The 144,179-nt window shown below is 44.1% G+C and overlaps 1 protein-coding gene, 2 long non-coding RNA genes and 1 pseudogene across 3 annotated transcripts; all 4 read left to right on the top strand.

Annotated features, from left to right (window-relative positions):
• The first annotated feature begins 39,146 nt into the window (after nt 1–39,146).
• On the top strand, nt 39,147–42,583 carry LOC139439090 (anthrax toxin receptor 1-like). The gene is made up of 5 exons (XM_071215574.1): nt 39,147–39,212; nt 41,104–41,188; nt 41,293–41,326; nt 42,340–42,419; nt 42,497–42,583. Exons 1-5 carry the CDS (start codon nt 39,148–39,150, stop codon nt 42,581–42,583), a joined length of 351 nt encoding a protein of 116 aa, XP_071071675.1. The 5' UTR covers nt 39,147.
• A 357-nt stretch (nt 42,584–42,940) lies between these two features.
• LOC131279024 (uncharacterized) lies at nt 42,941–51,379 on the top strand. Its single transcript, XR_009186366.1, has 3 exons — nt 42,941–42,982; nt 43,101–43,161; nt 51,287–51,379. It is a non-coding gene; the product is annotated as an uncharacterized lncRNA (long non-coding RNA).
• Nucleotides 51,380–72,982: 21,603 nt separating this feature from the next.
• LOC131279023 (uncharacterized) lies at nt 72,983–79,905 on the top strand. The gene is made up of 3 exons (XR_009186365.1): nt 72,983–73,067; nt 78,536–78,562; nt 79,848–79,905. It is a non-coding gene; the product is annotated as an uncharacterized lncRNA (long non-coding RNA).
• Nucleotides 79,906–79,961: 56 nt separating this feature from the next.
• LOC131278937 (putative zinc finger protein 487) lies at nt 79,962–138,993 on the top strand (annotated as a pseudogene).
• The last annotated feature ends 5,186 nt before the right edge of the window (nt 138,994–144,179 follow it).

The following is a 144,179-nucleotide window of genomic DNA, read 5'->3' as shown; positions in this document are numbered from 1 at the left end:
CTCAAAAAACTAGCCATAGATTTGCCATATGACCCAGCAATACCACTGCTGAGTATATACCCAGCAGAACTGAAAACAAGGACACAAACTGATATATGTACACCAATGTTCATAGCAGCATTGTTCACTATTGCCAAAAGTTGGAATCAACCCAAATGCCCATGAACAGATGAGTGGATCAATAAAATGTAGTATATACACACAATGGAATACTACTCGGCTATAAGAACAAATTCACTACAAACAAACGTGATAACATGGATGAATCTTGAGAACCTTATGTTGAGTGAAGCAACCCAGGCATTGAAGGACAAATACTACATGACCTCAATGATATGAAATAAGCAAGCTGCCTCAGAGAGCAAGAGACTGAACGATAGGCTTACAGGAAATCGGGGGTGGAGGAAGGAAGTGAGCCGACATCTGCAGGGGTGGAATTTCTGACGAGCTGGTGGTAAGTATGAACACAAAGAAGAGATAAAATGGGGGCAAGGGGTTGCCTTTGGGAGGGGCTTTGCGGGTTTGAGGGTGGCTGGGATGGGCGGATGGGTAATATTGCCCAAAAGTGGGGGGAGGGAGGGGTAGCATACCAACATAGGAGACTGTCAGGTGTTGGTGGAGAGTAAAATGCCGAGAAAATCATACCAAAATATAATTAAGAGGGTTACCTGTTTAGAATGCTCGGAGGGGATGGTCCAATGCGGGACAGGCTCCTGGGGAATGTCTGAATGCTCATTTTGCCAGAGTGGGTGGTACCATTGGGTAGAGACCCAAGTAGTGAGAGTGGGGGTGGACCCACATCCTGGGGAGGACTAATGCCATCAAATAGAGGAAACTGTATCTCTAGAGAGAAAGGGTGGCTCCCAAGGCATTGGGGCAGTTGAGCAAGTTAGGCTCTGAACACTATTCCAACTATCTCTGGACGTGGCTCCTCGGGAAATGGAGGTTGGCTCTCACCGTGGGCACCAAGATAGATGGGAAAATGGATGTTAAATGTGTGGAACCAAGGTAAATGGGGGGTAAGAGAGGAGTTTCGCAAGAGTACACAAGGATGGATATAAAACATGTAATATTACACCATAACATATAGGAGACAACAGACTGATAATGTAAACCATAATGTAAAACATAGGATAACTAAAAAATTAGAAAACTGTGTATCCTAAAGTATGCACCACAATGTAAGCACAGATGACACCTTGTTTGAAAACAATTGTCTTAGACTCTGTACATCAATTTAAGTAAATATGATGTGAATAGGATGTAAGAGTATCGCTGTGGAAGGGAAAAGGTTTTGTGATGGATGTGTGGGAGTGCTGTATATTATATATATGAATTGCTGTGGTCTAGGGCTCTTGTTAAGAGAAGTTCAATAATTAGGGAGAAAAAAAAAAAGAAAAAGATAGGATGTAGAATTTTTTCCAAGTCAACACGTATTCTATATCTAACCTTTAAACCCATCGCTATATGCCATTTAGCTAGTAAGGGATCCTGACTTTATATTGGGCTTCAATTTTCAGGAAGTTCTGGATCACAGAGTGGTTCAACAATGGCAATGGAGGAATACTGGTATAGGATACTATTGACAGGTGATATATGGCTGACAGGGAGCTATACAGGACATATGTCCAGGGTGCATGGTAATGTTTGGATATACTCATAGTGGCAACAATTAAAAACTACAGCTGGGGGGGTACTGGGATCCTGGCCGGTGGTGCTCTGTCGTGGTCCCTAGGGGAGCAGCGACAGTCTCCCAGATGCAGCAGCAAGGACTGGGAAGGAATGAGGGTCCAACAGTGAGCCCCTGATGCTAATGACTATGCTTGTGAGCTGATATGCCTGAAATAAGAACAAGGCCTAGAGCAGCATCGTGCCTGGGAATTTCCTCCTGACAGCCTTCATGTTACTCAAATGTGGCCAGTCTCGAAGCCAAACTCAGCATGTAAATGCAATGCATTCCCCCCAGTGTGGGACATGACACCCAGGGATGAGCCTCCCTGGCACCGAGGGATCACTATCAACTACCAACTGATGATGCAACTGGAAATGACCTGGAAAGGAAGGTTCAATGTGGATCAGCAGAATATCCCTGTCTACATAAAATAACATGACTTTAAAATGCTGTTTGACCTAATGCAAGGGGGAAATGGAAAGGAGAAATGAGTTTATATGGCTACGAGTCTCTAAAAAAAAGAGTCTGGAGGCTGTCAGAAGGATTGCCCTTATGCACAACTGAGCAGAGTCTAAGAGACAGATAAAGTAGATACAACCCCTAGGTATTGGTTCCTTTGTGGGCTAAAGAGATCCATGGGTGTTATGGTCATGGCAGATGGGGTTTACTGCCATGTCAGATGGCCCTTCTTTGGAGCTGGTGTTTATGCGTGATGAATCTGGACTCAGATGGGATCTCTCTTCATAAGACTTTCATGCTACTGTGCTGGAGTTGCAGTTGGTGTTGGGGTTTAAGATATATTTAGGGGATCTGAATCTCTGGACTTACAATGTGATAGCCAGGCCCTGAGCCTCAACAGACTCCAGCACCTACAATCTGATTTATTGGACTCACCTCACTCAGCTAAGATGGAGTTGAAGAAGGACAACCACCACACCATGGAGCCTAGAGTGCCTACAACTGAAAGCAGGAGGATTGCATCCAGTATCCATGTGGAATCTGAGCCTCCTCTTGACATAGAGGTGCAATGGACACAACCAATCCAATGTCCACAGAGAAAAGGTGGCATTGGAGTGGGAAAAGTGGACATGGTGGTTAATGGGTATGGGGAATTGCAGGAAGAGACGAGATGTGGAGGCGTCTTTGGGACTTGGATCTGCCCTGGATGGTGCTTCAGGGGCAATCACTGGACATTGTAAATCCTCACAGGGCCCACGGGATGGAATGGGGGAGAGTATCGGCCATGATGTGTACCATTGACCATGAGGTGCAGAGGTGCCCAGAGATGTACTTACCAAATGCAATGGATGTGTCATGATGATGGGAATGAGTGTTGCTGGGGGGGGGGGGGGAGTGGTGGGATGGGGGTGGTGGGGTTGAATGGGTCCTCATATATATTTTTTAATGTAATATTTTTACAGAGTCAATAATAAAAAAATAAATTAAAAAAAATAATAAAGTAGCTCAGCAAATGAAAAAAAAAAAGTGAAAAGACAGCGTACTCAATGGAAGAAAGTATTTGGTAACCATCTATTTGATAGGAGCCCAATATCCAGCATATATAAAGAAATCCTATATCTCAAAAAGAAAAAGAAAAACAGCCCATTAAAAAAATGGGCACGTGATTTGAACAGACACTTTTCCAAAGAAGAAATACAATCGATAAAAACCACATGAAAAGATGCTCAACATCACTAGCTATTAGGGAAATGCAAATCAAAACTATAATGGACTTCATCTTAAACCCATTAGATAGGCAGCCATTGAAAAAACAAAGGACTACAAGTATTGGAGAGAATGGGGAGAACTGAGAACCTTCATCCATTGCTCGTGGGAATGTAGAATGTGTCCAGCCATTGTGGAGGCCAGTTTGGTGGTTCCTCAAAAAACTAACTATGGATCTGCCATGTGATCCAGCAATTCCAATACTGGGTATATACCCAGAAAAATTTAAAGCAAGGACATGAACAGATATATGCCCAACAGCAGTTCCAATACTGGGTATATACCCAGAAAAATTTAAAGCAAGGACATGAACAGATATATGCACAACAATGTTCATAGTGGCATTATTAATTACTGCCAAAAGTTAGAATCAACCCAAATGCCCAACAACAGATGACTGGATAAATAAAATGTGGTACATACATACAATGGAATATTACTCAGCTTTAAGAAGGAATACAATAGCAACACACAGGATAACAAGGATGAATTTGGACAACCTTATGCTGAGTGAAGCGACCCAGGCATTGAAGGACAAATATTACATGACGTCACTGATAGGAATTACGCAAATCAAGCAGAATCAGAGAGCTAGAGTCTGGACAATAGATTTACAGGAAATAGAAAGGGAGAAGGAAGTTGTGAACCAATGCCCATATGGGCGAAATCTATGATAAGGTGGAAATGAGTAGTTGTGCAATGAAGGAATATGACAGGGGTGTAGTGACACTATTGGGTTGGGTGATGTAAGTTTGACAGGAGGGTGAGGGGGAAGGGTGGGTTGGACATTCTGTAGAACTGGGAGAGGGTTGGGGAGGGAGCAGGTGAACTCTGGAGATTGGCTGGTATGTGGTTGAAACTACAATGTTGAGAAAGTTTTTTTGGCAATATGACAAGGAAGGTTTATTGTCTTACGGTGTTGGATGAGGGGGCATTTGGGACAGGGTGCATCTGGGGCAGTCTTCTAAAGAATGTGCAAGTGATCATTTTGTTATAGTGTGTTGTATTAGTGGGTGGAGACCCACATAATGAGAGGGAAGGAGTTGGACTCACATCCTGGGGAAGACCAATATATTCTCAAATAGAGGGGTGGGTGTCTCAGAGAGCATGGGTGGTTCCTATGTGGGCCAGTGTGTCAAGCCTTCGGTGTTGTTGCAAGTAACTATGAATCTTGTCCTTCAAGGAGTGAAGCCTGGCAGTCACTGGGGGTCTTGACAGGAGGAGGAGGGAGGAATAGAGTATATGGAAGAGGGGGTATTTAGGGGGCAATGGAAGTGTTCTGCTTGATCTTGCAATGATGGATACAGGCCATGTTGAATTTCATTAAAAAATTTATAAACATGTGTGGTCTAGAGTGTAGACCATAATGTAAACCATTGACCATGGTTAGTGGCTATGTATAAATATTTATGCATCAGTTGTAACAAATGTACCATCCATATATAAAAAGGTTATTGATACAGGAAGGGGGAAAAGGGGGAAGATGTTGGGCCTACGGGAGTCCCCTGTGTACTGTATGTGACTTTACTGTGACCTAAAATGACTTTTGTAACATCATTTACAATGGTGAAATCCTAAAATCTTTCTTTCTAAGATCAGGGACAAGACAAAGATGCCCACTATCACCCCTTCTATTTACTATTGTGTTAGAAGTACTTGCTCGAGCACTGAGTCAAGAACCAGATATAAAAGGCATCCAAATTGGAAAGGAAGAAGTCAAAATTTCACTATTTGCAGATGACATGATCCTATACATAGAAAGCCTTGAGAAATCTACAACAAAGCTTCTAGAACTTATAAATGAGTTCAGTAAAGTTGCAGGTTATAAGAACAATGTGCAAAAACCAGTAGCATTTCTGTACACCAATAAAGAGCAATCTGAGGAGGAAATCAAGAAACAAATACCATTTACAATAGTGAATACAAAAAATCAAATACCCAGGATTAAATTTAACTAAAAATGTATAAAGATTTATACACAGAAAAGCAACACTCTTCTAGGAAATCAAAGAAGATTTAAATAAATGGAAGAATATTCCCTGTTCATGGATAAGAAGACTATCATTAAGATATCTATCCTACCAAAATTGAACTACAGATTCAATGCAATCCCAATAAAAATCAACACAACAATTTTTAATGAACTAGAAAACCTACCTATGAAATTTATTTGGAAAGGAAAGAGGCCCCAAATAACCAAAGATATATTAAAAAAGAAAAATGAAATTGGAGGACTCACATTACCTGACTTCAAAACATACTACAAAGCTACAATAGTGAAAAGGGCATGGTAGGGAAGCAGACGTGTCTCAACTGATAGAGCATTCACCTACCATATGGGAAGGTCTAGGGTTCAATACCCAGGGCCTCCTGACCTGTGTGGTGAGCTGGCCCCCATGCAGAGCTGCCACGTGCAAGGAGTGCCATGCCACTCAAGTGGTGCACCCTTCAAGGAGAGCTGCCCATGTTGAAAAAAGTGCAACCTGCCCAGGAGTGGCACTGCACACATGGAGAGCCGATGCAGCAAGATAACCCAACAACAACAAAAGAGATGCAGTTTCTCAGTGCTGCCACGGGTGCAAGCGGACACAAAAGAACACATAGTGAGTGGACACAGAGAGCAGACAACGGGGGGGGGGGGAGAGGGGGAGGGGAGAGAAGGAAGAGAAATAAAAAAATAAAACATAAAAAAAATGGCATGGTATTCACACAAGGATAGACACACTGACCAATGGAACTAAATTTAGAGTTCTGATACAGATCCTCACATGTACAGTCACCTGATACTCAAAAGGCCACCAAGCCTACTCAACTGGGAGAGAATGGCCTCTTCAACAAATGGTGCCTGGAGAATTGGATATCCATTAGTAAAAGAACGGAAGAGGATTACCTTCTCACACCTTATACAAAAATAAACTCAAGATGGAACAAAGACCTAAATATAAGAGCCAAGACCATAAAGACCTTGGAAAGCAATGTAGGGAAGCATCTACAGGACCTTGTAATAGGAAATGTCTTCATGAAATTCACACCCAAAGCATGAGCAGCAAAAGAACAAAAAGATAAATGGGACTTCATCAAAATTAAAGCCTTCTGCACCTCAAAGGAGTTTGTCAAGAAAGTGAAAAGACAGCCTACCCAATGGGAGAAAATATTTGGTAACCATGTATCTGATAGGAGACTAATATTCTGCATATAAAAGGAACTCCTGTATCTCGAAAATAAAAAGACAAAAGACCCATTTAAAAAATGGGCAAGAGATTTGAACAGATGCTTCGCCAAAGAAGAAACACAAACAGCTAAAATGCACATGAAAAAATGCTCAAAATCACTAGCTATCAGGGAAATGCAAATCAAAACTACGAGATACCATCTTACTCCCATAAGAGTGACAGCTATCAAAAAAAAGACTACAAGTGCTGGAGAGGATGTGGAGGAATGGCAACACTCATTCACTGTTGGCGGGAATGCAGAAGGATCCTGCCATTCTGGAGGATAGTTTGGCGATGTTAGTTTGCAATAATTAACAAGCTGTACCTGTTTCCCCTGATATGCACTGGGAAAAAAGTAAACCCCCTCCCCCCTGTGGCACTTTCCCACAGGTTAAACAAAGGAACCCAGTAAGGACAGGAGTAAAGGGAGATAGAGATCTTCACCATCTGCACATCAGAGGGAGAGGGAGATCTTTACTACCTCTAACTGCATATCAGAGGGAGATGGAGACAGAAACCTTCACTATTTACAGACCCTTTTAAAACCCTACAGATCAAAAGAAACATTTGCTCTGGCGGCTTTCCAAGAAGCCATAGACAGCCTCAACCCCCCTTCCACTAATTATCATTTCTCTGCCTAGGAAAGTTCTGTATAAACTCAAGTTCCCCCTTTCCAGGAGTGGGCTGAAGTCTCTCTTCAGACCCGCACCATGCTGGTGGGGAGATTGAAATCTGTTATTCGGATTCCCTCCATTGGGAGAGTTTCTCAGTAAATAAATTCTTTGCTTATGGTCAATCAGTCTCCATGTCTCAGTAAGAGCCGTATTTTCTCTAACAGGCGATTTCTTAAAAAACTAGCTATAGATATGCCATATGACCCAGCAATCCCATTGCTGGGTATATATCCAGAAGAACTGAAAACAGGGACACAAACAGATATATGCATACCAAAGTTCATAGCAGCATTATTCACTATTGTCAAAAGTTAGAATCAACCCAAATGCCCATCAACAGATGAATGGATAAATATAATGTGGTATATACATACAATGGAATACTACTCAGCTATAAGAAGAAATACAGTACAAATACATGGGATAACATGGATGAATCTTGAGGACCTTATGGTGAGTGAAGCAAGTCGGGCATTGAAGGAAAAATATTACGTGACCTCTCTGATATGAAATAAGTAAATCAAACTGTCTCAGAGAGCCAGAGACTGGATGATAGGCTTACAGGAAATTGAGGGAGAGAGGAAGGTTGTGAGCTGATGCCTACATGGATGAAATCTATGATAAAGTAGAGGTAAATATTTATACAGGAAGGGATAAGATGGAGAATTAAGGATACCTTTGGTTGGGGCAGTGAAGGCTTGAGGGGGGCTAGGTTTGGAAGGGTGGGTCAGATGGCCCAAGGAATTGGGGGGAGGACTGGGGGAACAGTTGAACATGGGAGATTGTTGTGTGTGTGGTTGACACCATAATGTTGAAAAAACTCTTTAGAAGATAATATAAGGAAGGATTACCTGCTTAAAGGTTCTTAAGGGGGGCGGGATGTGCACAGGGGCAGGCTTCTAGGGAGTGTGTGAGTGCTCATCTTGTCATAGTGTGTTATACCATAGTGTGTTATACCATTATGTCATACAATGAGTGGGAAGGTGTACCCACATCCTGGGGAGGCCTGATGTTCTGAAATAGAGGGAATTGTGTCTCTTGAGAACATTAGTGGCTCCCAAAGTCAAGCCCGCAGCATTGTTGCAATTATCTGTGAATCTGGTCCTTCAAGCAGTGAAGACCAGTTGTCTCTGTGGGCTCTGAGGGGAGAGGGAGAGAGGAATAAAATAGATAGAAGCAGGGCAACTGGGGAGGGCAACGGAAGTGTTCTGAAAGATTGTGCAATGATGGATAAAGGTCATGTTAAATTATAACAAAAATGTATAAAAGTCTATAGGCTAAAATGTAAACCACAATGTAAAATATAAGGTAGCTAAAAATTTTGAAAATTTTACAGTCTAAAATATAAACCATAATGTAAACCAAAATGGAACCATGTTTGGTAGCTATGTTTCAATATCTGTACATCAGCTGCAGCAAATATAACATGAACATGTAAAAAGATCATTGCTGGGGAAGGCAGAAAAGGTTTTGATGGTAGATATATGGATATATGGGAGTCCCCTAAGTAGTATATGTGATTTTACTGTGGTCTGAAACTTTAAGACAAATTAAAAATTTTTTAAAAAACGGTTGTAGACATTGAGGAAGAAATGAAAAAAAATTGCCTTGTCACTGTACATACAGGGCAATATCCACCACAGTGATGAAAGGCAAAACTTCAAAAACAAAGTATTATAGTATTTTTCATTTTTTAATACACCAATTTATTTTTACTTAATTTTAGTTTTTCTAAATTATGTATTCTATTTCTAATCTTTAAACCTATCACTACTATTACATTTTCCTATTAATTGAATTTGGCAATATATTAGAATTTATTGTTGAAGAAGTTTTGGACCTCAGAGGGGTTCAACTATGGCAGGGGAGTCATGCTGGTGTAGGGTATTATTGATGGGGGACACATGGTTGGGTGGAAGTTCTAGAGGGCATGTATATAGGGTACATAAAAATGTTCGGATATGTCTTGGGTATTTTCATAGTAGTTAGAGTTACAAACGACAACTGTGGGAGTGCTGAGTTCCCAGCCAGAGGAGCTCTGTCACATTCCCCAATGGAATAGCAACAATTCTTCAAGAGCAAGGGCAAAGACCAGTAAAGAAGGATCCTCCAATGATGAGCCCTTGATACTGATGACTATGCTTATGAGCCTGTGTGCCTGAAAGTTCTATGAGGCCTAGAGCTGCAGGGTGCCTAGAAGTTATCTCCTGAGAGCCTCCATGTTGCTCAAATGTGGCCACTCTCTAAGTCAAACTGAGCATGTAAATGCATTACCATCCCCCCAGCATGGGACATGACTCCCAGAGATGAGCCTCCCTGGTGCTAAGGGATTACTACCAATCACTAACTGGTGATGCAACTAGGAAAAGACCTTGATTAAAAGGGGGAAATGGTAAAGACAAATGAATTTATATGGCTAAGAGACTTCAAAAAAGAGTCATGAGGTCATCATAGAGGTTGAAATTACTCATGCCTCATCAGGATCTCAGAGACAGCCAAAGTAGATACAACCCCAGGCACTGGTGCTCCTGAGGGCTATGGAGACACACAGGCTCTACAATCATGGCAGTTGGCTCTGGAGTTCAGCTCTTTGTCAGTGGGCCCTACTTTGGAATTTGTGTTCCTGAGTGTGATGGACTTGGACCCAGATTCAGATGGGACCTCTCTACACATGCCTCTTCTATCACTTTTACTGGACCTGTGGTTGGTGCTGGGGTTGGTGTATACCCAGGAGACTTCAATCTCTGGACCTGCCATGTGCCACCTGGGCCCTCCCTGAGCCTCAGCAGAGTTGCAGCTCCTATTCTCCGGTTTGTTGGACTTGCACAGGTCAGCTAATAGGGAGGTGAAGATGGTCAACTACCACACCAGGGAACCAAGAGTGCCTATAACTCCAAGCAGGAGAATTGTGTCCATCAGCCATGTGGGATCTAAGCCCCCTCCTGATATAGAGGTGGAGTGGACATCAACAACTCAGCATCCACAGGATGGAGGAATAAAATATGGATTAGATTTAACTTACTGTATTCTACTATAGAACTATTGTGACTAGTAATGGAAGAAACTGTAGCACTGATCTGGAAAAGGGGCCCTGCTGAGGGCAGGGAGAGGGAAGAAGAGATGAGATGTGGGGGCATTTTTGGGACTTGGAGTTGTCCTGAATGATATTGCAGGGACAGATGCTGGACATTATATATACTGCCATAACCCATTGAATGGACTGGGGGAGAGTGTAAACTACAATGTAAACTATAATCCATGTGGTGCAACAGTGTTCCAAAATGTATTCACCAAATGCAATGAATGTGCCACAATGATAAAAGAGGTTTTGATGTGGGAGGAGTGGGGCGGTGGGGTGTTGGGTATGTGGTAACATGTTATATTTTTCAATGTAACATTTTTTGAAATCCATGTATCTTTTTTTAAAAAGACAATTTAATTTTAAAAATTAAAAAAAAAACACCGTAATGAGATATCATCTCACACACATACACACACAAAAGCATAATAAAGATAAAAAGAATTGAATCAACCTTGCATCCTCAGACTAAACCCAATTTGGATAATGTGCATTTTTCTTTACATATAATGCTGGATTCTATATAATAATATATATTTTAAAGATGCCAAGTCTTTATTCCTCAGTAATAGTGACCTATAATTTTCTTTTTCTATCCTGTCTGGTTTTTCTAGTATGGTAAATTTGACATTATGATCTAATTTTGATAGACTCCCACAGTTTGCTTTGAATTCTAATTAAAATTCCAATTTTGTTAATGAAAAAAGTAATAATAATAAAACTGCTTTTAAGACAAAATGAAAAATGTAAGACACTGCGGGAATAAATGGAATAAAATGCCACTATACACACAGGGCAACAGATCTTACAGTGATGAATGAAAAAACATCAAAAATTTTTGATATTCTTTATTTTTTTAATATTCCAATTTTTTATTTTAGTTTTACTTTTTCTAAATTATTACATATTTTATTTCTTATGTTTAAACCTATCATTATTATTTCATTTCACTATTAATTGTATTTCATGATCTTGGCTTCATTTTTGAAGAAGTTTTGGACCACAAAAGGGTCACAACTGTGGCAGGGGAGGATCATTGGTATGGGCTTCAGTGATAGGGGACACATGGAAGGAAGTTCACCTGGGCAAACCTATAAGGTACATAAATATGTTCAAATGTTCATGGGGCATTGTCACAGTTGGTGGAGATTCACACAATAACCCAAAGAATATTGAATTCCCATCCTGGGAGCTCTGCCATATTCTCTAATGGAACATCACGGATCCCCGAAGTGCAGGGCAATGACTAGTAAAGAAGGATGGTCCATTGATGGACCCTTGATACTGACAATTATGCTTATGAGACTTTGCTCTTAAATTGCAACTTAGCCTAGTGCTACAGGGTGCCTAAGAGTTCCCTCCTGTGAGCCACCTTGTTGCTACAATGTGGCCTCTCTAAGCCAAACTCAGCATAAAAATGCTTTATTTTCCTCCAAGCATGAGCTATGACTCCCAAGGATGAGCATCCCTGGCACCAAGGGATTACTACCAAGCACCCAAAAGCAATGGAACTGGAAAAAGACCTTGAATAAAAGGGGGGATAAGGTTAAAATCATGTCCTTTTTCAAGCAGATTTATGAGCAGATTTCTATCAAGTAAGTCTTTTTCTTTTCTGCCTAATCATCCTACTACTTAAACACATCAGGGAATAGCTCTGCTGGAAAAGCATTTATTCCATGCATGACATCCCTGTCTATGCACTCAAGGTTCAAAATATGAAAACCTGTTCTGTGTGTGTTTGAATAAAAACCATAAATAAATGTTTTCTTTAAACAAAAAAAAAGGGGGGGGGAGTAAAGACAAATGAGTTTATATGACTAGGAGACTTCGATGTGAGTCGGGAAGTCATTCCAGAGGTAATGCTTACATAAGTCTCAGTAGGAGCTCATAGATTGACAAAGTAGATACTGCCCCAAATAGTGGGGCTCCTGAGTGCTACGGAGACACCCAGGGCCGGCCTACTGTCACAGCAGATAGCTCCAAAGTTTGGTCCCTTGCCAGTGAGCCCTATTTTGGAGTTTGTGCTCCCCAGTGTGACAGAGTTTGACTCAGGTGTGACTTCTCTACACATACCTCCACCATCCCATTTTATTTGAATCTATATTTGGTGCTAGAGTTCTTAGGTGTATGTCCAAGAGATTTGAATCTTTGGGCTGCCCATATACCAGCTAGGACCTGAGCCTCAGCGGAGTTTCAACGCTTACTCTCCAGTTTATTGGACTCAACCAGGACAACTAACGAGAAGGTGAGGATGAATAACCACCATGCCAAGGAAATGAGAGTGTCTACAGTTGTAACCAAGAGAGTCCCATCCATCAATAGGCAAGATGGTGGCAGAGTAAGGCACTCCTAGAGTCAGCTTCTGCTACAGGAGAGTTAGTAAACACCCAGAGCTATCTGGAGCTAGCTGAAACACCTATCTGGGACTTCCAGGAGACCAGAAGAGCATTCTGCAACATCCTGGAAAGAATGGAAAGAGGAGACTGCCCATCTGCAGAGAAGACTCATAAGTAGAGACCTCAATGCCAAGGAGGGCAGTGCCCATCCTCTACTGGAGGCTCAAGCCGCCTTGGGATCTGTTCTGGGACTGGAATTGAAAGCTCCATTTCCCAAAAACAGGGGAACAAGAGACGGTTTTTCAACAACTTCAGCTACTTATGAGTAAATTCACCAGGCTCAAGTATAATCCTGAGAAAGCTAAAGTTTGAATCTGTCCAAGTCAGAAAGAGGCCAGTAGCCACCATCTTAACTCCATGCCTGGCATTAGGAGAAGTGGGGCAGAATGAAAATCACAGTGCTGGTAGGGACTGGCTTCTTTCCATCTAGATCAGTTTGCAGCTCTAGCATAAGACCAAACCCCACCTGGAATCCAGGGAGACCTGTGCCAGCCTCTCCAGGAAATTACCGGTCAAGCCACAGAGGCCAGTGATCATCCTACTTTGGCAGCACAAACTGTCCCAGGAGCTATTCTGTGTCTGGAATTTGAAGCTCCATTTCCCTAAAACAGGGGAGGAGGAGATGGTTGGACACTGATTTCAGCTACTGATTGGCAGATTTGACTGGCTAAAGTATAACCCTAAGAATAGATAAAGTTTGAACTTGTCCAGGTCAAAAAGAGGCTGGTACTTGCCATTTTGACTCCGACCCCAGCATGAGGGAAAGCTGGGCTGACAGAAAATCACAGTGAGGGTAGGAACCAGTTTCTTTCACCCAGATCAGCCTACAGCCCTAGCCTAGGCATCAGCCCCACCCCTAGCAGGGGGAAGGCTGGCAGGCCCTGCACCAGCCTATTCAGGAAACTGCAGGTACATTTGATTGGCACAGACTGAATAATCAGAAATCTATCAGGGCAACTGCAGTCGTCTTGGACCCACACTGCTTAGATTGCTGCCCACAGCTGCAGCTCCATCACAGCCCCAGGTAGGGGAGAAAAGGACATGAAGGGACTTCAGTCTCTCTGGGCAACTAGAGTATAGGCCTAAACAACTTGAATTATTCCACACAGCTGTGACTCCATCCCTACCCCTGGAAAAGGAGAAAATTGGGAGAAGCTTCATCAGTCCCTGGGGTAATGAGGGCAGCTTGAGCCTCCACAGCTTATAACACCAACTACATCCTTGGTTTCTACTGCACAATCAGCAAGGGAGAAAGGACAGGAAGCCCTAAACTAAAGAGAAAAACTGCATCGAGAATAATTACTCTAGTAAGCCAGGTGCAAAGACATCAACAAAAAAATTACATCCACACCAAGAAAAAGGAAGCTATGGCACAGTTAAAGGAATAAGTTAAGCCTCCAGATGACATAAAGGAGTTGAGACAACTAATCATAGATGTTCAAACAAATCTCCTTAATAAATTCAATGAGATGGCAAAAGAGATTAAGGATATTAAGAAGACATTGGATGAGCACAAAGAAGAATTTGAAAGCATACATAGAAAAATAGCAGATCTTATGGGAATGAAAGGCACAATAAATGAAATTTTTAAAAAACTGGAATCATATAACAGCATATTTGAAGATGCAGAAGAAAGCATTGGTGAGCTTGAAGAAATGCCCTCTGAAAGTGAACATACAAAAGAACAGTGTGCTATATCATTGGGTGGAGACCCATACAATGAGCGTATAAGTGTACCCACATCCTGGGGAGACCTGATGTTCCCAAATAGAGGGAATTGTGTCTCTTGAGAGAATTGGTGGCTCCCAATTAGTTAGGGCAGTCTACTATGCCAAGCCCTCAGCATTGTTGCAGTATCTATAAATCTGGTCCCTCAAGTAGTGAAGATTAATTGTCACTGTGGGCCCTGAGGGGAGGGGGAGAGAGGTATAGAATAGACGGAAGCAGGGCAACTAGGGGGCAATGGAAGTGCTCCACAAGATCATACAATGATGGAGATAGGACATGTTAACTTACACCAAAAGTGTATAAAAGTTTATAAACTAAAATGTAAGCCATAATGTAAAACATAAGGAAGCTAAAAATTTAGAAATTTGTACAGTCTAAGAATATAAACCAAAATGTAAACCATAATGTAAACCATAATGTTTGAAAGCTATATTTCAATATCTGTACATCAGCTGCAGCAAATATAACATGAACATGTAAAAAGAGCATTGCTGGGGAAAGGGTTTGATGTTGGGTATATGGGAGTTCCCTATCTTGTGTATGAGAGTTACTGTGATCTAAAACTTTTTCTAAAAATTAGAAAAATAAAGAAAGGATATAGACACTGAGGAAGAAATGAAAGAAAGTGCCTTGCCACTGTACATACAGAGCAACACCTATTACAATGATAAAAGGCAAAATGTTTGAAATAAAGTTTTATAATATTTTACATTTTATTAATACACCAATTCATTTTTACTTTAGTATTTCTCAATTATTATGTATTCTATTTCTAAGCTTTAAACCCATCACTGTATTTCAATTTCCTATTAATTGAATTTGGCAATATATTAGGTTTCATTGCTGAAGAAAATTTGGACCACAGAGAGGTTCAACTATCGCAGTGGAGGAACACTGGTGTGGGATGTTATTGATGGGGGGCACATGAGTGAGGGGGAGTTCTCCAGGGCATGTATATAGGGGACATAAAAATGTTCTGATACATGTTGGATATTTTTATAGAAGTTACAGTTACAAACATCAACAGAGGGAGTACTGAGTTCCTACCCAGGGGAGCTCTGTCACATTCCCCAATGGAACAGCAACAATCCCCCAAGTGTAACAGCAAAGACCAACAAGGAAGGATGGTCCAATAATGAGCCCTTTATACTGATGACTATGCTTATGAACCTGTGTGCCTGAAATATGAACTGGCTTAGAGCTGCAGGGTACCTAAGAGTTACCTCATGAAAGCCTCGATGCTGCATAAATGTGGCCACTCTCTAAGCCAAACTCAGCATGTAAATGCATTACCTTCCCCCCAGCATGGGACATGACTCCTGGGGATGAGCCTCCCTGGCCCCGAGGGATTACAACCAATCACTAACTGCTGATGCAACTAGAAAGAGACCTTGAATAAAAGGGTCAACTCAGACCAGCAGAATATCTCAGCCCAAATGTATGATCCAGTGTTCAAAATGACTTTTTGACCTTGAATAAAAGGAGGAATTGGCAAACACAAATGAGTTTATATGGCTAAGAGTCTTCAAAAACGAGTTGGGAGGTCATCAGAGGGGTCACACTTATGCACACCTCAGCAGGACCCCAGAGAGAGCCAAAGTAGATGCAACCCTAGGTGCTGGTTCTCCTGAAGGCTATGGAGATCCACAGGGTATATGGTCATGGCAGATTGATTTGGAGTTCTGTGCCATGTCAGAGGGCCCTACTTTGGACTTTGTGCTCCTGAGTGTGATAGAGCTGGACTCAGATGTGACCTTCCTACACATGCCTCTTCTGTCACTTTTACTGAAACTGTGGTTGGTGCTAGGGATGGTGCATGCTTAGGGGTCTGGACTGCCCATGTGCCAGCTGGGCCTTGAGCCTCAGTAGAGTTGGGACTCCTACTCTTTGTTTCTTTGGACTTACCCAGGCCAGCTAACAGAGAGATGAAGATGGTAAACACCACACCAGGGAATCAAAAGTGCCAACAACTGCAACCAGAGGAATTGCATTCATCATTCATGGAACCTAAGCCCCCTTTTGATCTAGAGGTGGAATGGACATCACCATCCCAGGGTCCACAGGATGGAGGAATAAAATATGGATTAGAGTGGGCTTGCTGACATTTTACTATAAAACTATTGTGACTAGTAATAGAAGAAATTGTAGCATTGAGGTGGAGAATGAGACCACGGTAGTTGCTGAGGGCAGGGAGAGGGAAGAAGGGATGTGATGTGGGGGCATTTTGGGGACTTTGAGTTGTCCTAAATGATACTGCAGGATCAGATGCTGGACTTTATATATCCTGCCATAACCTTCTGAATGTATGGGGGGAGAGTGTGAACTACACGTAAACTATTATGTATGTGGTGCAGCAGTGCTCCAAAATGTGTTCAGCAAAGTGCGATGAGTGTGCCACAATGATGGAGGAGGTTGTTGGTGTGGGAGGAGTGGGGTGCAGGAGTCAGGGGTATACGGGAACCTCTTATATTTTTTAATGTAACTTTATTTTGTGTGATGTATATATCTTCAAAAATATATAATTTACAAAAATGATGGGGTAGGGGTGGGGAGTGGGGTATATGGGAACTTCATGTTTTTTAAAATATTTTTTAATGTAGTGTTCTTTGTAATCTATTAACTTTAATTAAAAAAGTGTAAAAATAAAACAAAATGGATCAAGGACCTAAATATAAAAGAGACAACTATAAAGCTCCCAGAAGAAAATGTTGAGAAACATCTTTAAGATCTTGTGGTAGGGAAACGGACTTTGGCCCAGTGGTTAGGGCGTCCGTCTACCACATGGGAGGTCCGCGGTTCAAACCCCGGGCCTCCTTGACCCATGTGGAACTGGCCACACGCAGTGCTGATGCCACTGCACACAAGGAGTGCCCTGCCACGCAAGGGTGTCCCCCGCATGGGGGAGGCCCACACGCAAGGAGTGCGCCCGTGAGGAAAGCCGCCCAGCATGAAAAGAAAGAGCAGCCTGCCCAGGAATGGCGCCGCCCACACTTCCCGTGCTGCGGACGACAACAGAAGCGGACAAAGAAACAAGATGCAGCGAATAGACACCAAGAACAGACAACCAGGGGAGGGGGGAATCAAATAAATAAATAAATCTTTAAAAAAAAAAAGATCTTGTGGTAGGTAATATTTTCTTAATCTTATACCGATAGCACAAACAATGAAAGAGAAAATTGATGAATGGGACCTCCTCAAAATTAAACACTTTGTCCTTATAGGACTTTGTCAAAAGGGTGAAAAGGCAGCTGAATCAATGGGGGTAAATGTTTGGCAATCACATATCTGATAAGGGTTTAATATCCATGATATATAGAGGCCATACAACTCAACAATAAAAAGTCAAACTGCCTGATTAAAAAATGGGCAAAAGAGTTCAAAAGACAATTGTCCAAAGAAGAAATACAAATGGTGAAGAAACACATGAAAAATGTTCAACATCACTAGCAATTAGGGAAATGCAAATCAAAACTACGAGATATTATTTCACACCTGCTAGACTGGCCACTAGTAAAAGTTGGAAAAGTGTAAGTGTTGGAGGTAGGAACACTTATTCACTGTTGGTTAGAATGTAGAATGGTACAGCCACTGTGGAGGACAGTTGGGCACTTTCTAAGGATGTCGAATATAGACTTACCATGTGACCTGGATATACCATTACTAGGTATATAGCCAGAAGAACTGAGAGCAGTGTAACGAACAGACTTCTGCACACCCATCATTATTCACGATTGTTAAAAGCTGGAAACAACCCAGGTATCCATCAACTGATGAATGGGTAAACCAATTGTGGTGTATTCTCCCAATGGAATAGTATGCAACCATAAGAAGAAATGTGGAAACATGACAACATGGATGAACCTGGAGGACATTATGTTGAGTGAAGCAAGCCAGATACAAAAGAACAAATACTGTTTGATTGTGCTATTATGAACTGAACATATAATGTAAAATTATGGAGTGACGCCTTCTCCCAGGGGCTCCAGGCACCCTCTGCCTGCCCCTTTTCCCCCAGCAGCTGGGATCCTAGGCCCTCCCTTCCACAACATGTGCTCGCACCCTGAGCCCCTGCACGCCGGCTTTGCGCTCCCTCCCTCAGCAAACACTTCAGCCCTGGACGAACCCCACGTCCCCCCGGGAAGCTGCGTGGAGGAGAAAGGCCCCAAAGGACCAGCCGGCCCCGCGGGGCGGCCCCACCACCGACTCCACGAGGTCCAGCGCCGCTGGCATCCGACTCCACGGTGTGGGTACGGCTGGTCACAGGCCCGAGGCTCCTGGTCTGATAAGGGCTGAGCGCGGGGCTCCCCTCCTCCGCGGACAGGGCACTTCCCCCCCCCCCCCCCCCCGCCCGCAGCCAGAGCAGGCGGTGGTCGCAGTGCTGAGCGGGCGGATGTGAAAGAAGAGCCCGTGCCCCGTCAATGCACCCCCAGCCCAGAGCCAGCTCCAGGCCGGGGGACTCAGAGGGACCCCGGCCCCCCTCCCTGCCGGCTTGAACCACGGCGTGGCCCCGCGGCCCTGTCAGCGCCTGGCCCTGGCCCGGGGGCGCTGAGCAGTTGGGTCCCCACAGCTCCGCCTCCAAGCCAGGAGAGTCGCAGCTGGACCCTGGGGCGCGGGTTGCGCCAGCCCGGACAGGGCTTTCTCTCCAGGAGAAAGGGCCCCTCAGGACAGACGGGGGCTCCCAGAGCCCCTCCCGCTCCCCCAGCCGGCTTTCCCTCCCCACCCCTCCAGAGGCAGCCCCAAGGGAGAGTCTGGAGACCCTCGGAGCCCGCGGCTGGCCCCGCCTCCCCCTCTGCCTGCTGCAGGCCCTCGGCGCTGGCCCCTCCTGCAGGGCCTCGGTTTCCCCCTGGAGCTGGTCAGGGGAGGACCGCCTCCTGCTGGGCGAGGAGAGGGAGGCGTCCTCAGCCTGCGAGCACCCTCTGGGTTCCACTTGCGCTCCCCGCAGGATTGACAGTAACAGGACCAGAGAGATGCCTGAGCCCAGCCTCTGCCTCCAGGCTCTGCTCCCAGGCCGGGGTGGGGAGAGCGGGTGGGGGGCGAGGGAGTGCCGGGTCCTCATCCGCCAGCACCCAGACCCTTCTGGTAACATGCTATTAAGCAAAAACGCAGCGATTTTGAGAGTCCTAGAGGCCCCCTGTGAGGGTCTGGGGGAAAGGGGCGCCTCTTTAGCCCCCTCCCACCCCGCACAGATCCTGTGACTCCCCCTTGCAGTTGTGAGCAGCCCCGCAGTGCTGCAGGTCACAAAGTGGCACGTCAGCCTCATGGCCATCGTAATAACCTGGCCCCAGGGTGGCGGAAGGGGGCGAGCAGGCAGTTGCGGCTGGTGCCCAGAGCCAGTCGCTGTCTTGCTTGGCGCGCTCCGTGGGTGCGTGGCGAGGTCGTGCGTGTCTAGGCTAGAGGCGCGGGCCGGCGGCCGCTGAGCACGCGCAGAGGCGGAGGTAGCGCCTGGAAGAGACTTTGGTGGACTTGCTGGGCCTGACTCCAGGCTTCCAGAGATACCAGACGGATGGGGAGCCGCGCTCCCCGGGCGCCCGGGCCAGCGCCCTTATGGCTGCTGCTGCTGCTCCTGCAGCTGCAGGTGTTGAGCGTGGGGGGCAGACCCCATCACGTTCGGAGCGGGAGGGGCACGTGGCTCCAGAATACAGGGGATTTGGGAACCTGCCAGCCCTCCTTGGATCTCTATTTCGTCCTGGACAAGTAAGTTGCTGGGGGCGCCTGGTGCACTGGGGGTGGGGGTGGGGGGCGGGGAGGGTTGTTGGAGCAGGTCCAGGCTCCACAGGGAGGTTCTGCCTGGGTCCAGGGCCTGGGGAGCCCCTGTTTTGTGGGCGCTGCGGGAGGCCCAGGGGTCAGTCGCAAGAGAGGTGGCTCTGGGAACGCCTCGTTTCCCGAGGCAGAAGGATGCTCCAGGCTTTTGTGTCCAGATACTTTTCCTTTGGAGGTTTCTACTGAGAAATAGACTAAGATGCAAGGCAACCAAGACGTTCATTTGGCCTCAATGGCGATTCGGGGAGCAGAGATTCAGGGAGCACCCCAAGTAGTGTTGTGTTGTGGCATCTCCAAGCAAGAGATTTCAAAGAAAAAGACGAGCACAAAAGTTGACTGTGGTTGGAGGATGGTTGGGGTTATGTTAGGAGTTAGCTGAGTCCTTTCATTGCGCTTTGCTTTTTGGTGTGGGGATGCCCCTGAGATTTTGAGGAGCCTGTGCCTGAGGCTTTGCAGACTCGAGTGGTTTGTGACACCTGAGACCTGCCTAAGAGTCACCTCCCGCGTGGCCTCCTGACTCCATTTGAAATCTCTTGGCTGTCAAACTGTTTTCTTTTAGTTCTTTATAAGGAAGGGAACATAAGCCACCACAATGTTTCTGAAGCTTCTGTCCCTTCTTTTAAGTGGCCTTCAAGTGGGCTGATCTTTAGTCTATAAGACTTCTGGCTCTACAGGGTCCCAAAGAAGCAGGTTCGTGGCTTTCTTTGGGTATTTTAAGTGTCGCTGGTGCTTGGAAAATCCTTTGCTTTGCTTCTTCTGGTGGCTTTGCTTCCTTCTTCACAGTCACTTTCAGGAGCAGCTGGCGGGTCTGCTTGTGGCCTTGGCCCCTGGGCAGTGGCTCAGGTGCCTCCTGGCCCCTGTGAGGTTATCCTTCCAAAGAAGGAAAGGGAGGTGCAGGGTCAGCCTTGGAGAGATTGTCTTGCTTCTACCTTCAGCTCCTCCTGTTGGGTTGACAGTGAACTTTGCATTCATTGATGAGTAATGGAAGTGCAACCAATGGTAATTCTGCTGGAGCACTTTACGGTTTCACCGTGGTTGTCTTCTTTCATCCTCCAAACAGCCCTGGAATGGACAGGAGCAAAGGGGGGTGTCCATCCAAGTCTGGGTGGGAGGGGTGAGGCCCTAGGGGTGAGTGAGAGACCCAGGGTCAAGTGATGGAGGCAGATCTTGGAAGAGAATCCCTTCCTCTGCCTAGTGGGGGGACTTCTGACACACCCTGGACAGGTCTCGCCTGGTTGACGCCCCCTTGGAGAGTGGATCAGGGTTGGAGGACGGCTGGATCTGGAGGGGATGACAGCCTCTCTAGTTTAGTCTTTTTGGAAAGGGCAGTGAGGCCAGAGGGCCCCCCGCTGCTGGGCAGCCATCCTACTGCTCTCCCAGGCTCTGCTGTTTGGCCCAGTGGGGGCACAGCCCAGCCAGGGTTGGAGGAGGAGCTCTGGCACCAGGGGTGTGTGAAATCACATTAACTGAGCACTTACTACATGATAAGCAACATACTAGACACTTTAGTCCCTGACAACTGAGGGAGTGTGTTCGATTCCCCTCTTTTAGGATGAGGCGACTAAGGCTTGGAGGGGCTAAGTGGGTTGGTCAAGGCCACATAAACCTAGTTTGCCTTTATATTTCCTTACTGGCTAATGATGTAGGGGCTCTTTTCATATGCTTATTTTTCATTTGTGCATCTTCTTTGGTATGTTCAAGCTTTTGCTTTTGTTTGACTGAGTTTTTTATGCTTCTGTTGTTGCATTGCAAAAATTTCTGTATATTTTAGACATTAAACCCTTATTAGTCTATGATCTGCCGCTATTCTCCCATTTTGTAAAATATTTTCAGTTTTCTTAATACTGCCTTAATGAATTAGTTTTAATTGTCATGAAATGGAACTTACATATTGTTTCTTTTGTTGTTCATACTTTGGCATCATATCTATGACTCCATAGCCAAATAGTATATCATAAAGATTGTTTTCTTCAAAGAGCTTTGCATTTTTAGCCATTATAATTAGGACCTTCATCCAATTTGAGTCAATTTTTGTATATGATATGAGGTAGGAGTCGAGCCTCATTCCTTTGCAAGGGGATATCCAGGTTTTAATGATGTCATTTGTTAGAATCTAATCTTTCACATATGTGTGTTACTGACAATTTTGTACAAAATCAATTGTCCATATATGTTTGGGCTTATTTCTGTACTTTCAATTCTATTCCAGTGGTCCAACGATGCATTATCTTTAGGCCAGTTCCACACTGTTTTGATTACTGTAACTTTGTAGTGTATTTTGAAATTGGAAAACGGTATGCTTTCAACCTAATTCTTCTCTTTCAAAATTGTTTTGTTATCTGAGGTTCCTTGCAGTTCTATGTGAATTTGAGGATCAGCTTTTCCATTTCTGCAAAAATGGCTGCTGTAATTTGACAGTGATTGTGTTGGATCTACAAATTCTATTGGGCAGAATTGACATTTTGGCAATATTAACTCTTTCAATCCATGGATATGGGATTTGTCATGCCACACATTTATGCCTTCTTTAATATCTTTCTTGAAATTTTCACTATAAAAGATTTTACATCCTTGCTTAAATTTATTCCTAGATATATTATTCATTTATATGCTGTCATAACTGGAATTGTTTTCCTATTTTTGTGTTTAGATTGTGCATTGTTAGTATATAGAAACATAATTGATCTTTAATGTGTTAAACTTGTACCCAGTTGCTTTGCTGAATTTGTTAATTCTAGTAGTTTTCTTATGGATTCCCTTGGCTTTTCTATTTAAAAGACAACATCATTTGCAAAATAGATAGTTCAATTTCTTGATTCCAATTTGGATACAGTTTATTTCTTCTTCCTTCTTAATTGTTCTGGCTAGGACTTCTAGTACAATATTGAATATTGAATAGCATGATTAAAATGGGCATCCTTATCTTGTTTCTGATTTTAAGGGGAAAGATTTCAGTTTTCATCATTGAGCAAGATGTTAGATGTGAGTTTTTCTTTTTTCTTTTTTGTCTTTATTTTTTTTGTTACATTCAAAAAATATGAGGCTCCATATAACCCCCACCCCCTCACCCCACTCCTCCCCCATAACAACAACCTCCTCCATCATCATGAGACATTCATTGCACTTGGTGAATACATCTCTGAACACCACTGCACCTCATGGTCAATGATCCACACCATAGCCCACACTCTACCACAGTCCACCCAGTGGGCCATGGGAGGACAAACAATGTCCGGTAACTGTCCTTGCAGCACCACCCAGGACAACTCCAAGTACCGAAAACACCCTACATCACATCTCTTCCTCCCCCTCCCTACCCCCAGCAGCCACCATGGCCATTTTCTCCACACCAATGCCACATTTTCTTCGATTACTCATCACAATAGTTCATGAATAGAATATCAGTAATTCCACTCTAATCCATACTCTATCCCTCCATCCTGTGGACCTTAGAATGGTTGTTTCCACTCCACATCTATATCAAGAGGGGGCTTAGATTCCACAGGCATGCTGGATGCAATTCTCCTGCTTTCAGTTGTAGGCACTCTTGGCTCCCTGGTGTGGTGGTTGACCTTCTTCACCTTGTTGGCTGAGTGGGGTAAGTCCAATAAACCAGAGTGTAGGATTTGCAAGTCTGCTGAGGCTCACGGCCTGGCTATCACATGGTCAGTCCAGAGATTCAGGTCCCCTGGGTATACATTAAACCCCAGCACCAACTACAGTTCTGGTAAAAGTAACAGGAGAGACTTGTGGACAAAGATCACATCTGAGTCCAGCTCCATCACATGGAAACACAAACTCCAAAGTAGGGCCAACTGACATGGCACTGAACTCCATCTGCCATGACCATAGAACCTGTGGGTGTCTGTAGCCCTCAGAAGAACCAGTACCTGGGATTGTATCTACTTTATCTGTCTCTGGGACTCTGCTGAGGTGTGTGGAAGGGCAACCCCTCTGAAAACCTCCTGGCTCTTTTTGGAGACTCATAGCCATATGAACTCATTTGTCCTTTCCATTTCCCCCTTTTATTCAGGTCAAAAAGCATTTTTAACTCCTGGTATTATATGTAGACTGAGATATTCTGCTGGTCCGAGTTGACCCTTTTATTTAAGGTCATTTTCTAGTAATTGACCTTTATCATAAAGAAAAAGTTCCCTTCTAATCCTAGAATTCTAAGAGTTTTTATCAAGAAAGGGTGCTGGTTTTTTTCCAAGTGTGTTTTCTGCATCCATTTAGATGATCATGTGTTTTTGTTTCCTTCATTCTATTCATGGATTGATTTTCATATATTGAACCAGTCTTGAATTTTGGGATATATACCACTTGGTCATGGGTACAATCTTTTGTCACATGCTGTTGGATTCAGTTTGCTAGCATTTTGTTCAAGTTTTTGGCGTCAGTATTCACAAGGGAACTTGCTCTGTAATTTTCTTTCCTTATTAGCCTTTGGTATCCAGGTAATGCTGGCCTTATAGAATGAATTATAAAGTGTTCCTTCTTTTTGAATGCTTTGGAAGGATCAGAGAAGGATTGGTGTTATTTTGTACTTGAAGTATTGGTAGAATTAACTATTGAAACCATCTATTCCTGGACCTTTGGTGAATGGTTCTGTTTATTCAGTGTCTTTATTTGTTATAGATTTGTACAGATTTTCTCTTTCTTCTTGAGTCAGTTTAGGTAGTTGATGTATTTTTAAGACTTTTTCTAATTGACCTTGGCCCTCTAATTTGTTGGTATAAAATTGTTTAGAGTACTCTTTTATAATTCTTTTTATTTCTATAAAGTCAGTAATGACATCACTATTTTATTTTGATTTTAGTTATTTGTATATTTTTTCTTTGACACTGTAGGTAAAATACAGTCCTTTTTGTCCAATTATCATAAACCCAAGTTTATTTCCATTGATTGTCTCAAATGGTTTTCCATTCTCCATTTCATTAATCTGTGGTCTAATATAGAAATTATTTCCTTCCTTCTGGTAACACTGAATTTATTTTGCTCTCACTGGTTCATCAGAATGTGAAGTCAAGTTATTGATTTGAGATTTTTCTCTTCTTTTTCATATAGGAATTCATTGCTATAAATTTCCTTTTCAGCACTGCATTCATTCTATCCCATGAATTTTGGTATGTTGGCTTTAAAAAAATATTTCTAAGTATTTTCTCTTTTTTTCTACCTTTTTAATTAAAAAAAATGTTACATTAAAGGAATATGAAGTCTCCATATATCCCCTACTCCCCTCACCCTACTCCTCCCACATCAACAACTTCTTTCATCATCGTGGCACATTCATTGCATTTGGTGAATACATCTTGCAGCACTGCTGCACCACATGGATAATGGTTTACACTGTAGTTTACACTCTCCCCCACTCCACCCCGTGGGCCATGGCAGGACATGCAATGTCCAGCATCTGTCCCTGCAGTTCCACCCAGGACAACTCCAAGTCCTGAAAATGCCCCCACATCAGATCTCTTCTTAATTTCCTCTGTGATTTCTTCTTCAACCCACTGGTTTTGAAGAGTTTGTAGTTTAATTTCCACATATTTATAATTTTTCCAGTGATCCTTCTGTTATTGATTTCTAGCTTCATTCCATTGTGCTCCAAGAAGTTACTTTGTATGATTTCCATTTTTTAAAATTTACAAGTCTTATGCCCTAACATATGGTCTTCCTATGGAATGATCCATGTGCACTTGAAGGATGTATGTGTTCTGTGTCGTTGGGTAAATTGCCCTATATATGTCTCTTCGTTCTAGGTGGTTTATGGTGCTATTTCAATTTTCTATTTCTATGCTGATTTTCTGTCTCAATGTTTTATCTACTATGGTAAATGGTGTGTTGAAACTATTATTATAGAACTGTCTATTTCTCCTTTCAGCTCTTTCTACTTTTTCTTCATGTATTTGGGGCCCTGTTTTTACATGCATATATGTTTTATAATTGTTATATCTTCTATTTTAGTTGACTCTTTTAGCAATATATAATAACCATCTTTGTTTCTTGTAAGAGTGTTTGCTTACCATATATTTTTTCAGATATGAAAGATATCAGATATCCATCTTAGCTCTCTTTTGGTTATAATTTGCTTGGGGCATTCTTTTTCATTTTTTCACTTTCAACCTATTTGTGTCTTTGGAATAAAAATGAGTCTCTTGTAAGTGCATATAGTTGGATCATGCTTCTTTATTCTTTCTGCCAATCTCTACCTTTATATTTGAGTGTTTAATTCATTTACACTAAGGTATTTCTTTAAAAGGCAAGACTTCTAGCATTTTGCTACTTGCTTTTTGTATGTCTCATCCATTTTTATCCCTCCTTTGCTCCATTATTATCTACCTTTTTTTGCTAAGGTGATCCTTTATCATGACCCATTTTAAATCACTTCTCATTTCCATTTGTGTAGATAATTTGGACATTTTTGTGATTAACATATGGATCACATTTGACATAATAGATCTATTATAGTTTATTTTCAATAGTTTACACATAACCTTTTCCTATTTCTCTCCTTCCCTATGTTACATTTATTGAAAGGTTCTTCTTACATGTGTGCTCTATAATGTATCACTATGGTTGACTTTATGCATTTGAACTTTAAGCCATATAATAAATAAAAGGTGGTTTTACAAATGACACATGCAGTAATATTGACATTTACATTTAGCCATATATGTACCTAAACCACAGGTCTTTATTTTTCAAACAGCTTGGAGTTGATGTCTAGTGTTCTTTCCTTTCAATATGAAGGAATTCCTTTAACATTTTTATAAGGCATGTCTATTTGTAATGAACTTCCTCAGTTTGTGTTTATTTGGAAATATCACAGTTTCTCCCTCATATTTGAGGAGAAATTTTGTAGATATATTATTTTCCTTTGACAGTCATTTTTTTCTTTCAACTCTTCAAATCTTTCACGCCATTGCCTTCTGTCTTCCATATATTTGAATTAACAACCAAATGTTAATCTTCCTAAGCATCCCTTTTACAAGATGTATCACTTCATTCCTGCTGTTTTCAAGATTCTCTTTTTACCTCTGGGCTTTGCCATTTCCACTAAAATGTGTCTTAATGTAGATCTCTTTGAATTTATCTATCATGAAGTTGATTGAGCTTATTGGATTAGTTTATTTCTATCTTTCATCATATTTGTGACATTTTTGGCAATTATCTCTTTTAGAATTCTTTCTTCCACTTTTTCTCTTCTACCTCTGGGATTCCTATGACATATGAATTGGTACACTTGATATTGTCCTACCATTTCCTTATACTCTCTTCACTTTTTCATTCTTTTTTCTTTCTGCTTCTCAACTTGCATAATTTCAATGGTCTTATCTTCTGGTTTGCTGATCCTTTCTTCTTGTTTCAGTCTGTCCATGCTATTGAATTTTCCTCATGTTAGAATAATTTTAGTTCAAGAATTTCTATTTGATTCCTCTTTATAATTCCTGTCTCATGATTGAAATAATAATTTTGTTAATATATTGTTTTCCTGGTTTCCTTTAGTTCATTTGTCCTGTTAAGAGAATTGATCTATGATCTTTGATTAGTAATCCAAGTGACTGGGATTCCTGTTAAAAGATTCTTTTGAATTCATTTTTCCTGCAAATGAGTCATACTTTCCTCTCTCCTTGCATTTTTGTAATTTTTGGTTGAGAATTGGACATTTTGAGTTTCGAGTATTGTGGTCACTCTGCAGGCTAGCTATTGCCTTCCTCAGTCTTCCAGATCAAATAAAAGACAAAAAAGTGAGGGGGTAGAATAATAAGGAAAAAAACATACCCTCACCCCTTCCAAAAATGTCTGCCACCCCTTAATTCTCTAAGTAGATGCCTGTGGAAAGCTGGAAGCTATTGTTGCCAGGAAAGCCAAAATCAAGGCTTGTGTCTCTGCAGGTCCTTCATGACCCATCCACCAGAAAATACACACAAAAAGAGAAATGAAACTGTGTTAGTCAGGGTTCTCTAGAGAAACAAAATCAATAGTAGATATCTGTCAATAGTATGCGATTTTATAAGAGTCTCTTATGTCACCGTGGGGTTGCACACGTCCAGGTTCCACAGGCAGGCTGCAAAGCATGGCTCTGATGAACATCCAATGAAGGTCCTTGATGAGTTTCTGGGAGATGTTGGCTGTCCAAAGACGAGATGGGAAATTCTCTCTGAGTGCTGAATCACTTCCCCTTTTAAGGAATTCAACTGATTGGATAAAGTGTCACTCCTTGCTGACAGAAATCTCCCTGACTGATGTAGATGTAATCAGCTATCTATGCAGTAAAATCAGTGGTGACTAAAGCCTATAAATGCCCTTTTACTACAGTTAGCCCAGTGCTTGGTTGACCAAACAACTGGGTACGATTACCTGGCTGAGTTGACACATTAGTCTAACCATCACAGATACCGACCAAATATAAAGATGCTTGGATCTTTACCAGAACCCCCTTCTGCTGAGTGGGCCCAGACTGAACTTAGCATGTGTGCTGGTGTCTCAGGATTTCCCAAACTGACCTTGACCTCCAGCCAGACTTTTAGAAACTGATGTTTCCTCTGCCCACAGTGACTACAGCCAGCTACTCCTAGAATCTATGACATGTTGCCATAGCTGTGCCACCTCCACTGCCAGCACTGCAGGTCTCATGGTTTCTAGTCTTCATTACAAAAACTGAATTATTGGCAGTCTTTCCTTACATCCTGAACTCCCATCATTGTTCTGAATGTCTGATCTGGTTTTGGGGTTACCCCCTAGTTAATTACACTCTCTTTTTCTAGCTCATTTTTTTTGAGGTGGAGGGAAGATTCTTTAATACTTCCTATTTTACTATTTTGCTCCTAATAGCTCTCATTTGGCTTCTTAAAAGAGGGGAGGAAGCACAGGTACCTCTAGGTATCCTTGGAGGGCAGGGGACAGGGTGAGCAACTCAAGTTGCCTATGGCCCAGATCAGAACCTAGGATTGATGATGCTCTACACGGTCCCTTTCTCAAACTCAGTCTGTACAATTGCCAGTCCACGATGCTACTGGATTATGAAAATGGAGTATATGCTGAGCTTTCCAAAGAAATCGCCCTTGTATATACATTGCATATCCTCAAGGTGGCATGTGGCCAGAGGTGGGTGCAGAAGTCTTATCAGGACCACAGTGGACTTCTTAACCCCAGGGAACTAATGTGCCCTCTTTCCTGAGCTCGGCGCACATTCACGTGGGGGTTGGAGAAGATGATGGGGAGGATATAGGTTGGTGGAGAATACGGTAATTGGCCACATTCCAAACCCATATTGAAAGCAGAGGCCATGAAATTTTTGACAGTTTGAGTGGGGAAGGTGAGTTGTGGCCTGGACTGGGATAAGTGTAAGGAGGAAGTGAACGCCCCTGACTGAGTGTCTGACAACACTGTGGGTAAATGGCATTACCCTTACTTTGTAGAGAATGAGAGGAGGAGGCTCATGGACTGAAAGTGATCTGTTGACACTTCTAGAAGGAAGACCTGGAGACAGAATAGTAACTCTGGAGTGTGCAACTCCAGGACCCAGTCCTAAACCAATGGCTGGGGTCCCTGGGAGCTGCTGATGTGGTCTTGGAGGCAAAAATAATCTGTTAGGGAAGCGGCTGTGGCTCAATCAGTTGGGCTCCCGTCTACCATATGGTGGTAGGCTTGTGAAGGCAGGCTCGCCTGCACACCGTGGAGAGCCAACCCAGCAAGGTGACGCAACTAAAAGGGAGACAAGTAAAATCATAGAGGAGTGTGCAGCAAATGGACACAGAGTGCAGACAAAAAGCAAGCCACAAAGGGGGGGCAATAAATATAAATAAATGTACAGACACACAGAAGAAAGCACAGTGAATGGACACAGAAAGCAGACAACAAACAAGCTGCAAGGGGTGGGGGGAATTTTAAAAAAAAATCTGTTAGCTGTGTGGAGGGTCTCTGGTTATCACGCCCATTCAGGGACACCCAGGATTTGGGGACCAGGTGTTTACACTGGATGGACTTGGAAAATGTGGGTGAGCCCCTACTGTGTGCCCACTTCCTTGACTGGGGCACCTCTGAGTCCTAGGGAAGGAACTCCATGCTGAGGGCAAAGCCTGTGCAGAGATCCAGAGAAAGCAGATGTCAGGTGGTCTAGGAGCTTAAAGAAGGAAGGGGAGAAAGGAAGAGGAAGAGGAGAGGACAGGCCAGATGGCAGGGACCTGGGGCCATGAATAAGGTTTGCTCTTCATCTCAAGGGCATTTGGGGGTCACTGAAAGGAGGCCTTCATCAGAAGTGTGGTGGGTCAGACTTGTGTTTTCAAAAGAGCCTTTGGCATCTGTGGAGAGAATGGATATGAAGGAGGAAGGATGGAAGCAAGGACTGAAGTGCAAACGAGAAGTTAGCCCAGACTTCTGCTCCCATGGCTCTGCCCCTGCAGTCATTTTTTCTTGATTTTGTCCCATCTCTGACCCTTTGTGCCAAGGCTGGCAGTGCCTGTACTCAGAAAATTCTCAAAATTCTTGTCAGTTTTGCATGCAGTTCAAGAGTGCCCATGCTACCAGACAAAAGGATTTCCCACAGATCCTTCCTGGATAAATGCATTTCCAAGCCTGACTTCCTCTGAAGTGGCTGGTTGGATCCATGAGTCATACACCTCATCTTTGCAAATTTCAGTTCAACCAAAGCCTCCTGAGGGACCGTGTTCTTGGGAGCTCCCTTCCTCCAATCTTGGGGAGGGCCCTAATAGAGCTGTTTCCGTGCCTAATCAGAATATGTTGTCTTGATTGGCTGAGAACTTTCCAAAGCATCAATAGCTCGTTCCTTTTAGACCTGTTTTCCCTCCCTCAATTTGCTAAAAATAGCAAGGAGATACCAGGCAGCATTTTCCACACTTACCTTGGAAATTTCCTAGCTAAACATCCAAGAGCTCACTTACAAGTTTTGTCTTCCATCCAGCTTAGCTACACAATTTCACCAAGTTCATTGCTACATAATAAGGATTTGCCTTTCTTCCAGTTTCCAAGAACACATTCATCATTTCCTCCTAAGGCCTCACCAGAAGCACTTTTGATGTCCATATTTCTATAAACATTATGTTCATTGCAATACAAGTATTCTCTAAGTTGATAAGAAGCTTTCTCTACACCTTTCAGTTATTTCTGAACCCTCACCAGAAACATTTGTTTGCCAATTTCTCTTTTTTTATTAGAACAGTTGTAGGCTTACAGAAAAATCATGCAAGAAAAAGAATTCAAATATACCATCCTATTATTAATACCTTACATTAGTGTTTTACATTGGTTACAATTCATGAAAGGACATTTTATAATTGTATTATTAACTGTAGTCCATAGTTTACAATTTGGTTCTCTGCCTGAGTTGTACAGTCCTAAGTTTTCTTTAAAAAATTTAATCTAGTAACATATTTACAACCTGACATTTCCCCTTTACCCACATTCATAATGTAATTCAGGGCTATGAATCAGTGTTGCTAATTACATTCACAATGCAGTTCAACCATCGCCACCATTCCTTACCAAAACTTTAGGATCAAACCAAATAGAAATTGTATACAATTTACTTTTAATATACACATTTCTACCACTCGTCTCTTCAAAGTAATCTAGGCTTTTTTTTTTTTTAATCAAGTGCTTCACATTCTTCCAACCCTCACCCATTATCCAATTCTAAAGCCACTTCCATATGTTTAGATAATTTTAAAAGCAGCACCCCACTCCCAGTACCAAAATCTGTCTTGGTTTGCCGACACTGTTGAGGCACACAATGAGTTAGCTTAGAACAGCCTTTTATTGGCTCACAGGTTTCAAAGTCCCACACTAAGGCCCAATGAAGGACATGCTCTTCCCAAAGTCTCCAGTATTTGCTGATGGCGTGCTGCAGTCCCTGAGGGTCCCTGCCTGACTTTCTGCTCTGGGGGCTGTGAGCCAGGGCCCCACACTGACATTCCTCCTCAGTCTCCAGCCCCACCTCCATCAGGCTGGATGGCAACACCTGGAGGAATGAGCCCAGTGCCTCGACCCTGTGAAGAAGGAAGGAATGTTCCTTCTCAGTTGCAGCTTTATCCTTCCAGGTTTCGACCAGAACGAGGCAGGCCCACTCTTGATTCTTTTTGCAGAAAAGGAAAGGCTCAGGTTGAGTGAGGAAGCCCTCGCCTGGGTCTCTGCTGGGTTGACTGTGCCTGTCCTCAGCTGTTGGCCAAGATCCCTGCAGCTGGGATAGCCTCTGCATTTCCAGGGCCCACGCCGAAGCCCCCTGGTGGGGGGATAGCCCCACAGGCAAGGGAGGTGGGAAGGGACGTCCGGGGCTGCCCCCACCCCCCTCCGCTCTCTGTAGCACCACAGTACCCACCCTCACCCTTTGTCTGCCCATGACATGGCTCTTTTCTGGCAGCACACAAGCCTCAGAGCACATGCCAGGTGTCCCGACCTGGGTTCCAGGCCAGGCTCTGTGGGATGTGAGCCAGGCCCGCCCTTCTCCATGCTTGGGGATCTCAAGGTCAGGATGTAAAATCCCTTGGTTCTTTCTTAACCAGCTCTCTGTGCAGCCTCCCCATGAGTGCTTTGGATTTGGACTGTCCTGTCACTTCTTCATCTCTGGGGTTTGCAGCCAAATTTGGGGGGGGGATTTAACTGAAGGAAGGCCAAAGGATTTCAGCTGGTTAATTCTTTCTTGGACCTGGTGCGGCGGCTTGCTCGGTCGGTAGAGGTGGGGTCTGGCTGCGGATGAGGGGTCGGTCCAGCTCTGGACGAGGGGTCGATCCAGCTCTGGACGAGGGGTTGGTCCCGCTTGGGACGAGGGATCGGTCCGGCAGCAGACGAGAGATCGGTCTCACAAGGGGTTGCGCGGTTCGGCTGACGGGGTCACCCGGCGAAGCCAGCGATGAAGGGGTCGCCCGGAGAAGCAGGCGACGAACTGGGGACAAGGGAGGCCAGGCCCTTGTCGGGGGCTCTCAGGACTGGAGGGCGCATGGCAAAAGAACTACCGCGGAGACAAGGTAAACACGCAAGTCCAACTTTATTGAGGGAGAGGCAACAGTTTTATAGGGGCTGGGGAAGGCTGATTGGTCGAAGCCACGCCCTGTTCTGATTGGTTGCCGGAGAAAGGTCAGTGGGCAGTACTGGACGGGGGAGGGGTGGTGGTTAGGGATTGGCCGTCGCTGTTGCTGGGGGAAGGGGCAGGGTTTAGGGATTGGTGGCTGCTGTTGCTGGGGTGGAGGGCAGACTGGAGTTTCCCGCCCACACCTGGCTGTTGCTGCTGTCGGGGGAAGGGAAAAGGGCAGATTGGATTTTTCCGCCCATGCCTGGCTGTTGCTGCTGTCGGGGGAGGGGAAAAGGGCAGACTGGAATTTTCCGCCCTGCGCCTGTGCAGGGAGAAAGAAGAAGAAGGGTGCCGCCCCACAAGGCATCGTTGGCGCCATCCGGGAGGAGGGGTGGCCACGGAAGCATGGCGGCCGAGAAGGGGAGACCCGAGGGCACTCTGCGCCCATGCCGAGCTCCCTTCAGGGGTGGCGGTGAGTCCGACCAGCCACCCTATTATGGGGGCAGCGGCTTGGCCTGCCGCGGCCGCTCCCCCGCCAGGCCACACTTCAGCCCGAGGGGTGACCGCAACCTGGAGTAGATGGTTGAGGAGCGGCTTCTGATAGGCTGATGACAGATCTAGAACCTGTCCTAAATTCTCTTCCAAAGGGGAGAGGTCCTGCCTGTCCTGCTCCTCTCCTGGGCATCTCCGAGTGTCCCTTCATCTCCCTTTGGCCTGTGACATGCAGTTGGTCCATCTTTTCTTTGAGGCTTCACACAGCTTGCCTCAGGGGGCTGCAGCCTGGAACCCCCAGTTCACACCAGGCCTGAGACAGTGTCACAGCAGAGATCTAGCCAACGGCCCGAGGCAGTGAGCCTGGAGTCTTCCAACAAAATTCTTTCAACCCATGAAATAGGCTGCCACACAGCTTCCCTACAGCCTTGGCTGTGACTTGTACCCCCTTCCTCAGCATCCTTGAGATCCTGGTGTACTGCTGGATTAAGTCAGTTTCCAGGAACTGACCTTAGGAAGGCAGCAGATGCACAAGGATGAACAGAGACAGACAAGGCAGCAGTTACTCTGTGCTCTCCCTTTCAGAGGGCCATCCAGGTTCTCTTGTTTTCACCTTCTCAGGACCCCTCACAAGGCCACAAGGAGGCACCTGTGGCTGATGTGCAGGTGTGGAATAAAGGGCATTCCAGGGTAAAGGCTGGATGGGATGCCTGGTCCCACCTGCCTGCCTCCTGTCCTTTCCTCTGACACTCCTGCCATCCACCACTTCCTGCTGGGAGTTGTCATCTCACTGCCCAAGAAGCATCAGCCTGCTCCGGACAGTCCTAGTAGCCAAATGTTGGGGCCTCTCCCCAAGATGCTTGAGACCTAGCAGCTCACTGGATGCCCTTGCAGGCCAATGGCCCCATGTGGCTTTTGTGGTCTGACCTCAGTATATTCAGGCAGTGGGAAGATCAGGAGGAAGGTACAGGCTTGATGCTGAAACATATTTTTTCCACCCTGTCTTGTTTGCTGCTTGGTTTCAGGATTCACAGCTCACAGAGTGGTTAGGGACCTCACAGGTCATCAGGCTCAATCTCCACCTGGGGATAGAACTGCACTGGTAATCTACCTCCACTCACACATGTCCAGTGCCCAGGGACACATTCTTTACGGAGACACGTGAAGATAACTCTGAATTTTAGGTCAGGTTTCCTTGCATGGACCAACATTTTCATACCCTGCAGGAATGGCCCCATCTAAACTGAAAATTAACCTCCCATCTCCTGACCTCCAGTCCTACCTTCCAGAAGCAGCCACTTGCAAAACCTCTTCTTTTGTGAGCATGTTGCACATTATTCTGATAACATGGTTGTACTGAGTACAGTTTCTTATTAAAGTTTACATATTATCTCTTGAACTCTTCCATTTTCCTAACAGAGTTAAATAATTTCAGACTAAGTATTTATTGCTTACTTTGCAATTACAATATGTTGTTTATAGCTGAGCTATTTATTATGGTGTTTAGTTTTTAATGATTTGTTATGTTTATTTTTTATCTTGTTACTTCAGGGATCTTTTAGTTTCCCATGCTTTCTGATTATGTAGAAGCTTCCCTCTTATATAACTAGCTTCCCGATTTTTTCATAGATATTCTCTTAATTCTCTGAGACTATGAATTGCAGAATTTTTACATTTTATCCTGCTCACCGATTCTTCTGAATTTTTCTGGTTTTTGCTGTAGGTACTGATATTTTGGTCACAAATTTTAAGAGCTGAGGTGTTCCTCGAGTGTCTGACCATCTTTGTCCATTCTCATGTAAAAGGGGGGCACAAAAACACTATCATGGCTCATTGTGCCAGAAGCTTTTTGCTATTCCACATTGTGTCTTTCTCCAGTCTTTGGGTATCCTGTGACTCATTCTACTGGCCATAAGCCTTTGCTTTCTTTCTGTAGCCTAGACCCTCCTTCAAAATCATCTCAAACTGGGAACTTTCCTAGATGGTGTGTGTGAGTTGATGACTCTTGCTTCCTATAAATATTCTTGTAATTGTAATTCTTTGGAAGGCCCTTTTCAGTCAGGGCAAGAAGAGAAGAGTAGAGAGAAGTGTTAGCATTAGCTAGGAAAAGGAGGGGCCTTGTACTTTTTCCTGTGGGCTGAGAAGGGTAAAGTCTGTACTGTGAGTGCCTTTTCAGAAGCTAGAGCTTTGCAGTCCAGAAGTTGTCCAATGCTAGAGAAGACCCAGAGTGCCTGCACCTCCTGCAAAGGGCAGAGCAGGTGCTTTGTGATTGGAGACGGGTTCTTATCCATGCTAGCCCCAGAAAGTGTGGCCAACGACTTGACCTGCCTGACCCTCAGTTATCCCATCTGTGAAATGGTAGTAACACCGGTCATCAGGTTGTCCTGGAATTGGAAGTCATGCATAAAAAGTGCCTGGGATATAAATACCCCATAAATGATAGTCCTGATATCTTTAGAACCATCTGTCCTTAGTTTTCTCATTGTCTGCTGGCAGTTTTACTTATTTAAAATTTTTTTTTAAAAGATAAATAGATCACACAACTCTTATGTTAAAAAATGCAAGTTCCCATATGCCCCACTCCCCACTCCCCGCCCCCCACCCCCACTCCTCCCACATCAACATCCTCTTTTATCAGTAAGGCACATTCACTGTATTTGGTGAATACACCCTGGAGCGCTGCCCTGCTGACCGTTTTAGACACAGCCTAGAGGAGGCAGTAAAGAGGGAGGGGAGGAAAAGGTTGCTCTTGCGTGTATAGCAATGTCTGTAAACAGGACATGGAGATTTGTTTTAGTTTCCTCATTGCTAAAGCAAATACCATACAGTGGGTTGGATTAAACACAAAGCCAGCTAACAGGGAGGTGAAGAAGGTCAACCACCACACCAGGGAGCCAAGAGTGCCTACAACTGCAAACAGGAGAACTGTATCCATCATCCAAGTGGAAGCTAAGCCCCCTCTTGATACAGAGGTGGAGTGGACATAACCATCCCAGGGTCCACAGGATGGAGGAGGGGAGTATGGATTAGAGCAGGCTTGCTGATGCTCTATTCTGGAATTGTGATTAGTGATGGAAGTAAATGTGGCATTGAGGTGGAGAAAGTGGCCATGGTGGCTGCTGGGGGTGGGGAGTGGGAAGAAGAGATGTGATGTGTGGGCATTTTCAGGACTTGGAACTGTCCTGGGTGATACTGTAGGGACAGTTACTGGACATTGTGTGTTCTCCCATGGCCCACTGGGTGGACTGCGGGAGAGTATGGTCTTAAATGTGGACCATTGACCATGTGGTGCAGCAGTGCTCAGAGATGTGTTCATCGAGTGCAGTGAGTGTCCCATGATGTTGGAGGAGGTTGTTGTTGTAGGAGGAGTGGGGTAAGGGGGTGGGGGGTATATGGGGACCTCATTTTTTTTAATGTAACATTGAAAAATAAAGACAAAAATTTATTGGCTCATGGTTTTGATGCTAGAGAGGTCCAAGCCAAGATGATGCTTTCTTCCCGAAGACTGGCCTCCCAGGGCAGGCTGTTTAGGTCTTTGGTCCTGAGCCCCTATGTCATGATGCAATGCACATGGCAGCCTCTCCTGGTCTCCCCCTTCTCTTCTAGGCTCTGTTGACTTTTACCTTCCAGCTGCTCCCTTTCTGGCTTTTTCTCTGTGACCTTACCTATAAGGTCTTCAGTAACAGGATTAGGACCCATTCTGGACCACATACTACTGAGGCAACCTCATCAAAGTCCTTATCCTCAAGGGTTCATACCCAGAGTAATGGATTTAGTTTCAGAACATGTTTTTTTTATGGGATACAGAGCTCCAAACTGCCCAAAGTTATATTAATTGCTGGAAGGGAAAGGAAGGGCCTCCCTGTGGGTTGGTCCCTCTGATGCATGTAATAGGGGGGACTTGAGTGGTCACAGATCCAGGGAGAGAGCCAGCAGGGAATAAGGAGGCCTAGGGCCAGCCTTGCCCCCATGACTTACCTCTGCAGGCCCTCAGACTGCAGGGCTGCAAGGAACCCAGGCACCTACCACTTCCTTCCATAACCTGAGTCATTCCCAGCTCCACAAAGCTGTACACAACAGATCTGTGGATGTGCAATGACCTTGAACCCAGGGAAGATACGTAGATATGAGCAGCTTCTCACCTGGCCAAAAGGGGCTCTGAGCCTCAGCCTCCTCCAACCACCTCTCTTCTTCCAGGCACTGAACACAACCTGGAGAAGCTTCTCCATTTACACAGAGGGAGAAAGAGCCTGAAAGTGTGGGTGGGAGGGCCTGGGGCTTTCCCTGCTGGTCAGCACCTGATGGGCTCAGCCAGCCAATCCATCACCCCCATCCTGGCCCACTCGGCTCCTCCAGTGTCCACACCTCCATCTGCCTGGGGCTGACTTGGCTTCAGCACTGGAAGGTCCTGGTCCAGGAAGCTCCTCTGACCTGGGCAAATGGGCTGGGGGCGCCCCTGCCCTGCTCACCAGATGAGCCATGGGGCCTGACGGCTGCTGCTCTCCAAGGCTGTGTCCGGGAGGGAGGCGCCTGTTAGAGAGGCTGCTGGAATTGGGGGACAGGTAGAAACTCTGCTTGCCCAACAGGGCACCTCGTCCCTCTGACCCATGCCCTCTTGTCCTCAGGTCGACGTTTGTGGGGAAAAGCTGGAGGAGCATAAACAGATTTGTTGCTGACATCACCAATAAATTAAAGAAGTATGGCTTCTCCGAGCTGCGGGCCCCTTGGGCTGTGGGAGCTCGGCCCCGGCCAGGCAGAGCACACATCCCTTGGAGCCTCCAGGGGCCTGCATGTCCCTTGGGTGGGAGCCCCGAGCCCAGGGCTCTGAACAAGAGCAGAGGACAGATGGAGAGATGCCAGTGGACGCCCCCTATGGTGGCCGAGGGGTGGTGCCAAGGGGAGGGAGCTCAGTAAAATCCATCCGTGGCCAGGACAGGGAGGTGGGGACCAGCTCCCCAGAGAGGGCTAATTGTTGGAGGAGGGGCGATGGGGGAGGGGAGATGGGGGAGGGGAAGGAGGGACAGAGCTGCAAGAATATCACAGTAGAAGGGAGACGCCTCAGAGATGCGAGTGCAGGTCTTGATGTCACTGCAGGTGTGTGCAGGTGTGCGCAGGTGTGCACAGTTGTGCACAGGTGTGCACATGCGTCTTCTGGGGTGTTGGGCTCTAGGGGTGGGCAGAATGCCATCCTGGCACCCGCTCTTGCGTGAAGCCTCCAAGTCCTTCACTCAAGTTGTCGGCACTGCCTGGTGGGGAGTGGGCCCAGACGTGAGACGCGGTGGGGAGGGGACGGCTGGGCGGGGACCCGGCCTGGCTGCCTGGGCATGCGGCTTCCCGCTGTGAGTGGCCTCTCACGAGTGGGTGCTTCCTCGCAGCCCGAAAATGCGGATCGCCTTCATCACGTTCGACTCTCAGGCCTACGTGTCCATGGACCTCACGTCAGACGAGTAAGACCCCCGGATGTCCTCAGTGGACCCAGAGGCCCCACAGGGCAGTGAGGAGCAAGCCCCAGTGTCAGGCTGGCCCTCACCCAGGACCCGGGTTCCTCGGGGACGCCTGGCACCTGGCACTGCCTCCCCCATTGTTCTCTCCTCACCCCTTGCCCTGTCTCCCTTGTCCCGAGCACCCGCTGGCAGCACGTCCCTTCATCAGAGTCTCTGAAGAGTCCAGGGACCCAGGGGGGCTGGTGGAGACTCGTGCATGTTCTGTCTCAGCCCTGCTTGTGCTGTGAGCCCAGCTCTGTGCCTGCTCATCCCCCTCTAGATTTGGGGGGGCAGGGTCCGAACCAGGCGGGACGATGGCGGCAGTCAGGGTGCTGGAGCAAAGGGTCTGGGGAAGCCAGAGTGGGTCAAAAAGAGGAGCCCAAGGGCAGGGTCCCGCAGGCGTGGGACAGGCACAGGTGGGGGCATGTGGTGGCCTGAATGGGGTCACAAAGCCTGGAAGTGGGGCTGGTGAAGTGCCTGGTGGCCGCAGGGTCCAGGCACTTGGGGACGCCAGAGCTGGGGCCCCATCCCGAGTGGGGAGCCCAAAGTAGCCTTGGGTACATGTCAGCCTGGGGGTGGTGCCTGGGGTTGGAGCAGAGCAGGCTGCCCGCACCTTGGAGGGAAGCCAGGGCAGCAGGGGAGGCAGGAGGCAGCACCCAAGGGGGGTGCCGGGGGGCCAGGCCTCCCCATGGTACTCCAGGAGGAGCTGCAAGGGCTGATGCTCTGGGCAGGGGTGAGAGCATGGAGGGGGAGTGGGTGTCATGTGGGTTTGGAGGTGGGAGGAAGCAAGTCTTGGAAAGCTACTGGGTGGGGACGTGGTGTCCAGGGGAAGCTGGCCTGGGGCAGGAAGGCCCCCCCAGGCAGGAGGCTGCAGGAGCCGTGCAGGAGGGACACGTGCAGGGAGCCCGAAGTCCTCAAGCAGCAGCCCTGGGGGCACGTGGCCTGCAGCAGAGCTGGGGCGGCCTGGGACTGGTGCTCCCACAGGTGCTCCCTGCCGGAGCTGAGGAGGGGTGGGCAGAGGGGTGGGGTAGGGCCTGAAGGGTCCCTGGACTTGGGAGCAGAGGGAGCCCGACCCCCTGGGGGGTGTGGAGAGCGTGTGGCCATGGGTGGCAGGTGCAGGGTCCTGGTGGATCTGCTGTGGGGGCAGAGGCCAGAGCACAGGGACTGGGTGGCCCCAGCTGGGCTGTCAGGAGAGTGAGACCAGGGAGGGGGGTCCTAGGGCAAGAGGTACCTGCAGGAGGAGGGGCTTGCCCAGGGAGGGGGAGCCTGCACACCAGCCTCGAGGGGCCCCAGCCCCACCTCCTGGGCTGGGCAGGCCTGTGAGGCCACCCACACTGCCCCCCCCTCTGCCCACAACCCACCCTCTTCCCAGCTTTTGGCCTTTCTCCCCCAGCAGCCCAGGAACCCTCTTAGGCCTATTTGCTGCTTCCTCTAGCACTGACACAAGCATCTAGTGGCACTGAACCCCCCCCCCCCACACACAGGGGGCTGCTGAACAGGGGAGGGGGTGGGCAGTGGAGAAGCAGGATGAGTTTTCCCAAACTCAGCTTCCCATGGGCCACCTGCGGGGGGTCCCCCAGGAGTTCCACAGAAACACTGGTCCCTCGTGAGTGCTGCCTCGCAGCTGCATGTGCAGGGATGCCCCCGCTGTGGAATGGATGGTCAGAGGCAGGGCCCCTGGGGCTGGGGGCTGGGTGCTGTGGGTCAGGGATGCACCCAGCAAGCCAGGCCGAGCCCATGGGGACAGCGGAGCCCTGTCTGCATGTGAGATGCACCAGCGTCCTTGCACGTCCACGCAGAGTGACGGTGGGAGGGCCACGCCCACCTCCACTGCCTTCTCCATGTTGCGTTTCAGAGAATATCTTCAACAAGGTCTTCGGAGACTCATGCGTGAGCGTAATCTGGTGCCATCTTCCTACGTGAATGTAGGACTAGAGAAGGTACAGCTGCTGGAGCCTGGGGAGTTCATGCCTCTGTATCACGTTCTTAGAGGGCTCCTTGCTCATCTAACCCCCTTGTCCAACATTTCCTTCTTTTGTTGCAGGCAAATATGATGATGAGAAAATCCAGCTCTCAAGGTAAGCCCCCTCCTGCCCTCTGTGTTCTCAGGGGCACAGGGCAAAGCCGGGTTTGGGCATCAGCGCGTTCGGGTCCCGATCCCTCCCCTACGTTCTAGCTCTGAGCTGGAGGAAGTTCCTTACGGTCTCCCAGTTACAGATTCCTCTGTATGAGGAGGCTAAGATAATACCCACCTCGCCTTTACGAGAACTAAGGTATCTGCCTGCACCTTTGGATTTGAGAGGCTGCAGGTGCATCCAGGTGAGGCCACTTACCTCTCTGACCTGCAGTTGGGAAAAGATAAGGAAGCAGACGAGGGCCCCACGCAGACATAGGGTTTGATTTACGGAACGTCTTCTCGACTGCCACCCTTTGTTGCCTGCTGAGCCCTCTGAGCTGCACTGTGGCTTTCGGCTCTTCTTCCTTCCACCCTGTGCCTCCCTCCCTGATGGTATTGGGTGCTGTCCTCAGACCAGGACTGATGTCCCTCCAGGCTTCTCAGGGGGCTGCACTGGGGTTTGCAGAGCCCTTGGCTGGGCGCATGGTGCCCCTTCAAGGGCCTTGGCCAGGGGCTCTGGGGCCCGGGACACTGGCAGGAACCCCCAGGCCAGCCCGGCTCAGGGATCCCTTACCCTAAACCTGCAGCCCACCCATTTCAGCAGGTCAGCCTGTGGTCTCCCTGCTGTTCTGGAGTCTTGCACCTGTCAGGTGCATGAGCTGGGTTTCCCTTCCTGGCACAGGTGGTACCATCTGGTGGGGGAGGGTGGGGCAGCCTGGCAGAAGGGGCCCTGAGTTGGGCTCAGTCTCCTGTCTGCCAGGTGGGTCCTGGCTCAGGCCCTTCTCTGCTGAAAGCCTACAGAGTAGGGTGGCTGCCACATGCATCCCGGTGAGCTGCCCACGCCTTGCCTGCAAGGACTTGGTGTGGGGCACTGGGCCGTGTCCCAGCATGGGCAGCCCTGCAGTTCTGCTGCCATGGCTCCCTGGTGCACCCCAAGTGCCATTCCCACCTGGCCCCTCTTTGCTTGTCCTCCAGGTAGGAAGGTCACCAGAGTGGTCTATGCTCTGACGGCTGCAAACATACCTCAAGGGGCAGACTGGCTGGCTGCGGAGGAAGTGAGTCCAATCCATCATTACAGCCATTATGCTGCACTGATTCTGGGGAATTCTACTCAACACCTTCTTTCTCTTAGGCTCGAAAGGCTCGGAAGATGGGAGCTATCGTTTTCACCATTGGTGCGAACGACTTTGAGCAAAAACAGGTAAGTGAGAACAGGTAATGCAGGGGCCGCCCTTGAGCCGGATTGGGGGCAGGTGTCAGAGGCTGCTTTCCCCAGGTAGCCCAGGGATGCCATCCTAACCCTCCCCCCAATTACTTGGGTCTACCCCGTCCACTTTAAAGGATGGAGTTGGCAGGCTCAGTTGCACCCCAGCTGAGGGTGGAGGCCGTCCCCAATGAGTTCTGCTGCAGATGAAGGATCTAGTTCCAGGGAAACACTGCCCAGACCCTGACGTGTTGGCCAGGCACTATCCCATTTGTGGAACCAGCTGCCCCTTCCATGCCCTGGCTGTGCATCCCAACCACCTCCTCTCCCTCGTAGCTGGAAGGAATTGCACATTCCAAGGACCATGTATTTGGGGTCCCTGATCTGAACTCCCTGTCAAGCATCAGTTCCCAGGTGAGTGGAAACTGGACGTGAGAAGCCCGATGGGTGTGAGAAACTGAAAGTGAGGAGGGGCTTGTCGAGAATCTCCCCACAGCTAACACCCTGCCCTTCTGCCCACTGTGGATTCTAGGTAATTGAGAAGAGCTGCATCGAAATTAAATATCTGGAACCTACCAATGTCTGCATGGGAGGTAAGGGCTGAGGTGTCACTGGTGTAGACAGAGGTATGTGTGTGCATGTGCATGTACATCCATGTGTGTATGTGGATATGCATGTGTGTATGTGTGTGAATCGTGTGTGTGTGCCTTTCATGAGTGTATATATGTGCATGTGGGTGTTGGCATGTGTTTGTGTGTGTGTGTATGTACATGTGTTGTTGTTGTGGTTGAGGCTGTATAGACCCCAGAAAAGCATGTTCTTAAAGCTATTCCATTCTTGTGGGTGTGAACCTAATGTACATAGGGTCTTTCCCTTTTGATAAGGTTACTTCATTTAAGGCATAGCCCAGGGTTGTTCTCTGTCCTATTACTGGAGTTGTTTAAAGTGAATGAAATTCAGAAGAAGAGAGAGACAGCAACAGAAGCAAGATGCTGGAAATAAGGACACCCAGCAGATGCAGCATGTGCCATGCAACATACATTGGAGTCCAGGATCATCAGCAGGTGGTCTTCAGGAAGAAGACCTCAGAACTGTAATCTGAAAGCAAATAAATCCCCACTCTAAAAGCCAACCCATTTCTGGTATGTTGCTTTTGGCAGCCTAGCAAACTGGAACAGATTTTGGTAATAAGAAAGTGGGTAGCTGCTATTGCAAATACCAAAAATGTTTAAAAAGCTGTTAGATGGGACAACCAGCAAAATGGCAACAGAATAAGGAGCTCCTGGAGTCAGTTTGTGCTACAGGGCAGTTAGTAATCCCCCAGAGCTGTCTAAAACACCTGTTTGGGGCTTCCAGGAGACCAGACAAATATCCTGCAACGTCAGGAGCTATTCTGTGTCTAGAAATGGAAGTTCCACTTCCAAAAACCAGGAAGACATGTTTGGGCACCAAATTCAACTACTAATTAGAAAATTCAGTGGGTTCAAATATAATCCTAAGAACTGCTAAAGTTTGAGCCAGTCCAAGTTTGAAAGAGGCCAGTAGCCACCATTTTGACTCCATCCCCCTGGATGAGGGTAAGCCAGGTTGACTGAAAATTACAGTGAAGGTAGGGACCAGCTTCTTTCACCAAGATCATCCTGCAGTCCTAGCCTATGCTTCAGCCCCACCTCTAGCAGAGAGGAAGCTGGCAGGCCCTACACCAGCCTCTCCGGCTAACTATGGGTTCATTTGTTTGGCACGGACCAAATAGTCAGAAGTCTACCAGGTCATCTGTCATCATTTTGGGCCTGCATGGCATAGATTGCTGCCCACACCTGCAGCTTCATCTCCTCCCCAGGCAGGGAAGAAAGGAGCTTGAGCTTCATTAGTCTCTCTGGGCAACTGCAGTCTAGGCCTGTATGACTTGGATTATTATACAAGGCTGCAGCTGTGTCCCTACCCCTGGCAAAGGAGAAAACTGGGAGAAGCATCATCAGTCCCTGGGGCAATGAGGGTAGCTTGAACCTCCACCGCTTACAGCACCAATGACATCCTTGGCTTGTACTAAATAACGAGCAAGGGAGAAAAGGCAAGAGCCCTAAAGAGAGAAACTGCACCCAGAATAAATACATTTAGTAGCCACATGCCAAGCAGCAACAAAAAATTACAATCCACACCAAGAAACAGGAAGATATGGCCCAGTTAAAAGAACAAGACAAGCCTCCACATTACATAAAGGAGTTAAGACATCTAATCATAGATGTTCAAACAAACCTCAATAAATTCAATGAGATGGCTAAGGGGATTAAGGAAATGAAAAAGACATTGGATGAGCACAAAGAAGAATTTGAAAGCATACATAGAACAATAGCAGATCTTATGGGAATGAAAGGTGCAATAAATGAGATTAAAAATACACTGGAATTATATAATAGCAGATTTGAAGATGGAGAAGGAAGGATTGGTGAGCTTGAAGAAATGAACTCTGAAAGCAAATACACAAAAGAACAGATGAAGAAAAGAATGGAAAAAATTGAACATGGTCTTGGGGAACTAAATAACAGCAAGAGAAGTGCAAACATTCATGTCATGGGTGTCCCAGAAGGAGAAGAGAAGGAAAGGGGGCATAAGGAATATTTGAAGAAATACTGGTAGGAAATTTCCCAACCCTATTGAAGAATATAGATATCCATGTCCAAGGAGCACAATGTACTCCCAACTGAATAAATCCAAATAGACCAACTGTGAGGCACATACTAATCAGAATGTCAAATGCCAAAGTCGAAGGGAGAATTCTGAGAATAGCAAGAGAAAAGCAATACATAACATGTAAAAGATACCCAATAAGACTAAGTGCCAATTTCTCATTAGAAACCACAGAGGCAGGAAGACTGTGGTATGATATATTTAAGACACTGCAAGAGGAAAACTTTCCAGCCAAGAATCTTATATCCAGCAAGATTGTCTTTCAGAAATGAGGGAAAGTTTAGAATATTCACAGATAAACAGAGACTGAGAGAGTTTGTAACCAAGAGACCAACTTTGCAGGAAATACTAAAGGGCGTGCTTGAGCCTGAAAAGAAAAGACAGGAGAGAGAGGCTTAAGAGAGATTCTACAAATGAAGAACATATCAGTAAAAGTAAGTAAAAGTGTAAAAAGAATAGTGAAAATAAAATACAAAAGATAAAACCCAAATATTTAGAAATAAACTTAACCAACAATGTAAAGCATTTTTATTCAGAAACCTGCAACTCATTGTTAAAAGAAAAAAAAGACCTAAATAATTGGAAGAACATTCCATGCTCACAGATTGGAAAACTAAATATCATTAAAGATATCAATTCTACTCAAACTGATAAACAGATTCAATGCAAACCTGATAAAAATTCTACCAGCATTTAAAAAATAAATGGAAAACACACTTATCCAATTTATTTGGAAGGGTAAGGGGTCTTTAATAACCAGAAACATCTTAAAAGGAAAAGTGAAGTTGGTGGACTCTCACTTCCAGTCTTTAATTCATATTACCTAGCTACAGTGGTAAAATAGCATGGTCCTGGCATAAAGACAGACACATAGACCGATGGATCCAGACTGATGGTTCAAAAATAAGACCCTCACATCTATGGTTTAGTGATTTTTGACAAGCCTGTCAAACACCTCCAACTCGAGCAGAACAGTCCATTCAACAAATGGTGCTGAGAGAACTAGATATTCATAGTCAAAAGAAGGAAAGAGGACCCCCCTATATCTCACATTTTCTACAAAAATTAACTCAAAATGGATCAAAAATCTAAATGTAAAAGCAGGAGCCATAAAGTTTCTAGAAGAAAATGTAGGAAAATATTTTTAAGACCTGGTGGTAGGTGGTGGAGTCTTAAAGGAGATAAGAGGAGGACTGAGGTATACCACTGATGTTTAATGTATGTAAAAGTTTTAATTAACCTTACTGTAAAAGTGTGGAACTGTATAGAGTTGAAGGTACCACATTACAGTTAGTAACAGCGGGTTTATAAATGGGAATGTGGCTGAAAAGGGTAGTCTAGGAATGTAAATGCCAATTGACAGAAAGCTAGAGAATTACCTAGGGACTAAATCACACAGTAAAACCAGAGGTGGGTGGGAATTGTGGTTGATGGTACAGATGCAAGAGTTCTTTGTGAGCTAGAGCAGAAGTACATCACTACTGCAGGTTGGTGGGAATGTGATGAAGCACGGGAAAACAATTGGAGTGACCTATGTGCTGTAGTTAACAGCAGTGATGTAATATTCATGCACCGATATTAAAGATGTACTGTGTTGATACTGTTTGAGTATGGAAAAAGTGTGCCAAATATATGCTATGGACCTAGTAATGATCAATGATATTATCTCATAATCTGTAACAAATGTTCCACCATGGTGTGATGTGTTGACAGAGGGATGTTGTATAAGCATTCTGTACATGTACATGATTGTTTTGTAAGTTTGTAACTTCTATCATAAAAATACATTAAAAACATAATAGCAGGGTGGTTTGGGGGGAAAATATACCAAATAAAAGATAAGGACTATGGTTAGGAGTAAGATTTTGAAGATATTCTTTCATAATTTGTAACAGATGTCTCACAACAATGCAAAATGTTGGTGGTGAGTTGATGTATGAGACCCCTGTATGATGTTATGCATGTTTGCTTTGTAAGTTCACAACTTTTCTATACACATATTATTTATGTGTGTTCATGTATAAATGATATAAACATAAAAAATAATAATAATAGGGTGGGTTAAGGAAAAATAAACCAAATATAAGATTCTTTGGTTATTAGTAGTATTTTAAGGATGCTCTTTAATCATGAGTAAAAAATGATCCACAACAATGTAAGGTATTGGTGATAGGATGAGGTATGAGAGCCCTGTATGAGGTTTATGTTTCTTACACTAATTCTTTATCTATGTTTATGCATGAGTGATATAATTCAATAACGTTAAAAAATACAAAAAAAAAAAGCTGTTAAATGGGATAAAAAGTAGAGGTGGGAAGAATTGGGTGGTGCTTGATAGGAAAGGCCCAGAGTACTTTGAAGAAATTGTTGGTAGAAACACAGATGCTAAAGGAACTTCCGATGAGGCCTTATTCAGAGATGATGAGTGTGTCGTTGCAAACTGGAAGAAAGCGATTCTTGTTTTAAAGTGGCAGAGAATTGGGCAAAGTTGAGTCCTGATATCATATGGAAGATGACAGAATTTGGAAATGGCAAGCTTGGAAATGTAGCTGAGGAGATTTGAGACTAAATGTAGAAAATGCAGCCTGGCTTCTCCTTGAAGCTCATAGTAAAATGTGAGAGGAAAGGGATAAGTGAGGACTGAACTGATGGGCACAAAGAGAGCAGATATTGATGACTTGGTAAATTCTGAGCTTCTGGAAAGCGAGTCTCCAGAGAATAGTGCCCCATGTGAAAACATCTCTGAACAGGGAGCTGGTCATCAGTGTGCATCAGGACTGGGAATGCAAACATCCAGGGAGGATCTCCAGAAGATCTTTTGTCTTATGGCTTGGACCCCAGTGTTCTACCTGTGAAACCAACAAGTTTTTTGCAAAATCTGTATGAATGGAGCCATTACCGGTTTGGTCTATAAGGAACAGAAATGGGGTAGATTGATGGAAAAATGACTTCAAAGGCACAACCATGGCAGCTGAGGTCTGGACTGTAGACAGTATTCAGCCAAGAGAGCAGACCAGCCAGGCCATGTAGAAGGTGTGAGTACACCCAGGAGCCTGGAGGTCATCCCTGCCATGTGGAGGTGTGAGAATGCCCGGGAGCTTGGAGGTCAGCCCTGCCATGTGGAGGTGAGAGTACACACAGGAGCTTGGAGCTCAGCCCTGCCATGTGGAAGGTGTGAGTACACTCAGGAGCCTGAAGGTCAGCCATGCCATGTGGAGGTGTGAGAATGCCCGGGAGCTTGGAGGTCAGCCCTGCCATGTGGAAGGTGTGAGAACACCTGGGAGCTTGGAGGTCAGCCCTGCCATGTGGAAGGTGTGAGTACACCTGGGAGCTTGAAGGTCAGCCCTACTATATGGAAGGTGTGAGCATGCCCAGGAGCCTGGAGGTCAGCCCTGCCATGTGGAAGGTGTGAGTACACCTGGGAGCTTGGAGGTCAGCCCTGCCATGTGGAAGGTGTGAGTATGCCCAGGAGCTTGGAGGTCAGCCCTGCTATGTGGAAGGTGTGAGTATACCTGGGAACTTGTAGGTCAGCCCTGCTATATGGAAGGAGTGAGTGCGCCTGGGAGCCTGGAGGTCAGCCCTGGCATGTGGAAGGTGTGAGTATGCCCAGGAGCTTGGAGGTCAGCCCTGCTATGTGAAGGTGTGAGTACGCCCAGGAGCTTGGAGGCAGCAACCTTTTGCCTTGTTGTTGGAAGAGTGCCACCACCCCAGATTTCTCAGATGCCTTGGGGATGATGGAGAGGTTGTTTGCCACCCAGATGCTTGACAAGGTGGGGCTGAGAGCTGGCTGTCACCTCAACATTTGATGATGCTGGAGCCTTCACCCCAGTGTTTGGGGTGGGCAGGGATCCTGTCAAACACCTGGAAAGGGTGGGGCTTCTGATGTACTAGGGCCTGAGGTCACACCGTTGTTCCATAACGACTCTCAGACCTGGAAATCTCATGGGTCTGCCCTGAAGGGTTTCGGAATTGTTTGGGACCCGTGACCCCTGTTTTCCTTCCAATTTCTCCCTATGGCAGTGGGAATGTTGGCCCTATGACTATCCCTTCTGTGTCTCTTGAAGGCAGGTAACTTGTTCTCTGAGTCCCCAGGTCCACAGCCAGAGGAATTGTGCCCCAGGACAGATGACAGCTGTAACTGATTTTGATAAGAAGTTTACTTAATATTGTTACTGAAATGAATTAAGGCTTCTGGGATGTTGTGATGGAATGAATGTATTTCAATATGGCAAGAACATGTCTTTTTGGAGTTCACGGGGTGGAGTGTGATGGTCTGAACCTGTGTAGACCAGAAAAGTATGTTCTTAAAGCTGATCCATTCCTGTGGGTGTGGACCTATAGCAAGTAGGGCCTTTTGATGAGGTTCCTTCAGTTAAGGCCTGGCTCAGGGTGGGTCTTAATCCTCTTATTGGAGTCCCTTATAAGACAATGAAATCCACACAAAGAGAGAAAGCCATGGAAGGAAGAAGCTGGAAGCAACACAGCCTGTAAGAGGAGACCAGCAGATGCCACCAAGGACCTTGCAGTGTGACAGAGGAGGCTAGGGTCACTGGCAGCCAGTCTTCAGGAGGAAGATACCATCTTGATGGTGCCTTGATTTGGACCTTTCCAAGGCTCAGAACCGTGAACTTGTATGCTAATAAATCCCCACTGTAAAAGCCAACCCATTTCTGGGATATTGCTTTCGGCAGCCTAGTGGACCAGAACAATTGTGTGTGTGGGCAGGCATGCTTTTGTGCACAGATACGAGTATAAGAGGAGCATGAACCTGTATGTGTGTATGCGTGCATGTTTGTGTGTATGTGTTTCAGACTTCATATGTTGGTGCATGTGGATATCATCATGTGTGTACATGCATGTATATGTGTGTATTTGGGTTGTGTATGTGCATGCACGCATATCCATGTGTGTTTTTGTGTGTTCATGGGCGTGTGTGAGAATCATGTTTGTGTATGTATCTGTCTATGTACATGCAGTGTGTGTGTATTTGCAATGTATGCATATATACGTGTGAGCATGAATATGTGTGTTTGGATGTGTGGTGTGTGCACATATGCATGTGTATGTGCCTTTGTTTATATTTGGGTGTCTATATGTGTGTGCATGTGTTTGTGTGAATGTGTGGTGTGTGAGTGTGTTTGAAGTGTGCAGGAAGTTGCTCATTTGTGAGTGGCTCTGTGAGGGTGCTTGTGGGTATGTGTGTGCAAGTACATTTTTCCCCTCTCAAAAAAAAATGTTTACGAACAAGAAGAAAGGAAAAGCATATTTAGAGCCCCCTCGACACAGCACCAGCCGGTGGAGCACAGGAACACATGAGACGGACGTCACACAGAAAAAATTAGCCATCATCCCTGCTGTGCAAACCTGAGCGGCCATTTGAAACCTGCAAGTCACAGCATCAGAGGACGGGGAGCCCGACAAGTGCGGCTCAGGCGTGGAGGAAAGACATGGCCAAGCCTGACGTCCAGCATGCCCCAGCTCAGTGCAGGAGGAGAAGGGCCTCCCAGTGTGGCAGGGGCGCCTGCTCATCGGCCGGCAGCTGCCTCCTCCCTGATGTGGAATCCTGAGCCCCGCGCCCACCTGGGAACTGGGCAGGAGCCCTCTCCCCGGCCACGGCCATGGGCCCCTGCTGAGCGTGGCCAGCGGGGACCTGCTCGACTGTGACTTTTGGTGCCGGGTCTGCGAGTGTGGGAGGCCCTCCGCACCTGGGCTGAACTCTGCTCTCACCTGTAAAGCAAGGGGTGACTGCCCACTGCCAGCATCCCATGGCTTTAGGGAGCCCCTTGGGATTTCAGGGGCGGAGCTCACCCTAAGGAGAGGCCTGGCAGGGCACAGTCAGGGTTTCTAAGAATCAGTGGTGAGAAGAGGCTGCTTGGAGGCGGTGTCCCCCAGAGGTGGTGTCCCCACAGCTGCTTCCTTGCCTGAGTCACCTTGGGTGATCATTCTGGGGCAGCCTGCCCTGAAAGGAAGAGCCAAGCGAACACAGCCCTGAGTGTGTCCTCACAAGCCTGTTCCACGTTGTCCTTGCAGAAAGCCCTGATATCAAGGTGCATGGAAGAGGCTTTGCGAATGCCCTGAATAAGAAGGACATTATTTGCAGATTCAAGTTCAGCAGAACCAAGTTCAAAGGTAAGTACCTGCCCAGATGCCTCTGAGTCCCGAGTGACCCCACAGCACGTGTTGGTTCTGAGACGCCTAGCCTTGCCTGTCCTTGCTGGCCTCTTTCAGTAGATGTAGTAGGGTCAGAGGCAGCATGCCACACAGGGTCAGATGGGCGAGGGGCCTGGCCCCCTCCCACCCTGACCGGAAACAGACCCCAGGCACCTGGAGCAGGGCTGAGCTCTGCCTCGCAGGGAGTCCTCCCCAGGGCCAAGATGGAGGCCACAGGTGGCTCTGGGGGCATGGGCAGCCAGCCTGGGCCCTGTGCCCTGCCTGGGCCACTGGCCCCTGCAGCGAAGGTGGCTCATCCTGAGCTGAGATGAGGAGCCCTGGCCAGGCCTGCGCTCCAGAGTCTGAGGCCCAGGCCCCAGGGCCTTAGCTCCTGAGCCTGTTTTCTTTCCTATAACATGGGCCATGGTCGTGGCAAGATCTCGTAGTAGAGGAGGAGGTGCCCTTGAGGGCATAATAATTGTGTGAAAATGTAAGAAGCAGCCTATTACTTGGCAGGACTGAGGTGCCAGGCACGTGGCCGAGGGTGAGCAGCCTTAGGAAGCAGAGGGCCTGGCAGGTGGCCCCCGGGGAGCTGGGGCTGGGTGGGCCTTCCCCAGAGCCTGGGCTGCTGGGTGGCCCTCAGCACCCTCTGCCTGCCAGCTCCTCGCTGCCTCCGGTTGTTATGGTTGCATTTTCCTGGGCCAGTGCCTTGCCCGGCTGCCTGGTAGACCCAGAACTGCTCCCTTCTCCAGCACTGGTGGGCATCTGCTCCTCTAGGTGGGCAGAGCACAGGGAGGACCTTGGCGCTGGCTCTCCACTCAGGAGAGTGCTGTTCCCCTTTACCTGCCCTTCCCCAGCGTGGGTGGACCCGAGCTCCCCAGTGCTGATAGCCAAAACCATGGAGGGTGCCTTCTAGTTCACCTAGAAGAGAGTTCCAGGTGCAGGCGGAGCCCACCTGACGGCCCTGGAAATGCTTCTGGGTCCTTCCCAAGAGGACTGGGGGTTCCTGTGCCCCCTTGGGGGTCCCTGGTGTCCCCTCTGAGTCAGTGCTGGGCACCGGGCCCCCAGTCACACCACGTGGGCAGAGCCATGGCATGTGGCACATCGTGAGCAGCTCTGATGTGCTGAGAAGAATTTGTCTTGTTCCTTCCAATCACATGTTCCTCTTATTAAAACACCTGGGAAAACTTTTGGAAAACTGAGAAATGAGAAGAAAAATTTAATAGCCAGTATGGCCCCCTGTTCCATGAGTTCTGTCTTCCGCATGTTGTTTTCACGACATGGGGAAGGCCTGTGAATTCGGGTGATGAGCTCGTTCTGGGTGGCCGCTCCCTCCTGATCTGCCTGCCTTGCCCCTCACACAGCTGTCTTGGCCATGAGCCATCTTGGCTGTGACTTGGCAGCACCTGCAGTGCCCTGTGCTTCCTGCCCCTGACCTTGGACATGCTGTGGTCATCCACTCCCTGGGGCTCTGTTTTCCAGGGAATCCCAACCTTCCCACATTGCCTCAGAACCTACTTTGAAGATGAGTTTCCAGATATGTCCAGATCACCAGTTTCTTGGCTCCTCTGACAATTGAGATGGGCCAACACACCCGTCCCCATGGAAATGAACCTTTTGTTGAGAAGAGCCCTGATCCGTGGTGGAAAAGAGAAAAACAATCACAATTGTTAGAGATTCTTAATTATAAGATTGATGTGGCCACAGGGAAGTAGAGGAAAGAATAGAGAATAAAATATTACCCTGATCCAAAACCCAAGTGACTACTGTGTCCAATCTCAAATGCAGCATAGTGAAATTTACTTTCCTAAAATTTATGGAAGAAAAACAGACTGAACTGGAATCAAAGAAACTGTAATCCCCTACAAATATTTCTTCATGAGACCTATGAGTTCCTAAAATTAATGAAGTGGTTAGGGCCATAACTGAGGGTTCTCTTTCATTTTTGATCCATGTGTTTTAAAAATTAAGTTACTCAGGAAATAACACCTGGATGCTAGTCCCATCAAAATTAGCGAGCATTTCTAAACTGATAACAAACTTAGTTTTTTTTAAACAATTCTATTTTATTGAATCATATTAATAAAGCATAAATCCTTCCAAAGGATATAATCATTGGTATTCATTATAATCACATAGTTGTGCCATTCATCACTTCAATCATTTTTGGAGCATTTTCATCATTCCAATAACAGCAATAACAATAATAATAAACAAACAACAAACAAACCAAACTCAACACCTCTCAATCTATGCTTCACCTGCCATACACAGAGCTGTTCTGCTCTTTGTCTAGTATATTTGCATTTACAGTGTGCATGCAGTATCACACATATTCATATTTTACATGAGGTTTCACTGTTATACAATCCCATGTTACATTTTTTAGCTTTCTTTCTAGTAATAAACATTACCTTAAACATACCCTTTCAACCACTGTCATAGCCATATAATAGCTCTGCTAGTTACAAATACCGTGATGTGTTCTCACCTGTTCCACATTTTCTGTCTTTAGCGTGTACTATTTTCACAATAGTACGTGCTAAAGACATTTATTTCCAAAGATTTACAAACAACCTTTTTACCAATTCTGTACAAATTAACCCTCAGCTCTCTATTCTCTAACCTCATTCTATTTTCTGGTGACCTATATTTAAATTATTAACTCCATGAGTTTACATAATACATTTTGTTCATAATAGTGCAGCCATACAGTATTTGTCCTTTTGTGTCTGGTTTACTTCACTCATCATAAGGTCCTCCAGGTTCTTCCATGTTGTCACATGCTTCATGACTTCATTTCTTCTTAAAGCTGCTTAATATTCCATCATGTGTACACACCACAAGTTGTTAATCCATTCATCAGTTGATGGACACCGGGGTTGTTTCCAGCTTTTGGCCATCATGAATAATGCTATGAACATCCATCTATTCTTGTCACTGCTCTCAGTTCTTCTGGGTATACACCCACTAGTGGTATTGCCAGGTCACATGGCAAATCTATATTTGACTTCTTTAGAAACTGCCAAACAGTCCTCCACAGTGGCTATACCATTCTACATCTCCACCAACAGTGAATAAGCATTCCTATCTCTCTGCATCCTCTCCAACTCTTCCAATTTTCAGACTTTTTAATAACGGCCAGTGTAACAGGTATGAAATGATATTTCATTGTAGTTTTGATTTACATTACCTTAATCACTAGTGCTGTATAACATTTTTTCATGTTTCTTTGCCATTTTTATTTCTTCTTTGGACAATTGTCTTTTCAAGTCTTTTGTCCATTTTTTCATTGGGTAGTTTGCCTTTCTATTGCTGAGTTATATGATCTCTTTATATAGCATGTATATTAAATCTTTATCAGATATGTGATTGCCAACTATTTTCTACCATTGAGTCAGCTGCCTTTTTACCCTTTGGACAAAATCCTTTGAGGTACAAAAGTGTTTAATTTTGAGGAGGTCCCATTTATCTTTATTTTCTTTTGTTGGTCATGCTTTTGGTGTAAAGTTTATGAAAATACAGCCTATCACAATATCTTGTAGATGCGTTCCTACATTTTCTTTTTTCTGTCTTTCTTTCTTTATTTATTAATTTTAACAATGGGACATCATTAACTTTACTGACAAAGATTTTCTTACAGCTTCATTGAGACATAATTCACATTCCATAAAGTTAAATGTTAAAAAAGGTACAATTCAGCGATTTTTAGTACATTCACAGAGTTGTGCATCCATCACCACTATCAAATTCCAGAACATTTTATTTTGGGAGTTTTATGGTTTTCACTTTTATATTTATGTCCTTGATCCATTTTGATTTAATTTTTAAAAATAAGGTGTGAGATAGAGATCCTCTTTCTTTCTTTTGGATATGGATATCCAGTTCTTCCAGCACCATTTATTAAAGAGACTGTTCTGGCTCAGCTGGGAGGACTTGAGTGCTTGTCAAAAGCCCCTTGCCTGTAGACATGAGGATCTATTTCTGAGTTTTTGATTCATTGGTCAATCTGTCTGTCTTTATGCCAGTACCATGTTTTTAGTGATGTAGCTAAGTGTATACTTCAAGTCAGGAAGTGAGAGTCCTCCAATTTTGCTCTTCTTTTTAAAGACAGTTTTGGTTACTGAGGGCCCCTTACTCCTCCAAATAAATTTGATAATTGGCTTTTCCATTTCTGAGAAGATAAAAAGGGTGCCAGGATTTTTAATGTAGTGTTGAATCTGTAAATCAGTTTGGGTAGAATTGACATCCTAACGATATTTAGTCTTCCAATCCAGGAACACAGAATGTCCTTACATTTATTGAAGTCTTCTTTGGTTTCTTGTAGCAATATTCTAGTCTTTTGAATATAGGTCCTTTATGTCCTTGGTTAAGTTTATTCCCAAATATTTGATTCTTTCAGTTGCAAATATGGAATTTGTTTTCTCATTTCCTCCTCAGATTTCACATCAGTAGTGTATAGAAACGCTATTGACTTTTGGGTATTAATCTTGTGTCCTGCCACTTTGCTGAACTTGTGTTTTAGTTCTAATAGCTGTGCTGTGGAATTTCCAGGAATTTCTGGAAATAGGATCATATCATCAGCAAATAGTGAAAGTTTTACTTCTTCCTTTCCTATTTGGGTGCCTTTTATTCCTTTATCTAGCCTAATTGTTCTAGATAGAACTTCTAGCTCAATGTTGAATAACAGTGATGGCAGTGCGCATCCTTGTCTTGTCAGTGATCTCGGCAGGAAAGCTTTCAATCTTTCATCGTTGAATACAATGCTAACTAGTTTTTTCACTTATGTGTTTTACCATTTTGAGAAAGCTTTCTTCTATTCCTATCATTTGGAGTATTTTCTATCAAGAAAATGTGCTATATTTTTTCAAATGCCTTTTCTGCATCATTCAAAGGGATCGTGTAATTTTTCTTCTTCAATTTATCAATGTGGTTTATTACACTAATTTTCTTGTGTTGACTCACCCTTGCATACCTGGGATAAAACCCACTTGATCATGGCATATAATCTTATTTTTTAAAATAAAGATTTATTTATTTGTTTGTTTGTTTGTTTGTTTGTTTTTAACTTGCTCCCAGATGGCTCCCTTGTCTGTCTGCTCGTTGTGCTTGCTGTGTCTGCTCATCTTCTCTAGGAGGCACCAGGAACTGAACCCAGGACCTCCCATGTGGGAAGCAAGTGTCCAAAGCCCTGAAACACATCCACTCCCTGCTGGCTGTGGTGTCTGCTCATTGTGGTGGTTGAGACTTCTGCTGATTACGGTGTCTGCTGATTGTGGCAGTCTGCTTGTTGCAGCGGTTGCAGTATCTGCTTGTTACAGCGGTTGCATCTGCTCTTGCGGTGCCTGCTTGTTGCAGCATCAGCTCTCTGTGGTGTCTTCCTTAGGAAGCACTGGAAATCAAACCCAATTTGTTTAGTTCCTCATTGATTTCTTTTAACATTATTTTGTAGTTCTCTGCATGTAATTCCTGTACGTCTTTGGTTAAATTGATTCCTAGGTATTAGAATCTTTTTCTTGCTATTGTAAATGTAATTTCCCCCCTGATTTCCTCTTTGGATTATTTAATATTAGTGTACAGAAACATTATTGATTTTTGCATGTTGATCTTATATCCTGCTACTTTGCTGAACTCATTTATTGTTTCAAGTAACTTTGTCATAGACATTTCAGAATTTTCTAAATATAGTATCATGTCATCACAAAGAGTGAGGGTTTTACTTCCTCTTTCCCTTTTGGATGTCTTTTTTTTTTTTTTTTTACTTCTCCTGTCTAATGGCTTTGGCTAGAACTCTGGCACAATGTTGAATAACAATGGTGACAGTGGGCATCCTTGTCTTATTCTTGATCTTGGAGGGAAAGCTTTCAAACTTTCCCAGTTAAGTACCATGTTGACTGTGAGTTTTTCATATATGCCTTTTGAGGGATTTTCCTTTTACTCTTAACTTTCAAAGTGTTTTTTTAAATCCAGAAAGGATACTGGATTTTGTCGAATGCCTTTTCTGCATTAATTGAGATGATCATGTGTTTTTTTTCCTTTCAATTTCTTAATGTGTATTACATTGATTGATTTCTTATGTTGAACCGCCCTTGCATACTAGTAATAAATCCCACTTGGTTATGATCTTTAAGTCTTTTGATATATTAGATTCTATTGGCAAGTATTTTGTTGAGAACTTTTTGCATCTATATTGATTAGAGATTGGTCTGTAATTTTCTTTTCTTGCAGTGTCTTTATCTGGTTTTGTTATTGGGATGATGCTGGCTTCATAAAATATGTTGAGTAATTTTCCCTTCTCTTCAATTTTTTGGAAGAATTTAAACAGGATTGGTGTTCGTTCTTCTCAAAATGCTTGGTAGAATTCACCTGTGAAGTTATCTAGTCCTGGACTTTTCTTCGTTAGGAGTTTTTTGATGACTGATTCAATATCTTCAAATGTGATTTAAGTTCTTGTATTTCTCGTAGCTTCAGTGGAGGTTGTTTGTAGATCTCTAGGAATTTGTCCATTTCATCGAGGTTGTCTAGTTTGTTCGCATACTATATTCTCTTATAATCTTTTTTATTTCTGCAGGGTCATAGCTGCATCTCTTTCCTTTCTGGTTTTGTTTATTTGCATCTTCTCTCTTCTTTGTTAGTCTAGCTAGGGGTTTGTCAGTTTTATTGATCTCAAAGAACCAGCTTTTCGTTTTGTTGATTTTCTCTATTTTTTAATTCTCAATTTCATTTATTTCTGCTCTAATCTTTATTATTCCCTTCCTTCTGTTTGCTTTGGGAGTGGTTTGATGTTCTTTTTCTAGTTTCTCCAGTTCAGCCTGTTCTGACTTTTGCTCTTTCTTCTTTTTAATATGGGTGTTTAGGGCTATAAATTTCCCCTCTCCAGACTGTCTTCAATGTATCGCATAACTTTTGATAAGTTGTGTTCTCATTTTCCTTTGTCTCAATATGTTTACTGACTTCACTTGCAATTTCTTCTTTTTTTTAAAGGACTCTTTTCTTTTTAAGATTTATTTTATTTATGTCTCTCCCCTTCTTCACCCCCGTCTGCTCTCTGTGTCCACTGGCACCCTCGGTGGCACCTGGAAACTGCATCTCTTTTTTGTTATGTCATTTTACTGCATCAACTCTCCTTGTGTGCGGTGCCACTACTGGGTGGGCTGTGCTTTTTTCATGCAGGGTGGCTCTCCTTGTGCATGGGGCACCCCCATGCAGGGCCGCCCTGCATGGCGTGGCACTCCTTGTGTGCAGCAGCTCTGTGCATGGGCCAGCTCACCGCATGTGTCAGGAGGCCCTGGGTATCGAACCCCGGACACTCCCATATGGTAGCCAGACACTTTATTGGTTGAGCCATGTCTGCTTCCCGCAATTTCTTCTTTGTCTCATTGAATATTTAGGAGTGTGTTGCTTAGCTTCCACACATTTGTGAATTTACCTAGTTCCTGTCTATTATTGATTTGAAGTTTCATTCCATTATGATCTGAGAAGGTGCTTTGTATAATTTCAGTCTCTTTGTATTTTTTGAGAAATGTATTGTGATCTACCATGTGGTCTATCCTGGAGAAAGATCCACGTGCACTTGGGAAGAATTATAACCCACTGAGTTTGGGTGCAACATTCTGCATATGTCTGTTAGGCCTAACACGTATTGTTCAAGTTCTCTGTTTCCTTGTTGATCTTCTAACTGTTCTATCTAATGATATGACTAGTGTGCCAAAGTCTCCAACTGTTATGGTAGAGGTGTCTATTTCTCCCTTTAGTTTTGTCAGAGTTTGCCTCATGTATTTTGGGGCACCCTGGCTAGGTGCATAGACATTTATGACTGTTATTTCTTCCTGGTGGATTGTTCCTTATATTAATATATAATGGTCTTCTCTATCTCTTATAACTTTTTTTTGCAATTCAAGTCAGTTTTGTCCAATATAGCTACCTCTGCTCTTTTTTTGGTTACTGTTTGTGTGAAGCATCTTTTTCCAACCTTTCACTTTCAGCTGGTTTGTATCCCTGGGTCTAAGGTGAAACTCTAGTAAGCAATATATGGATGGTTCTTTTTTAAAAATCCATTCTGTCAGCCTATATCTTTTGACTGGGGAGTTTAATCCATTCACATTCAATAATGCTACTGTACGTACATTATTTACTTATAGCATTTTATTCTTTGGTTTTCATGTATCAAAGATTTGTTTTCATCTGTCTTTTTACTCTTTTGGTTATCCTTTCTGCTATTCCTTCTTCTATCCTGTTTTCCAAACCTCTCTCTCCTATCTTTTCCTTTCAGGCTGTAACTCTTCCTTTAATATTTTCTGCAAAGGTAGATCCTTTTTGTTTTTTTAATAAGTTATCTTAGTTTCTATTTGTTTGTGAATGTTTTACACTGACTTTCATATTTGAGGGACAATTTTGCTGCATAAAGGATTCTCAGCTGGCAGTTTTTCTCTTTCAATATCCTATTTGTATCATATCATACTGCTGTCTTCTTGCCTCCATGGTTTCTGATGAGAAGTCTGCACTAAGTCTTACTGGGTGTTCCTTGTATGTGATGATTTGCTTCTCCCTTGCTGCTCTCAGAATTTTCTCTGTATCTTTGACATTTGACATTCTGAGTAGTATGACTCTTGCAGTGGGTCTATTCAGATTTATTCTGATTGAGATACACTGAGCTTCTTGGACATGTAAGTTCATTTCTTTTGTGTGAGTTGGGAAATTTTCAGCTATTATATCCTCAAATATTCTTTCAGCCCCTTTTCCCTTCTTTTCTCCTTCTGGAATTCCCTTGACACGTATTTTGTTGCATTTCATGTTATCATTCAACTCCAAACCCCTGCTCTATTTTTTCCATTCTTTTCTTTCTTTCTTCTTTTTTCTCTTCAGTTTCAGCATTCTGTCTTCTATATGACTTATTCTTTCTCCAGTCATTTTGAATCTACTGTTGTATGCCTCTAATGTGGTTTTGATCTTACCTATTTTGTCTTTCATTCCCATGAGCTCTGTTATATTTCTGTTCAGGTTTTTAAATTCTTCTTTGTGTTAGCTCAGTATCTTCTATTGTAATATTATTTTTATTTTTAAAGAAGCATTGGATTACATAAATGTCACATAAAAATTATAGGGAATTCCCATATGTTCCATCCTCTCCCCCGTCCACATTTTCCCACCTTAACAACATCTTTCATTAGTGTGGTACATTCGTTACAATTGAAGAACACATACTGAAGCATTGCTACTACCCGTGGATTATATTTACATTATAGTTTTTAACCTCTGTCCTACACAATCTTATAGGTTATGACAAAATATATAATGGCCTATACCAATCACTGCAGTGTCATGCAGAACAATTACAATGTCCTAAAAATACCCGGTATTGCACCTATTTTCCCTCTCTGTCCCTTCAGAAACTCTGGCGGCCACTAATTAGTGTTTTCTCAATATTCTTTATGTCTTTGGATGCCTTGTCTTTCAAGTCATTAATTTGATTTTGGAAATTTGTGTTCATCACATTGATTAATTGTCTCAAATCTTCTATCTCTTCTGAAGTTTTGATATATTCATTTTCTTGGGCCATTTCTAACATTTTCTTACTATGGCTTGTAATTTTTGATATCCAGGCATCTGATTAGGGTGGTGAGTTTACTCAGATGCTAAATTTTTTTCCTCTTTCATAGGGCCTTAGTGGCAAGAGGCTATGTGTTACTGCTATTCTTTGATTTTTGGTTCAATCTGTTCTGAGTCTCTGGGATTGTCCTGGTTAGTTGATCAAATTGGGCTATGAACCCAGTAATGGGGAGCAGACCTGCTTCCTAGGGCTTTGTGGAGGGAGATTGCAAAGGCCAGAAAAAGCCTCTTTCTTATTTAATTTTAATTTTCTCACATGCAAATACTTGGTCACCCAGCAGATGGCGATCTTTGGTAACCCTCTTTCAATGTCCAGTTGAAGTGTGTTGCTGCAACATTGACTGGATCATTGTGACAAAGTTTCCTGTCTGGAGGCTAATAGCTTTGTAATTGACACTTTCTCAGGGGCAGTTCTCCAAACTTTGCTGGCTGCCCCCTCTCATTTCCCAGGTGGGAAGTAATTTCTCTCCCCTTTGTGACCTCAAAAACCAGTCCTGGTCAGTAGAGAGGGAGATTGAGAGAGTTGGATCTCTTTAATCTCTTGCTAGCTCTTAAGACAAACAATGGTGTTGCCCCATCTGGTTTGGAAGGACCCATGGGACACAGCAGACCAAATTTGTGGGTCAAAAGCTGGGTCAGCCTTAGGCTGTGTCCTTCTCTCTCACTTTTTCTGGGGAGGTAGATCCCTAGGGCCCCATTTGTAGCCATCAATCCAGAGGCCTGAGAATTCAAAAGCTTTTATATTGTGGGGGAAGGTGCTGGCATTTGCAGCTATGGCTTTTAATGCATAGTTTTGTAGACACAATTATTTTCCCTTGCCCCTTTCTCTTCTGGGAAGTGTCCAGTCATCCCCTGGTGTCCTAAACCCTAGAAGATTATTTTCCCAAGCTGTTTATGTCTGCCGTCTAGATATTTTTTAAGGAAAGAAGAGAGTCCAGTGTGTTTTTAGTCAGCCATCTTTCTGGAAGTTCTAATGTATTTTTTAAAATATTATTTATTATTATTGTTATAATTATTTATTTATCAGTTGTATTGGTGTATATCATTCATACATGAACACACATAAACAGTGTGTAGTAAAAGTTGTGAACTTACAAAACAAACATGTATGACATTATACAGAGTCCCATATATCACCCCACCCCATATATCACCCCACCCCACATCTTGCATTTTTCTGAAATATTTGTTACAAATTATGAGAGTATCATCAAAATATTACTACTAACCATAGTCTGTATCTTATATTTGGTGTATTTCCCCCAAACCCACCTTATTATTATTATTATTATTATTATTTGATAAACTGCTTTTGTCTGTTATTTTATTTTATTTTTATCCCCCCCCCTTATGGCTTTTGCATACTGTCTGCTCTCTGTGTCTGTATGCTGCACATTCTTCTGTGTTTGTATGTATTTATTTTATTTCCCCTCCCCCCTTGTGGATTGCTTGCTGTCTGCTCTCTGTGTCCATTTGCTGCACGTTCTTCTGTGTTTTTGTCTTCCTTTATTTTTTTGTTGTGTCATCTTGCTGAGTCAGCTCTCCACACTGCTTGCAGGCTGGGTGGTGCTCCGCAGCATGCAGGCGAGACTGCCTTCACAAGGAGGCCCCAGGATGCAAACCCAGGGCCTCCCATATGGTAGATGGGAGCCCAACTATTGCGCCACAGCCACTTCCCCCTATGATTTATTATTTTTTAATATATATTTATTACAGGAGTTGTGCACCTATAAAACAATCATGCATATGTGTAAAATTGCTGTACAACAGCCCTTCACCCTTCACCAACACACCACACCATAGTGAAACATTTGTTACAGATTATGAGAAAATATAATTAGACCATTACCACCAACTATGGTCCATAGTGTACATTTGGCACACTTTTTCCATATTCCTTCATGATCAACATAGTAATCTTTGGCATAGATGCAAGAATATTACATTATTCCTGCTAACCACAGTCCATAGGTCACAGCAGTTGTATTTATTCCATGCTTCTCCACATTTCCACCACCCTGTAATAGTGATGTACATCTGTTCTTGCTCACAGAAGGACACTCTTTCATCTGTACCATCAACCACAATTCTCTTCCACCTCTGGGTTCACTGTGTTATTTAGTCCCTAGATTAAGCTCTAGCTTTCTTTCAGTTGGCATTTACATCCCTGGATCACCCTTTCCAGCCACATTCCCATTTATAAACCAGCTGTTATTCACTATAATATGTTACCATCAACTCTGTCCATTTCCATGCTTTAACGGTCAAGTTAATTAAAAATTCTACATACGTTAAGCATCAGTACTCCTTCTCAGACCTCCTCATAACTCCTGATAACCTGTCCTCTAGGGTTTAACTCCATGAATTTATTCTTCATATTTCATTCATATTAGTGAGACCATGCAAGATTTGTCCATTTGTGTCTGGCTTACTTCACTTAGCATAATGTCTTCAAGATTCATCCATATTATCATTGGTGTCCCAATTTCATTTCTTCTTAATGCAGCGTAGTATTCCATCATATGTATATACCACATTTTGTTTGCCATTCATTGGCTGTTGGAAACTTGGGTTATTTCCATCTTTTGGCAATTGTGAATAATGCTGCTATGAACACCGGTGTGCCACGTGTTCTTCTGTTTGTGCCACAGACTTCAGTTCTTCTGGATATATTCCTAGTAAAGGAATTACTGGATCATATGGAGGTTCTATATGTAACTTCCTGAGGAAGAGCCAAACTGTCTTCCACAGAGGCTGCACCATTTACAACCCCACCAACAGTGAAGGAGTGTTCCTATTTCTCCACATCTTCTGCAGCACTTGTTTTGTTTTGTTTTTTAAATTATGGCGATTTTATGTGGTGTAAGATGAGATCTCATTGTCGTTTTGATTTACATTTCTCTAGTAGCTAGTGATATGGAACACTTTTTTCATGTGCTTTTTGGCCATTTGTATTTCCTCTTTGGAGAAAAGTCCATCTAAATCTTTTGCCCATTGTTAAGTTGGATTGCTTGTTTTTTTTATTGTTGTTGTATGCTCTCTTTTATTTAGAATGGAAATCAAGCCCTTATCAGATATGTGGCTTCCAAATATTTTCTCCCATTTAGTGGGATGAAGTCATTTGCATCACAGACGTGTTTGAGTTTGAGGAGGTCCCATATATCCGTGTTTTCTTTTGTGGCTCATGCTTTTGGTATAAGGTTTAAGAATCTACCACCTACCACCAGGTCTTGAAGATGTTTTCCTACATATTCTTTTAGGAGCCTTATGGTTCTTGCATTTATATTTAGGTCTTTAATCCATTTTGAGTTAATTTTTGTATAAGGCATGAGATAAGGGTTCCTTTTCTTTCTTTTGACTATGGATATCTAATTCTCCCAGCACCATTTGTTAAATAGACTGCTCTGCCCCAGCTGGGTGGGTTGGATAGGCTTGCCAAAAATTACTTGACCATAGATATGAGGGTCTACTTCCAAACCATCAGTTTGGATTCACTGGTATATGTGTCTGTCTTTATGCCAGTACCATGCTATTTTTTTTTTAACCATTGTAGCTATGTAATGTGATTTAAAATCTGGAAGAGAGGGTGCTCCAGGTTTGCTTTTCCTTTTCAAGATGTTTCTGCCTAATCAGAACCCCATTACCCTACCAAATAAATTCAATAATTGTGTTTTCCATATGTTTAAAAAATGCTGGTGTTCTGCCAGAGTGGGTGACACCATGGGGTAGAAACCCAAGTAGTGAGAGTGGGGGTGGACCCACATCCTGGGGAGGACTAATGCCATCCAATAGAGGGAACTGTATCCCTCAAGAGAAAGGGTGGCTCCCAGGGCATTGGGGCAGTTGAGCAAGTTAGGCCCTGAACACTATTCCATCTATCTCTGGAAGTGGCTCCTCAGGAAACGGAGGTTGGCTATCACTGAGGGCACCAAGGTGGAAGGGAAAATGGACGTTAAATGTGTGGAACCAAAGTAAATGGGGGGTAAGAGAGGAGTTTCTTGAGAGTACACAAGGATGGATATAAAACATGTAATATTACACCATAACATATAGGAGATGACAGACTGATAATGTAAACCATAATGTAAAACATAGGATAACTAAAAATGTAAAGAACTGTGTATCCTAAAGTATGCACCATAATGTAAGCACAGATGTCACCTTGTTAGAAAGCTAATGTCTCAGACTCTGTACATCACTTTAAGTAAATATGATATGAATAGGGCATAAGAGTATCACTGTGGAAGGGAAAAGGTTTTCTGGTGGATGTGTGGGAGTGCTGTATATTATATATATACATTGCTGTGGTCTAGGACTCCTGTGAAGAAAAGCTGAATAATTAGGGGGGGGGGGGGGGAAATGCTGGTGAAATTTGTATTGGGATTGCATTGACTGTATATCAAATTGTGTAGAATTGATGTCTTAATGATATTTAGTCTTCCAATATATGAGCTTGGAATATTCTACCATTTATTTAGGTCTTTTTAAAAATTTCTTCTGACAATGCATTGTAGTTTTTTGAATGCAAGAGCTCTACATCCTTGGTTAAAATTATTTTTATATATCTGATTCTTTTAATCACTAATGTAAATGAAATTTTTTTCCTGACTTCCTCCTCAGACTGCACATTATTAGCATATAGAAACATCACTGATGTTTTTGTGCATTGCGGGTTGCTTATTGGTATAGCATGGTGATTGATTTTCTTGTGCTGAACCACCCTTGCATCCCTGGTATAAAACCCACTTTATCATGATGAATAAGTTTTTAAATATGTTGTTGGAATCAATTAGCAAGTATTTTGTTGAGGATTTCTGTACCCGTATTCATTAGGGAAATGGGTCTGCAATTTAAAAAATTTTTGTAATATCTACATCTGGCTTTGGTATTAGGGTGATATTGGCTTCATAGAATGAGTTTGGTAGCGTTCCTTCTTATTCCATTTTTTGGAAAGAGCTTGAGTAAGATTTGTATTAATCATCTTTGAATGCTTGGTAGAACTCACCTGTGAAACCATCTGGTCCTGGGCTTGTCATTTTGGGAGTTGTTTGATGACTGTTTCAATCTCTTTACCTGTGATTGGTTTGTCAAGGTCTTCTATATCTTCTAGGGTCAGTGTAGGTTGTTCATACATTCCTGGGAATTTTTCCATTTCATCTACATTGTCTAGTTTTTTGGTGTACAGTTGTTCATAGTATCCTCTTACGATATCTTTTATTTCTGTGGGATCAGTAGTAATGTCCCCATTTTCATTTTTTATTTCATTTATTTGCATGTTCACTCTTTTTTTCCTTGTCAGTCTAGCTAAGGGTTTGTTGATTTTGTTAATCTTCTCAAAGAACCAATTATGAGTTTTGTTAATTTTCTCTATTGCTTTTTGTTCTCCATTTCATTTATTTCTCTTCTGATATTTGTTATTTCATTACTTCTACTTGCTTTGGGATTCATTTGCTGTTGTTTTTTTCTTCTTGATTTTAGCTCTTTCTTCTTTTTTAGTATAAGCATTGAGTGCCATCAATTTCCCTTTCAACACTGCCTTCACTGCTTCTCATATGTTCTGATATGTTGTGCTCTTGTTTTCTTTTGTTTTGAGATATTTATTGATTTCTATTGAAATTTCTTCTTTGGCCCACTGATTATATAAGAGTGTGTTGTTTAATTTCCATATATTTGTGAATGTACCCTTTTTCCACCTCTTGCTGATTTTCAGCTTTATTCCATTAAGATCAGAGAAGGTGCATTGTATAATTTCTATCTTGTTGAATGTATTGAGATCTGCTTTTGCAGAGTTAAAATGGCAGCTACTGGGTGCTTTCCAACTTGAACAGGTTCAAACTTTAACTGTTTTTAGGGTTATATTTTAGCCAGCCGTGTTTACTAATCACTACGTGAATTCAGGGACCAACTATCTCTTCCTCCCCCATTTTTGGGAAATGGAGCTTCCAACTCCAGCCATGGAATAGCCCTTGAGGCAGCTTCTCCACCAGTGGAGAATGGACACTGGCCTCCATAGTGTAGAGTGCTCTACTCATGAATCTTCTCTGCAGATGGTAGGTCTCCTCCTTCCATTCTTTCAAGGATGTTGCAGGATGCTCATCTGGTCTCCTAGGGCCCCTAAGCAGGTGCTTTACATAGTTCTGGGAGATCACCAACTGCCTTGTAGGATGAGCTAACTCTCAGAGCACCCTACTCTGCTGCCATCTTGCACCTCCTCCCTCTAATGTATTTTTTTCTAATTTTTCATACTTTATTCCTTGTATGAATAGGTTAAGAAAGTAGAATTTCCCCAAGCACTGATTTATAGATAATGTGAAAAAGCAGCACACAAAACAAAACATTCAGTTTCACAGATAGTTACATTCAATGATCACTTTAAATGCAATTTCAACTCTCATTTTAAGCTAAGTGCAATAATAATTTAATACAAGATAGTTAAATACACACACAACCTGTATATCCTGAACTACAAGTGGTTTCTGTGGCCACATATGCTTTTAGGCAAGTACACATTTCCACAATGAACAAGTACTAACAAATATATTAATAAAACACTACCCCAAATGCTTATCCTGCCATCAGCTTTTTAAGCAATGCCATTCATGCTACTGAAAGCATTTCTTTTTAGAAGATTTAAACTGACTTGGGAAACTCAGTTGTAAAGCTTGACAAACAGAATGTATAAACCCAAAGATTTTAAATTTAAAAAAGCCTACCAACACTGAGGCATTTACATGAAACTTAGTTTCTCAAAAAACAAAACACTCTTGCTATGTGAAGAAAATTAAAACAAATGACCACTTAAGACACTTAAGCATTCTCTAAAAATACCGTATTTTCCTATATCATCATCTACTTAAGAGAAACACAAACCAGTTCACTTCATTAGTAATATCAGAGTTTTGTCTAGAAACTTAAGAAAATATAAAAAACATGTCTCAGCTATCACAGGATCAAAGGTGCCATTTACTTGTCACATATAAAACAGCTACAATATAGCCTACAATGACAAAAAAGGACACCTAACACATAAGTACTACTTCATCATCTAGTCAAAAGTCAGAAGGAATTACATGAATTGCAAGGTACCTTGACTTATATATGATCATTAAAACCCAATGACAATATAAAGACAGGCAATTAAAGACTCAAAAGCTCTAAAATTGAAGACAGGAAAATAAAGGCTGAAACTTGTATGTTTCTCCAGCTTTCATTTTCATGGTTAGATATCTGGACCTTACTATAGGAAATATGCAGTTACTATATATATTTGACCCAGAAGATAAGGAAGCTTTAAGAAGTACAAAAAGGATCAAGATCCATAGTTTGTGTGATCAAATGCTTTTCTAGCTTGTTTCAATTCTTCATTCATAGTAAGTCTTTAGCCCTAGCAAACTTCCTTGGGTCCTTTCGAATCAAGAAGATGATATCTTCAACTTGTACTCGACCTTGTCTTCCAACTGACATTGCCTTGTGAGTCATCTCAGTGATGACCTCTATGACAAGGTCTTCAAGAATATCCACTGACTCAGTATAAGGATTCTGGTCATCCCCAAATCCATACATCATACACTGTAGTTCCTTAGAAAAAAAGTCTCTTTCTATTACCCTGTCCACCTTCTGCACCTCCTCCAATTTCTTCATTTTCTTCCTCAAATGTGGGGTCTTCCTCTTCATCTTTCTATTTTTAATTTCATCCATTGTGTCTTTAATTCCCATAAGCTCTGTTACTTTTCTTTGCAGTCTCAAATTGGTCTTTATGCTTACTCAGTGTCTTCTTAATACTCTTTATCCCTGTAGTCATATTTTCTTTCAATTCTTTGAAGTGATTTGGGAGTGTTGCATGATTATCATTCATTAATTTTCTTAAATCCTGTATATCTTCAGGATATTTGGTTGGTTCCTTTGGCTGGGCCATCTCTTCCTGCTTCCTAATATGGCTTGTAATTTTTTGCTCATGTCTAGGCATCTGAATATGTCAATCAATTTGCTCTGATAGCCAATTTCTTCTGTTGCCTGTTTGCTGCCTCCCCCCCCCCCGCCCCACCCCAGCTCTTCTTTGATACTTGGTTCACCTTATTCTGAGTCTTTAAAATTAACCAGCTTAAGTTATCAAAACCGGGCCAGGGATTCACTAATGGTGTGCAGATTTTCTCCCAGGAATTGGGGTTAAGAGAGTCCTTAAAGCAGTTTTTGTCCATGCAATTTCCAGACCAGCCAGCACATGGTGTTTCTTGGAAAACCTTTCTGTGGAAGTGTTTCTTTCAATCTCTAATTTCCTGTGTGGTGCAGTCAGAGCTGAAATTCACAGCAGGCTTTGCTGGCTGAATTCATGGAAGAGAAGCCTTCTGATGCCCCTTCCCTTTTCCCTTGAAACAGCTGGCAGGGAGGAGGACATCTGTTCCCCCCGCACTGGGCTGCAGTGAGCCAGGCTTTTACCCCAGCTTAATATCTTGGGATGGGGGAGGGGAGCCCTTCCCAGCCATGGTGGGCATTTGATAGCTCAGATTTGTTGTTTTGGGTTCTTCATCTCTCTGTTCCCTGCCCTCCTGGGAGTTGCATAGCACTGTCCTGGTCTGTTGACTCCCAAAGCAGGTCCTTAGGACAGCTTTTGGCCCTTTCTCCATTGTTTTTGTGAGAGAGTTGAGCCCTGCCTGCCTACTCCAATGCCATCTTCCTGGAACTCAACTAGCCTAGTTGAAATGAAAACATTCCACAAGAGCCACCCCTGTGAGGGGGCTGGCCTGCCACCTCCAGGGTCCTTCTGCTGGAGAGGGCAGCACTCCCAGCAGCTCTGAGCACAGCCCTCATGGGCTGCAGGTGGTGGCAAACCCAGCCTCCATCCTGCAGAGAGACAGTGGATGACGCTGCTCACCCTCCTTCCTGGGCGCAGCTGGGCCCGGGCCTTGGAAAGCAAAGGTCCTGCTCCTCCAGCCTAGGGGATGACTGTGAGGCCAAGCCCCACTCAGAGGGCGGCTTTGCAGTGCTCTTCACCCCAGTCCAGGGGCCAGTGAGCATTCAGGCTGCAGACTGAGAGGTGCTCCCACAGCTGTGGACCTGCGCTCAGCCTCCTGTGCCCCAGTCCCAAACCCCACAGAAACCAAAGGCTAAAGGAAAGCCAAAGCATCCAAAATCCCCTCCCATGTCAGGCTTCCCCATTGCAGGAAAGGGCACCCCTAGCCACTCAGTCCTCTCCTCCAAAGCTCATGGCCCCCTCGTGCCTCTTTGCTTCCCCCGCATCCAGCCACCAAAAGTCCTGCTGCCTTCAAGTCCACACCACCCCGGGATCTGTCAGGCCCTGGCACACTCGCTGTCCTTGGATAAAGCCCATGCTGCCCGTCCTGCTCACTCCCTTCCTCCCTGCACAAGCACGAGTAGTTCTGACCTCAGGACCTTGGCACAGGCCCCTCCACAGCCTGGAAGATTCCTCCCTCAGACCTCTCCCTGATGGCTTCCTCACCTGTTGGGGCTCAGAGCAAGCACTGCCTCCTTGGAGAGGCCTGATTTTTAGTGAAGTTTCAACAGCATACAATAGTTGTGAGAATCGTAGAATGAACTTGAAATACTCATCACCTGCTGTCAGTAATGGCCCACCCATGCCAAGCTGGTGACGTCAGTATCCCCGCTGCTGCTTATTTGAAGCAAATCCCGGACATCACGTCAGTTCATCTGCAAATATTGTAATGTCTCCAAACGAGAAATTGTACCTGTAAGAGATGATCCAGGCCACCCATTCTGAGAGGATGTCCCTTCACTTCCGTGCTCTGTGCCTTCCCCGTTTTTGTTGTCATGCACTTCACACTCCCTGACATTTATTTTGTTCATGGTTCTATTTTATGGGATTGCCTCCCCATCCAGTCACAAGAACGTTCCTGCCTTGAGAACGTCTCTCTGCCTGCCTTGTTTCTTTTAAATACCATCGGCTGCCCAGTGCCAGGGATCCCACAATTTCTCAGAGTAGACGATGGCTGAAGGAGAGGCTGGCCCCCTGCCAGGGTCCACTTGTCTGGCCGAGGGCAGCAGGAGGTGGTGGATGGATGGACGTGCACTGACCTTCTGCTGTGGGTTTTCTCTTTTAGATAAAGCAGCAAGCTCTTCTGGAGACAATGTCATAACTTGTCCTGGAGTAGAACCTCAGGTACTTGGAAAGTAAGTGCCCCAACCTGGGGACCCTTGTGGCAGGAGACCAGATGGGCAGTGGTTTAGGGGTCCTGGGTGAGGACACCCTTGGCCGGGGCACCCGGGGAGCCCTCTGTACCTACCCTGATGGGTGGTCCTGGGGGTGGGCAGGGATCCGTGTGGCCCGGCTCTGCTGAGGATGGCAGGAGGTGGAGGGTGCCTGCCTTAGTTTCCCCACTGCTGGGACATCTAGCAGCCATGGGTTGTCTTGACAAGAGGGATTTCTTGGCTGCCAGTGTTGGGGCTGGAAGCTGGCTCCCTCCAGGATGGGCAGCGCTCTGGTGCTGGCATCTGGCAATCCTGGGGTCCCGTGTCTCCCCCACCACACGGCCACGTGCTCTCCTTTCTCTGCCGGTTCCCAAGGACTTCCAGCGTCTTCTCCTCCAAGTGGCTTTCCCTTGAAAGCCCTCAGTCACAGCACTAAGGGCAGTCTCATTCCCCTGACTGCAGCATAACGATGTCCTCAGAAGTTCCACTGACGCTGGGTTACACCCCAGGACTGGGTGCAGGTGGTGAACATGGTTTCTTCTGGGGCACGTGCTTCAGCCCATCTGGTTCCAAAGGGCTCCTGCCACTCGCCAGAGCTGAGCCCATGTGCCCTGCCCACACGGAGGAGCCCAGGGAACCCCCCCCATTGCTGCCACTCATGTGGCACATGGCCACACGGTGCACAGACGATGCCGGGCTCCTGGGGCTGGCCGTGTCCCTTGGGGCCTCTGCGCCAGGCCGACCTCGTGCTCTGGGGAAGGAGAGCTCGCCCCATTCTCTCCACTACCCCAGTGCCTTGCTGGCAAAGTCACTGCACCCAGGAGAGCTGGGGGCCAAAGTTCAGCCACAGGGGAGACCTGGTTGTCACCGGCCCACCCCCTCTGTGCTTTAGGCCCATCTTCGTTGAAATCAGCCTCAACAAAGGCATAACCTTCATCACCAACAACCTCAAATTCAGTGGAAAGGACTGCGTGAGTACTGGGTGGGGACACCCCTGTCACGGGGCCCATTGGCCCAGCTCTGATGCAGGCACACTGGGGGGCAGCTGGCAGTCAGGGCGAGTGGGTAGGGCAGGGGTCCACCAAGACCAGAGTCCAGGCCTGCAGCACCCCTGGCTGTGTGGGCCCCAGGGCCCACCCCTCCATGTCGGGGTTCAGGCAGGGGGATGGGGCAGCCTCCGCCACACGTGGCGTCTGTGGCCCTGGGTGCTGCCAAGGTGGTCTGGGCATCTGGCCATGGACTCCTGGCCCCCCTGGGGTCCCCCGAGGTGGAGCGCCTGAGGAAAGGAGGAGCTGGGGGTGGAATGCCAGGGGACGGGAGTCGGGAGGGGGCCACCCAGCCCCAGCCCAGCCCTCGGCCACACCTGTTCTTTGGCAGCCAAGGCTGGATGGTGATGGTGGCCCTTCCACAGGGGGAGAATCCTGCTGCCAAACCCACCGAGGGCAAGGCTGGGAACCCAAGCAAGGTCAACAGCCAGCGCCTCATTGAGCAAACCCCTGAGAAAGCCCCTGAGATGCCCCAGGAGGCCTCCCCAAAAAACCTCCCTGGAAAGGTCCCCGAGCAGGCCCCTGGAAAGCCTCCTGAGAAGCCCCCCACAAAGCTCTTCAGGCGTCTTGCAGCCAGAGCCCTCGAGTGGCTTTCCAAGTACCGCAGTGGTGATGCGGACAGCAGCGATGAGCGCACTGACCAGGAGGGGACCCCCGAGGGTGAGGGCGGGGGCGGTGGTGAGGAGGCGGAGCCCCGTGGCTTGGAGATCCCCTTACCACCACTTGTTGAAAGCTTCACCAGCACCGGCAGCAGCGACTTCCCCTGGATCCCCGTGGTGGCTGGCGCAGCTGCCCTGCTCTTCCTCCTGTTGCTGTGCTGCTTCTTCTACCTGTGCTGTCGGGTGAGTGCCCCTGTTATGTGAGCAGGCAGGTGAGTTCCCCTGCTTCGTGAGCAGGCAGGTGAGTGCCCCTGCTATGTGAGCAGGCAGGTGAGTGCCCTGCTATGTGAGCAGGCAGGTGAGTGCCCTGCTACCTGAGCAGGCAGGTGAGTGCCCCTGCTTCATGAGCAGGCAGGTGAGCGCCCTGCTATGTGAGCAGGTAGGTGAGTGCCCTGCTACCTGAGCAGGCAGGTGAGTGCCCCTGCTATGTGAGCAGGCAGGTGAGTGCCCCTGCTGCCTGAGCAGGCAGGTGAGTGCCCCTGCTACATGAGCAGGCAGGTGAGTGCCCCTGCTATGTGAGCAGGCAGGTGAGTGCCCCTGCTTCGTGAGCAGGCAGGTGAGTGCCCCTGCTATGTGAGCAGGTAGATGAGTGCCCCTGCTGCCTGAGCAGGCAGGTGAGTGCCCCTGCTTCATGAGCAGGCAGGTGAGTGCCCTGCTACCTGAGCAGGCAGGTGAGTGCCCTGCTATGTGAGCAGACAGGTGAGTGCCCTGCTACGTGAGCAGGCAGGTGAGTGCCCTGCTATGTGAGCAGGCAGGTGAGTGCCCTGCTATCTGAGCAGGCAGGTGAGTGCCCCTGCTTCATGAGCAGGCAGGTGAGTGCCCTGCTACCTGAGCAGGCAGGTGAGTGCCCTGCTATGTGAGCAGGCAGGTGAGTGCCCTGCTACCTGAGCAGGCAGGTGAGTGCCCCTGCTATGTGAGCAGGCAGGTGAGTGCCCCTGCTGCCTGAGCAGGCAGGTGAGTGCCCCTGCTACATGAGCAGGCAGGTGAGTGCCCCTGCTATGTGAGCAGGCAGGTGAGTGCCCCTGCTTCGTGAGCAGGCAGGTGAGTGCCCCTGCTATGTGATCAGGTAGATGAGTGCCCCTGCTGCCTGAGCAGGCAGGTGAGTGCCCCTGCTTCATGAGCAGGCAGGTGAGTGCCCTGCTACCTGAGCAGGCAGGTGAGTGCCCTGCTATGTGAGCAGACAGGTGAGTGCCCTGCTACGTGAGCAGGCAGGTGAGTGCCCTGCTATGTGAGCAGGCAGGTGAGTGCCCTGCTACCTGAGCAGGCAGGTGAGTGCCCCTGTTTCATGAGCAGGCAGGTGAGTGCCCTGCTACCTGAGCAGGCAGGTGAGTGCCCCTGCTATGTGAGCAGGCAGGTGAGTGCCCTGCTATGTGAGCAGGCAGATGAGTGCCCTGCTACCTGAGCAGGCAGGTGAGTGCCCCTGCTTCATGAGCAGGCAGGTGAGTGCCCTGCTATGTGAGCAGGTAGGTGAGTGCCCTGCTACCTGAGCAGGCAGGTGAGTGCCCCTGCTACGTGAGCAGGCAGGTGAGTGCCCCTGCTGACTGAGCAGGCAGGTGAGTGCCCCTGCTACGTGAGCAGGCAGGTGAGTGCCCCTGCTACGTGAGCAGGCAGGTGAGTGCCCCTGCTTCATGAGCAGGCAGGTGAGTGCCCCTGCTATGTGAGCAGGCAGGTGAGTGCCCCTGCTGCCTGAGCAGGCAGGTGAGTGCCCCTGCTGCCTGAGCAGGCAGGTGAGTGCCCTGCTATGTGAGCAGGCAGGTGAGTGCCCCTGCTATGTGAGCAGGCAGGTGAGTGCCCCTGCTTCGTGAGCAGGCAGGTGAGTGCCCCTGCTATGTGAGCAGGTAGATGAGTGCCCCTGCTGCCTGAGCAGGCAGGTGAGTGCCCCTGCTTCATGAGCAGGCAGGTGAGTGCCCTGCTACCTGAGCAGGCAGGTGAGTGCCCTGCTATGTGAGCAGACAGGTGAGTGCCCTGCTACGTGAGCAGGCAGGTGAGTGCCCTGCTATGTGAGCAGGCAGGTGAGTGCCCTGCTATCTGAGCAGGCAGGTGAGTGCCCCTGCTTCATGAGCAGGCAGGTGAGTGCCCTGCTACCTGAGCAGGCAGGTGAGTGCCCTGCTATGTGAGCAGGCAGGTGAGTGCCCTGCTACCTGAGCAGGCAGGTGAGTGCCCCTGCTATGTGAGCAGGCAGGTGAGTGCCCCTGCTGCCTGAGCAGGCAGGTGAGTGCCCCTGCTACATGAGCAGGCAGGTGAGTGCCCCTGCTATGTGAGCAGGCAGGTGAGTGCCCCTGCTTCGTGAGCAGGCAGGTGAGTGCCCCTGCTATGTGATCAGGTAGATGAGTGCCCCTGCTGCCTGAGCAGGCAGGTGAGTGCCCCTGCTTCATGAGCAGGCAGGTGAGTGCCCTGCTACCTGAGCAGGCAGGTGAGTGCCCTGCTATGTGAGCAGACAGGTGAGTGCCCTGCTACGTGAGCAGGCAGGTGAGTGCCCTGCTATGTGAGCAGGCAGGTGAGTGCCCTGCTACCTGAGCAGGCAGGTGAGTGCCCCTGTTTCATGAGCAGGCAGGTGAGTGCCCTGCTACCTGAGCAGGCAGGTGAGTGCCCCTGCTATGTGAGCAGGCAGGTGAGTGCCCTGCTATGTGAGCAGGCAGATGAGTGCCCTGCTACCTGAGCAGGCAGGTGAGTGCCCCTGCTTCATGAGCAGGCAGGTGAGTGCCCTGCTATGTGAGCAGGTAGGTGAGTGCCCTGCTACCTGAGCAGGCAGGTGAGTGCCCCTGCTACGTGAGCAGGCAGGTGAGTGCCCCTGCTGACTGAGCAGGCAGGTGAGTGCCCCTGCTACGTGAGCAGGCAGGTGAGTGCCCCTGCTACGTGAGCAGGCAGGTGAGTGCCCCTGCTTCATGAGCAGGCAGGTGAGTGCCCCTGCTATGTGAGCAGGCAGGTGAGTGCCCCTGCTGCCTGAGCAGGCAGGTGAGTGCCCCTGCTGCCTGAGCAGGCAGGTGAGTGCCCTGCTATGTGAGCAGGCAGGTGAGTGCCCCTGCTATGTGAGCAGGCAGGTGAGTGCCCTGCTATGTGAGCAGGCAGGTGAGTGCCCCTGCTATGTGAGCAGGCAGGTGAGTGCCCCTGCTTCATGAGCAGGCAGGTGAGTGCCCCTGCTATGTGAGCAGGCAGGTGAGTGCCCCTGCTGCCTGAGCAGGCAGGTGAGTGCCCCTGCTTCATGAGCAGGCAGGTGAGTGCCCTGCTATGTGAGCAGGCAGGTGAGTGCCCTGCTACCTGAGCAGGCAGGTGAGCGCCCCTGCTATGGTTGCATCTCCCAAGACTGACCAAGGCTCAGGCTCCATCACCCCCTGGAGCCTAGAGGTGCCCTGGCCTCCTGCCCCACCTGCCATGGGGTGCTCACGGGGAGGCTGTGCATGCTGGGCCAGCCTGCTACAGTGCCCATGGCCTTTCTAGAGGTGACCAGAATCAAGTGTGCAGCAGGGCAGCAGGAGGACAGAGAGGAGTGCTCCTGGGCTAGGAAGGAGGGGACTTCGAGGGGCTGGAGGACCGTCCCGAGGGCTGCAGGAAGGAGGAGGAGAAAGGGGGGGGCAGAGAAGGAGCAGGCGGGTCCCTGCCCAGGGAGCACTCGAGGGAAAGCCTGTGGGGACCATCCTACAAAGGGCTCTCGGCTTGGGGTGGCCTCAGCCTGCCTGGCCTGCCCCAGCCCTCCAGGGAGGGGTGGTGTCCCTGTGACAAAGTAGGAAACTGAGGCTCAGAGGCAGCTGTGCTGGCCACAGCCCCGCAGGCATCGGTCTGTGCCACGCGTCTCTGAGCAGGGTCCCCACCTCTCCCAGGGGCTGAGGCTGAACCCAAACCGCACCTTCCAGCACAGGTTATGTCTTTTTTTAAAATATTTAATTTTAAAGAAGCTTTATATTACATAAATGCTACATAAAAAATATATACATAAGGGATTCCCATAAACCTCACCGTCTCCCCCTCCCACACTTTCCCACATCAATAACAACCTTCCTTAGTGTGGCACATGTGCTAAAATTGATGAACACGTATTGAGGCATTGCTACTAACCATGGACTCTAGTTTACATTACAGTTGACACTCTGTCCTGCACAGTTGCGTAGGTTATGGCAAAATCCATAATGCCCTGTACCCATCATTGCCCTGTCCTGGAGGACAACTCCAATGTCCTGAAATTCCCCTCATGTGACACCTCTTCTTCCCTCCCCCTCCCCTCAGACCCTCTGGTGGCCACTGCCTTTATATCAATGATAGAAGTTCTTCCATTGCTAGAATAATGTCTATAATAGAATAGTAATAAGTCTACTTTAGTCCAGTGTTCATTCCCCAGTCTTGAGGATTTGACGATGGTGATGCAGTTTCTGATTGAGAGGGGCCCTGTTTCCCAGGCGGTAGGTGGATGTTACTCTCTTGCTTGCAGTTGTAGACACTCTCTGTTACTTGGGATGGGCGTTGTCCATCATCATCTCCTTGTCAGTTGTGCTGGATGAGTCCAATGAGCTGGAGAATAGGTGCTGCAACTCTGCTGAGATTCAGGACCCAACTGGCACATGGATGGACCAAAGATTTTAAGTCTCTGGAACATACATTTAATAAGTAGAGTGCTAATGATATTTCAAATAAAAGGGACAGAGGAGCCTTGTTTAGGGAAACTATTCAAGAGTCTAAGTCTGTTACACTGAGGAGCATAGATTCCAGAGTAAGGCCAGCTGATAGGGTGCCTAACTCCTGAGCTGCTCTGTGCTGCTTTTGGTGTTTGGGTGTCTCTAGCTCTTAGGAGCCCTGCTGTTTGAGGCATTGTTTACCATGGCAGTCAATGGGATCCTGCTGAGCCTGCTGAGATGCGCAGAGTGTAACCTCTGGAATGACCTTCTGATTCACTTTGAAATCTCTTAGCCATAAAAGCTCATTTGTATTGAATATTTCTCCCTTTTGGTCAAGGTCTTTGTCTGCATGCATTGTTGGTTGGTGTTGGTAATAATCCCTTGGTGCCAGGGGGGCTCATCCACAGGCATCATGTCCCATGCTGGGAAAAGGATAGTGTGTTTATATGCTGAGTTTGGCTTTCAGAGAGGCCACATTTCAGCAATAAGGAGGCTTTCAGGAGGTAACTCTTAGGCAATGTATAACACTAGGCTAAGTTTCAAATTCACAAGGAAAGGTCCGTGAGTATGGTAGTCAATATTGAGGGCCTGGTATCATGGTCTCTCCTCCTTCACTAGGCACTGCCCTTGTACTTGGGAGATTCTTGCCATGCTGTTAGGGAATGCAGCAGCCCTCCCCAGGATGGGAATTCAATATTCTTTGGTTATTGTGTGGGTCTTCAACCATCCAGACAGTGAACGCTTGAACATATTCATATGCCTTCGAGGCATGCCCCAGGTGGACCTCTTCCCACATTTCTGTAACCTACAGCTTCTTTGAAAATAAAGTGGAAAAAATAAGGTCCTGGGGGAATATACAGGAGAAATTATTACTGTACATACAAGACAACAGACCTTACAGTGATGAAAGACACAGTGTCTAAAAACTTTTTATATTATGTCAATTTTTAAAGTTTTTTCTTGTATTTTACTTGTTATTTTAAATACTAGTATTATTTCATTTTCTTATTAATCTTATTTGGCTATGTCTTTTTAACTTTCTAGTGTAAAAGGGAGCCGGACCCATGTAGGGTAAGTCCTAAGTGCATCCTGACTTCCTGTGAGCTCATCTGCCATGCACCGAGCCTCCCGCTGCCCATGGAGGGGCCCGCTCCCACCCCAGGAGCTCCACTGCCTGTGCCAAGAGCCTGCAGAGCAGGAGGAGCGGGCTGCAGGGGTGGGGGGGTTGGAGGCTGCTAGGGAAGCCAGGCGTCCCCCTTCCTGGGCTCCCACCAAAGGGGCAGTGTGGGCAGCCTGTGGGGGTCTGCCACGGACCCTCCTGAGACAGGTGGGGAACTTGAGCCCCTGCCGGCTGGCAAGATGGTACTTGCCCAGGACTCAGGGAAGCTTCTGGAAAAGGAGCCTCATGTTGCAAGGACCCAGCTCTGGGATCTGCCATGCCCTTTTCTTAATCATGGTCTCTTGGTGGGCAGAGGGGCCTGGCCAGGTCAGCCCTTGGGGCCTGCAGGGCTGAGGGTGGGCGAGGGAGCTTACCTGGCATGGAGCTGCAAGGGGCGCCCACCCGGGGGAGCCCAGGGCCAGGTTCAGGGCAGCAGCCGTGGGGCCAGGTGGGCCTGGGGCGGTCGTGCTTTCAAAGCTGGAGCCCGGTGGCTGAGGGGCGTCCCCTGCCCATGCGCAGACCCCTGGCTGGCCCAGCACGTGGTGTCTTCATTTGCCAGGGCTGCTCTGACAAATGCCATGCACCAGGTGGCTTGAACCCAGAGGTCACTGTCTCTGGTCTGGAGCCCAGAAGGCCAGCTTTCTCCCGGATCCGCAGGGTTCCAGTGCCAGCCACTGCAGGCCTTGGGGTCCTTGGCTGGCCTCATGCCTCGGCCACACGGCGCCATCCTTGGTCCCCTCCATCCTCTGCTTTCAGCTCCTCCTGAGTCACGTTTCCTCCTTCATGAGGCTCCTGGAGTGTACAGAGCCCCCGCTTCTCTTTGGCCACCCATCCAATAGTGACATCCTGGGCACGTCCTGTTACAGACGGCTCCCCCCAGAGAGCACGCCTGCAGGCGTGAACCCCTCTCTTCTGGGGCCCTCAATCCAAGCCCCACACAGGGCACAGCCTCAAGGCAAGGCTCTGCCAATGGGGGCGTCAGAGGAGCGAGGGGACAGGGGAGCTTTGCAGCACTTTGGGGATGAGCCAGATGCCGTCTTGTTTGCCCCAGAGATGCTCCCTGGAGGCGCAGGCTGTGGATGGAATCCGGGGTCCCTCACTCGATTGTTCCTTATTCACCCCACAAACATTGGCTGAGTGGCAGCACCAGCCCCCCCGGTTGTTCCCCCCTGGAGCAGGCGCTTTCTCTTCCTACAGACAGTGTGCTGCAGCCCGCCATGCCCCATGATGATTACCCGCTGCTGTGACTGCCCGGACACTGGGCATCTGAGGCAAATGGAGGTGAGGAGGGCTGGGGCAGGGGAGAGGGCGATGGTTCAGGTGCAGAGGCCCTGCTGGAAGGCTCCACCTGGGGGAGTCCAGGGTCCAGGGCACTTTGCTTCCTCCCTGGGTGCCACGGGCCAGGGGAGGGCACGAAGCTGGGGGTCAGTGTCCCAGGCGCTCCAAGTCGACTGAGCCCAGCTGCCCCTGCCCCACCTGGTTGCTGGGTGGTGGCAGGCAGCCCACATCAGGCAGGTAACCAGTTGCCACCCAGGTTTCCTCAGCTCAGGTGTGGCTCAGGTTTCAAACCCCAGCCAGCAGTGGAGGGTGAAAAACAGCCTGAGCCACAAAGAGGGGTGAATGAGTCAGAGAAATAGAGACGTGCTGAGCAGCCACTGTTAGCGCCTTCTCAATTCTCTGGAGACACCGCAGCTGTGCCCAGCCCAGCAGCAGCCTTTTTGGCAGAATGAGGACAAGAGCTGCTGGCTTCATGGCTGGTGACATGGGGTGCAGGGCTGCAGGGAGGAGGAGCCCCAAGACCCCATCCTTGAGTGACCAGTGCTGGGCCTTGAGTCCTGGGAACCCAAGTCTCAGCCCTTTACCCCTCCCTGGACATGCTGCTGCCCACCTGGTCGGGAGAGCCCTGCCAGGCTGAGGGTCCTGGGGTGAAAGGGCCACCTGGAGGACAAGAGCCCCAACCTCCTGCTGGCTGGGCCCCTCCATCCTGCTCTTGCGTCTGCTCCGTGCTCCTCTGCAGCCCTGGAAAGCACTGGAACAGCCAGCCCTGCCCTTGTCCTGACACAGTGACTTGTTTGGCCTGCTTGGCCCAGACCTGCCCCACCCTGTGGCTCAGGCCAGCCAGGTGCTGCCCTCCACTGGCCCAGGGCTCCTTCTGGACTGTTCTCTGCCCTTCCCACTACCACATCAGGAACCTGCCCCCGAGCTGGGCATGGGACCTCCCACCTGGCCCCTGCCTGCCCCCTCCTCCTCCACCCCAGCTCAGGCCTCCCTGCAGACTGTGGGCTCCTGCCCAGCTCCCCGCACCCCCCGACTGCCCCCTCAGGGACCTCTCCTGGCTCCTGGTGTAGCCTACCCGACCTGGGAACTTGTGCCCTAAACGAGCCACTGACCCCCCATGCCAAAAGGGTGTCTTGTTCCAGATTCTGACACTTAGCACAGCGACCACCATCCCAGCAGGCACGCAGGCCACCAGGCTCCGCTCCCGAGCTCATGCGGGTTCTTGGGGCTCAGCGGGGGTGCCTGACCCTCTCTGGACGTGTCGCTCAGCTGTGCCGCATCCTCATGCCACGTCTCCTTTGCAGGGCAAGCTGAACCTCCTGTGTGCCCTGTTGAGTCGGCGCTGCTCCCCAGTGTGCCTGGTGCGGCCCCTGTTCCAGTGCATGGTGAGCAGGCGCGGTGCTGCACCCGCGGCGGGCCGACGCCCCAGTGCTTTTCCTCGTGACGCCTGCTCACAGGCAGGGGCCCAGCCCTGGGAAACGGCCTCAGGAGCATGCAGGCCCCAGGGGCCGGCCGTGGCTGCCCACACGCTCCTTCCCTGTGGTCTTGGATGGGCGGGGGACTGTCCAGGCTGGAGGCTGAAGGGCCACGGCCAGAGTCAAGGGCAAGGGGCTGCAGAGCAGGGCCGACTCCCGGCTTCAGCACTCCTGGCCCATGAGCCCCCTGCGCCTGCAGCCCTGGGGGTCAGCTGGCTGGCTTTATGCCTCCCAGGAAGTGGCCTCCCATGTGGGGGCCTCTGGGTGCAGCCCCCACGGGCTCTTCCAGGTAGCCACGGTCCCCTGGTGTGGGCTCCCCGGCACAGGGGGTAAACGGCAGCGCTGCGTGTGCACCTGGAACCAGGGCAGTGCTGTGCCCGTGGTGGACCTCCTGGGCAGCTGCCCTCAGGGGGCCCTACATTCCTCCCCTCCAGCCCCTCCTCCAGCTCAAGCCTTGGCGCTGTGGTTATGTGCAGTTGTAAAGACCGGGAAGCAGGAGCACAGACAGGCTCGTGCCTTGCCCCACCTCACACAGCCACTGCGGGGCAGGGATGGACAGGGACCCAGCAGCCTGGCTCTGGAGCCCAGCGCCCTCCTCGCCCTGCACTGCCTGTGCTCGGGTCAGCACTTGGGATCTCGTGTGGTCATCCTACATCACCTGGCAGCTGTGCCCATGTGGCTGCGGGCCCCCTGACCCAGACTGCTGTCCACCCTGCGCGGCCTCCCCCGTCACGCTTTGTGCAGGTGGGGCAGGGGCCCTGGAGGCGCCCAGCCCTTGACCGCCATGTCTGTGGCTCCGGTGGTGCTCCAGGACTGCTCTGGGTTGGGGCACAGGCTCACTCTGGGCACGGGCTGAGGCCCTGAAGGTCACTCACCTGGCGTCCTCACCTGGGCGCAGGGAGGCAGCCGCCCACCCCTGGCTGGCCCTCACCCCTGGCCTGGCCGCCTCCTCTGCACCTCCCAGGTGTGGAGACAGAGGCTCCGCCTCAGTGAAGGGCTGGTGCTGCAGGGGGCAGTTCCTCTCCCCACAGAGCCCCTGGCTGGCCTGCATCTGGCCATCAGGTGGACCCTGGGAACACCTGGAAAGCACGTTTCTGTAGTGGACTGGGCTGTACGTGCAAGGCTCTCGCGGGCACTGGTGTCTTGATTTCCACACCATGTCCCAGCAGACTCCTTCTCCATGGGAATCCGCCTGTGTTTGTGGGCCTTGGTTGGAGCGTGTTGGGGTGGGTCTGAGACTGCACGGGTGCCCAACGGGCAGCTGAGTCTTGTTCTTCTCATCCTGCCCGTGATGGAGCTGGACCAAAGGGGGCACAGACGTAGGGCTGGGGAAATCCTAACGTGACAGTGTCCTTCCACCAGCAATCTTTAGAAACGTCTCTGCTCGTGCCTCTGGACTGTGATGGCACCTGGCTCCCCTCCCTCCCACTTTCCCAGGAGATCCAGAAACAGGGTCCAAGCCCTAGAGCCCTGGACGCTGAGGCTCCCTATCAGCTCTACTGGTCCCTTCAGGAAAGGTCCTGAGCTGCGCAGTAGTGAGCTGAGGAGACGTAATGGTAGTTGGCTTCACATGGCAATCGCTGATGGCCAGAGAGGAAGGAGAGCTGCCCCTCCCAACCTCACATCCCTTCACCCCCTCATGCCCATGCTATGGACCCAGGATCCCTGCAGCCCCCAGAGGGCTCCTCTCCTGGGTGGAGGTGTCCAGGCGCTTACATCTGCCCCTCTATCAGCACCTGTTCAGATCATTCCAGGGTGCCCCTGCAGCCCCAGGATGGGCATGATTGGGGAAAGAGACTGCAAGTGTCCCGTAGACTATGCCCTGAAGGAAAGCAGAGGGACCTGCAGCCCTTGGGGAGCACCAGCCCCAGAATCAGTTGCTCATGTTCTAGAATAAATGAGCAGAAATAAAGGAGCGAAAAACAAAGATAAATATTCCATTCTATGCCCAACAGCGACAAAACCCAAAGTTCCTGTAAATAAGTAGAACTCGATGGATGTTATCCCAGGGTGGCATGCTCTGGGTGAAGGGAGAGGCAGCGAGTCTAGAGAGAGTGGGAAATCAACATGATCTTCATCAGCCCAGTGGTCAAGGTGCTCGTGATGATACTTAGTGTTGGCGCAGAGAGAGGGTGGGGGACGGACACCTGCCTGCCCTGCAGGCATCAGTGTGGACAGGATCAGCTTTCTGAAGCACTTATCATCCTATGCCTGGGCCTGTAGATGCAGCACTCTCTGTGGATGGAGGGATAGATGGATGAATGGGAGGATGGATGGATGGGTTGATGGGTGGATGGGAAGGTGGAAGAGTGGGTGGATGGATGGATGGGAGGATGGATAATGGATGGATGGGTGGGTAGATGGAGGTGTGATGGATGGATGAATGAGCATTTATGGTTGGACAAGGGCCTGCAATGTTACTTTTGGTCATTTCTCTGACACCAAGAGGCATGTTTGGATCTGGCATGTATGAAGGCACAGAAAACCTCTTTGGGGGACAATTGTGGAAGGATGGAAGGGGTCCCTGTAACATTTCCAGGGGTGACCATAGGAAGAACTTTGTTTAACCAGTTACTACTTGTGTAAACTTGGCCTAGTTTCTTAATCTCTCAAAGCCTCACTTTTCTCATCTGAAAAACAGGGAAAAATAATAAAACTCCCTTGTGCTGCAAAATACAAAGGCCACACACCAACCAGACCCAGGCAGGAGCCCCTCCCCAGCCCAAGAGTCGCAGTCCCCAGGCCAGATGAGTAGAGGGTCTTGTGGCTCAGGGTCAGTGCTGGGGGAGAAGTGCTGTGATTGCAGGTAGGATTGGGAAGTCCCAGGAGGCACAGGCATTTTATTTTATTTTTTCATTGATTGAAATACATCACTCATACATAAACATACATAAACAATAAATGTATAATAGTTGTGAACTTACAAAACAAGCATATATGACATCAAACAAACATATATAACATCTCGCCCTACCACCAATAACTTGCATTGTTTTTAAACCTTTTCAACTAATGATTAAAGAGCATTGTCAAAATATTACTATTAAGCAAAGTATTTTCCCCTAACCAATCTGATTATTATCTTTATATTATTTATATACGAACATACATAAACAATTAAGTGTATAGTAAAAGTTGTGAACTTACAAAGCAAACGTGCATGACATCATACAGGGGTCCCATACATCAACCCTCCACCAACACCTTGCATTGTTATGAGATGTTTGTTACAAACTATGAAAGAACACTGTCAAAATCTCACTACCAATTATAGTTACTATCTTACACTTGGTGTGTTTTTCTCCCAACCCACCCTATTATTATTTTTTAAATGTATTTTTTATGACAGAAGTTGTAAACCTATAACACAATCATGTACATGTGCAGAATTCCCAAACAAAGCACCCCTCCATCAATACACCACAATGTGGTGTGTCATTTGCCACAGATAAAATAATATCATCTGATTACTGCCATGTCCATAGTGTACATTTGGCTCACATTTCCCATACTGCCTCAGAACCAACACAGTACATCTTTTGCATTGATGCAAGAATATCGTATTGTTACTACTAACCACAGTCCATAGGTCACTCCAGCCATACCTTTCCCATGCTTCTCCACATTCCCATCACCCTGCAGTAGTGATATACATTTGTTCTAGCTAACAAAGGACACTCTTGAATCTGTACCATCAACAGCAGTTCTCATCCACCTCTTGGTTTACTGTGCTACCCAGTTCCTAGATTATTCTCAAGCATTCTGTCAGTGGCATTTACAAAACTAGACTACCATTTTCAGTCACATCCCCATTTATAAACTAGCTGTTACTCACTGTGTGTTACCATCCACTCTATACATTTCCATGATTTTACAGTAAAGCTAATTAAAACTTCTACATACATTAAACATCAGTAGTCCACTCAGTTCTTCTCTTATCTCCTTTAAAATCCACCACCTACCACCAGGTCTTGTGCTACATTCAGCTCACAATAGGTTGGCTTGAAGGGAAGGCAACACAGAAATAAAGGTAGAGACACAAGAGGGGAGAGAAACCTGAGACCAGGGGACTCACGGCTTCTGGAATGAGAGCCTCAACCCTGGTTTTCCCATTGCATTTATTGGGAAACTACCAAGCAGTTGTTTGCTATCTGAACTACAACATCATTTACAAAAACAGGAAACAACTGCAACATCTAACAACAGCTACATTTAACAGGTGTAACATTTACAGTAACAAACAGGTAAACCAGTTTTCCACAACAGTCTTGAAGATATTTTCCAATAATTTCTTCCAGAAGGTTCATGGTTCTTGCTTTTAGTTTTAGTTTCTTGATCCATTTTGAGTATGTGTCTTGGAGTTGGTCTATTTGGATTTTTTCAGATGGGAGTTTGTTGTGCTTCTTGGACAGGGATATCTATGTCCTTCAATAGGGTTGGGAAATTTTCTACCATTACTTCTTTAAATATTCCTTCTGAATCTCTGGACTGACCATGTGATAGCCAGGCCCAACAGACTTGCAAGTCCTATACTCTGGTTTATTGGACTTACCCCACTCAGTGAACATGGAGGTGAAAAAGGTCAGCCACCACACCAGGGAACCAAGAGTGCCTACAACTGAAAGCAAGAGGATTGCATCCAGCATCCATGTGGAATCTAAGCCCCCTCTTGATATAGATGTGGAGTGGACACAACCATTCTAAGGTCCAGAGGATGGAGGAATAGAGTATGAATTAGAGTGGACTTACTGATATTCTATTCATGAACTATTGTGATTAGTAGTAATCAAAGAAAATGTGGCATTGGTGTGGAGAAAGTGGCCATGGTGGCTGCTGGGGGTAGGGAGTTGAAGGAAGAGATGTGATGTGGGGGCGTTTTTGTGACTTGGAGTTGTCCTGGGTGGTGCTGCAGGGACAGTTACCGGACATTGTATGTCCTCCCATGGCCCACTGGGTGGACTGTGGGAGAGTGTGTGCTATGGTGTGGACCATTGACCATGAGGTGCAGTGGTGCTCAGAGATGTATTCACCAAATGCAATGAATGACGGAGGGGGTTGTGGCTATGGGGGGGGAGGAGTGGGGTGAGGGGGGTGAGGGGTATATGGGGGCCTCATATTTTTTTTAATGTAACATTAAAAAAACAAATAAAGACCAAAAAAAGTAAAAAAAATATTCCTTCTGCCCCTTTTCCCTTCTCTTCTCCTGCTGGGACACCCAGGACACGTATGTTTGCATGCCTTTTGCTGTCATTTAGTTCCCTGAGACCTTGTTCAATTTTTCCATTCTTTTCTTCATCTCCTCTTTTGTATGTTCACTTTCAGAGGCCATTTCTTCAAGATCACCAATCCTTTCTTTTGCCTCCTCAAATCTGCTATTATATGATTCCAATCTTTTTTAAATTTCATTGATGGCGCCTTTCATTCCCATAAGGTCTGCTAATTTTCTATGTATGCTTTCAAATTTTCTTTGTACTCATCTTAATATCCTTAATCTCTTTAGCCATCTCATTGAATTTATTGAGATTTGTTTGAACATCTATGATTAGTTGTCTCAACTCCTTTATGTCATCTGGAGGCTTATCTTGTTCCTTTACCTGGGACATAGCTTCCTGTTTCTTGGTGTGGATTGTAATTTTTTTGTCGGTGTCTTTGCATCTAGCTTACTAGGGTATTTTTTCTGGGTGCAGTTTTTCTCTCTAGTTTAGGGCTTCCTGCCCTTTCTCCCTTGCTGGTTATGCAGTAGGAGCCAAGCATGTAGTTGGTCCTGTAAGCTGTGGAGGCTCAAGCTGCCCTCATTGCACCAGGGACCAATGAAGCTTCTTCCAACTTTCTCCTTTGCCAGGGACAGGGACAGAGTCATAGCTATGTGGAATAATCCATGTGCAGGCCTAGACTGTAGTTGCCCAGAGAGACTGATGGAGCTTCACATCCCTTTCTCCCCTACCTGGGGCAAGGATGGAGCTGCAGGTGTGGGCAGCAATCTCTGCAGTGCAGGTCTAAGATGACTGCAGTTCCCCTGGTAGTCTTCTGAGTTTCAGTCTATGCCAGCCAGAGTTCCCTGCTGTTGCCTGTATAGGCTGGTGCAGGGCTCCTCAGCCTCCTCCCTGCCAGAGGTGGGGCTGAAGCCTAGGCAGGCTGCAGGCTGATCTTTGTGAAAGAAACTGTCAGCCCAGCTTCCCCTCAGGCTGGGGGTGGAGTCAGAATGGTGGCTACTGGCCTCTTTCTGACTTGGGCTGGTTCTCACCCCAGCTGTTCCCAGGGTTATCTCTTAGCCAGCCAAGTCTCCCAATCAGTAGCTGAAATCGGCAGTCAACCATCTCCTCCTCCCCTGTCTCTGGGAAATGAAGCCTCCAATTCCCGTCACAGAACAGCTCCTGGGGTGACTTGCACCACCAGAGTAGGATCATCACCTGTGTCCATGGTTTGGCCAGTAATTTCCCAGAGAGGCTGGCACAGGTCCCTGCAGCTTCCTCCCTGCTGGAGGTGGCTCTGGGGCCGAGGCTGGAGCTGCAATCTGACCTGGAGGGAAAGAAGCCAGTTCCCACCAGCACTGGGATCCTCAGTCCACCCCGCTTCCCCTCGTGCCAGGCACGGAGTTAAGATGGTGGCTCCTGGCCTCTTTCTGACCTGGACAGGCTCAAACCTTAGCTGTTCTCAGCATCATACTGTAGCTGACTGAGTTTACCCATCAGTAACTGAAGTTGGTGCCCACCCATCTCTTCCTCCCCCATTTTGGGCAAGTGGAGCTTTCAATTCCAGCCGCAGAACAGCTCCCGAGGTGGCTTGTGCCTCCAGTGGAGGATGGGCACTGGCCTCCAGGGTGTGGAGCCTGTACTTATGAGTCTTCTCTGCAGATGGGCAGTCTCCTCCTTCCACTCCTTCAAGGATGTGGCAGGATGCCCTTCTGGTCTCCTGGAGCCCCCAAACAGGATCTTCAGCTAGCTCCAGAGAGCTCTGGGTGTTTGCTAACTGTCCTGTAGCAGGAGCCGACTCTAGGAGCTCCTTCCTCTGCTGTCATCTTGCTGGTTCCCCAGGCGCAGTCATTTTTGATGGAAATGAGACTTTGTGGAGGAGGTAAAATTTGGGTTATCTTTTAAAAGATGAGTAGATGAGAAAAAAAAGGGCATTCCAAAGAGAAGAAGAGTGTATATAAAAGCTTAGAGATGGGGAGAGCTTAGTGAATGTAAGATTTGGCCACATTCTGAGCCCCCTGAGCAGGCTACCCTGGTCCCTGACACGGTGGGATTGCTGCAGGTCAGCACAGGCACCATGGGGCCAATGAGTGACCCCAGCCAGGGGACAGCAGGTCTCTGACCCAGGAGGAGTCCACCCAGCAGCAGCGTGTCCGCGTGCTGGAAGGTTCTCTGAACACTCCCGGGCAGCTCGTGGCCCCCAAATCCAATACCCACTGTGTCCCGGGTTGGGGGTCAGGCCCCGTGTCTTGCAGAGGAAAGCCCTGAGCTTCCTGAGGTGCCAGGCCCCTCCTCAACCCCAGCTGCGTGGGGCTTGCTTCCACCTGCCTCCTGTGTCCTCCACCGTCCCTCGTGCATGAGGCCCTGAGGTGACCCCACCACACAGGACAGGCCCTGGTGTGTGCTCGGGGTGTGGGGAGAGACGCATGAAGTCAGCAGGGCCCGGGGACCTCACGTGGTTCCAGTGGCCATTCCTGTGTGGCTTGGAGGCTGTGACATGACCGTTTCCTGGGGCCCCTGCTTGGCTGTCCTGGGTGGTGTCTTAGCTTCCTCCAGCTGCCGTGGAAGTTTCCTGAGCTCCATGGCTTCGGGCGCGTGCACTGGCCCGTCCTCCATCCACAGGGTGGAGGGGGTCTCCAGGCCCCTTGGCCTCACCTGGTGATGTGCACAGCTCTGCAGGCCCCTCGAGGACCTGGGCGCCCTGGGCTTGCTTTCCAGCAGCCGGGGGGCCACGTGCCTGAGAGCAGGGCTGTCTTGACATCAGGTGCCTGGTCTGGAGCGGGGCATGGGCAGGCCCTCGTGGAAGGCCAGGCAGACACGGGTACACAGGCGAGCTGGAGGACCGTGGCCCCGGGCCTGAGCCGAGGGGGGTGGGCAAGCACCCGCCGGGGCCCTGCTGGGCCTGTCCTGCTGAGGCTGGCCTCTGGGGCACCGGGGGTGCTGGGCTCTAAAGGCAGACGCCAGGGTCTTGGGGTGCTGCCCGCTGGAGGCGAGCAGGGGTCCCAGAAGGCCGGAGGTCTCCCTTCTCCCAGGGGGCTGCCCGAAGGTGCGGGGAGACCCGTCCTCACTGGAGTGAGGGAGGGGCCAATGTGCTCTGGTCGCTTGCAGGGGCCTTGAGTGGAGGGTGGGGGTCCTCGGCAAGCCCGGGAGGGAGGGGCAGGGAGGACAGCAGCGCCGGGGCGGCGGGTGCCGCAGACAGACGCAGGGTCTGCACGGGCTTCCTCGCACAGTGGGTGGGGCAGACCCTCTGCCTTCAGGGGCCCCCTGCAGCCCCCAGCCTCACGTACCGCAGTGGCCCAGGGCCCTGGGGAGGGGTCCTCCTTCAGCAGACACTCGCCAGGGCCCAAACCAGGCAATGCTGTGGCCCCAGGGGGAGTCAATGCTGTGGCCCCAGGGAGTCGGGCCACAGGGAGAGGCCAAGGTCAGAGGTCAGGCCTGGGGAGGGTGGGGGGACCCCTGCAGGGGAGGTGACAGCCAAACCTTGTCACCAAGTGGAGTGGAGGCTGGAGGCCAGCACCCAGGGAAAGGTCCACCGATGGGTGCAGGTGTGCTGAGCCCAGCCCACCATGCCAAGGGAACTGCAGCCTCTGCTTCCAAGTCGGATGACCTTCCTATGACCTTCTCTCTCTTCTCTGCCCTACAGGGGAGGTGCCTCACCTTTGCCCCAGTGAGAGCCCCATGCATGCCGGTGGTCTGCAACCCAACCCTGTGCGCCCCACCCTGCCGCGAGGGGGTCCCTGTTGCGGCGTGCCCGCAGTACTGCCGTCCCCCCACTGCATACCCCCATCCCTGCTCCCGGGCTCTGGCTGCCTGCCCTCCACGAGCCCTGCCTGCAAAGCCTCATCGCTAAAGCATCAAAGGGCCAGGATTGTTGACTTGATGAGATGGACACATAGTTTTGGTTTTACAATCAAAAAGATGTTGGCATTTGTTGCTGATGATTAAAAGAGTTTATTAGATGGTGAGTTTCTGTCCTCTTCGAAATGCATATACGCTCCACCTGCTAGAATAACGCATCCTGGGGCCCTGTGGGGGATGACATGGATTGTGTCTCTCACAGCACCTCGTCTTCATCCATCCGCCAAACTCTGCTCCAAGAAAAAGCCCAAAGAGCCTGTTTCATGTGAATCCAGTCCTAACTTCATGCAAAGAGAAGCCTTTGAATTTCTCCTCTCCTTTCTCCATGTCCCTGGTCTCCCACTTTGGAGTCCCACATTCTGAACGTGTTATAGAAGGTGGTGAGGAGCCCCCAAGGCCACTAGCTGGAAGCACGACTTCTCCGTCCAGGTGCCCTGAACTGTGCCCAAGCCCAGAAGGATTCCACTGAACCGTGTCCTCTCCACTAGAGAAGAAAATTGAGTCCCCATCTGGGTCCATCTGTCCCTGCTGGAGAATCCACGCCCAAGAAGGATGAGTTTTAGTGAGCAGTGTCCTCCCACCAGGCGCAGCCCACGGTCTCTCTGTGTCTGTGAAATTGCCAGGCCCACAGGCCCCCAGATCCTGATGTGGGGTCCCTGAGCCCCTCAGGAGGGTCTGCAAGGGCAGCTGTGACTGAGGGCGCCCAGGCATCCTCTATTATATTATTTTTTCATTTAAAAAATTTATTGAAATATATCATTCATACATGAACATACATAAATAATAGGTATGTAGTATAAGTTGTACACTTACAACACATCATACTGGGCTCCCACACATCACCCCACCACTAATACCTTGCATTGTTGTGAAGCATAGCAAACTATAACAGAGCATCATCAAAGAATTACTCCTAACTACAATCCGTATCTTACATTTGGTGTATTTTTCCCCAACCCACCCTATTATGTTTTTTATTCATAAACCTTACAATTTATCTAAAGTGTAAAATCCATTGGTATAATCAAGAATTGGGTATTCATCATTTCTATCAATTTTAGAGCATTTTCATTATTAAAAAAAAAGCAAACCACTGTCATACCTCTATATTAGCAATTCTGATGACAAATTCTCTTATGTGCTCTCACCATTTCTGTTCATTTCAAAAAATTTACAAACTACTTTTTGCCATTTCTGCTCAGATTAAACCCAGCTTTCCATTCCCTAACTACACTTTCTTCTTTGGTGACATGTCCTAGTTAGCCATTCTTTATTTTTTTTTTTTAAGATTTATTTATTTATTTGTTCCCCCGGCACCACCCCCCCCCCGCCCTGGTTGTTTGTTCTCTGTCTATTTGCTGTGTCTTCTTTGTCTGCTTCTGTTGTCAGCAGCACAGGAACCTGTTTCTTTTCATTGCTTCATCTTGCTGTGTCTGCTCTCCGTGTTTGTGGCACCATTCCTGAGCAGACTGCACTTTCTTTCACCCTGGGCGGCTCTCCTTATGGGGTACACTCCTTGTGCATGGGGCTCCCCTATGCGGGGGACAGCCCTGCGTGGAACTGGGCTCCTTGCATGCATCAGCACTGTGCATGGGCCAGCTGCACACCAGTCAAGGAGGCCTGGGGTTTGAACCGCAGACCTCCCATGTGGTAGACAGTTGCCCTAACCACTGGGCCAAGTCCGTTTCCCAGCCAATCTTTATTGATCTTACTAGTTAGGAAACTAAACTCTCCACCTCAGTCCTGTCTTCTTGAAACTTTCAGTTGAGTGTAAGGCAAGAACAGGTTTTGGTGTTTAATCAATACTGATTGAAAGTAATAACCATAATATCTCCCATGTTTAAAAAAAATTCCTGGAGGGGCCCGTTTCTGCGTATGCAGGTTGTGTGTGCAGGCTTACCCTGGGACAAATAACCACTGACCTTCAAAGCCTTCCTGTCTGGCGTTGCTGCTGCTTGAGGGAGCCCCCTCTCTCCCTCCTGCCCCTCGCCCTCCTGTGCAGCCGAGTCCCCCATCTGTCCAGCCAGCTCCCAGGACAGGCTTGGGGAGAGCATTTCCCACTCGCCTCCCAGGCCGTCTCTGTGCCAGCAAATCCTCTCCCAAGCTGGTGGTAAGAAGGTTGCTCCTGTGGCAAAATGCCGCATAAGGCGAGGCCGAGCAATGGGCCAACTCAGAGCCAGGAGCGAGGGAGAGGGGCTTAAAGCCCTGGGGAGGGGCTCGGCAGTCAGTTTAGGCCCCATTTGGAGACTCAATCCCAGGTCAACTGTGCAAGCGGCTTCCCCACACCGCGCTTCCTGGCTTTCTCTGCAGGACATGAAGCCTGACTCAGTCAACTCTTTTTTCTGTTTTCTTTTTATTTGTTTCACAAAGACTAAGAGCTTCTGGTTGTATAAATAAGAGAATGCTAACGAGGAGGAACAGGACATTGCACTGCCGGCTGTTGGGGACACTCATTCCGAGGACCTGGCTAGCACGTCCTCCACCCCAGGGGCAGGAGGGGCCACAGGGTCCTGACGTCATATGGGTAGGAGGGAGCTACACCCCTGAGTGTGGTGACCCACTGGCTGGAGGCCCCAGCAGGCCACGTGCCAGGTGATCCAAGAGCCCTGACCACTGCAGGGGAGGGGGTGTCAGGACCCTCTGGACTTTGACACTTGCCTGGGGAGGGGGAGTCCCCATGGTGAGAGGGGGGCTTCAGGAGCTCGCAAGGCTGCAATCTTTTTTTTTCAAAATTAATATAGTTTTTTATTATTTTTTTAAATGTTACATTAAAAAATGTAAGAGTTTCCCATATGCTCCCCCGCCCCACTCCTCCCACATCAACAACCTCTTTAATCGTCATGGCACATTCATCGCACTTGGTGAATACATTTTGGAGCACTGCTGCCCCGCATGGGTAATGGTTTACGTTGTAGTCACACTCTCCCCCACCCATTCAGTGGGTTACAGCAGGATATATAATGTCTGGCATCCATCCCTGCAATGTTGTTCAGGACAACTCCAAGTCCCGAAAATGGCCCGCATCACTATTGCCTAACATGGAAGCTTCCAGGGACCCATGAAACCTGCACAACTCTCCACAGGCCACTTCCAGATGCCCCCAGCCTGCGGAGTCCCTCAGTGCCTCTGCCCAAGGGGCTGTTTTCATGGAAACATCAAAGCTGCGCTGCGGACAGCACAGGCCTGACCCGCCTCAGGCTGTGCAGAGGCAGAGACCCCAGAGCAGAGGACAGGGCTGAGGGGGTGGGGCCCGGGGCTGGGTTGGAGCCAAGGGGGGTGGAGCTGTGGGGGTCGGGGCATGGCGGGCAGCCAGGCCCAGGGCTCCAGAAGCTGGAAAGCCTTGGGAACCAGCAGCGTTTCCTCCTGCAGGCTCCTGCCCTCTGGGTGCTGCCCGCACCCCCCACAGACCCTGCATGGAGGATTGAGGGGCTCCCAGGGAGCTGCCCGGTGCCCTTACTGGTCAGGGTCCCTCCTGGCCACCCACTTGTCACGTGACTCCAACAGAGCTGCTGTCAGGGCCCAGGCAGGGGGAGGGGCAGTTAGGAGGTGGCCCCGGGGCTGTCAGTGCCCCCAGAGTTGTCTCCACATGTTGGGGAGCCTCTGCCTCTGTCCTCACGGGAGGCCTTGGCATCAGGAAACCGAGAAGGGACGAGGCTGGAGAGGCTGGGGTGCAGGGCCCTGCCCCGGGTGGGCCGGGCCAGAGACTGTCTCAAATGCGGCTGAGCCTGGGGTGCAGGGCTTTCCTGCCTCAGCACCAGGCGCCCAGGTGGGGCTGGGGGTCGGGAGGCCCGTGAGGTGCAGATGGCTCCCAAATGGCGCTCGTAGCTTACATTCATCTCCTTGCCCAATGGCATGCCCTGGCTTCCAGGTGGACAGCTGAGGGGGCTGTGAGCAAGCGGGGAGGGTTCTGGGCGGGAGAAGCGAGCCCTGAGAAAGGCCCTCTTGTGTGGGAAAAGCCTTCAGAACCTTCTGGATGTGGAGACGTTCGCACCCCAGAAACAAGGAGAGAGGAGCCTGTCCCTCACCGGGTGAGCCCCGGTGACAGGGGAGTCAGGGGAGCAGATCGAGGGCCTCCCAGAGGCCGACCGGGAAGGGAAGGCGACAGGAGCGGGGAGGCTGGCGGCGTGCGCCCCTCCTCACAGAGCCAGCCGGGGGCCCAAAGGGGCCTTGACGGGCGCCTCCCACCGGATCCTCACAGCAGTCTTGGGCGTGCAGGGACAATTCCGAAGTCGCTATGTGCAGGTGTGATTTCCAAATTGGGTGTTATCGAGGTCTTCTCGTAGGGTTTATGCGCCCTCTTAATTCTGTGTGCGTCTTTGCCAGGCTCTGTTGTAGGTTCTGTGTGGAAACTGGGTCCATTTTACGCACATTTTACGTGTGTGGGTGAATGCGTACCAGCAAGCGCGTGTATCCCCGTGCCCTGTTTCCGCACAGATTGCTCTGCTGGGATCTGGAGCCCCCGGGGTCCACCCCTGAGGTGCCTAAAGGATGCACAGCCTGCAGGCCGAGGTCGTGCCCCGCCCTCGTGTGGTCCCTGTGAGTTCCTGTCCCCTGGCCTGGACAGGGCTGGCATCAGCCTCCCTCTCCCGCTTCTCGCAGGGGACTCGGTGCCTGAGCATGGGCTCTGCGGGCGTGGAAAGGAGCCGGCCCTGCACCAAAGCCTCGGCTTAATGATTACAGGGAAGTGACCCAGCCAGTCCTGGGAGCATCAAACCAGGATGGGGCGAGGTCACTCACCCACTACAAGGCTGGGCTCTGAGCCATGGTCCCTGGGCTAATGCCCTGCTCGGGCAGACGAGGGCCAGGCAGGGCCAGGGGGAGGTTTGAGTCTCAGCTCCCTGTGGGAGGAGCAGTCATAACAGCCCTGGCCTCGGGCAGGAGCCCTGCATGGTCAGGAAGGCCATGCTCTCCAAGAGGGGACAGAGAACAGAGCAGGGATCCCTGAGCTGAGAACTTGCCGCATCACAGTCTTGGGGGCACATTAGGGAGCTGGCGGTTCCAGCAGGGCCTGGCAGGAGCCTCTCCAGGGCTGGGTTCCTCCCATCCTTCCATGTGGGGGAAGACACATATTCCAGCCAATATTTTAAGTGACAGGTGGGAGGGATTGCTAATACTACATTATAAGGTACCTTAACTACCTGTGAGGACATAGTGTTATTTGAAGGTGGATTTGAAAATTCCTATTTCAAGCTTTAAAGAAACTAGTAAAATAATTTTAAAAGAAATATATTTCTTATGCTAGGAGAGGAGAGAAAATGGAATCATAAAATGCTTACTCAAAACCACAGAAGGCATAAAAAGAAAGAAAAAGATGTTAATGGGGAAAAGTGGTGGGGGAGGAGGTAGGGTATATGGGAATCTATATTTTCAATGTAGTCTAGAGCTTCTTTAAAAGAAATTTTAAAAAAAGAAGTAAAAGAAAGAACAAGGACAACAGATAGAAAATAGTTACAAAATGATATCTATTAATCCAAGCATGTCAATTGCTTTAAATGTGAATGGTGTAAATACAGCAATTTAAAAACAGACTATCAGCGTGGATTAAAAAAATAAAAAGATGACCCAACTCTTTGTTGTCTGAAGAAACCCATTTTAAATATAAAGACAAACATGAATTAAAAGTAAAAAGGATGGGAAAAGATGCACCACACAAACACTAATCAAATAGAAAGCTTTAATAATTCTGTTAACTTCAGACAAAGCAGATTTCACAGTAAGGAAAATATCAGGGATAAAGAGTGGCATTACATAATGAAAAGGTGGGCAGATTTTTCAAGACACAACAATCCTGAATGTATTTGTGCCTAACAATAAAGCAACAAATACGTGAAGCAAAAAGGGTAGAACTGCAAGGAGAAAAGACAAATCTCTCTGGAGACTTCAGTGCCCCTGTATCAGTTACAGACAGATCCAGTAGGCAGAAAATCCAGAAGAATACATTTGACATGAACAGCAACAATCAACTAGATTTAGTTGACACTGATGGAATTCTTCCTCCAAAAACACCAGGATACACATTCTTCTCAAGCATCCAGTGAACACTCACAAAGATAGCCCAAACCCTGATCCATAAAACACATGAACAAATTTAAAAGAATAGAAGTATGACAAAGTATGCTCTCAGATCACAGTGCAATTAAAGTAAAAATCAGTAACAGAAAGACCACTAGAAAATCCCAAAATATTTGAGGATTAAACAACACATTTCTAAAAAACCCATGTGTCAAAGAAGACATCTCAAAGGAAATATAAAATTTGTCTCAAATATCAGGGCTACCTGCCAGATATTAAAGCTGTTTTCTTCTTAGCCTTGCTATCACTTCAATGGATAATTTATAAAATCTTGGCAGAATCAGGAGATGTATTCAATTATATATAATATTTCCACTTAGGCCAAATGCATTCCTGATAGTCCTTTAATTAGATACCTCCCAGCAATTGGATACTTATATATGGTGATACATTATAGAAGCTTTACCTAGGCCTTTGGGACCATAGGTTTTCTCTTAGAAATATTGAATATCTGTCTCCCTTCATTTAATTTTTTAAAAGCATATAGTTTAAAGGTTTAGATGCCCCACTAGTCCAGAAAATATATCCATTTAGTTTGAAAAAGCAACATTTTTTTTCTCCAAACAGTAGATTTAGAATACGAAGGCCAACATGAATTTTTAAATAAGGAGATCCAACTTAAACATTTTATTCAACCATATCTCTTAAATTTACAAATTTGAATACTGTTATGGATAAATTATATTTGCACATACTGCATAATAGGAAACATACAGAAAAACTACCTTAAGTTTGTTTCTTTTTCTGTAGATACCTAGAAATGTGTTACCTTAAGTCTAATTCATGGCTTCAGAAAAGAGCATTTTGCCTTTGCTTGTCTTGCATTATGAGCCAATCTCCTCTAATAGATTTATCGCCGTTGGCAGTACTGATCACTAGAATTTTAACTGGATGGCAAAGTTTAAGTAACTCTTGCTTAATTGTATTTCTTCTAAGACTCACTCAAATATCAAATCAAATTTACTTAACTTATGATTGAAGCATTTCTATCAATTTCAGACATAACACTTTCTGGCATGTTTGAAACAAATCATTCCCCAAAATATACCACTCTATGAATATAAGAAAATAGGGCACTCTCAAATACCAGGCATATTAAATTCTGAGTCTACTTAAGATTGGTTTATACTGTGAGGGAAAAAACATGTCTGCTTTCAGGAGGAAAAATGGCTTCATTCAAACAAATTATCCAAAATTTCCTCCTGATGATGGTGCAGCTATCAAAATAAACATCATCACACTTGGCACATGTGCAATAGAATGAAGTCAGAGATACCAGTCAAGGTCTTAGTTTTCCTTCTCTGCAAAAAAAAATATGATGAAATGCATCCATGTTCCTAAGCTGCCAACTTTCAAATCACTGGTATCTTTTTATACCAAAAATATATTCAACTCCCACCCCAGTGCAGAGAATATCATGAACATTTCATGTATAATATATCAGTAATCGTTCACTTATTTAAAAATAGAACATATTAATTAACACAAATCCATCACCATCTCATATTTCCTGTCCTTCCAAAGCAAAATAAATATTTCACAAAGCAATGAGTGTTTCATGCAATGCACATATATATTGTACTTGGGAAACTGTGTGTATGCTAGTGTTCCAACATATTTGTTTATAGATGTGCATTATTGCCATTTGCATGTGAATAATGGTCAACCATTTTCTATTTGACCCTTTGCTTGGAGGGCAGCATTCATCTCTGTTTAAATTATATGCTCTTTGCAACATATTGGAAAGCTAACCTGTAAGACAAAACTCTCACTGTCAGTTTTCCTTCCTGGAAAATGGTGCACAAAGTCTTGTTTAAGTGAGTGATACTACTGAAAATAGAATACATCCCTCTGAGCCTCTCCCATGTCCAATCAAGAATGAGTCAAATTTGAAACATGAATCTAGGAGAATAATACAAACGTCCAGCTTCAATTTACAAATTGATACATACAAAGCTCAATCTTCGGCAGATCAAAGTAATAGAGACTTTCTGACAGTGAATTGTGTGGTTGTTGGTCAATGCTCTGACCCACGAGGTAAGCCAGTTTGTGAGCGAAGTGGAGAGGCGCAGGAACGCAAATCACATCCTGTAGGAGGAAAAAAACTAAGAGGAAGTTTCTGTTTCTGAATTTAATTTACATCTATTTTCTTTAGATTTACATTTTCACATATGTCACATCACAGATGCAAAACATAGGCATGCAAGTTTGATCCATTCATTTTACAGATCTGGAGGAAAACCGGGATCAGAAGATCCTTATTGGCAAGTTATAATACATGCGGCACAGCTTGTAAGTCAAATGCCGCACTGTGTCTGGGGTCAAGCAAACGGTGTCGTAGATGACATAATGTGTGGGAGTAATAGTCCCGTGTTTCACAGGCTGACTCACAATGAAGAAACCATACCTGGAATTATAGGACACATGAGAATCAGCTCATTGCAGAAGAAAAGCACGTAGTGAGTGGAGGCTCTGAAAACATTTAGTCTGTTACTCAACAGAAATGCGTTCCCCAAGCAAAAAGTGTTTTCTTAAATGAAGCAGTCTGTCGAACAGGTAAACAATGATATAATGACACAACTCCATAAAGGACATTTAAATCATTGGGATGGTACTGTCAGGTGCTTTAGACGAATAAGGTACACACAGATGTCTAGAGAGAAAAATAAAATTAGCACATTTGCTATTACCTACATATTATCTCTAAACAACATACATTTCAAAAATGTATATATATTTATATTGTGTGTGTGTGTGTATATATATGTTGTAGGTTGTATATGTCAAAAGAACTTTTATTTACTCTAGTTTAAAGATTTACCCATATTGTTGGATAGAACTTATTATCCAGAATTACATAATAAAATGTTCCTAGTCCATTCAGTTGCCTGTTGAGTAATTCCCCATCATATACAGGCTTCAAAATTCATTATCCATTCTCTTGTTGTTAGTTTCCTCCTAATTTTTTTTTCCAGTCTAAAGACATGAGGAAGAGTCTAACGGATGCTTTCTTAGGCCCAAAATGCAAGTCGTTCTCTAAAGTATATAGCCAGATTGGAGCTTAGGTTGAGCAGCTGCGAATTCAGAATTGGTCTCTTTCTGGTGAACTGTTAGTTTTGTTTACTTCTTTTGATCAATATATCCAAGGCCAGCATTTTGAGTTAATATTCTGGTGAACTGTTAGTTTCGTTTATTTCTTTTGATCAATATATCCAAGGCCAGCATTTTGAGTTAATATTCTGGTGTGTTTTTCCATCCCCTTTTTTCCCCCAATTTTATCATACTTTTAAGATTTACTAGGAGTGTTTCTTCCAAAGAACAACTAACTTAATGATTTTTCTCCAAACTGCAATCTGACGTAAGGAGCAAGGTTAATGTTTAAATTATCAGGTTTATTTTATGTGGGCCATATTATTTTGTTCTTTACATTTATGTTTTTTCTGTGTTTTGCTTAATCCTTTCCTGTCTTCTACTAGATTGATCAATATTTCTGCCTTTCTTTCAATTTCATTTATCCCTCCTCCCACTCTATTGAGATGGAAGTCAAGTTTTATTTCACTTCATGGTTTCCCATATATTTTAATTTACATAGTCAACTTAGCAAGTCTAAAGTTAATCATTTAAACTTTAATTTACCCATTGTACCTAGCAACTGAGGATCTCTGGATTCTTTAGCCCTGATCCCTATTTTCCCATGCAAATGGTGTTTATGTGCAATATTTTATATCTACCTAGTTCTTACATACTCCCCAAATTTGACATTTATAAGGTCAGTGTTTTAAACTCCCAAATATGTTTGATAGCATTGCTTCTTGAATCTCATTCCTTCTTTATTTGTTCACTCTCCTTTTCCCTAAATATATACTTTAAGATAGTTATATTTCAGTGAAGGTCTGATGCACATATACAATATGTATAATTATCTAAATCTTGTTTTATTTCACTCTCACCTTTGAATGATAGTTTAACTGGGTATCTAATTTTAGGGTGAGAGTTACTTGTTAGCATATTGAAGATATTATTTCAATGTCTTATGCTTTCTATTGTTGAATGGAATTTTTATTGTTTAGCAATAAAATATTTTCCTCTTCTGATTTTAAAATCTCTTGTCTCGGATATTTTGATGTTTCACTATGTGTCTAGGTATTGATTTATTTTAATTGTTCTTGCTTAGGTTCTATTATTCCTGAATCTAAGAAGTCAGGTTTTCAACAATTCTCTCTTTAAGTATTGACCCCCTTCCTGCTATCTCCACCTTTTTGAACTTCTACTCAACCTAGAGCAAATTTGCTAGCTTAGTTTTACACTTCGATAATCTGTATTCATACCTTCCATCTCTCCATGACTGTGCACTGAATTCGGTGAATTTCTTTGAATGGATTTTGCAGTTACTTATTTCTGTTCTTTTATGTCTAACCTGCCCTTTAACCCTTCTATCTTCTTTCTATCTCACTTCTACCATCTTTATCATTGCTAGATATTCAATTACAATGTCAACTTTCTATTCAACATTTATCAGTTCGCTTATGTTCTGTTCCATTATACATATATATAATCATTTAAAAATTCATTTATATAAACTATTTGCAACACTTTATCTGAAACTTGTGTGTTTAGCTCTATGTTGTATTGCCTGCAGCTTCCCTCTAAGAGTTGCTTCCTCAAAAGAAGACAAAGCAATTTCTGAATCATCATTTTCAATTATTTCTTGATGTCCATATTATCCAGTCCTGATTTTTAAAAATTAAACTCTGTATTTTGTTGCCAAATAACTGTTAATATTACTTTGGTATTGAATCACCCCAGTTCAGAGGAGATAGGTATTACATGCAGAAAATTTGCACATAAGAGAAATTGTGCTTAACTTAGTTTAGATGCTGTCCCCTAGAAGTGCAACAAAACATTTAAAAACAATAAACCTCCTTAGGGTGTTAATTTAATATTTTGATTTTTAGATTATATTTGCTAAGACCTGACTTTGATGACTGAGGAGTGTCAATATAAGCACAATTTACTCTCTCCTATGATTGTAACATACAATTTCTGCGGTCACCCCTCAGGCTGAAGTGTGGTTTGCTGGCCTGGCGGGGGAGCGGCCACGGTAGGCCTAATTCCGCTGCCCCCATAATAGGGTGGCTGGTCGGACTCACCGCCACCCCTGAAGGAAGCTCGGCATGGGCGCAGAGTGCCCTCGGGTCTCCCCTTCTCAGCAGCCATGCTTCCGTGGCCGCCCCTCCTCCCAGATGGTGCCACACGATGCCTTGTGGGGTGGCACCCTTCTTCTTCTTTCTCCCTGCGCAGGCGCAGGGCAGAAAATTCCAGTCTGCCCTTTTCCCCTCCCCCAACAGCAGCAACAGCCAGGCGTGGGCGGAAAAATCCAGTCTGCCCTTTTCCCTCCCCCCGACAGCAGCAACAGCCAGGCGTGGGTGGGAAACTCAAGTCTGCCCTCCACCCCAGCAACAGCAGCCACCAATCCCTAAACCCTGCCCCTTCCCCCAGCAACAGCGACAGCCAATCCCTAACCACCACCCCTCCCCCATCCAGTACCGCCCACTGACCTTTCGCTGGCAACCAATCAGAACAGGGCGTGGCTTCGACCAATCAGCCTTCCCCAGCCCATATAAAACTGTTGCCTCTCCGTCAATAAAGTGGACTTGCGTGTTTACCTTGTCTCCACGGTAGTTCTTCTGCTGTGCGCCCTCCAGTCCTGAGAGCCCCCGACAAGGGCCTGGCCTCCCTTGTCCCCAGTTCATCGCCTGCTTCTCCGGGCGACCCCGTCAGCCGAACCATGCAACCCCCTGTGAGACCGATCCCTCATCTGCTGCCGGACCAACCCTTCGTCCCAAGTGGGACCGACCCCTCATCCCAAGCGGGACCGACCCCTCGTCCAGAGCTGGACCGACCCCTCATCCACAGCCAGACCCCACCTCTACCGACCGAGCAAGCCGCCGCAGAATCCCAAGCCCAGAACAAGATTTTTGAATCCCTTTTATACAGAGAGGAAAGGTCAAATGGTCCCTTTGTTTCAGTTCTCAATAGGCTTCAATTAGCATATATATCTTCCACATCTTAGGTAAGCTTTTAGCATGGACTTCAGACATTCTAGGTAAGCTTTTAGCATATTTAGTTTGCATTTCCCCTAAATACTTAAAGTTTATAGACCTTGCATTGTTAAACTGTTTCCTGGGACTGGAGTCCTTGCCATTGTTACCAAGGGCAGGCCTGCAGCCTCTTACCTTCACACCCACAAGTCAGAGAGCTTAGGTTATCTCTGAAGAGACAAAGAGCCTCCCACCCATAGCCTACATCACTCTTAAAACACAAATGACCTAAGATTCCTGATCATCGGTTTGTATATGGTGGAATGTTTCACCTCCTGTAGACTTAAGAAAGTTACTCCAATTTTAAGTTTTATGATTCCCAAGTGCTGGCTTTTTAAATGGTATCCACCAACCATGAAAAATTAAGCTTTCAGTTTGATGTAAATTTAAAATAAAGTGTGAGATTCACCTTTAAATATCCCAGCACGATCACCATAAACTGAACTCTGATACCCTCGTGAACCCATTCTCTCTGGCAGGTTGGAGCTCTGGCTTGCTTATACAGCTTCTATTCTTCAATATGAAAACAGCATTCCTCCTGTGCTAATGTGAATTATAAACTCCTCCAGCAAGAAACTATCCTTGACTTGAGAGTCAGACTGTATCAATAAACCAGAAGGGTGCTGTGGAAGTCAAGAGGTTCAATAATTGCACATGGAGCCCCACGCGCAAGGAGTGTGCCCATGAGGAAAGCTGCCCAGCATGAAAAGAAAGAGCAGCCTGCCCAGGAATGGTGCCGCCCACACTTCCCATGCCGCTGATGACAACAGAAGCGCACAAAGAAACAAGACGCAGCAAATAGACACCAAGAACAGACAACCAGGGGAGGGGGGAAAACTAAATAAATAAATAAATCTTTAAAAAAAAAATATTATTGCACATGGAAGGCCAGGGCTCAGTAATAATTTTGGGAAGGCAAAAATTTATTTACGACTGGCTTGGGAGCCTCTCTGTCCAAAAACCCAGGCCCCAAATAGGATTTTTGGGTTCTTTTCCTACAGAGGAAGAGCCAAATGGTCCTTTGTTTGAGTTCTCAATAACTTGAGTTAACACTTATTTCCCACATTCCAGGTAGGCTTGAATTAACATGTTTAGTTTGCATCCTCCCTGAATATTCCAAGTCTCTAGAGCTTACATTGTTAATTGGCTTCCTGGGACTGGAGTGGTTGGCATCATTAGGAAAGGTGAAGCTCAGCCTTTCCTTGTCTGACACACACAGCCCCAGTTATTTACAAAGAGATGTGCAGCCCCCACCCAGGGCTCCTATCGTTTCCCCCCTTTATGCTAGCTTACTTGCTAAGCTTTGCCATGATTATTGTTGGAGTTGTGAGGTGGGTGGCTGTCTGTTGTTTTGATTGATTACTCCATTTATCAATTTCCCAGTGAGGGCTGAAGGACAAAGCCCCTGGGCACCAGCCGGGGCCTCTCCCTGTTCCCAGGAGAAGTTCTTGTTCTGGACAGCAGAATCCTGGGGGTGGGGCCCCCGGAGCCATCCTGGGGGTTACTGGTGCTTACGTGGATTAATTTTTATTTTTTCTTTAGAGAGTTTACAACTTTCATCTTAAAGGGGTGCTGAAGGGAGATGATCTTTTTTCCGTAGCTACTTCCTACTGGCCATGGGCTGTAGTTTCTACCTGATGAGGTGTAAAAACTTTGTTATTTTATTTTGCCTGGAGGAAGATGGATCTGGCATTTTGTTTGAAGCAGGATGAAGTGTTCACATGGCTAATAAGATGCTCATTCTGAAAGAAACAAATTTAATTAGAATACATGTTTGTTTTTTTTTAAGAGTACACTGGATTGCAGAGGTAGAAAAGGTTAGGTGCCCGTAAAGATGGCACCTCTTTTAAAAGTTGGTGGCGAACAGTATATATGTATTTTAAGTTCTTGGTTAACCCTCAGAGAGAAATTGTAATAGATAACAATTTAGGTACTTAGCTGGGAGAGGCTGCCCCCATTTGGTGGCCTTTAGATTAAAAGGATTGTTGACTCCACTGTTTTCAGCCAAGATGGTGGTTACTTAATGCATAAGGGTTTTGAGCTTCAATTAACAGTTTTAAGTTTCAGGTTTGCAATACTTCGCATGTTTTCTCTCCCTGGGAGCAGGCCATAATGCCAATTGTGTTTCAAGTTCTACTTACAGTATTCTGGTATTTATTGTTCCACTTCGTATGTTCTTCACAGAAGCAGTACTGTTGACTCTAGAGAGAAACTAGGGAGTACATTTTACTTGCCTGGTGCCTAGTGCTCTCTGGCACTCTGAAACAGTGCCAGTCTGAAGATGATGTCCATTGTACATTTGGCTATACTGAGCCACTGCTGGCTGCTGCAGGAGGTTGAAACTGCAGAGCAGTTTCCATCCACTTCAGAAGCACAGTCAGAGAAGTAGTAGATATTTTTATTGTTTTAGGGGTCAGTGACCAAACTAGCCAATAACTCATATGGAGAGGCAACCTACAATATATTCAAGGCCTGTTTTGAATGTAAAAGAGAGTTTGACAATGCTCAAGTTTATTTCTTGATTTTTATATACCTTTTAAACATTTTCAGTGCAATGTGTTACATATTAAATGAACTTAACTTTTTAGTACTTTGCTTTTTACTTTTTAAAAACAAAATCTATTTTCATTTATTTCTCTCCCCTTTCTCCTGCTCTCTGTGTCCATTTGCTTCTGCATCGGCTTGCATTATCTGGCAGCACTGGGAAAATGCATCTCTTTTTTGTTGTGTCATCTTGCTGTATCACCTCTCTATGTGTGTGGTGCCACTTCTGGGTGGGCTGTGCTTTTGTCACACTGGGCGGCTCTCCTTACAGGGTACACTCCTTGGGCATGGGGCACCCCTACATGGGGACATCCCTGTGTGGCATGGCACTCCTTGCACATAGCAGCACTGCACATGGGCCAGCTCCACACGGGTCAGTAGGCCCTGGGGATCGAACCCTGGACCTTCCATATGATAGTTGGATGCTCTATCAGTTGAGCTATGCCCGCTTCCCCTTTGCTTTTTGCTTTTACACTTTTATCTTAAAGACGTTAATTAGCAGGCATTTTAATTTAGCTGTGGAAGTAAAACTATTTTTATTGGTAAAATTAAAACAGAAGATTCCCAATGGAATAGAGGAAATTTTTATTATTGCTACTTGAATATGCACATTGAGGTGACTTTCAGACAGGTTTCATTGCTATGAAGTTACTTATTGCTGTTCATATTAATCCAGGCTTCTAGTTAATAATGGCCCTTAGAACTAGAGCCATTTAAATGCTTCAGTTGGGAAGATGTTTTTATAAACTCTTTACAATTTACAACAATTACAGACTGGCAAATTTACCTTAGATTACAATTAGTAAGCAATGGGATTTACTTTGTGCATTTAAGAGAAAGCAGCCCTATATTTAATTTAATTTTATTAAACATTAGCTTAGAGCTTTTATTATTTTAAAGATTCCATATATATAATGTAAACTTATTAACTTGGTATCCCATAAACCAAAGAGATAATACTTAAGCTAAACAAATTGAAATTGTTATTTTTTAAACAAAGAATGTTGTTTTCTTTTTCTGTACAGGGGCTTAAAATCTTCTGTTTTTGATCATTTTAAAACTGTGAATAATTTTTAAAGCATACTGATTTTTAGGCTTTGGAATATAAAGCAATTACGTAATTTGTTCCAATTGTAGCTTAATAAGGATTTTTATATCTTTTCAAATAGTTTTTGTATTCAGATTTCTATATGATTTTTTAATACCGCCTAGTTTAATTTGGGTTTTAGGAATATATATATATATATTACTTATATAACTGCATATTTAACTTCAACAATTTGAGCAAATAGGCAGACATGCATAGTTTGATACAGAAACACCACTTAGTTGTTTAAAACTTTTTTTCTTTGCTGGCTAATCCAGAGTATAATCTTCTCACTGGTTTTCCTGGTTACATTGTTTGGAGGAACCTGGCAAGCATTTGGGGCTTCTGCTTAGACTGAAAAGAAACCCGGTAGCTCTGACTCACTTCCTTCTGAGACAGTCTGAACAGTTGGGGTTGCTTAGTAAGGCCTTTTGGGCAAAAGAAAGGCCTCGTACACTGGGAAGAGCACTGCTTACATTTGGAAAACCTGGCAACAGTTATTTCTGATTCCTGGTGGACATGGCCAATCAGAATTAATTTATTTTATTGGGAAAGGTCAAGGAAAAAGGCAGCTTTCCTTTTAAAAGGGAAAAGAAATGAGAAGAACAAAAATATTTAGAATGACACAAAAGTGATATACATAAATTCTTTTTAAATCCAACTATAAGTTTCCCAAAGTCTAATTATCAAGGTAAATTGTCAAGGGGTGGGCCAGACCTGCAGGAACCATAAGCAAAGGCAAATGTAGTTTATATTACTATCACAATAGTTGAAATTTTAGGGTTAAATTAGTTATAAAATAACTATAAGATAAGTTTGAGTTTTTTTTTTAATATTTATTTATTATTTTTATTTTTTAATTACATTAAAAAAAATATATGAGGTCCCATTCAACCCCACCGCCCCCGCCCCCCACTCCCCCCACAGCAACACTCTCTCCCATCATCATGATACATCCATTGTACCTGGTAAGTTCATCTCTGAGCATCACTGCACCCCATAGTCAATGGTCCACATCATAGCCCAGACTCTCTCACGTTCCATCCAGTGGGCCCTGGGGGGATCTACAGTGTCCCATAATTGTCCGTGAAGCACTATCCAGGACAACTCCACGTCCCGAAAACGCCTCCACATCTCATCTCTTCCTCCCGTTCCCCACACCCAGCAGCCACCATGGCTACCATTCCCACACCCATTTCACATTTTCTCTGTGGACATTGGATTGGTTGTGTCCATTGCACACTTATGTCAAGTGAGGGCTTAGATTCCACATGGGTACTGGATGCACTCTTCCCGCTTCTAGTTGTAGACACTCTAGGCTCCATGTTGTGGTGGTTGACCTTCTTCAACTCCATGTTAGCTGAGTGGAGTAAGTCCAATAAGTCAAAGTGTAGGAGCTGAAGTCTGTTGAGGCTCTGGGCCTGGGTGTCATATTATCAGTCCAGAGATTCAAATCCCCTACATATATCTTAAACTCAGCACCAACTACACTTCCAATGAAGTAGCATGCAAGTCGTGTGAAAAGAGATCCCCTCTGAGTCCATTTCCATCACGCAGAAACACCAGCTCCAAAGAAGGGCCATCTGTCATGGCAGTGAACCCCTTCTGCCATGACCATAGAACCCGTGGGTCTCTTTATCCCTCAAAAGAACCAATACCTGGGGTTGTATCTACCTTATCTGTCTCTTAGACTCTGTTCAGTTGTACATAGGGGTATTCCTTCTGACAACCTCCAGACTCTTTTTTAGAGACTCACAGCCTTATAATCTCATTTCTCCTTTCCATTTCCCCCTTACATTAGGTCAAACCGCTTCCCGAAGTCATGTTATTATATGTAGACAGGTATATTCTGCTGTTCCGCATTGAATCTTTAATTCAAGGTCATTTTCTAGTTGCTTCTTCAGCTGGTATGTGGTAGTGATCCCTCAGTGCCAGGGAGGCTCATCCCCGGGTGTCGTGTCCCACGCTGGGGGGAATGCATCACGTCTACACGCTGAGTTTGGCTGTGAGAGTGGCCACATTTGAGTAACATGAAGGCTGTCAGGAGGAAACCCCCAGGCACAATGCTACTCTAGGCCTTGTTCTTATTGCAGGTGCATAGGCTCAAAAGTGTAGCCATTAGTATCAAGAGCCCACTGTTGGGCCCTCCTTCCTTCCTGGTTCTTGCCGTTGCACCTGGAGGATTGCCGCTGCTCTCCCAGGGCCCACAACAGTGACCCCCCGACCAGGAGCCCAGTACCCCCCAGCTGTTGTTTTTAATTGTTTCCACTATGAGTATATATAGACATTACCATATACCCTGGGCATATGCCCTGTATAACTCCCTGTCAACCATATATATCCTGTCAATAACATCCCATATCAGTATTCCTCCGCTGCCATTGTTGAACCACTCTGTGATCCAAAACTTCCTATAAAGTGAATCCCAACATAATGTCAGCTTCAGAAGAGTCTTAGATCACCAAAATTCATATATACAATATACAGTATTTCCCCAGATCCACCATAAAACCTTTTCCCTTCCACAGCAATAATCTTTTAACTTATTCATATCATATTTCCTGAAACTGATGTACAGATTCCGAAACTATAGTTTTCAAACAAGGTAACATTTGTGCTTACTATGTGGTCCATACTTTAGGTTGTACATTTTTCTAAATTTTTTAGTTATCCTATGTTTTGTCTTATGGTTTTCATTATTAGTCTGTCGTCCCCTATATGTTTTTGGTGTAATATTAGCTGTTTTATATTCATCCTCGTGTACTCTCACATAACTCCTCTTTTGCCCCCTTATTTACCTTTGTTCTATCCATTGCACGTCCATTTTCCCCTCCCCTTAGGGCCCACAACGCCTGCCAATCTAATGCCCTGGGAGCCGTCCTTTCTCACGAGAGATACAGTTCTCTCTATTCGACGGCATTAGTCTTCCCCAGGATATGGGTCCACCCCACCCAATGGTAGAACCCACCTTGGCAAAATGAGCCTTCAGCTATTCCCTCCGGAGTCTGTCCCGCATCAGACCATACCCCCTGAGCGTCCTAACCAGGTGACCCTCCTACTTATACTTTGATACGTTTTACTCAGCATTTAGTTCTCAATGAACTTCTGGCACTCTCCCATGTTTGTATGTTGCCCCTCCCTCCCACCTATTTCTTGGACCATATTACCCCTCTTCCCATCCCCAGCCCCCCTCAAACCCAGAAAACCCCACCCGAAGGTAACCCCTTGCCCCCATTTTGTCCCTTCTTTGTGCTCATACTTACCCCCAGCTCATCACAGATTCCACCCCTACAGACATTAACTCACATCCTTCCTCCACCCCCCGATTTCCAGTAAGCCACTTTTCCAGACTCTAGCTCTCTGAGGCAGTTAACTTATTTCATATCATTGAGGTCATATAGTATTTGTCCTTCAATGCCTGGGATGCTTCACTTAACATAAGATTCTCAAGGTTCATCCATGTTATCACGTGCGATTGTAGTATATTGGTTCTTACAGCTGAGTAGTATTCCATTGTGTGTATATACCACATTTTATTGATCCACTCATCTGTTGATGGACTTTTGGATTGATTCCAACTTTTGGCGATGGTGAACAATGCTGCATGAACATTGGTGTACATATATCGGTTTGTGTCCTTGTTTTCAGATCTGATGGGTATATACCCAGCAGTGGTATTGCTGGGTCATATGGCAAATCTATGGATAATTTTTTGAGAAACTGCCAAACTGTCCTCCAGAATGGTTGGATCCTTCTGCATTCCCACCAGCAATGGATGAGTGTTCCCCTTTCTTCACATCCTCTCCAGCATTTGTATTCTACTGTTTTTTGCATGGCTGCCAATCTTATGGGAGTAAGATGGTATCTCATTGTAGTTTTGATTTGCATTTCCCTGATAGCTAGGGATTTGGAGCATTTTTTCATGTGCTTTTTAGCCATTTGTATTTCTTCTTTGGAGAAGTGTCTGTTTAAATCTTTTTCCCATTTTTTAAATGGGTTGTTTTTCTTTTTGTTTTCGAGATATATGAGTTCTTTATATATGCAAGTTATAAGTCTCTTATCAGATATATGGTTGCCAAATATTTTCTCCCATTGTGTGGGTTCCCTTTTTACTTTCTTGACAAACTCCTTTGAGGTGCAGAAGGCTTTAATTTTGAGGTAGTCCCATTTATCTATTTGTTCTTTTGCTGCTCGTGCTTTTGGTGTGATATTCATGAAGCCATTTCCTATTACAAGGTCCTGTAGATGTTTCCCTACACTGCTTTCTAAGGTCTTTATGGTCTTGGCTCTTATATTTAGGTCTTTGATCCATCTTGAGTTGATCTTTGTATAAGGTGTGAGATGGTAATCCTCTTTCATTCTTCTACATATGGCTATCCAGTTCTCCAGGCACCATTTGTTGAATAGGCCATTCTCTCCCAGTTGAGAGGGTTTGGTGGCTTTATCGAATATTATATGGCTATATACATGAGGTTCTATATCTGAACTTTCAATTCAATTCCATTGGTCTGTGTGTCTCTCCTTATGCCAGTACCATGCTGTTTTCACTACTGTAGCTTTGTAGTATGTTTTGAAGTCAGGAAGTGTGATTCCTCCTATTTCGTTTTTCTTTTTCAATATGTCTTTGGCTATTCGGGGCCTCTTTTTATTCCAAATAAATTTCATAGTTAGTTTTTCTAGTTCCTTAAAGAAGGCTGTGTTGATTTTTATTGGGATTGCATTGAATGTGTAGATCAGTTTTGGTAGGATAGACATCTTAATAATATTCAGTCTTCCTATCCATGAACAGGGAATATTCTTCCATTTATTTAGGTCTTCTTTGATTTCCTTGAACAATCTTGTATAGTTCTCGATGTATAAGTTTTTTACCTCTTTAGTTAAATTTATTCCTGAGTATTTGATTTTTTTATTTACTATTGTGAATGGTATTTGTTTCTTGATTTCCTCCTGATCTTGCTCTTTATTGGTGTATAGAAATGCTACTGATTTTTGGCATTGATCTTATAACCTGCGACTTTGCTAAACTCATTTATAAGTTCTAGGAGCTTTGTTGAAGATCTCTCAGGGTTTTCTATATATAGGATCATGTCATCTGCAAATAATGAAATTTTGACTTCTTCCCTTCCAATTTGAATGCCTTTTATATCTGGTTCTTGTCTCAGTGCTCGAGCCAGTACTTCCAAGACAATGTTAAATAGGAGCGGAGACAATGGGCATCCTTGTCTTGTTCCTGATTTTAGAGGGAAGGATTTCAGGATTTCGCCATTGTAAACAATGTTGGCTTTAGGTTTTTCATATATACTCTTTATCATGTTCAAAAAGTTTCCTTGTATTCTGATCTTTTGGAGTGTTTTTATCAGGAAGGGGTGCTGTATTTTGTCAAATGCCTTTTCTGCATCTATAGATATAATCATGTGGTTTTTTTCTCTCAATCTGTTTATATGGTGTATTACATTGATTGATTTTCTTATGTTGAACTATCCTTGCATACCTGGGATAAATCCCACTTGGTCACGGTGTATAATTTGTTTAATGTGTTGTTGAATACGATTAGCAAGTATTTTGTTAAGAATTTTTGCGTCTAGGTTCATTAGAGAAATTGGTCTGTAATTTTCCTTTCTTGTGGTGTCTTTGTTTGGCTTTGGTACTAGGGTAATGTTGGCATCATAGAAGGAATTAGGCAGTGTTCCTTCTGTTTCAATTTTTTGGAATAGTTTCAGCAGGATTGGTGTTAGTTCTTTCCGGAATGTTTTGTAGAATTCACCTGTGAAGCCGTCTGGCCCTGGGCTCTTCTTAGTTGGGAGATTTTTAATGACTGATTCTATCTCTTTGCTTGTGATTGGTTTGTTAAGATCATCAATTTCTTCTTTCGTCAGTATGGGCTGCTTATGTATTTCTAGGAATTTGTCCATTTCCTCTAAATTGTCATTTTTGTTGGAATATAGTTTTTCAAAGTATCCTCTTATGATAGTCTTTATTTCTGTGGGGTCAGTGGTGGTATCACCTTTCTCATTTCTTATTTTGTGTATTTGCATCTTTTCTCTTTTTTTCTTTGTTAGTCTCGCTAAAGGTTTGTCAATTTTGTTGATCTTCTCAAAAAACCAGCTCTTGGTCTTGTTTATCTGTTCAAGTGCTTTCTTATTTTCTATTTCATTTAGTTCTGCTCTTATCTTTGTTATTTCCTTCCTTCTTCTTCCTGTTGGGTTACTTTGTTGTTGTTTTTCTAATTCCTTCAAATGTGCAGTTAATTCTTCAATTTCTGCTCTTTCTTCTTTTTTGATATATGAATTTATGGCTATAAATTTCCCTCTCAGTACCGCTTTTGCTGCATCCCATAAATTTTGGTATGTTGTGTTATCATTATCATTTGTTTCAAGGTAGTCATTGATTTCTTTTGAGATTTCCTCTTTGACCCACTGTTTTTCTAAGAGTGTGCTGTTTAATTTCCAAATTGTCGTGTGAAGTCTGGGTCTCTGTCCCTTGCAAATTTCCAGCTTGACTCCACTGTGGTCAGAGATATTGTTTTGTATGATTTTGATCTTTCTGAATTCATTAAGCCTTTCTTTGTGGCCTAGCATATGGTCAATCTTGGAGAATGTTCCATGTGCGCTTGAGAAAAATGTATATCCTGCTGTGTTTGGGTGTAATGATCTATATATGTCTATTAGATCCAGCTCTTCTAATATACTGTTCAAATGTTTTGTTTCTTTAGTGATTCTCTTTTGAGATGTTCTGTCCAGAGTTGATAGTGGTGTATTAAAATCCCCCACTATAATTGTAGATGCATCTATTCTTTCACTTAGTTTTTCCAGCGTTTGCCTCACATATTTAGAGGCGCCCTTGTTAGGAGCATAAATATTTATGATTGTTTGATCTTCTTGACAAATTGTCCCTTTCACTAAAATATAGTATCCTTCTTTGTCTCTCACAATTGTTTTGCATTTAAAGTCTATTTTGTCTGATATTTATAGCTACTCCTGCCTTTTTTTGGTTGTTGTTTGCTTGTATGATTGTTTTCCAGCCATTCACTTTCAACCTCCATGAGTCTCTGGGTCTAAGATGTGTCTCTTGTAGGCAGCATATAGATGGGTCGTATTTCCTTATCCAGTGTCCCAGTCTGAATCTTTTGATAGGTGAGTTTAATCCATTGACATTCAGTGTTATTACGTTTAGAGAGTTATTTATGGTAGCCATATTTTCGTTGGATTTGTGTTTATTATATTTTGTTTGTATTATTTTATTTTCCCCTTCTATTTTTGTCTTTCCTGTTGCTTTTACACTCTCCTCCGTCTCTGACTGTCCTGTTTTTTCCTTTCTTCCTGCAGAACTCCCTTAAGAATTTCTTGAAGGGGAGGTTTCTTGTTGATATACTCTTTCCGTTTCTGTTTATCTGTGAATATTTTGAACTCTCCATCATTTTTGAATGCTAGTTTAGCTGGATAGAGTATTCTTGGTTGGAGATTTTTTTCCTTTAGTACCTTGACTATATCATACCACTGCCTTCTTGCCTCCATCGTTTCAGATGAGAAATCAGCACTTAATCTTATGGAGTTTCCCTTGTATGTGATGGTTTTCTTTTCTCTTGCTGCTTTTAGAATTTTTTCTTTGTCTTGAGCATTGGATAATTTGACAAGTATATGGCTTGGGGTGGGCCTGTTGGGGTTTATGACCAGTGGAGTGCGCTGTGCTTCTTGGATATGTACATCTGTCTCTTTCAGTAGATTTGGGAAGTTTTCATTCATTATTTCCTGCAACACTCCTTCTGACCCCTTTCCCTTCTCTTCTCCTTCTGGAATGCCTATAATACGTATGTTTGAGCGTTTTGCGTTATCATTCAGGTCCCTAAGTCCTATCTGGGTTTTTTCTACCTTTTTATTGACCACTTCTACTATCTGTTTGATTTCCAATGCACTGTCTTCCACATCACTAATTCTCTGCTCTGCCTCTTCTAGTCTGCTGATATTTGCTGCGTGTATTTTTGATTTCTTGAATTGTGGTGTTCATTTCCATCATATCTGTTATTTTTTTGCGCATGTCTGCAATTTCCCCTCCAAGTGTTGTCTTCACGCTGTTAACCTCTTTCATTACTTCATTAAATTTGTCAGTGATAAATGTTCTGAGATCTTTCATTGCTTGTGCGAAGTCCTGCCCCCCTTCCTGATTTTCAGTTTGTTGATTGGATTCAGCCATGTTTTCCTGATTACTGGTTTGGTTTGTAGATTTTTGTTGCTGTCTTGTCAACATTTTTTCTTGACGGGTTTAATCAGTTCCTTAGCTTCTTTGTCTAGTCTTGGAGATTAATTAGCTGTTGTTTTTGCGTAAGTGTTATATCTTCTCTTTGTCACTTTGTTCTTCTTATTCCAATTTCTTATTGCTAGTTAAGCTCACTTTAAAGGAAAGTATTAGTGCTGGGGAAAGTCAATTGTGTAAGGAAGGAAAAAGTGTGAAGTAGTATTGGTGATATATGTTTACAAAGCAACAATATGAGTTCTGGGAGGATGGAGGTTAGATCATGTAAATTGTGTAGAGTTATAGTAGTAGGAAAGTACCTATAATGAGGTAGATGACTGAATATGGGAGGAATGTGGTGCGTACTAAGAGGCTATTGTTTTCGTGAGAGAGGGAAAGAGAAAAGAAAGGTAATAGTTTCAGGGATGAATACCAGATGGAAAACTAAACAAAGGTATTAGCAATTAAGAGTTATACACTTTGTGGATCAAAGAAAGGGAGATGGAATATAGGAGAGATAGCAGATGGTGGAGGATATCAAGTTGTAGGGGAAAGGGGATAGTGCAGATAGGCTAAATCTATTCACAGAGAAATGAGGCAGTGGAGGGTGAGGAAACCCAGCAAATGTGAGGTATTTCCTGTAGGACCTATTGTATTGTTAAGGTAAAATAGTATAAGAAGAATATTGGGGACAAGAAAGAGAGGATTGAAAAAAAAAAGAACAACAAGAACAAGAACAACAACAAAAAATAAAAAAATAAAAGTAAATTTAAAAAATTAAAAAAAAACAAAGAACAGAAACCCCGCCGCCAGGCTCGGGTGGGCTCAGCTGGGCTCCGGTCCCCCGCCCGCCGCCCGCCGCGGCTCGGCTGGGCTCGGCTGGGCTCGGCTGCGCTCGGGTCCCCCGCCTGCCGCCCGCTGCGGCTCGGCTGGGCTCGGCTTCCCCTCCCGCCACGGCTCGGCTGGGCTCGGCCAGGCTCGGCTTTCCCACCTGCCGCCCGGCGCGGCGCAGCGCGGCTCGGCTCTCCCGCTCGCTGCCCGGCGCGGCACGGCTGGCCTCGGCCGAGCTCAGCTGGGCCCGGCCCCCCCGCCCGCCGTGGCTCAGCCGGGCTCAGCCGGACTCAGCTTCCCTGCCCACCGCCTGCCGCCGCGGCGCAGCGCATCTCGGCTCTCCTGCCCGCCGCGGCGCGGCTAGGCTCGGCTGGGTTCGGCTCCTTCGCCCGCCGCCAGCCGCGGCACAGCGCAGCTCGGCTCTCCCGCCCGCCACCCGCCACGGTGCTAGCTGCCTCGGCTCCGCCTACCCAAGGAGGGAGTCCTCCACACGTAGCTGGGATCTCCGTGTATATTTCACAGATGGATCCTCTCTGTTACCTTCCCTCCAAATCGATGTCCACACACCTCCGGACCAGGAGAAATCCCAAAACAGCCGGTCCCAAAGAGTCTCCGACGCCTCCCAGCCGATTCCCCCCAGGAGCTAGTAACCGGGAAGTTCACTCAGCCGCCATCTTGCCTCCCCCTCCTGAAAAGTCCCAAATTATATCTTATAGACCAGTCCTTTCCATTACCTTCCCACCAAATCGATGTCCAGACACTTCCTGCCCTGAAAAAATCCTGTAAAAGCCTGGTCCCAGAGAACCTCCAGCGGTGCCCAGCTGCCTCTTCCCAGGAGAGACGGCAAGGCAAGCTCACTCAGCCACCATCTTCAGTATATTCTCTTAAAAGCCTGAACTAAGCAAACAATTGGGACAGGTTGCAAAGTCCCTGCTGCTCTATCAAATTCCTAAATGTGGTTTGGTTGGATGGGATAAAACTATGCCCTCTTGTTATAAATGATGGAATGCAATCATGTTAACAGAGTTTGTAATAATGTTGAAGTGCTAAAAATCTTTCATCTCTCACTTAGTCTCAAATATTAAAACCATTGTATGTATTAATTGGGAAAGGTCCTTCAAGGAAGTAGGGAAACCTCCAGCAAGCTGCTTTAAATAATAAAAAGAAGGTAAATTTTGGACATTAACTCAGTCTATGAATTGGATGCGGCAAGCACCCATATTGGCTTTGGGTGGAGTTTGTGAAAAAGCAAAATTCTAAAAGTAACCCTTGGGTTTTAATCACAATTCTGGAAGGTCAAAAGTGCAATATAAAAGGCAATTGTATGCAGCATGGGAGACCCTGCTAAAAGTGAAAGACTTAACCCAATAATGTCTGGTCACTCTAAAGATGGCCATCCCTATCCAGGGGTAGATTGCAAATACTGAAAACAAGACAGAAATGATGGACTTTTATAAATCACCCTCAGATTATGAAAAAAAATCCAGGATACCTGCTGGTAGTAACAGGCGACTGTCATGTCCCTGCCACTCCTCTAACATCCCTTTTAATACTGTTGACGCAGATGCCTTTGTGAAGATCCTGGGCCTACAACTGAAACCTGAGAAAAGGCAGAGTGGCTCTACCAGAAAGGCGAACATCATCGAGTACCAAACCTTGTGGTGCCTAGCCCAGCAATTCTGGTTACTCACCAACAGCTAATAAACATCCCCCGTAAGTTCCTTCCTGCTTACTCCAATGACTGTGACATCAGAGCCCTCCTGCTCTTGAGAGGAATGAGCCCTCAGATGCACTATTCAAACCCACTGAAGCTGTATTCATTACTAAAACAAAAAGGGGAAAATGTGGAAATATGGCTGGAGATTAAAATACTTTACTGAAACCTGTGGCAATTTTAACTTTAATCATAAAAATTTTTCAATTGCTTCCATACATCACATGAACTTTACACATTCTGGAACTGTGAACTTGCAGCTTTTGTCTGCCTATGGATTTTGGGCCTGTGTGCTCTTATACTATTGTGGCAGGAACTGTTACCGTCACAAAGGAAAATGGATACCGGCCCCTTGGACCAATGGCACTCAGTCATAACCTGCAAAAGAATTTGTGGAAAATAATTTTTGGAATTGCTCCTCCGTATGAATGGCTGGGAAATACATTTGATCCTTAAACATACCATTTTAAAGCCTGTGTCGAAGATCCATTTGCTTTCATAACTAGTAAGATAACTATTAAGAATGTTCCACTGTTTTATGAAAATGGTACCTTGTATACATATCAGGAAGTGTGTTGCAGGATGGAAAAACAACAGCCATGACCAGAAGAAGAAAATGCATCTGGATACTGGTGAGAATGATGTTCATTTGGCAGTCATCTTCTGAAAGTCAATTATTGCTGCATAAAAATTCTTGAAATGGACTGAATGCTTTATTGGACTGCTCATTATAAGCATTTTGGGACTGATTGGAATCATTACAGCTTCTGCTACTGCTATGATAGCTTTGCGTGAAAGTACAGACTCAATAATACGTGCATGATTGGCACAAAAATGGTAGTGATTTGTGGCATAGCCAAAAGCACAATTGATGAACAGTTAAATAATTGGATTAATAATTTAGAATCTGCTGTTTTGCATATTGGAGATCAATTGTATAATTTAAACTTGTTAAGGGGATTGAGGTGTGGTTGGAATGAAAGTAATTTCTTTGACTCTGCATATAATAAATCAGATATAGTAGAATCATTTGATAGGTCATAAAGGTAATATGTCAATAGAAATAGAAGAATTACAGAAAAAGATAATTAGAAATCCCTTAATCAGATTAATGTAGCTGATGATAAGGATATGTCTTTAATGATTTCATTTCTCATTTCAATAAGTTTAATCCAGTAAATTGGTGGAAATCACAGAGTTTTCTGTCAGCTTTAGGAATAGTGCTAATCATACTTGTTCTGTTGCTCATTATTCTCACCCGTGCCGGACAGTGCTTTCAAAGAAAATTGCAAAGCGTAACAGCCATGGGACATGTGAATAATCTGGTGCTAGCAAAAGCACCTCAATAATTTCCCCAAGTTGAAGAGCTTGGACGGTAGTCAATGATGGGTAAGACCCTTAGAGGAGGGCAACCTAAGACAGGCACGGTCACCTTGACTAAAAAAGGGGGAAATGTTGGAAACTGAGGCACAGTAGCCTCTCAAGGAGAGACGTGCTGTCTCTATGACTACCCTTGCAACCTAAGGAATGCAGTGATTTGGGAGTTCCCAGCAAATGGGCTGAAGCTGTTAAAGGCTGAAGGAAAAGATGAGCTCATACCTTTTGTAATGTATAGAACACTTAGACTTTGCACCTTGAGATAAGATTTTTTTAAAAAGAAAATTCTTTAGACTATAGGTAATGTTGATGGTTAATAAGTGTTGCTCCTTGATGTCACTCGGACACTATGTTAATGCTAATGTTTATGCTTAATGGCATTTAGGCTGCTGTGGGCCTGCTTGTAGACACATACACTGGTATATAAGAGCCCCTTGTAATAAAGTTGTTTGAGTCTCTACTCGCAGATCCTCTGATCCCAGCTCTCTCGTTCTTTCTCTCTCTGCTCTTTCTCCTTGTTTCCTTCCCCCTTTTCTCTTTATTTCATTCCTGATACCCTCGGGTCACTGATTAAGACTCTGACAATTGGGATAGATTATTAGACCCAAAATGATAGGTGCAAATAAAACTTGATAGAATTACATAATGAATTCTATTGCAGTACATCCCCCTCTCAATTATTGATAAATCAAAAATAAAATTCTTTAATAAAAATCTAGGAAATTTCAAGTACAAATTGCTAATCTTAAAACAGTGTATACAGAACTCTGAGTCAATATTTAAAAGAATTACAAAATGTATAATTGATCATGTTTGTGTTCTAGCCCATAAGAATAATTTTAATAAATATTGGTGAATTTATTCTATTCAACTCACATTCTCTCATGTATGCTGCGGTATTTGGGATGAATTGGATAAGATTTGCTTTAATATGTTCCCAGCAACAAATGCACATTTGTGTGTTGGGGGATTGATAGATGAAGCACAGATAACAAAACGTAGATAATGGTTGAGAGTAGGTGAGGGGTTCATGGGCATTCTTTATACTGTTTACTGTGCTTTTGTTTTTATTTAAAAATGTGTCATAACAGAATTTTTTTTTCCCCAGGAGGTCCTTGGTATTGAACCTGGGACCTTGGATATGGGAAGCTACATGTGCTTTCCTAATAATTTCTTTCTTTCTTTTTTTTTAGGATTGACTGGGGTTTGAATCCAGGACCTCATACATGTAAAGCAGGTGCTCAGCCACTGTTCTGAACACCATCATGTTACTAAATTTGAAAACTTAGAGTAGAAAAACTTCTAGGAAAAAAACAATACAAAGCTAAAATATTTTAGGAATTGAATCAGTTGTTCAGAAATCTTTCCAGAAAGAAAACAATATTATAATATTGTTTCCTGGGAAGGTCTACCATATTTTCAAGAATTAGATAATTTTAATATCATGTGAATTCTTCAAGTGATTAGAATAAGAATAAACACTATCCAGAACTTACTTTGAAATAAATATAATCTTATAAAAAAAATCTTACAAGGTAAGAACAAGAATGGAAGATTCCAAAATTAATCTCTAACAGGAAATTTTATATAATAATGAGTTAAAAAATAAAAAGATAATAAAGCATGATCAAGTAGGCTCCACTCTATCAATGTAAGGTAATTTAACATGAGACAGTATTTCATTGTAATTTACCTCATTAATACTTTAGTAAAACCCCTGTCATCTTAATGTAAGTAAAACTGGTAAAAATCAACACCCATTTTTAATAAAAATCTCACTAAAATAGAATAGAAAGGGGACTTCTTCAGTCTCAAAAAGAGAGACAGGATCCCAAATCAAACATCAGAAAAATCTGATCTCCACTCTCACTACTTGTATTTAATAATTTTGGGGGATCCTACCCAGAGTAATAAGCCAAAAATGAAATTAATAAGTGTTTTACAACAATGGAAAATCAAGCTCATATACAGATATTATGGTTATTCTTATGAAAAAATAAAGGAATCTGTAGACAAATGATTAAAAATAGTATGAACATACAGCAAGTTGGCTTAATAAAGATAAATTGATCTATTACATTTTTAAGCACCAATATTCTTTAGAAAACACAGTTCAGCAAAATTTAAACTATTTACAATAGCAAGACCTTTAATGGAGAAAATAGGAAAAACTTATCTTAAAGGAAATGTAAATGTGGATTTAAAGCACATGTTGTAATGACAAGTCCACTCTGAAATTTACCTGTAGATTCAGTAATTCAAACCACCATGTTTTGTTTTGTTTAGGATTTAATTTGTTCGTTGTTACCATGTAATGTGAGAGTTCTAAAATTTGTATGAAATAAAAATAAGAAACAAGAAATATGTCAAGATTTATTTTAATGTTTCAGCAGTTAAGAATTTGAATTTCTTGAAGTAAAATTCACTAGCATAAAGTTTAACATTTTAGCCATTTTGAAGTATGTAACTCAGTGATTCATAGTACGTTCACAGTGTTGTGCAACCATCAACGCTATCTAATTCCAGAATATGTAGAACTCCCCCCCCCCCAAATACCATACCCATCAAGCAGTCATTCTCCAGCTCCCTCTTCTCCCAGTTCCTGGCAGCCACTAATCTGGTCTCTCTGTATGGATTTGCTCTTCTGGAGATTTCATATAAATGGTATCATACAATATCTGGCCTTTTGTGACCAAGTTCTTTCATCTAGATAATGTTTTTAAAGTTTATCCATGTTTTGGCATATACCAGTACTTCATCCTTTTTTATGGCTGGAAAGTACTTCATTGTATGGATGTACCACATTGTGTTTATCCATTCATCCATTGGGCATTTGTATTGTTTCCACATGTTGCTGTGAACATTCATGTACAAACTATTAGTTGAACACCAGTTTTCACTTTATACCTAGGAGTAGAATTGCTGGACCATTGGTATTCTGTGTTTAACTGAGTGAGAAACTGTCAAATTGTTTCCCACAGTGTTAGCACCATTTCATCTGCCTACCAGCAATGTACAAATGAGGGTTCCAATTTCTCCCATCCTCACCAACACTTGTTTCTTTCCATTTTAAAAAATTATTTTATTATAGCCATTTGTCCTGTTGGGTGTGCAGTGGTATCTCAATGTGGTTATTTGCTTTTCCCTAATGAAAAATGGTGTTTAGAATCTTTTCATGTATTTATTGGAAAATTAGTATATCTTCTTCAGAGAAATATGTATTCATGTTTTTGCTCATTTTTAAGTTGGGTTATTTGTCTTTTTGTTTTTAAGTTTTAGTTGGTTTTGTATTATATTCTGGATACTAGCCTCTTATTAGAAATATGATTTGCAGATATTTTCTCCCATTCTCGAGGTTGTCATTTCACTTTCTTGATAGTGTGCTTTCCATGAAGAAAAGTATAATTTTGATAAAGTCAAATTTATATCTATTGTTTCTTTTGTTAAGTTTTTGGTGTCATATATAAGAAGCCATTGCTGAACTGAGGTCATGAAGATTTACCCATGTGTTTTCTTCTGAGAGTTTTATATTCTTAGCTTTTATATTACATTATATTTATATTATAATAGTTAGGTCTTTGATCCACTTTGAGTTAGTTTTTGTATATGGTATGAGGTAGTGGTTCAATTTCATTCTTTTACAAGTGGATATCCAAATACCTCAACCCATTTGTTCTAAGAATAATTCTTTACCTGTGGGTTTATTTCTGGATTCGCAGTTCTATTTCATTGATATGTTTATGTTTATGCCATTACCACTTTTTTTTCTTTTTTGAGATTGTTTTGGCTATTCAGGGTTCCTTGCAATTTTGTATTAATTTTAGGCTTAGTGTTTCCATGTCTAAAAAACAGGCATTTGGGATTTTGATAGGGATTTCATTGAATCTGAGGTCAATTTTGGGAATATTGCCGTTTTATACGTTGTGGTTTTCTATGTGTAAGTCTTCACACCTCACTAGTTGGATTTATTCCTAATATTTTTAATCTCTGGATGCTGTTATAAATGGAATTGTTCACTTAATTTCATTTTGGATTTTCCATTGCTGGTGTGTAGGAATACAACTGATTTTTAAATATTGTTCTTGTATCTTGCACCTATGCTGAATTTGTTTACTAGCTCTAATAGAATTTTTGTGGATTTTTTTAGGATTTTCTAAATATGTAATCATGTCATCTGTGAATAGAGATAGATTGGTTTCTTCCTTTCCAGTTTTAGATGCCTTTTGTTTGTTTGTCTTGCCTAATGTCCCTGGCTATAACTTCGGGTACAGTGTTGAATAGAAATGGTGAAAGCATCCTTGCTTATCCCTGATCTTTGTGGAAAAGCTTTTAGTCTTTTACCATAATTGTTGTTGGCTGTGGGTTTTTCATAGAAGCCCTTTATCATGTTAAGTAAGTTTCCTTCTTTTCCAAATTTGTGGAGTGATTTTATCATAAAAGGTTATTGGATTTGTTAAATGCTTTTTATATATCAATTGACATGGTCATGTGTTTTTTTCCCCCTTAATTCTATTAACATGGTATATTACATTGATAGACTTGCATCGGTTGGACCACCTTTGTATTTCTGATCATGATATAGAGTAGTAGTTTTTAAATAAAATTCTATTGAAGTAGATCATTCATGCATGAGCATACATAAACAATGAGCATATATAGTATAATAAAAGTTGTGAACTTACAAAACAAACATGCATAGCACCATACAGTGCTCCCAAATATCACCCCACCACCAAAACTTTGCATTGTTGTGAAATATTTTTTACAAACTGTGAAAGAATATCACCAGAATATTACTAACTATAGCCCATATCTTACATTTGTTGTATTCTCCCCCAACCCACCTGATTTTTATTATTATTTAAGTAAATTTTATTTTATTTTATTCCCTCCCCTCCCCCCTACACCAAGATGGCTCCCTGGTCTTTTTGCTCATTGTTTTTCTTTATTGTCAGCTTCTTCTTGTTGTTTTTGCTCATTGTCTACTCATTGTTGTTTTTTTTTTCTTGAGGAGGCAGTGGGAACTGAACCTTGGACCTCCCATGTGGGAGGCGGGTGCCAATCACTTGAGCCACATCCACTCCCCCCACCTGATTATTAACACCCTGTACTAGTGTTATAAGTTTGTTATAGTTCATGAGAGAATGTTCTCATATTTGTTTTGTTAACCACAAACCATTTTCTGCCACAGAATTCCTTGTGTTATACAGTCTCATGCTTTGTACAGTCCATTCAGATTGTACACTCAGTGGTTCTCATTTTCATCAGAGTTGTGCTGTGATCACCTCAGTTAATTTTAGAATGTTTTCATTACTCCAGAAGGAAAAATTGCCTATCCCCTATTGTCCCTTAGTATTGAAATATCTTCTTTGCCATTGCTGCAAAAATAATACAATAGTACAGTTAACTATTGTCCAGAAGTTATATTTGTTGTAATTTTCCTGTGTATCATCCTATTCTTAACTTTGTAAATGAAGAACATTTGTTACATTTAATACTGTTAACTTCAGTCTTCACCTACCACTGAAATCACTGTTACACATTCCCTAGATTATTTCTACCTTCCTTTCAATTGACATTTATGTCCACAGACTACTCTTTCAGCCACAATCACATTTATAAAACATCAGTGTTTGTTATGCCCACTGTAATATGTTACCATCAATTCTATTCATTTCTACACTTTTACAAGAAACCTTACTAAAAAGTCTACATATATTAAGCATCAGCTCCCATTCTCAACCCACATTCTCCTCATAACCTAACCTATGTTCTAGAGTTTACCACTGTGAGTTTACTCATTATTTAGTTCACATTAGTGAGACCATACAATATTTGTCCTTTTGTGTCTGGCTTATTTCACTCAACATAATGTCTTCAAGATTCATCTATGTTCTCATAAGCATCCCAATTTCATTTCTCCTTACAGTTGAATAATATTCCATTGTATGCATATAGCACATTTTGTTTAGCTAATAAATATAGTTGTTCATATGCATAGAATATTGCTATGAACATCAGTGTGCAAATGTCAGTTCACATACTTGCTTTCAGTTTTTCTGAATATATTCCTAGTAATGAGATTTCTGGATCATATGGCAGTTCTATATCCAGCTTCTTGAGGCACTGCCAAACTAACTTCCACAGAAGCTGCAACATTCTGTATTCCAGTGAAGGAGTGTTCCTGTTTCTCCACATCCTGTTTAGCACTTGTTTTCCATTTTTTTAAATTAATGGCCATATATGAGTTGTGAGATGACATCTCACTGTGGTTTTGATTTGCATTACCCTAATAACTAGTGGTATTGAAGATTTTTTTCATGTGCTTTTTTGTGATTTATATTTCCTCTTTGGAAAAATGCCTATTTAAGTCTTTTGCCCATTTTATAACTGGATTGCTTGCCCTTTTATTGTTGAGTTGTATGATCTCTTTATAAGATATGAAAATCAAACCCTTATCAGATATGTGGTTTCCAGATACTTTATCCCATTAAGTGGACTGCCTTTTTACCTTCTTGTCAGTCTTTTGAAGCATAAAAGTGTTTAATTTTGATGAGATCCAATTTACTTTTTCTTTCATTGCTTGTGTTTTGGGTTTAAGGTTTAAGAAACTACTGCCTACCACAAGATCCTGAAGATGTTTATCTACATTTTATTCTAGGAGTTTTATGGTGTAGCTTTTATTTTTAGTTCCTTGATCCATTTTGAGTTAATTTTTGTATAAGGTGTGAGATAGAAGTTCTCTTTCTTTCTTTTGGATATGACTCTCCAGTCCTCCCAGCACCATTAATTGAATAAACTGATCTGGCCCAGCTGGATGTGCTTAAAACAGCCTTTCAAAATATCACTTGACTATAGATGTGAGGTCTATTTCTGAGTTCTCAGTTCGGTTGCATTGGTCAATCTATCTGTCTTTATGCCAGTACCATGCTGGGTTTTTTGTTTTTTTGTGTTTTTTTTTTAACCACTGTAGTTGAGTAATGTGATTTAAAGTCAGGAAGTGAGAGTCCTCCAACTTCATTCTTCTTTTTAAAGATGTTTTTATTTTTATTTTTTTAATTGCCTTTTTTTTTAAGATTTATTTATTTATTTCTCTTCCCTTCCCCCCACCCCCCAACCCGGTTGTCTGTTCTGTGTCTATTTGCTGCGTCTTCTTTGTCTGCTTCTGTTGTTGTCAGCGGCACAGAAATCTGTGTTTCTTTTTGCTATGTCATCTTGCTGCGTCAGCTCTCCATGTGTACGGCACCATTCCTGGGCAGGCTGCACTTTCTTTCATGCTGGGTGGCTCTCCTTACAGGGCGCACTCCTTGTGCATGGAGCTCTCCTATGCGGGGGAAACCCCTGTGTGGTTCGGCACTCCTTGCGCTCATCAGCACTGCACGTGGGCCAGCTCCACGCAGGTCAAGGAGGCCGGGGTTTGAACCGCAGACCTCCCATGTGGTAGGCGGACACCCTAACCACTGGGTCAAGTCCGCTTCCCAAGATGTTTTTAACTATTTGGAGCCTCTTACCCTTCCAAATAAAGTTGATAATTGGCTTTTCCATTTCTGCAATAAAAGCCATTGGGAATTTTATTGGGACTGTGTTGAATCTGGAAATCAGTTTGGGCAGAATTTACAGCTTGATGATATTTGGTCTTCCAGTCCATGAACATGGAATGTCTTTCCATTTATTTAGTTCTTTTTTGGTTTCTTATAGCAATATTTTGTATTTTCTGAATACAGGCCTTTTATGTCCTCAGATAAGTTTAATTTTAATATTTGATTCTTCGAGTTGCTATTATAAATGGATATTTTTTACTGACTTTTACTGATTGCTCATCGTAGTGTATAGAAATGCTGTATATTTTTGCATATTAATCTCATATGCTGCTACTTTGTTGAACTTGATACTTCTAGTATCTTTGTTGTGGATTTTTCAGAATTTTTTAGATATAGGATCATATCATTAGTAAATAATGGAAGTTTTACTTCCTCCTTTCCCATTTGGGTGCCTTTTATCTCTTTTTCTGGCTTAATTGCTCTAGCTATAACCTCTAACACAATATTGAATATCAGTGGTGACAGGGGACATCCTTGTTTTGTTCCCAATCTATACAGGGAAGCTTTTAGTCATTCACCATTGAGTACAGTGCTAGTTGTGGGTTTTTCTTTTATGCACTTTACAATATTGAGAAAGCTTCCTTCTATTCCTATATTTTGGAGTGTTTTTGTAAAAAATGATGCTGTATAAATAAGTAAATAAGTGCTGTATTTTGTTAAATGACTTTTCTGTGTCAATTGAGAAGATCATGTGATTTTTCTTCTTTATTAATGTTGAAATAAAACTAATTGATTTTCTTGTGTTGAGCAACCCTTTTATATCTGGGATAAAACCCACTTATGATATACAATTCTTTAAATGTGCTTTTGGACTTGGTGTGCAAGTATATTTTGAAGATTTTTGCTTTATATTCATTAGAGAAACTGGCCTGTAATGTTCTTGTCTTTGTAGTATCTTTATCTGATTTTGGTATTAGGGTGATGTTGGCTTCAAAGAATGAGTTTGGTAGCATGTCTTCCTGTTCATTTTTTTTGTAAGAGCTTGAGTAAAATGGTAGTAGTTTACCTTGAATGCCTGGTAGAATTCACCTGTGAAGTCTTCTGGTTCTGGGCTTTTCAATTTTGGGAGATGTTTTTCTTGTGATTGATTCGTTGAGGTCTTATATTTCTTTTAGGGTCATTGTAGGTTGTTGGTGTGTTTCTGGGAGCTTGTCCATTTTGTCTGTTAGCTAGTTTGTTGGCATAGAGTTGTTAGTAGTATCTTCTTATGATCTCTCTTATTTCTGTAGGATCAGTGGTAATGTTTCCCATCTCATTTCTAATTTTATTTATTTGGATGTTATCTCTTTTTTTGTCAGTCTAGCTAAGGGTTTGTTGATTTTGTTGATCTCAAACCAACTTTTGGTTTGTTGATTCTTTTTTTTAATTGTTGTTATCATCCTCAATATCATTTATTTCTGTTCTGCTCATTACTTTTCCCACTTTGTCTTGGTTTGGGATTAATCTGCTGTTCATTTCCCAGTTCCTTTAGGTGTGCAGTTAGGTCTTCATTTTTAGCTCTTTGTTTTTGTTTTTTTTTAATGTAAACATCGAGGGCTATCAATTTCCTTCTCAGCACTGCCGTAGTTGTATACCAGAAGTTTGACATTGTGTTATCATTTTCATGTCTCAAGACATTTACTGATTTCTCTTGCAATTTCTTTGACCCCCTGATTATTTAAGAGTGTGCTGCTTAATCTCCATATATATGTGAATTTTCCCTTTTTCTGCCCACTTTTGATTTCCAGCTTCATTCCATTATGATCAGAAAAAGTGTATCATTCCAGTCTTTTAAACTTTATTGCAAAAAATGTTATACTGCTGTTTGGGGTGTAATACTCTATAAATGTCTGTTAAATCTAGTTCATTTATCATATTTTTCAAACTCTGTTTCCTTATTTATCTTCATTTTTCTATACTGCTGGATTTGGTTGCTAATATTTTGTTGAAAATTTTTGCATATAACTTTATAAGGGATATTGGTCTGTGGATTTCTTGTGATGTTTTTGTCTCCCTTTAGTATTAGGACAATGCTAACCTCAATGAGTGGGAAGTGTTTGTGCCTCTATTTTTGGGAAAAAGAATAGAGGACTGATATTAATTACATGTTCCTAGAATTCACCAGTAAAGCTATTTGTTCCTGGGCTTTTTTTGTTGAATATTTTTGATTACCAGTCAATCTCTTTACTTAGTAAAGATCTATTTGTATTTTTTATTTTCTTGAGTCCATTTTGTTAATTTGTATCTTTCTAGGAATTTGTTGATTTCATCTAGGTTGTCTACTTTGTTGGCCTAAAATTGTTCATAGTATTTTCATATTATTCTTTTTATTTCTGGAAAGTCAGTAGTAATGTCCCACTTTCATTCCTGATTTTAGAGATTTGAGTCTTCTCTTTTTTCTTAGTCATTTTAGCTAAATGTTCATATATTTTATTATTTTTTAAAACATCCCTGCTTTTCTTTTTTTTTTTAAGATTTATTTCCTATTTATTTCTCTACCCCCTCCCCCAGTTGTCTGCTCTGTGTGTCCATTCGCTGTGTGTTCTTCTGTGACCACTTCTATCCTCAGCAGCAGCACCAGGAATCTGTGTTTCTTTTTTTAAAAATTTCTCTCCCCCTGCCCCCCAGTTGTCTGTCCTCTGTGTCTATTTGCTATATGTTCTTCTTTGTCTGCTTCTGTTGTTGTCAGCGGCATGGGAATCTGTGTTTCTTTTTGTTGCATCATCTTGTGACAGCTCTCCGTGTGTGCGGCACCATTCCTGGGTAGGCTGCACTTTGTTTCACGCAGGTGGCTCTCCTTACGGGGCACACCCCTGTGTGGCACGGCACTCCTTGCGCACATCAACACTGTGCATGGGCCAGCTCCACACGGGTCAAGGAGGCCCCGGGGTTTGAACCGCAGACCTCCCGTGTGGTAGACGGATGCCCTAATCACTGGGCCAAGTCTACTTGCCTCATATATTTTATTAATGTTTTCAAAGAACCAACTATTTTTCTGTTCTCTGTTTCATTTAACTCTGATTTAATCTTTCTGCCACAAAGCTTTCCTATCAAGATTCTTTTTTTAAAGACTCCCCCTACCATTTTTTTTAAAAAGAAGCTTTAGATTACATAAATGTTACATCAAAAGTATAGGGGATTCCCACATACACCACCACCCCCCAGTTGCCCCCATTAACAACATCTTTCATAACTATGGTAGATTTGTTATAGTTGCCTATCAAGATTCTTAATTAACCTTTGCCTAGTTGCTGTAGACCTTTGACTAGTTCTAGAGCTCTGATGAAGTTGATTCTCATAGTGTTTACCTATTTATCCACTGTTTTTGTGGAGGGATGGACCCTTGGCCTTCTCTACCCTGATGTTTTTGTGGACATTGTTCTAAGACAATGACTTGTCTGCATTGATGTGTGGGGCAGAATCATAAGCCAGAAGGACCTGCACGTCAGAAACTTGGTATAGTCAGTTTTGCTATAACATGTCATATGCATTCTTAAAATTTGCTGTGCTTTTCAAAATTGTACAGTAAAAACCAGATAACTTATATTGGAGAAATGAGGTGAGAGAGACAAAAGTCAAAAATTTCAGTGACACATTAAAAAAAAGACTGGAAACTTAATAAAAGTGGCAGCAGAGTTTTACACTTGTTAAATGTTTAAGGTATACATAATAGCATAAAAAATATTTACTGTTAAAGAGATCTTCCCATTGCTGGTGGTAGTATGTATTGAAAGGATTGCAAATTTTTTTGAACTGGTAGAGGATTTTCTGAAATCAGACAAAGTTTTAATACCATACATGGATGCATGTAGTTCATAATTCACAGTTAACTGAGATGTTTGACATGTGTGCATGTGTACATTTTATGTATTCCTTTGGGGCGCTGTTCAGCTTGGTACAGTTTTCTGTGTTCACCTAGTGTTTTCTGAAGATGAAATCCTGCATAAGCAAATGCAGAATTTGAGTTATGCTCAAGTTGTTCCCTAATATATCAGTTGTTTTAGAACAAATAAGTACTTTCAAAACTAGTGTTATAGCTGAACTGACTGTGACAGAAACTGAGGAATGTCAGCATTGCTCAGTAAATACTGTTAGGGAAAGTGGAATTAAAAATGTCATCAGATTCCAACTCAGCCATAAACAAACAGTAATACCAGCTGTATTAGCAGGTAAATATGAAAGCTTTAAAATGTGAAATACAAAAAAAGTTGTCCTTCCTTAACAATCCCATTTAAAATTGCAATCTTATGCTCAGTTAATCCATGTTTCCTTTTGACTGCTTTGTTTTTCTCTTCATCAAGCAAAACAGTCTCATATACTATATTATTTTCTTGTCTGAAAATTGTCTGAGTTACTTCATTGATATATATGCAGTACCAAGAACAATGCTTGAAATGAACTAGCCACTTAATATAAATATTTATTGAATGAGCAATTAATAAGGAGTCAAGCAATCCATTGAAAAACAGTAGGCATTTCTGTCTGAAAGAAACATGAATGCTAATAATGACTATATAAGAAAAAGCCCAACTTTACTGTGATCAAGGCAACACAAACTGAGACTGCAGTGAGACAGTCTCAAAAGGACAAACATTAAGAAGTCTTAGAATACCAAATGCACCAGAAACTCTTTCATAAGCTTGACACACAACCACTTTGAAAACAGTCCTACTTCCCATATGATGCTGAGCCTGCCCATTCCCTCTGACTCAGCAATTATGCTTCTAGGTGTATATGCTGGAGATACCAGGAAATATGTAAAAACAGATCTGAGGTGTCATTGTAATGACAAATAACAGGTTCCCTGGTGAATGGCTACTTGCAGAATGGTTGATGACTATGTTGTAATATATCCATGCTGTGTGCTGCAACAGTGTGAATGGATCTGAAATAAAATATTGCATTAAAAAGCAATTCTGGGGGGATGGAGGATATATGGTAACCTCTTATATTTTTTATAATGTATCCTTTTTTGTGATGTATGTATCTTCAAAAAATACAATTTACAAAAATGATGGGGTTGGGGGAGTGGGGTGTAGGTTATACGGGAACCTCAAGTTTTTTTTTTAATGTAATGTTCTATGTGATCTATTAACTTTGAAACAATCTATTAAAAAAATAGTTGGTTGAAAGCAAACCAGACAATAACTGATCAGTAAATGTTTAAACAATGAATAAACCCTCTAAGAATGAATGCTATGCTTAAAGGGAAAAAACACCAAATATAACTGTGACTGAAAAGGTGATTTTCCATTCTCACCATTGCTGTTAAAATATGCACTAACCATTAAAGAAAAAGTTGCTACTTAAAAAAAAATAAAAAGCAATTCTAGGTAAGTCCTACAGACTGTAGAGTAGGTGTTGCAGCTCTGCAGAGGCTCAGAGCCCAGCTGGCACATGGACAGTACAGGGATTCAAGTCTCCTGAGTATACACCAAACCCAGCGCCAACCACAGGTTCAGTAAAAGTGACAGAAGAGATGTGTGTAGAGAGGTCACTTCTGAGTCCCAACTCCATCACACTCAGGAGCACAAATTCCAAAGTAGGGCCCACTGAAAAGGCACTGAACTCCAGAGCCATCTGCCGTGACCGTAGGGACCTGTGTGTCTCCATAGCCCTCAGGAGCACCACTACCTGGGGTTGTTTCTACTTTGGCCATCTGGGAAGAAGAGGTAAAATATGGGGGCATTTTTGGGACTTGGAGTTGTCCTGAGTGATATTTCAGGGACAGATGCAGGACATTATATATCTTGCCCATAACCCACTGGATGGACTGGGGGGGGGATGGTGTAAATTACAATATAAACTATAATTCATGCTGTGTGGCAGTGCTCCAAAATGTATTCATCAAATGCAATGAAAGTGCCAAACTGATGAAAGAGGTTGTTAATGTGGAAGGAGTGTGGAAGGGTGGGGAGTGGGGTATATGAGAACCTCATATTTTTTAATGTAACATTTTGTGCGATCTATGTATCTTTAAAAAAAAAGACAATAAAATATCTTTTAAAAAAGCAATTTTAGGGAAGTAGCTGTGGCTCAAGAAATTGAGCTCCCTTTTACCATATGGCGGTCCCAGGTTCGATCCCTGGGACTTCCTGGTTTAAAAAAAAAAAGCAATTCTAGAAATATACATATGGTATGATTCCATATTAATGAAGTTCAAAAATACATATAGGAAAACAATATGTGTATTAAAACAAAAAGCAATAGAATGCTAAATCACTGATTTTAATAGGGTTTCTTCTGGATTGGGGGATAGGATAGGTAGGTGTTCGCATGTAGATTGGAGGATATTGGTAACATTAAGTGAGTTGTGGGTTCATTGTTGTTTGATTTTCTTTTTTCATTTTTTTCTTTTTTTGTGTTTTATTCCTCTTTTTAACAATTTTTAAATTTTGCATCATTTTTTATTTGATTTTTATACTTCATAATATACACATGTGTGGCATGCATGATTTTTTTGGGTTTCAAATGTTAAAATATGGGTAGAAAGAGTGGAGGTGGTGGTGATTATATTCTGTTATTCCAAGATGTGACTTCCAGTAGATCTCATCTCCTGTGTTTCCTTCTGCTCTCTCATGCTTTTTCTCTGTGAAATAGTTTGTTTTCTGAACCATAGGGACTTTTCCTAACCTTTCCTTAATCCCTGCAGTCATACTGAGCGCCAGAATTTCTTTTAAGCTCTTCTGTGTCCTTCATCTCTCCTCCCTTGGATTGGAGGATTAACCATTAGCTTCTTTGACCCTTCTTCCCTAAGTGCTTGTTCACATCTTGACTGCCATGCTTAGAACTCTATACTCTGTGCCTGGAACAAAGCTTGGCTCATCTAGTGGATGGAAGAAATCATCTCATCTACCTTCTGTTTGTCTCTCTTTATAGTACCTCTTCAGTGATTCATAAATTTACAAGACTTGAAGCCTGTTACTCCCAAATTATGTCACAATCTTATTTGGTCCCTTTGCTCTGGAGCCCCTTACTATTCCTTCCTACAGTAAATTCCTCCTGGGCTCTGATTCCTACATTTTCAACAAAGCAAAAGCTAAAATTATATCTCACAAATTGAAAATTCTTCTCACATCCTATTTACTTATTAGGTTTTTATTCATTAGAAGCACTTCAACTGACAAAAATGAAATTCCTTTAAATCTTCCATCTCTGCCATTCTCTTGCAGTTCTTGTTTCACCTTTGTAAACTGACTTCAAAATCCTTCAGAATCTCACTTTCACCTGACATCACTCACAAGCAGATCCATACACTTAGGTTTATGTTTTGATTCCTCTAATGTATAATATGAATTAGACTGTAAAGCTTCTGTGTGACTAGCCTGACAGGGTAAGTCTAAGACTGCCCCTAATACCTAACACATCAAATTTAAATTCCTCTTTGATGAGTATCAAATATGGCCCCATTTTGCCTGCCTAAATTAATTTTTCTCTGGTGTCTGAAATTTCAGCTCAGTTCTGTTCGGTAAAGTCTTCTTGATGTCTCTCAAACATACTATTCCTCCCTTATTTACACTTCTTATTCCATTGTGTCTTGCCTGTCCATAGTTAAATGAACCAATGCATGAAAAGTGCTTAAAACAATACCTGGCATATAGTAGTCCTATTGCTAAGTTCTTGTTTTTGTTGGTTTATACACTTTTTAGGTTTGAGCTCACGTTTTCTATTCTCTTCGTGAAATATTTTTTGACTATATTAATCGTGTCCACTTAATGACTGGCATTTTAAGAAATTAAAATTTGGTCATAAATTTTGATACTTGACAAGATGTGTTTCTTGCCTAAGGCTTTTTTCCCCCATAAATTTTGATATCCCCAAAAGAAGGACATCTCTTTTACTCTTCCTTCCTCTGCTAGGTAACATATAATAGATATTTGATGATTACTTTGTTTATTGTGTAGCCTGGGAAGAGAGAGTTCTTTCATATTTATTCATTCAGAAACCTAGGAACTCTATAAATTGGCATGCTCAGGTCAAAATCTTCAGCTTATGAATCATTAGATATAAGGTGGCAGTGAGTCTGAGAGATGTGTTTTGAGGCAGTTTTCCCAGTAACTTTGGTGCACCCACTTACTTGTACATGCCGAGTGATTTATTATCCATTCAGAGGAGTGCAAAGGAAATTGGAAATATGGTAATACCTGCCAGGACATTAGGTTGTATTTGTGATAAAATAACAAAAGCAGCATCAAATATTTCAGAATTCTATGTTTAGAAAGGAATGCTTTTATAGAGTCATGGTATACAACGTGATATAGTTAGTATTGATAACTTCTGTGAGAAGGCTTGTTTTGGATAATATAGAACAGTAGTCATTTCTTGAAGGGTTTCTAGCTTATAAGTCAAGCTGACTGAAAGGCTTACTACTAACCCAGTGGATGGATATAAGGGCAGGCCTGTGGTTAGGCATGAGAGAGTTTTGGAGGAAGTCTGCTTTGTGGAGAGTAAAGGGTAGTCATTGCAGCCATGAGGAATGATAGTTATCACCACAAATAGGATTCAATTGTAAGGTTTTATCTGTCAGAAGGCAGATTTGTGTCTGTCTTATTTCTTGGTCCCTTCAATGTTGTAGGTCTTGAACATAGAACTGATAATGATGTTTTCAATGTAGATAGCTGTCATGTTCAGAGAAAAGCTTTTCATAATAAATAGAAAAAAGATAAATATTCTTAAAACTAGGTTGAAAGCTCTCTTTAAGATTCACACAGGAAATGAAACCAGAAATGCTGAAATACGTTTCTGGAAACCAGAAATGGTGAAGTACGTGTGTGTGTGTGTGTGTGTGTGTGTGTGTGTGTGTGTATCTCCCTGCAAAGTAAAGAATTATTATGTGAGGTATAAGTTTATTTATGACAGAGTGAAATCAACAGGTAGAAATAGAGAAACTTTGATTTGATGACCTTGATAGGTTAGTAGTGAACAACTCTGGTAGAGGTGAAGGTATAATAGCCAAATAAAACTTTGCATCTGATCTTGTTTCAAGAATAACCTAAATGTGTGCTTTCTTTGGACATTGGATTTCCATGTGAATCAGAGCTGGACTGAAAATTACACTCCAGGCAACAGGGTTGTTCTATTGAACATGAGGAAATTTTTGCTTTCTGAAATTTTATTTGGCATTGGTAAGTAGAATAGAAAAGAGTGGGGAAATGGACTTTGCCCAGTCGTTAGGGCATCTGTCTACCACATGGGAGGTCCGTGGTTCAAACCCCAAGCCTCCTTGACCCATGTGGAGCTGGCCCATGTGCAGTGCTGATGCGCACAAGTGCCGCGCCACCCAGGGGTGTCCCCCCGCATAGGGGAGCCCCACACGTGGGGAGTGTGCCCCCTAAAGAGAGCCGCCCAGTGTGAAAGAAAGTGCAGCCTGCCCAGGAATGGTGCTGCCCACACTTCCCATGCCGCTGACAACAGAAGCGGACAAAGAAACAAGACACAGCAAATAGACACAGAGAACAGACAAGGGGGGGCTCATTAAATAAATAAATAAATCTAAAAAAAAAAGAGTGGGGTGAGATTGAAAGCATATATATTAGTGAGGATCCTGAAGTAAAAGAGAAGCACCCATATTTTGATGTGCCTCCTCTAAATATAATTTTTATTGTGATATCTCCCCTCAATACCATTGCCTACTAATTTTTCTTGTGGGTCTACATATTATTCATTTAGGTCTCAAGCATTCATCTAAGCAGTGTCTTGTTTGAAATATTTTCTGTTTATTTAACTTTGTTTATTTTTTTAAAAGATTTATTTCTAACCTCCCCCCCCGCCCGTTTGTGCTTGCTGTCTGCTCTTTGTGTCTGTTCGTTGTGTGCTCTCTGTGTCTCCATGTTATTAGGAGGCACTGGGAACTGAACCGGGGACCTCCCTTGTGGGAGGAGGGTGCCCAACTGCTTGAGCCACATCTGCTTCCTGCTGTTATGTCTCTTGTGTCTCCTTCTTGCTTCATCTCGTTATGTCGTCTTGTTGCATCAGGTCATTGTGTTAGCTTGTTGCATCAGCTCACTGTCTTGCTCATCTTCTTTAGGAGGCACTGGGAACTGAACCTGGGACCTCCCATGTGGGAAAAGGGTACCCAACTACTTGAGCCACATGTGCTCCCCCTGTTTATTCAATTTTGAAGATCATATTTCTAAAGTGTCAAATTCCTGTTTTTTTTTCCTGGACTCCTCTCCCATTTTCCACTACTGCAGACTGTTTGTTTTGTCTAAATCTAGGGGAGCAAGAAGTATGCCCTTGGGCTTACTTTCAGGCCAAAAGGCCAAGCTATACTAGGCATTTGTAGATTAAGTCCCCTTTTCACATTAAATGTGTTAACAATTATAAGGTATGGTAAATTATTTTCATTTCTAGAATTCTGGAAAGTTGATGACCTGATGGAGAAGATCCAGGAAAACCAAGACCAGCCTTTATGGAAAGTTGATTTCATTAACAAAACACTGTCTAAGGTGAGAAATAGAACATTAGGAAAAATATTTAGTGTGAACCCAAACCCAGTGTGAATGGAAAAATACCTGATAAATCTGACTTAGGTGGAATGAGCTTGCACTATATTTCAGAATTAATTATTAGTAATAGAAACTCCATTGTAAGGAAGTTTGATCAGTTAAATACACATGGGAAATTACTCCTCGGTATAAGGCATAGGAATCCTCATTCCAGAGAGGAACATTTTGTGTATGACAGAATTGTGAAGGCCATTAGTCAAAGTGAGGTCCTATTCCAGCATCAGAATATTCAAACTCTGAAGCAGCTTTTTGAATGTAACAAATGTGGGAAAGCCTTTCATGAGGAGACATCATTACCCATAAGAGAGAATACTCATGGGAGAAGTACATGAAATGTGAAAACCTTTTCTAATAATTCAGCCCTTCTTGCCCATCATAGAAATCACATAAGGGAGAATGGCTATGAATTTAATGACTGTGAGAGGAGGTCTGTTGGGGAAAAGTCAACAAAAGTCAACTCTGAATAAACTCTATAGAGTTCCCTTGGGAGAGAAACATGATTGTAATGTGAGTGAGAATAGTTTTAGCAAGAAGTCCCTTCCCATTCATACTGAGAGAACTCAACAAGGAGAAACCACCTTTGAATGTGATGAGGGTGGGGAAGTCTTCAAGAAACCAAATCTCTCTCATTATCAGCAAGCATATGCAGGAAAGAAACCCTATGAAAATAATCAGTATGGGAGATCCTTTTGGCAGACACTAGTTCTTCCTTAACATCAGCAAACACACATAGGAAAAAAACTCTATGAATGTAGTGATTGCAGGAAAACCCTCAGCCACAAATCATCTCTCATAGTTCATAAGAGGATACACAAAAGGGGAGAAAGCTTATGAATGTAGTGAATGTGGGAAAACATTTACAAATAGATCAGGCCTCACAGGATACACACAGGGTAGAAACCACATGAATGCATTGAATGTAGGGAAACATTCAGATATAGGTCAGGCCTCATAGTGCATCAGAGAACACACACAAGGGAATGTAATGAATGTGGATGTAACGAATGTGGAAAAAAATTCTGTGACAAGTCAAATATCTGTGTGCACCAGAGAACTCACAAAGGGGAGAAGCCCTATGAATGTAATGAATGTGGAAAAACCTTCCTCTACAATTCATTCCTCATGGTACCTCACAGGATACACACAGGAGTGAAACCTTATGAATGTAATGAATGTGGGAAAACATTTTCCCAAAAGCCAAACTTCATTAACCATCAGAGAACTCATACTGGAGAGAAACCCTATGCATGTAATGAATGTGGAAAATGGTTCTCTGTGAAGTCAAAACTTAGCGTGCATCACAAAACTCACACAGGGGAAAAACTCAATGTGATTGTGGGAAACCTTTTTCCAGAAGTCATCTCTTATAGTACATCAGAGAATACCTACAGGGGAGAAACCTTGTGAATGCCATGAATGTGGGAAAACTTCTTCCCAGAAGTCATCCCTTAGAGTACACCAGAAAACACACAAAGGGGAGAAGCCTTATGAATGTACTCAATGCAGGAAAACCTTTTACCAGAAGTCAGGTCTCACTAAACATCAGAGAACTCACATGGGAGAGAAACTTCATAAATGTAATGAATGTGGCAAAACTTTTTACCATAATTCATCCCTTAGAGTACATCAGAGAACACACACAGGGCAGAAACCCTTCTGCCAAAAGTCATCCCTCTCAGCTCATCAGAGAACACACACAAGGGAGAAAGCCTGTGAATCTACAAATGTGGGAAAGCCTTTTACAAAAATTCAAAATTGATTAATTCAAGAACCTACACAGAGAAGAAACCCCTGTCTACATCCTGAAAGTACAGAAACCTTTTCTTATTTCACTTACTCAGTTTGCATAAGAAATAGCACAGGGGAGAAACTTAATATAAACATGAGAAGTATTTTACCCAGAGTAAAGTCACATCCCATTGAACAGCAGATATTTGGAGCACCTTATGAAAATTTTGAATGTGTCACAACTTTCAAAATGATTCATTTTTGATCATATGTCAGAGGATTTATCTGAATGGAAATTAATCACTTTGGGAAATGAAAATAATATTTTTTCCAGGAAATATACTAAAACTCCTGTTTTATATATGACACCAAAATTGTTACTGAAAATATTCAGTTAGAGGCATGACCAATTTGCTATAGCATCTAAATTTGAAAAGCATGATTAAGTTGAGTAATTAAAAGTACTGTTTTTAAGCATAAATATGAAGAACCACTGAGTTGAGTATGCTTTATCATTGAAATAGTGTGTATATATGTTTGCTTACTGGAACCTATATAATCCTAGGTAAAATGTACCCCAACTTGGTTGATAATTATGACATGTTGTAAATATTCATGCTTAAACACCTGTGTCTTTTTCAACTGTAAAACAAAATCTATATTTAAATAAAATATTTGTGGAGTGTAAATCAATGTACTCATATCTTTCTTGGCATTCTCTTGGTGTATATCAATAAATATAGCCATTGTTCTTAAGCACCCTCTCCAATAAAGAATCCAAACAGTGTGTTTGTAAATTTTTTAGCTGACTAAATGGCTAGATGGGATAATATTTTATGCCAGAGTTAAGTATAAAATTATTGAAAAGATTTATTGTTCTACAAACGAACTTTTGCACAAAGTGCTGTCTCATTCTAAGCTACTGGAAAACTGGACACAATATATGAAACAACTAGAAAACTGGAAAAATATTAAACAACTTTTAAGCAATTGGACATTAGGGGTTGTGTGACTGATTCCTTAGAGAGGAAAAAAAAAAAACCAAAACATCCCTGTGATGTCCCCAGCTTCCTGTTGGGAGAAAAGCCCTGATACGGCATATGTAGGGAAAATGCCAAATATAGCCTGGCTCAATAATGGAGAGACGTTTCAGAGTTCAGTGTGGTTAAATCAGCTCTGATTTGGGGAGGAGACTACTGGAGAGGGAGGTAGCAGAGAAAGAGCTCAAGAAATCTGAGAATCATTCTGCATATGCTAAGGGAAGGCTCTTCCAGTCCAGGCACTAGACAGCTGCTGAGGCAGGGACAATTATTGGGGAAACTGTATGATAGACAGTTCTCAGAGTTTATGCAGAGCTGGGAATCATTGCTTTCTAACTAGCCAAGACCCCTGTTCCCTCAGATCCTAAGATCTCATACTCTTAAGTTCCCTTTTGGGATCACGTTTGAAGATCCCATTGGTATATTGGGAGCAGACAAGAGTGGAGGTTTGCCATGATGCCTAATAATCAGCCTTCCAGACTCTGAATGTCTTATTCCCCCTGGCATCCAAGTGGAGCCTCCATCTCCTTATTTATCTTTATAAAAATGGAAGAGTAGAACTAACACTGAAAAAATCTCCATGAATATACTAATAAGGTACTCCCTGCTGACTTCATGGGGAGGCAGGTCAGACGATACGGCTGCACAGTTTCAACAGAGCTCATGGGTGCAGTCATTCTCTACAATCTAAGAGTAACATTCCATTAAAAAGGAAATTGGAAGAGATTAGGAGCCATGGTCAATCTCTGGGGGCTTTTAGGGCCCCCACAGCTTGCTCAGCATTGAGAGATCCTGGATTTATGACCGCTGGCTCAGGATCAACAAGTCTGCTCATCCTGGAAGAGACAAGAAATCTGTATCCCTTGTAGAAGAAGCAATTGAGAAGAAGGTCTGGGAAGACCAAAGTAGCTATCTCTGCTGGGGGACCCTAGGCAACTCATTTCCCCTCCCCATGTTTATAGCCTCCTCTGGATGGTGATAGGTTCTTACATAAATTTCTTGAGTACCTTTTATGCACCAGACCTATGCTAGGAATGTTCAAATTTTAGTGAGCTGGATATGTTGGATAATGGTGTCCTTGACATAAAGATAAAGAGAGTGGGTATCGGAGAGGGAACTGACTTATGTAAGAGTTCCATAGGGAGACTGGTGAGGTTAGCCTATGCATCTAAAATAGAAATATGAAACTGTGTACTGTGAGATCTGATTGTTTTTTTCATTTCACAAGTACTACATAACATTCTTTTTCTAAATGAATTAGTAACAAGTAAAGATAAGATCTGCCATAATGTACAGTTCCAGTATTGAGACTTGTCATTCAGGAAACTGGTTAGGTCAGTGTGCATCCTTCCTGATCATTTTCTATGCATTTAAATCCAAATATAAGAACATGCACCAAATATATAAAACAACATTGGCATTTTGTGGGAATTTGAACCATGAAATTTGAAATTTTCCCTTTCACTTTGTTGTAAAATTTTAACAAATGCAGCTTCCAAATTATTTTATAATTATTTGGTATCACAAAGCCTAAAGCTGACTTGCTCAGTTGATTATGAATTGTGGTTTTCACTGCATGGTAGTGGCACTTTAGTAAAGAGAAACTTATGCTAAAAATGGTATTGTTTACACACTTTGGAGGTTTTGAAGTTGAATTAATATTCAGTGCTATAGTTTAAAATTCCATGAAAACATCATCCGGGTGTTCACGAGGTCACAAAAAAGATATGCCTAAAATCACTGCTAGAGGTCTGAGAAGAAAATTTTAAGTATTGCTATGACTAATTGAATAATGTTTATAACATACACAGCAGCATTAAGAGTATGCTGGAGTGGTTGCAGATTTATGCTCTAGAAGAATATGTCCTCATTGTGTTTCATTCAGTCCTATGAGAAAATTGGTATGGAATCATATAATTAAAACATTTTAAGGGTCTAAGAATTTTTGTCATGCAGACTGTTCTGGATTGCTCTATGCCGGTATATTTATTTTGCATAGTACAGATTTTTTTGTTTCATACATTTCAGTGTTGAGATTTTAGGATATGTGCTTGTTTTTTAAAAATAAGATACCTTACCTATTCTTGTGTAATTTGCATTTTTAGTTTTATGGTATGCTGTGGACTCTTCTTCCATCCCCCAGTGTTAGCTTGATAATATTCTTAGTGACCAAATAGTTTCCCATTGAGCATAGACAAGATTAGTTTGACCAATCAATGTACTGATGGAAATTGACAAAGTTGAACAGAATATTTTAAAAAAATCTTCCAAGGAGTATCAAAGAACTATAAAGACAGTAACTACTGGAATGTGGTATGGAAGAGGGCAGGAATTGTAAGATGTTAGTTCACCATGTCATCCTGCTTTTGCCCTTGCAGCACAGAATGATCTGAGAGAGTAGCCAGCCTGAGATTTGCTTTTGGGAGTGTTGTGGTACTGATGGGAAAAAAGAGACACCTGTGGTCCATAGGGCAGATGGACTATAATAATAATCTCATCTTTGACTTGGCCCTTGGAGGACTTTCTTACATGATGAACGGAAGTAAATCAGCCCTCCTACAAATTTTAGCCAGATTTCAAGATGTTTGGGAGGTCTAGAACATTCCTAGGCCCTGAAAGTCTGTTAAAAATACCAAGGAGTGTTGGAGCCCCCAAATTCCCTGTCAGAAGCAAGAAAAATTCCTCTGAAGGCAGAAAAATCATCTTAGACCTCAGATAAGCTTTTGAAAATAATTTTTCAATTACTATGCTCGGCACATAATCACAGATAGCCAGGCCAGAAAGAGATAGTAACCATGTGTAAGAACCAGCAGAAAGAGCAGACACAAGGGACTCTATGGAAGATTCTTAACACACGTAAATGATGAAACAAAGTTAGTGGTTTATCTCCCTTACAGGAGATACAAGACTGGAGTTAAATATTTTGGCTACTGAAAACAACAAAAAGTGTCCTCGTCATTCTGAAAAATTAACCAAATAGGCATTCTAGAACTGCTTAACACTAATTGGATGGTTTAACAGATTAGACACAAATTGACCTGGGAGATAGTTCAGAGGAAATCATTTATAGTAAAGCACAGAGAGGCAAATGGATGTCAAATATAAAAGAGACTGAAAATTATAAAGGATACGTAGTATGTTTTATGTATTTATTTAATTGAGTTGCAGAGGATGTAGAGAATAGTATTTAAGAGATAAATGGTGAGAAATTTCCAGGAATGATTGAAAGACATTTATTCACAGATATCAGAAATGCAGTAATAACAAGGACATAACATAAAATGAGCTCCTGGAAGCCTGATAAGAAAACTATAGAAAATGAAAGATGAAGGTCGAATACTAAGACATCCAGGGAATGAAAAGGTTACATCAGAGGAACAAGAAATTGTCTTGTCATGATCATTAGTGAAAGAAAAAGTGAAAGATAACTCTATGTTCCTTTTTGTTCCAAACAAAAATAACTCTTAAGAAAGAGGGCCAAGTAAAGTTTTGAAGACAAAAATGAGAATTTTCTGTCAGAAGTCTTGGGTTAAACAAATAAAAGGGTATTATTCTTTGAAGGAAAGCAAAACAATGCCAGATGAATGACCCAGATTAAGGAAGGTGTGGAGTGCAATTATTGTGGTAAATATGTTGCATAGATAAGAATGAATATTGACTACTTAAACCATAATAATAATTTTTGGTAGGGACGTGTAGATATATAGGTGCAAATTATACAGACGTTACATGAATCTGGATTAAAACAAATTTTAAAAATTGTGTGACCATTAGGGAAATTTGAGCAATGATTGGATATTCTGTGAAAGGAATTATTAGTTTCCAGGAATTGTAGTTATGTTTTTCAAGAAAGTTCTCAATATTTTAGAGATACATAATAAAATATTTACATATGCAGTTATATGATGGCCGAGGTTAGCTTAAAAATCATTCATGTCAAGGTTTGGATGAAACTACATTGGCCACTATTTAGTAAATACTGAAGCTGAATGATAGGTACTTGCGGGTTCAGTGTACTGTTCTTCCTACTTTTGCATAGGTTTGCTAGTTTTCCATCATAAAAGTTAAAAATCAGCATAAGCATAGGCGGAGGGCAACAGTATGACAAGTACCTGGTGGTTCATTATGTGGTTCTTTTTACTTTTGTATATGTTTTATTATATTTTCTATAATGTTGAGATGATATAAAGTAAAACACAAAAATAACATATACATACAAGTGTGTGGAGAATTGAAATGTAGCCAATAATACTGAAGTCTAGAAGCAGGTAAATTGATGTATAGAATGTGTGAGAATTACTTAGCCCCAAATAGGAACAACCCAGCTGTCTATCAACAGAATAATGTATACATTATGGTATATTCATACAGTGGAATAGTAGATAGCAGTGGAAATTATCTATAGCTACACATGAAGCTTAAATGAGTCTGACAAGTTGATGCCAATCCCCAAGGAAGTCATTCTTAAAATTTTTTTAAATTATTTTTTTAAAATATTAAAAATATATTTTAAAAAAATCACAAGTGCTTACTGTAAAATTCATGATATTGGCTATATTTCAGGAAACAGATACATAGAGTGCTGCTGTGGTCCTGGTGATATCCTAATTCTTATTTGAGTGGCATATATTTGTTTTATCCAGGTCTCTGTATGTGTGTTATATTTTGTAATAAATAGCTTTAAACAAAATTTTAAACACCTTCGTAAATTTGTAAGTTGCATGATCACATTTGGAAAAAATTAGGCTTCATAGAAGTAATTTGGCCAAACTAAAAAAATCAACAAAAAAGTGCAAAATTATTCAGTTATTTAGAATTAAAGGTATATTTTTGGCAGAATATATACCAGCACAGTTTATCTGGTTAGAAAAATAAGAAGCAAAATTTAGAACTATACATACAAATTCATTGCATT

Source organism: Dasypus novemcinctus, chromosome 6 (assembly GCF_030445035.2).
Source record: "Dasypus novemcinctus isolate mDasNov1 chromosome 6, mDasNov1.1.hap2, whole genome shotgun sequence".
Classification (NCBI taxonomy): Eukaryota; Metazoa; Chordata; class Mammalia; order Cingulata; family Dasypodidae; genus Dasypus; species Dasypus novemcinctus.
Note: the sequence above shows the minus strand (reverse complement) of the source record. Positions and strands in the feature narration are given on the sequence as shown.

What these genes read in the sequence shown, in the direction of transcription:
- LOC139439090 (XM_071215574.1), top strand. Translation starts at nt 39,148, where the DNA reads ATGCGGATCGCCTTCATCACGTTCGACTCTCAGGCCTACGTGTCCATG. An exon ending in TGAATGTAGGACTAGAGAAG is followed by an intron (nt 41,189 to 41,292) that starts GTACAGCTGCTG and finishes CTTTTGTTGCAG; the next exon opens with GCAAATATGATGATGAGAAA. An exon ending in ACTGGCTGGCTGCGGAGGAA is followed by an intron (nt 42,420 to 42,496) that starts GTGAGTCCAATC and finishes TCTTTCTCTTAG; the next exon opens with GCTCGAAAGGCTCGGAAGAT.